The 144,179-nt window shown below is 40.6% G+C and overlaps 3 protein-coding genes and 1 non-coding gene across 6 annotated transcripts; 2 read left to right on the top strand and 2 right to left on the bottom strand.

The window, feature by feature from the left end:
• Positions 1-31,940: 31,940 nt before the first annotated feature.
• On the bottom strand, positions 31,941-32,047 carry LOC138888795 (small nucleolar RNA R71). The gene has a single exon (XR_011406374.1). It is a non-coding gene; the product is annotated as a small nucleolar RNA R71 (small nucleolar RNA).
• A 50,620-nt stretch (positions 32,048-82,667) lies between these two features.
• Positions 82,668-117,518, top strand: LOC104218353 (sodium/proton antiporter 1). 3 transcript variants are annotated; one of them, XM_070170772.1, is made up of 10 exons: positions 82,668-82,940; positions 85,539-85,715; positions 85,810-85,938; positions 97,636-97,812; positions 98,722-98,828; positions 100,122-100,242; positions 115,067-115,128; positions 115,230-115,532; positions 116,721-117,015; positions 117,098-117,518. In XM_070170772.1, exons 1-10 carry the CDS (start codon positions 82,737-82,739, stop codon positions 117,215-117,217), a joined length of 1,695 nt encoding a protein of 564 aa, XP_070026873.1. In that variant the 5' UTR covers positions 82,668-82,736; the 3' UTR covers positions 117,218-117,518. The 3 variants fall into 3 exon arrangements, with proteins under 3 accessions (XP_070026873.1, XP_070026875.1, XP_070026874.1); XM_070170774.1 differs by having other exon boundaries at positions 82,682-82,940; positions 85,582-85,715; XM_070170773.1 differs by having other exon boundaries at positions 82,720-82,966; positions 85,582-85,715.
• Positions 106,939-111,951, top strand: LOC104210881 (uncharacterized). Its single transcript, XM_070170771.1, has 3 exons — positions 106,939-110,298; positions 110,390-111,292; positions 111,385-111,951. The coding sequence occupies exons 1-2, from the start codon at positions 109,485-109,487 to the stop codon at positions 111,199-111,201; spliced, it is 1,626 nt and encodes a 541-aa protein (XP_070026872.1). The 5' UTR covers positions 106,939-109,484; the 3' UTR covers positions 111,202-111,292; positions 111,385-111,951.
• Positions 117,519-122,078: 4,560 nt separating the features above from the next.
• On the bottom strand, positions 122,079-126,027 carry LOC104210880 (D-3-phosphoglycerate dehydrogenase 1, chloroplastic-like). The gene is made up of 5 exons (XM_009759849.2): positions 125,348-126,027; positions 123,754-124,130; positions 123,411-123,521; positions 123,235-123,330; positions 122,079-122,960 (listed from the first exon to the last, which is right to left on the bottom strand). The coding sequence occupies exons 1-5, from the start codon at positions 125,886-125,888 to the stop codon at positions 122,289-122,291; spliced, it is 1,797 nt and encodes a 598-aa protein (XP_009758151.1). The 5' UTR covers positions 125,889-126,027; the 3' UTR covers positions 122,079-122,288.
• Positions 126,028-144,179: the final 18,152 nt, after the last annotated feature.

Below are 144,179 nucleotides of genomic sequence, written 5' to 3'. Positions count from 1 at the left end.
CAATGTAATCAAGGTAAGGGGATCAAATCGACTTAAGTAGAAAAGGTAGGGGTCGAAGGTTTGAAGGAAAGTGTTCAAATAAATCCAAGAAGCAGGGAAATCAGAAAGAATCAATTACAAGAGTGCAATTAGAATTACATAAAGAGATTTGAAATCAGTCCACAATCAAAGGTTATTTTTAGAGGGAAATTTAGCATATAAAGGAGCGCATAACATTAGGCATGCAAGGCTGAACTCATGGCAAAGAGAATAACCACACGACAGTCACATAGGCCAGTTTCACCAACTTAGTAATAGAAAGGGGAGAGTATCAAAAGCATGCAAAAGGGTCAAGTAGAGAGCTTTTCTGAAAACTGTAATCCAATTCCCATGAGGACAGGAAATCAAAATCACATAAAGCACAGAAGTTGAAGCAGAGATTTCAAAACTTAGTCAAACAACAGATGAAGCAACTTCAGAAACCCCAACAGGTCCAAAGAGATTAGGGTTCTGAAACCAAACAAGTTCAGAGATGAGGAACCAACAAATCATATAGCAAATAGCCTTAAAACTCGGCTGAACCCCTAAATTCTAGGGTTTTTACCATTAATCGAGTATAGAGACGAAAGCAAGTAAATCACGCAGAAATACTAACGAGATAAGTTCAGAAATCCCAAAAGGGGAACTAAGACTCTTAGCATGCATTTTCCAGTAGAAGAAACTCATGAGAAACCTAGTAAAAGAACAGTAGAAGAACATATAAAGAGACATAATAGAAGAAACTCATAAGAAACATTGTAGAAGAACCACATAAGAAACATAGTAGAAGGAACACATAAGGAAACCAGTAGAAGAAACTCATGAGAGACACAGTAGAACATGTTAAAAATCAGGAAAAACCCTAAATCGGAAAAGATAAAGGTTTTGAAAGCAGAGTTTTTTGAAAGAAACTTTTGAGAAAACGTTTGCAAGTTTAGGGTAAGCACAGATCTACAACGGATCTAAAAGAATCAGAAGAAACTCAAAAGTTAGGGTTTCAAAAGAAAACCAGAAAGTGAGAAAGGCTTGGAAACATCGATCTAAGCAGGAGAGGTAGAGATCAGGCTTGAATAGCCATAGCCGGCCGGAGCAAGGTCGAAGATGACCGGAGACAGCCATAGCACTGAAAATATTCGAGGTCTGGACCAAATTTCTACAAGGTTTGGCCTTGAAGCCATGATAATTGAGCATATAAGAGTCGTATGAGGTGGGTATAGGCCTTTAATGGCTTTGAAAGCCATGGATTCAGGCGATTTTCGGCTAGGGTTTGAGAGGGTTGTTGAGAGAGAACTGAGTGAGGGGGGAGTTTGAAGGCGGATACGAGTGAGAAATGATTAGGTTTAGGGGTTATTTTGAGTTAAAAAAGGAAGGGACGAATGTGAGCCGTTGATCTAAATGATTAACGGCTGAGATTAAAAGGGGGATCCGGGTGGGTTATCAAAAAATGTCATGGGTTGGGTAGTTTTAGGAATTGGGCTGGGTAATTGAACTTGAAATTGGGTTTAACTAGATGCCAAATCTGGTTAAAATTGAAATGTAAATGGGCTGACATTTAAATAGCCATTTTTCTTTTATTTATTTTATACAAAATAGTAAAATAGTCTCTGAAATAAATTAAAGGTACTAAAATGACTAATAATACGTAATTATCAAATTAAAAATATTGGAGTCAATTTTATAATTATGAAAACAATTAAATCTTAAAATAGGCTAATATTGCAATTATGCGCAATTTAGATTTAAAAATACGAAATAAATTTGTAAAACATAAGCAAAAATTATACTAGCTATATTTTAATATAAATATGAGAATCCAATAAATGAATCACCAAAAATAATAATTTTAAGAATAATTATTGGGTTTTTCTTGATAAAATAGGATAATAAATTGATTTAAAAATCTTTAAAAATTAAAGAGAAATAAGAAAACCTTTGGACATACTTATATATCCATATACATTCTATTTTGAAAGTATTTTGCATATTAAAAATATACAGGGAAAAATTGGGTATCAACAGTTGTCTCTCTTTACCCATGAAGGATGAAAGAGTTGTCGGGTAAAGATATGATGGCCAATTTTGACCGAACGAAATGGTTTGAAGAGGTTTGGCCATGATCTGGATCCTGAGCTGCCTAGATATCCCTGGTTTTATAAGAAGCCATATGTAGTTCAGGATCTGTCGGCAGAGTATGCCGATGGAGACTTTTCAAAAACGGACGTGATATTGAGGACGGGGTGAATGGTCAAAGTCTAACAGGGTTGCAGGAACTGGAGTGGGATCACTCCTACTGAGATGGTCGTTGCTCGCTGGTTTACCTGCAAATAAGTAACACAAGCATATATTGTGCGTAAATTTAAACACGATACAAATTTCCGTCGGACTATGAATATTTGTCCCCGGACGGTTAGGATGACGTCCTTAGACCATGATGTCCTGGGCCATGAGGCGTATAATAAAGGATTCACATTCCATAAAATGATGCTCTCGGGCTATGATGATGATGTCTTTGAACCGTGATGCCTTTGAATAATGATATGCAAAAGATTAAAAGGGGTCCTCAGGCCATGATATGGTGTTCTCGGGATATGAAAATGGTGCCTCTGAACAATGACGCCTTCGGATGATTTGGCGATCTTTCAGCCCATGAGATGCAATGGGTGGTGATCTTTCAGCCATGCAAATATAAATAAGGCAACGATCTTTCAGCCATGCAAATGTATAGGTGGCAATCTTTCAGCCATGCAAATGTAAAGGTGGCGATCTTTCAGCCATGAAAATGTAAATAAAGCGGCGATCTTTCAGCCATGTAAATAAGGTGGAGATCTTTCAGCCATGCAAATAAGGTGGCAATCTTTCAGCCTATGCAAAAATAAAGTGGCGATCTTTCAGCCATGCAAATAAGGTAGCGATCTTTCAGCCGATGCAAAAATAAAGTGGCGATCTTTTAGCCATGCAAATGTAAACAAGGTGGCGATCTTTCAACCATGGATGGAGGTAGAGATTAACCTTGGAAGGCAGAATGGTAGCCTTATGCAAAGTAAGAATGCATACAGAGGTAGAGCTTAACCTCGGAAGGCAGAATGGTAGCCTTATGCAAGAAGTAAAAGAGCAAAATGATAATAGAATTTTCTTAGCTGATAGCGGATTGCGATATTGAGATTGCTGGGGATACTGTGTCTGCTGGGGACACTACGTGCGGATAGCAGTTGTGAGTAAGTGTAACGGTTCTGAGAGTTGTATTTTTGAGCAATGTGAGTCTCTTGAGTGTATAGTATATTTGATGATTTTGCAACTCAAGTGCATGCATCCAAAGAAAAATCGTGAGTTTTGTAAATAGGGGAGGTTAGTTCATATTCCCGCTACCTCTGCTTGACCTGCTCGGCTTTGATCTGGTGTATCATTGGGGTAGCGTTGTCAAACAAGGCAAAAACATGCATGATTTAGTAAAGGCATACATAAATACATAATTAAGAATAATTTTCTTTTGATGAACCAACGACTGCGGCATGGTTCAAGACATTGCAACCCTTCTTGTTACGGAATTTTGAGGGTCCTCCTCAAAAATTTTCCCCAGTTTAATGGATTGATGCTTTCGACTGCTGCTAGCTATGATTGGCCGAAATTAACTTCAGAATTCTGCCCTAGTTTCCAATTGCGGGGGGAAATAAAAGTTTTATTGAATTGTGACCGAACCCATAGGGCTACCTGCGTATCCCCTCTTAAACGGGAATCAGGTCAGGCGTAGTTCAATTTACATCATATAGGAAAGCATAAAAATTATACATAGTAACGCCTTGACTGCATCTAAATTGATCGGCTTTGGCCAGACATCCATTTCTGCAAGTATGAGGGCTCCTCCTGTCAGAACCCAGTGAACCATGTACAAACCTTGCCAATTAGGAGAGAATTTTCCCTTGGCTTCATCTTGATGCGAAAAAATTTTCTTTAACACTAGCTGCCCCGGTGTGAACTTTCTCGGCTTGACTCTTTTGTTGAAGGCTCTGGACATTCTGTTCTGATAAAGTTAGCCATGGAAAACTGCAATCATTCTTTTTCCATCGATAAGAGCCAGCTGCTCGTAACGACTCTTTACCCATTCTGCATCGTCGAGCTCAGCTTCTTGTATGATCCTTAGGGAGGGAATTTCTACCTCAGCGGGAATGATGGCCTATGTACCGTAAACTAGCATATAGGGGGTTGCCCCGGTTGATGCGTGGACTGTGGTGCGTTATCCCAATAAAGCAAACAATAACTTCATGTGCCACTATTTATGCTCCTCCATCATTTTCCTCAATATCTTCTTGATATTCTTATTGGCGACTTCTACTGCTCCGTTCATCTGAGGTCTGTAGGTTGTGGAATTCTTGTGTCTGACTAAAGGTTTCACACATGGCTTTCATCAAGTCACTATTGAGGTTGGATCCATTATCAGTAATGGTTGATTCTGGAATCCCGAATCGACAAACGATGTGGTCGCAGACAAAGTCTGCCACGACTTTCTCAGTCACTGCTTTGTAAGATGCTGCTTTGACCCATTTGGTGAAATAGTCGATTGCTACTAAGATAAACCTTGTGCCAATTGGAGGCGGCAGGCTCGATTGGTCTAATAACATCCATTCCCCAAGCGGCGAACGGACATGGTGAGCTTGTTGCATTAAGCTCGCTTGGAGGTATCTTTATCATATCTGCATGTATCTGACAGCGGTGGCATTTCCAGACATACTGGATGCAGTCCGTCTCCATAGCCATCCAAAAGTAATCAGCACGGAGTATTTTCTTTGCTAAGACAAAATCGTTCATATGTGGACCGCAGGTCCAAGCATGAATTTCCTCGAGTAGCCTGGATGCTTCTTTTGCATCGATGCACCTTAGCAGTCCCAAATCAGGAGTCCTCCTATACAGGATTCCTCTGCTATAAAAGAAATTGTTGGATAACCTCCGAAGTGTGCGCTTTTGAGTAGGATTTCGTGCTTCGGGTATCCTCCTTTCGTCAAATATTCCTTGATATCATGAAACCAAGGTTTTCCGTTTGCTTCTTCCTCAACATGAGCACAATAAGCTGGCTGATCATGGATATTTACCGGAATAGGGTCAATGAATTTCTTGTTTGGATGTTGTATCATGGATGATAGGGTAACCAATGCATCGGCGAACTCATTTTGGGAACATGTTGGAATTCTATCTTTGTGAACCTCTTTCTTAATTCCTGTACATGATGCAGATACGGGAGTATCTTGGAGTTTTTCATTGCCATTCTTCTCGGACCTGATGTATAAGTAGGTCCGAATATCTGATCACTAGCAACTCTTGAATGTTTATGTCAATGGCCATCTTGAGCCCTAAGATGCAGGATTCATACTCGGCCATGTTGTTGGTGCATGGGAACCTGAGTTTGGCAGACACCGAATAATGCTGACCAGTTTCTGATACTAGGACTGCTCCTATGCCAGCTCCTTTGAAATTTGCTGCTCCATAAAACATTCTCCAACCATCATAGGATTCTGCAATGTCCTCTCCTATGAACGATACCTCTTCGTCAGGAAAATATGTTTTCAGGGGTTCGTACTCTCCATCCACGGTATTTTCAGCAAGGTGATTTGTCAATGCCTGTCCCTTGATCGCTTTCTGAGTTACATAAACTATGTCGAACTCACTTAATAGGATTTGCCACTTGGCTAGCTTGCCAGTGGGCATGGGTTTCTGAAAGATGTACTTCAAGGGATCCATTCCTGATATGAGGTATGTAGTATAGGCACAGAAGTAGTGCCTTAGCTTCTGAGCTACCCAAGTCAAAGCACAGCAGGTGCGCTCTAACAGAGAATACCGGGCCTCGTACGAGGTGAACTTCTTATTGAGGTAATAAATGGCCTTCTCCTTCCTCCCCGTTTCATTATGGTGCCCCAGAACACAACCGAATGCTCCATCCAATACTTCAAGGTAGAGTAATAAGGGTCTACCTAGCTCAGGTGGAACTAAGACTGGTGGTGTTGACAGGTATTCCTTGATTCTGTTGAAAGCTCTTTGGCAATCATCAGTCCATTTGGTAGCGGCGTCCTTCTTCAACATCTTAAAGATCGGCTCACAGATAACTGTAGATTGTGCTATGAACCGGCTGATGTAGTTAAGTCTCCCCAAGAAACTTATCACGTCCTTCTTGTTCTTTGGCGGTGGCAATTCTTGAATAGCTTTGACCTTTGATGGATCCAATTCTATTCCTCAGCGACTCACAATAAACCCAAGTAGTTTTCCGGCAGGAACCCCAAATGCGCACTTCGCGGGATTCAGTTTCAGGTTGTACCTTCGTAATCTGTTGAAGAACTTCCTCAAATCTTCCATGTGGTCAGTGGCTTTTTTGAACTTGATAATAATATCATCTACGTACACCTCTATCTCCTTGTGTATCATATCGTGGAAGATGGTAGTCATGGCCCTCATGTAGGTGGCCCCTGCATTTTTCAAGCAGATTTTATAGTGTGAAAACAGGCAAAAAATAAGGTAAGGATTATAGTTTAGAAATAATTAAGGAACTATGTGTCAATTAAAATCAAATTAGTATCAAAGACTTCCTTAAATTAAGGAATTAAATCAAACGGTAGCAAGCAAGTGCTAAATAAGGAAAGAAATCACATATGGCTGAATATGACTAATAAGGAAGTATTTCCAGCATAGTACAAGTACATAGTAGGTAATAGAGGCTAGATTCATCAGACTCTAATCAAGAAAAGGCATGTAAGACTCCCATACCAATGTAATCAAGGTAAGGGGATCAAATCGACTTAAGTAGAAAAGGTAGGGGTCGAAGGTTTGAAGGAAAGTGTTCAAATAAATCCAAGAAGCAGGGAAATCAGAAAGAATTAATTACAAGAGTGCAACCAGAATTACACAAAGAGATTTGAAATCAGTCCACAATCAAAGGTTATTTTGAGAGGGAAATTTAGCATATAAAGGAGCGCATAACATTAGGCATGCAAGGTTGAACTCATGGCAAAGAGAATAATCACACGACAATCATATAGGCCAGTTTCACCAACTTAGTAATAGAAAAGGGGAGAGTATCAGAAGCATGCAAAAGGGTCAAGTAGAAAGCTTTTCTGAAAACTGTAATCTAGTTCCCATGAGGACAGGAAATCGAAATCACATAAAGCACAGAAGTTGAAGTAGAGATTTCGAAATTTAGTTGAACAACAGATGAAGCAACTTCAGAAACCCTAACAGGTCCAAAGAGATTAGGGTTCTGAAACCAAACAAGTTCAGAGATGAGGAACCAACAAATCATGTAGCAAATAGCCTTAAAACTCGACTGAACCCCCAAATTCTAGGGTTTTTACCATTAATCGAGTATAGAGACGAAAGCAAGTAAATCAGGCAGAAATACTAACTAGATAAGTTCAGAAATCCCAAAAAAAAAGGAACTAAGACTCTTAGCATGCATTTTCCAGTAGAAGAAACTCATGAGAAACATAGTAAAAGAACAGTAGAAGAACATATAAAGAGACACAGTAGAAGAAACTCATAAGAAACATTGTAGAAGAACCACATAAGAAACATAGTAGAAGGAACACATAAGGAAACAAGTAGAAGAAACTCATGAGAGACACAGTAGAACATGTTAAAAATCAAAAAAAAAAACAAATCAAAAAAGATAAAGGTTTTGAAAGCAGAGTTTTTTGAAAGAAACTTTTGAGAAAACTTTTGCAAGTTTAGGGTAAGCACAGATCTACAACAGATCTAAAAGAATCAGAAGAACCTCAAAAGTTAAGGTTTCAAAAGAAAACCAGAGAGTGATAAAGGCTTGGAAACATCGATCTAAGTAGGAGAGGTCGAGATCAGGCTTGAATAGCCATAGTCGGTGGGAGCAAGGTCGAAGATGGCCGGAGACAGCCATAGAACTGAAAACATTCAAGGTCTGGACCAAATTTCTACAAGGTCTAGCCTTGAAGCCATGATAATCGAGCATATAAGAGTCGTAGGTGGTGGGTATAGGCCTTTAATGGCTTTGAAAGACGTGGATTCGGGCGATTTTCGGCTAGGGTTTGAGAGGGGAGTTGAGAGAGAACTGAGTTGGGAAGGAGTTTGAAGGCGGCTACGAGTGAGAAATGATTAGGTTTAGGGGTTATTTCGGGTTGAAAAAGGAAGAGACGAATATGAGCCGTTGATCTAAATGATCAACGGCTGAGATTAAAAGGGGATCCGGGCGGGTTATTAAAAAGGGTCATGGGTCGGGTAGTTATAGGAATTGGGATGGGTAATTGAACTTGAAATTGGGTTTAATTGGATGCCAAATCTTGATAAAATTGAAATGTAAATGGGTTGACATTTAAATAGCTATTTTTCCCTTATTTATTTTATAAAAAATAGTAAAATAGTTTATGGAAATAAATTAAAGGTACTAAAATGACTAATAATACGTAATTATCAAATTAAAAATACTGGAGTCAATTTTATAATTATGTAAATAATTAAATCTTAAAATAGGCTAATATTGCAATTATGCGCAATTTAGCTTTAAAAATACTAACTAAATTTGTAAAAAATATGCAAAAATTATGCTAGCTATATTTTAATATAAATATGAGAATCCAATAAATGAATCACCAAAAATGATAATTTTAAGAATAATTATTGGGTTTTTCTTTATAAAATAGGGAAATAAATTGATTTAAAAATCTTTAAAAATTAAAGAGAAATAAGAAAACCTTTGGAAATACTTATATATGCATATACATGCTATTTTGAAAATATTTTGTATATTAAAAATATACAGAAAAAAATTGGGTATCAACATCTGTTCAAGTGGAAGGACCTTAATTTGCGGCAATGGAGATGGTTAGAGTTGCTGAAAGACTATGATATCACCATATTATATCATCTGGGAAAGGTCAATGTGGTGGCCAATGTGTCGAGTAGGAAGGCTAAGAGTATGGTCAGTTTGGAATTTTACAAGTAATAGAGAAGCCACTAGCCATGGATGTTCAGGCGATGTCCCATCAGTTTGTGAGATTGGATGTTTCGGAGCCTAACCGGGTTCTTGCTTGCATGGTGGCTCAGTCGTCATTGTTAGAGCATATCAAGGCTCGTCAATTTGATGATCCTCTCTTGATGGTGTTGAGGGACACGGTTTAGCGGGGTAGTGTTAAGGAGGCTGTGATTGGTGATGATGGTGTTATGCGGCTTTAAGGCCAAATTTTTGTTCTAAATGTTAATGGATTGAGAGATTTGATCCTTGAGGAGACTCATAACTCGTGCTATTTGATTCACCTAGGTATCACAAAGATGTATCGTAAGTTGAAGCAACACTATTGGTGGTAGAGAATGAAGAAAGATATTGTTTCTTATGTCTCTCGGTGTTTGAATTGTCAATAGGTGAAGTATAAGCATCAGAAACCGGAAGGGTTGACACAGAGATTGGAGATACAGAGTGGAAGTGGGAGAAAATCACTATGGATTTTAGAGTAGGCTTACCACGGACCTTGAAGAAATATAATGCGGTCTAGTTATTGTGGATCGATAGACTAAGTCCGCACACTTCATTTCAATGATGAGTTCCTATTCATCAGAGCGATTGACTTAGATTTATATCCGAGAGATTGTCTGCCTATATGGCATTCTCGTTTCCATCATTTTAGACTGGAGCACGCAGTTCACATCGCAATTTTGGAGAGCGGTGCAGCGAGAGTTGGGAACATGGGTAGATTTGAGTACAACATTCCACCCTAGATGGGGGACAGTCCGAGCGCACTATCCAAATCTTGGAGGACATGTTACATGCCTCTGTTATAGATTTCGGAGGTTCATGGGATCAGTTTCTTCTGTTAGCAAAGCTCACCAATAACAACAACTTTTAATCGAGTACCTGATGGCTCCTTAAGAGGCCTTGTACGGGAGGAGATGTTGGTCTCCGGTTGGTTAGTTTAAGCCTGGGGAGGCTAGGTTGTTGGGCACTAACTTGGTCCGTGATACATGTGAGAAGGTGAAGTTGATCCAGAAATGGCTCCATACAGCACAGTCCAGACAGAAAAGTTATGTTGATAGGAAGGTTCGTGATGTTGCATATATGGTGGGTGAGAAGGTTTTGCTCAGGGTTTCGCCCCTGAAGGGTGTGATGAGGTTCGGGAAGAAAGGCAAGTTGAGCTCTAGGTATATTGGTCCTTTCGAGGTGCTTGAGAGAGTTGGGGATGTGTCCTACAGACTTGCCTTGCCACCGAGTCTATCGAGTATTCACCCAGTAGTTTATGTTTTGATGTTCCAGAAGTATTATGGTCACTTGTGACATGTTTTGCACTTCAGCACGGTGCAACTAGATGGGGATTTAACTTATGATGTGGAGTCGATGGCCATTTTGGGTCGGCAGGTTCGGAAGTTAAGATCAAAGAACATAGCGTTAGTGAAGGTGAATTAGAGAGGTCAGCTAGTTGAGGAGGCAACTTGAGAGGTCGAGTAGGAGATGTGGAACAGATATCCTCACTTATTTGAGACCTGACCATTTATTTGAGGGGGAGGATGAACGTTTATTTAAGAGGGGGAGAATGTAACAACCCAACCAGTCTTTTTATGTATTGTAGCTTCGTTCCCGTATTTGTTACCTCTTCTATGTTCATTTGTGGTTATGTGACTTGACGGGGTGGTTGGATTGGTTTCAGGAAGGTCTTAGAGTGAATTGGGACACCTACACCCAAGGCTGGAAGCTTAAGTTGGAAGAGTTAATCGGAGTTATACTTTTGTGTAGGCGGCTCTGTAATGGTGTTTTGATGATTCCAATAGCTTTGTGTGGTGATTTTGGATTTAGGAGTATGACCGATGTTAATTTGGAGATCTGTAGGTTGATTTGATGCTTTTAGGCGAAAGTTGGAAAGTTGAGAGGTTTGATCAAGAGTTGACTTTGTTGATATCCGGTTCGGATTTTGGTTCCAAAAGTTGGAATAGGTCCGTTGTGTAATTTGGGGGTAGTGTGCAAAATTTGAGATTATTCCTAGTTAATTTGATATGGTTCGGCATGAGTTTTAGAAGTTGGAAGTTCATTAGTTCGTTAGGCTTGAATTGGGGTACGATTCGTGGTTTTGATGTTGTTTGGTGTGATTTGAAGCTTTGAGTAAATCCTTATTGTGTTTTAGAAATTGTTGGTATGTTTGGATAGGGTCCAGGGGGCCTTGGGTGTGATTCGCATATGTTGCGAATCATGGTTGGACTTAGAAGAATTATTGAAGGTTACATATTCTGGTGTAATCACACCTACGAGGTGTGAGGCCGTAGAAGTAGCCTGGTGATCGCAAAAGCGGGCTTGGTATGAGGGTCTGCATCTGCGAGCTCGCAGATGTGGGAAGGGAACACAGAAATAGAGGATGGGTGGCAAGGCAGGGATCGCAGATGCAGACGGGGAGTCAAAATGCGGTAGCGCAGATGCATAATGAGTCTGTAGATGTAGAGCCGTAGAAGCAGCTTGGATAGCAGAAAAGTGGATGAGGGGGAGTTAGTGGTTTCCGCATATGCAAAGGAAATTCCGCAGATGCAACGTCGCATGTGCGCTTATCTGAACTGCATGTGCGGTTTTGTTGGGTAGATGTTATAAATGAGGGTTTGGTCATTTTGTTCTCACTTTTCATGATAGATGTTGATTACCTAATGATTATTACACCTAGTTTATGTGAATTTGAAGTGAAATTTGGGGATTTTAGACTATGTTATTGGAGAGTGAGATTTGGTGATTTGAGGGTCCATTTGTGGATAGAATTGGATGAAATTGGTATGGTTGAACTTGTAATTGAATGGGTGTTCGGAATTTGTGAATTTTGTCGGTTCCCAGGTGTGAGCCATGGGTTGACTTTGCATATTTGATTCAAGACCTTAGCTTTATCATTTGGAATTATTTCTGATGGCTTTTATTGATGATATTAAGTTTTTTGGCTAGATTCGAGTCACTTAGAGGTCGGTTCGCATATCAAGGGCCTTTTGGAGTATTGAACTGCACATTTTGAGGTAAGTAACACATCTAAACTTGGATTTGAGAGTAATTATCTCGGGGAACCATGCTATATGTGATGTATTGGGGTGACACACATGCTAGGTGATGGGCATGTGAGCGTAAACCAGAGTAATCATGATCTGAGTTGACTTTTAGACTATGTTGCTATCATACCTTGTTTTATCCGTGTTTTCCCTACTTGTTGGATTATCTGAGCTATAATTCATGTTAGAAATCATGTTGAGGCTATGTTGTTATTTGGTTGAGATTTAATGAAGCTATTTCTATTGTTTTGAGCTATCTGGCTTAACTTTGGTTATACACTTAGTCATGATTCTTCATTTACATATCATATCTCAGTCTCTGTACATTATTCATTGTTACATCATATGTTGTTGTTGTTTTCCATATGTGATACTATTTGTGATGAGTGATATGATATTTTGAGCCCTTAAGACTTGAGAGGTTGATGACTAAGAGAGGCCTTATAGTCGTGTTGAGAGTGTTATTTGGATCAGGCTGCACGCCACAGTAGGCCATATTAGGTTTATTGTTATTTAGATCGGCCTACACATCACAGCAGGCTATATTGTCTTTTGATTAGCGCTTGGGCAGGATCTGTTCCTTCAGAGTCTGACATGCCAGCAATGAGCGTAGGCACAGTGATATATACACGTGCTTTGGTAAGGGCCATTGATGCCATGCTCTCATACAGTGCTGAGTGGTTTTTTTGGGTGTGTGTGCATGTGATGAAATGGGTATTTGAGGCAGACACCTTGAGTATGCTGAGAGTGAGAGTACTTTGGGATATCACCGTGAAATCATTCACTTGACATGCATATTTGACATGTAGGCATAGAGATGTATTTTCCTCATGCTAGTTGGTAAGTGAAATGTTCTTATCTGTATTGAGCTTTAACTGTTAAACTTGGAATCATATCTAAACTTCTATGATGTGAACAAGTTGAATATGACAATTCCTTTGAGTTATTTATTCTCACTTTCATCATTATATTCTGAATTGTTATTGGTTATTGATATTGGTCTCTGACTGTTTCTTTTGAGCTCGTCATTGCTTTCAGCCCAAGGCTAGGTTTGTTACTTATTGAGTACATGGGGTCGGATGTACTCGTAATATTCTTTGCACTTTGTGTGCATATTCAGGTACTTCTAGATGTGGTGATTTCTAGAGTCGTGTTGGTACCATTACCTAGGAGACTTTGAGGTAGCTGTTATATCGTCCGTAGACCTTGACTCTCTTACCTTTATTTCCTTTATTATTGTTCTATTGTCCAAACAGTTGTATTGACGATTTGATTTGTATTTTTTTATTTGGTAGTCCTCATGTACTCGTTGACACCAAATCGTTGGGATGGTTATAGCAGTATTGTTATTGTTTTCATTAGATATTTATGATATTTCTATTATTGAGTTTATTAAACCATATTTTATCTAATTTGTAGTTGTTGTGTGACTGTTGGCTTGCCTAGCAACTAGTGTTAGGCGTCCTCGTGGCTTCGGTGGGAGTTGGGTCGTGACACATAAATTAGGGTGTTAATGGATGGATACTCCTCCGCGCTCGTAAATCAAAGGAGTAACTTAGGGTGTGAAGGGATGGATACTTATCCCCGCCTGAAAATCGGATGGCTAATCTTAAGGTGTGAAGGGATGGATACTCATCCCTAGCTGCAATGTAATCTTAGGGTATGAAGGGATGGATACTCATCCTCACTCAAAACCCAGAGGGGTAATCTTAGGATGTGAAGGGATGAATACTCATCCCTCCCGAAATCTACGACGAAACCAGATTAAGGTGCAAAGGGGCTTAAATGTCCACCTTAAGAAAATTATAGACATTTTAAGGACAAATCCATGATGAGGCTAACTTAAGGTTCAAAGGGACTTAAACGTCCACCTTATTACTAGAAAATTATAACTCATTTTAAAGACAAACCCACGAGGAGGCCAACTTAAGGTGCAAAGGGACTTAAACGTGCACCTTAAGATTGGCAAATTACAGCTCTTTTTTAGGACAACCCCACGAAGAGGCCAACATAAGGTGCGAAGGGACTTAGTATCCACCTTATGATTGCAAAATTAGAAAGCCCCAACTTGACTTGGTGGACTTGTTGGCTTCAACTGGCAAACTTTGAAGACTTGGAGGACTTGCAAAATTCAACTTGAAGAGCGACATACTTGAATATTTAGAGGGCTTAAATAATTCAACTTGAAGACCGGGAAACTTGAGGACTTCAACTTAAAGACCGACAAACTTAAAGACTTGGAGGGCTTGAATACTTTGACTTGAAGACTGGCGGACTTGCAAACTTCAACTTGAAGAGCGGTGGACTTGAAAACTTCACCTTAAAGATTGGCAGACTTGAAGACTTGGAGGACTTCGAAGATCTCAACTTGGAGTCTTGATGGACTCGACATAAGGACTTGGAGAGCTAAAATGCTTCAACTTGAAGACCGATAAACTTGAAGACCTGCGGACATGAAGACTTCAACTTGATGACTTGGAGGGCTTGAATACTTCAACTTGAAGATCGTCAAACTTTAAGACTTGGAGGACTCGCAAACCTCAACTTGGAGGCTTGACGAACTCGAAGACTTCAACTTGAAGACTTGGAAAGCTTAAATACTTCAACTTGAAGACTTGGAATGCTTGAATACTTCAACTCAAAAAAATGAAGGACTTAAAAACTTCAATTTTAAGATTTCTCCTCCTCCAAAATGACTATAATCATTTCGTCGAAGATACTAATCTTCCATCAAGCCTTGCCCTCGTTTAAACTATCAATATTTCATAACACACCAAGTTTGCGGAAATAATATATGGAAGCTGGATTTTCTAGTACCCATCTAGTGGATTATATTCCATCATACTTCAATTCGAACCACACTTGGGGTGATATATCTTTAAACTCATGAGAATGAACTTCGAATGAAACTTTAAGCTGCCTATGTACCTTAGTGAAGAGTATCAAGTCATACCATAGTTCAGAATGGGTGACATTTTTATGTACTAACTTTTGCCTCGGTCACCTCTTTCGAGGTTTTCAATTTAGCAGACTTATTTTTTTGGGTCGTACACAGTATATACTCTTGCGAACCAGGAGTAACATGCAGTTTATGCTCATATGTTAAGGAACGTAGTGACTTGCAATTTAAGCTCATACTTTATGAGCTTTGCAACTTGAAGGTTTTGCTCAAATTTGAAGAGCATCATGTCTTGCAGTTTAGGCTCGTACGTCCAACAGCGTAGTAATTTGAAGATTTAGCTTACGTTTCGAAAAGTTTTGCAACTTGAAACTTGCTCAATTTTGAAGAGCTTTGCAACTTGAAGTTCGGCTCGAATTTGAAGAGCTTCGTGACTTGAAGATTTAGCTCAGAGTTGGAGAGCTTTTCAACTTGAAGTTTGACTCAAATTTGTAGAGCTTTACGACTTGAAGTCTTTTCTCGACTTTGAAGAGATTTCGACTTGAGTCTTTGCTCGACTTTAAAGAGATTTACTACTTGAAGACTTTGCTCGAAATTGAAGAGCTTAACAACTGGAAGACTTTGCTCTAATTTGAAGAGCTTTACGTCTTGAAGATTTAGTTCAAATTCGGGGAGCTTCATGATATACAGTATAGGCTCATGTTCCAAGAAGCATTATAACTTGTAGTTTAGGCTCATGCACTGAGAAACATAGCAACTTGCATTTTAAGATTGTGCATTAAGGAGCATAGTGACATGCATAGACTCTTCGGTCTCATCTTTGGATGAAAATTTGGCCCCATCCTCGCCTTCCAATTCTTCTTCTTTGTCGTAAGGCTCAAAGACACCTGGCCTTTAGTCTCCACTAGTGGCCATACTTAATTCCATATCATTAGCACGAGTTTCTAGTTCTTCAAATGTTATGGGCGTTATTGTCACCCCCAACTTGGGGAGGCGTGGTTGCCACCCAGTGGCATACTCGCCCGAGTGAACCACTCTGTAACTCATGATCGTTTAACAAAAACTAGAACATACATAGGTTGACTTGCCTGAACTCATTCTTTCTATAACAATCATGGGCCAACATAGCCACGACTCATGCTATGTAGCTGTAAGAGGGCAAATAATGGATTAGAGAGCCATCATACTCAAAACATGAATACACACGGGCCATCAAGGCTGACGTGTTGTACATACTGAACTTGTGTCTACAAAGCCTCGAAGAGTATTTGACATCAAAATATAGCTAGGACAGGATACTGACCTACCTATAAGTATACTTACATAGGACAGTCCGATAACCTATAGACTCGGCTATACTCCAGATGAAATGGAGCTTTGCCATCCTCAGATGGATATCAACTCTGTCTATAACAAGAGCTTGCCAAACTGGATACCTGAACCTGCAAGCATCAATGTAGTGCCCTGAATATGGGACATTCGTACAAAGAAGTGTACTTACTATGTAAGGCAGATAACATATGAATAACTTACTTAAAATTGAACTGACATGTATGCATAATATATTGAAATGAATCTGGCAGGTCAATGAGATTTGAGAATCATACTTACCATATTCTGACTCATAACATATCTAAGTATTGAATTATCCAACTTACCTTACAAAGGATGTAGACTGAAAAAGGAAAACTCCGTTGGCCGAGAACATCTAATCTCATATATACATCTAATTCATGTAATGATATACCTAAACTTGTTCCCATATGTTATCTATACTGAAAACCATCATATTATGGAACTTCATCTATAACATTCTTCTATCCATCATACCTTATATCTAAATAATTTCCTCAGATATATCAAACATCTATAGGGCTACCTTGAAACATAAAAGTGGCACTCACGCGTTTCATAAGATATCATCCGTAAGGCTCACCCATAAACATGAATAACCTTTGGCTCGTATGCGTAACATAGTAGACCGTCCGTACGGCTCATAATACTAAGGTCTGGCTATGCGTGCAACTAAGACTGTCCATAACCAACCTTCATTATACACCTATGTGTTCATAGACCGTCCATAGGGCTTCACTATACACCTATGCATTCATAGATCGTCCGTAGGGATCATGTCTAATACACATTCATTTCATATCACTTATATAGACATCATTCAACCATCAATAGATAAACTCGTATTCATAAACATACAATTTCATGATTAACTCATTACAATAACCAATCTTTATTCCTTAGCCACTTTCTACGTCATCCTTCGTATTCTATATTATTTATCCATAAAGAACATTGTAACTATTTTGAAATTGCACTTCTATCCTTATTTCACATCACGACTCATTATTGGGGATTACATGATTCTTTCTGCTTATAGCTATGTAATATTCATAGCTTGTGAGGCTACTCGTTATACATATATGTATCCATTCATCAAAACGTAACAAAAGTTGCGGGATTTATGCTCTATAAACTTATATTCTTATTGGTAAGCTTATCATATTCTGTAGTTTACGACTCCTTAGGTAACATATATCGTCACTTAACATCACCCTCATATATGATGAACCTTACTTAACTTGAGAGCAATGTGACTACCTTCGTGGTCCTCTATCGGTTTTGCGAACACAAATGTGTAAGTATCGGAAGTCATGCAATTTTTTATGTCAAATCATTCTTATCTTTCTACAAACTATATACTATGCTACCTTGTTGAACTATTCATATATAACTATCCCTCATTATACGGACACTATATTGCTTCTGATTTTCCAAACCACTCGTATGTACTATTTAATTAACATCTAGATGTCTTGTTACATAAAAAATACAAGGACCCTTCAGAAGGCTCTATTTACTCCTTAAGGATACATGAAACTAGTACCAACACAATCCATTCAACATTTGTATGACTATAATCATAAACGAACCTTAATCGTCAGAATAATACATTTACAAAGACTTGCCCACTTGAATTCCTTATACGGGCAACATAACTTACCGATACATGCCAAATAAAATAAAATAAGACCTTACATACCTCATAATATCCAGTCCAATCCTCAAGCTAGCTTAACCAATAGTTCCTTTGTCTACAAGCAATGAACAATACTATCGTCACAATATGAATGCCATAACTTATTACATTTGAATGACACACTTTATTCTATGATAAAACGGCCAGCACCCCCCCCCCCTCCTCTTTATGTGACTTTCCACAAGTTACAACAACAAACAACATCCCAAACAACAACAACAATACTCATAATAAGCCATTCAAAACAGTTTAACAATCCCGACGAGGGACAAACTTGGTTAGTGACTAAACAACTATAGTTTTAAAACCCTTCTTCCTTGAAGAATTTATCAATAATCAGTTATCCCTACTAATTTACAGCCACAATACAACTTTAAAATGGCCTCATAATAGCCCCAAAAGTTTAGCAACTCAAAACTTATTTTTCAGATTACTAAAACACGTTTCCAACTTGTCTTTTCTTTCAAATCGAGAAGCACAACCAACAGTACAAAATTAATACTCTTCTCACATAAACCAGCCATGAAATAAACTTAAAAATAAGTTCACAACCAGCAAACAGTGACACAACTACAAAAAATGTACTACTCTTTCGAAACTCACAAGTTCTTGTCGTTTTGATCGAGCTAACCCTCGTAGATGTTTAGATAAGAGAAGAGAAGCATAAACTTACCTTGTACTGATTAGAATTCACGAAACCAAGTCCCTATATATCCAAAACTAGTCCCCTAACGCAGCTACAAGAAGGAGAAAGGGAAACTAGCAAGTTGCCCGGGTTTTTCGGCACTGGGATCACATCCTATCACCCGAAATCGCCTAGGGTTTGTGTGGGATTTTTGGGGAGGATTTGTATGGTTTAAATATGAAATTATTATTCTGAAATATGAGTGAAATAAATGGTACAATTCAGCCCTTAAAATTCCCCTTGGCCGCCCCTTTTTGTGATTTATTTGGTCCCTTCATTTAAACAAGTAGGTGACACACCTACTTGTCACCTACCAGTATGTGCGGTCTTGCGAAAATGTGAATATCTCTCTACTTTAATGTCGTATTAACAAATGGTTAAAATACGTTGGAAACTAGACTCGTAGATATTCAATTTTGTAGGTAGATCATCCCGTAATTCTAAGTATATTGAGAGAAAAGCTTAGCGACATTTGACCTAAATTTCAGCATATTATGAGTGTGACTTGTGTTGACCTTTGCCAACATTTGTTCTACAACTCGCTTGACTTTAAAACGTAACACATGACTATCATACGACTGAAATAACTCATAACATAACCTCTTTATCATGTTAAGTACCCCAGTCTCGTTCTAAAATACAGGTTATAGCATTCCCAACTTCAATTCGACGAAACATATTTTCTTCAATTCGTTTAACTTATAAGCCTTCCTACCATCATGGTACTTGTTATTCATGATCCTAAATATTTGTAACCTCCACGGTAACATTATTAACTTACTTTATGTACTTTCAAAGAGGATCTCATTTTCGATCTTACATCAATTGACTTACGGCGTACTTTTATTGTAAGAAAATATGGAGTGTAACATCATTCCCCCTTTTGGAACATTCGTCCTCGATTGGCTAATGCAGTTACTAGTCTCATTATCTACTGCTTATATGAATAATTTAATATTGTCCTTGCTATCTAGGCAACTGTTCTGTGAATAAATCCAAAGGCCAGGGCATTCCCCGCTTTAGGCCTCTTTCTCACACCACAACTTATAGTCGTAAATCTTCCAATCTCGTAATATTTTCTACCTTCTTACATGTAGCTTGCACGTCTCTGTCCCTGTATGTACTCCTATGCGACTCTTCTCTCCTTTTTACTGCAGCTTTTAGCCAATATCTAGGCCTCACTTTGTGAACATATATAGAACTATGACAAATTGTTCCTCTGGGCACCTATAGGTATACTGAAGTTCTTTACTTAGTACTTTGTCGAACTTACGACTATTGCTATATTTTGTTTCATAGCCTCAGTTATCCATCCTTATGGATTTACTGCATGTAGGTAGGTGATAGTAGACGATAATTATGCAATTTAGTTACTATTTACACTTTAATTTGGCCGCACTTTATTAATGTTTGAATGTAAAAGATAACAAAATGCTCTAATTAAGAGTTTTACGTTTTGCAGGAGCCACTCCGAGCTAGGAGGAAGCTAAAGAGTATTTTGGAGTCAATATGGAGCATGGAAGGCCAATTGGAGGATGGCATGGTCGAAAAAGGAGAAAGAAGAGCAAGGACCAGCTCCGCGGTCAGATCCGCGGACGGGCAGACGGGAGCCAAAAATCCAGGGTCAATTATGTAATTTCTAGGGTGACTAACTTAAACCTATATGAAGCCTAATTCGTCCAACAGAGAGGATGAGTTGTTTTTAGAGAGATTTTGAAGGCAAGAACACGGAAGAAAGACAGAGAATTTTCCTTAGAGTTTTATTCTTTTTCTTTTTAATTCTATTGATGGTTATGACTTTATTTAGTGAATTTCTATATCTTAGTATGAGTAGCTAAACCCATCATCTAGAGTTGATGGAACCAATTGTTGGATAAAGACTTGACTATGTTTTGATATAATTGAGCCGTTTTTACTCTATGATTGTTCAACTACGCGTTGTCTTGTGATTAATTGAAAGGGCCCTTGATTAATCGTATCTAGTTATCTTGTGTTGCTTGAGAATGAACACTTGGTTAGATTGTTGTTGAACAACACCACTTTCGGGTAAGTTAAGAGATTAATTACTTGAATTTAAAAGCACGGTTAGAGATAACAAATCTTTAGTGGAAGCATTCTGAGTTACATAAATTGTTAGCTAGAGTAGTTCGAGAGAATGATTCAAGTAAATTATCATAATTGATCGAGAGATAATTGCAGTAACCTAGAACTCATATTTCTTATAGAGTGTTACGGCAAGATTATAACTAACTTGTCCGGAATTAATCCGGCAATTGGGAAAATCAATAACCCTAGACCATTTTACCATTGAATTCAACTCTATTCCAGATAATTGCTAGTGTTGTTGCTATTTTTCCTTAGTTAACGAAGTTCTACTCATTATCCATCAAAAATCTTGCATCCGGAAATTGTTTGAGCTTATCATTAGCAGTGGTAAAAGTTGTAGTAAATAGGTTAGTTCCCTATGGATTCGACTCCGGACTGAACCAGATTATATATTTGCAGCAACCGCTGAGTCCTTTTTATAAGGCATAGTTGGGCGTGATCAAATTTTGGCACCGTTGCCGGGGACTTAATGATGTTATTTATTGCAACTTGGAAAAATTCCTCGGATTATTAGTTTAGATCAATTTTCTGTGGTGTTAAAAATATTTTCATTGAAATTCTCACGTTTGAACTTGTATGCGGTGAAATCAGAGGACTTAATTTCTCGCTGTCAAGCCTTTTCGGAAGAATACCTCGAGACCCCGAGGGCATGGAATTGCGACCGAGTCCCCTCCCTCAGGGCTCATCGAGGCCTGACTCAGAGAAGACGAAAATCGAGGCTAGAGCAAAGAGGGAAATTCCCAAGGCATGTAGCTCAGTCTGACAGAGCCGGCCTATCCGGGGCCTCTGTCGAAGCGTCATGTCTAGCCGTCCCATCTCCATACTTTACAATTAATGCATGTTGTACTATAACCGGGTTCCCCTCCTATATAAAGGGAACCCACACTACTTTGTAAAGGGCTGATGTTGCTCCATCTATTTTCTCCACAAGATCAATAATATCTCTCGCTTTCTTCTCTCTAACTTACTCATTCCTACTAGCTCGAGGCCGCTCTTAGCGTCATTAGTTTCACACTTGTTCTCCATCCATCCATTGCTTGGTATTGGCCATAAAGATCCTTGTTTGATCATATCTCAACTGTTATCCCGATAGCTCGAGCTCGAGCCAAATATCGACCTTGAGGTCCTTCATCGACCAGTCCGAGGCTCGGGTTGCAAGCATCTCGGTTTGATTACTGCCCCATTTTAGCTTGTATTTCTTCATTAAACTTCATACTCTCAGCATCAACTGCTCTAACAACTAGCATAAAAATAGATCACGTATTTTTAGAATCCCATTTACAAATTTAATTGTTGTTACCATTTTCACGGTAAACAGTTTGGTGCCCACCGTGGGGCTAGAAATAATAGTGATTATTTTCTTGCTGGTTTCATTCCACAAAAGCAAGTTATCTTCCACACTTTTTCTTGTCCAAGATTTTTTGATTTCAAGTCAAAATGTCTGGCTCGATAAACAGAGTCGAGAACGACAACCTCGAAAACCACGGGGAAAACGGCGTGGTTGTTCTAGCTATTGGAACGCAGCCACAGAATCCTAGTAACGCGCCCTGACATATTCTGGTGGACGCGGACTCACAGGATGCACAACAGGTCGACGAAACCTCACACACCGACAGAAGCATACAGTATGGCGACCAACTGGAAGCCCAAAAAAACCCCGGCTCGGGAAGCACAGGAAGTTAGTCTTCACGATATTTTTGAAATGTTGCAGGCACAGCAGTTGGCTATCGCCCAATTACAAAGCCATCGAAGACTCCCAGCAAAGTAGCACCAGAAACTACTCCCCCAGCCGAATAAGTACCAGAGAGGTCAAGCAACGACGGATCGGTAACCGATCCCATCATCGTGAAAATGCTGTAGGATCTCACCAAAAGGATCAAGTCATGCGTGAAAATGATAGCAGCCAACGATAAAAAGGTCAAAACTTATAACTTCAGAGTTGACTAAATCCCGAGCGCACCCCCTGTTTCAGAAAGGTGTAGATTCGAAGAGGTTCGTGCAACGGCCATTCCTAGAGGAAACGGCTCCGAAACCCATTCCAAAGAAGTTCAGAATGCCAGAACTCCCAAAATAAATGGGACCTCGGATCCCAATGAACACGTCACTGCCTATACGTGCGCGGTAAAAGGCTATGACCCAAAAGATGATGAGATCAAGCCCGTCTTATCAAAGTGGTTCAGGGAAACACTCTCGAAAGAAACCATGATATGGTGTCATAACCTAGCGCTTGACCCCATAAAATCGCTCACCATACTGGCAGATTCCTCCATAAAGGCACACGTCGGCGCCATCGAAGCAACAATGAGAAAGCCCGACGCATCCAGGGCCAAACAAAGGGAGAATGAAATGCCACAGGAATTCGCACCACATTCCCCGATAGAATGAACAAGATTACCCCCGGTCTCGAATGACTGGGCAATACAGGCCTTCACTCAAATCCAAAACAAACCAAGCGCGACGATTTCAGGGCACTTCAAACAAAACTTGATAAGGTACCCAGCCAAGACCTGGTCGGGTGCCCGTACCCGACATCAATCGCAAATCAGGGTCGTGGATGACCATCCGGGAGCCTCCTCGGGCTCAGCTTACCCAAACAAGCTCCTGGCAAAGAAACCAATGCCAAATAGAGGAAAGTACCACCCATGCACCGCAGACAGGAGGAACGCCCCGAGATGCAATCTACATCACAACGATCGGAGAATGGCCCGAGGACAATATCCTCGAGGAATCGTTAACAAAGCCAGATTCGACGAGGATGCATGGCCGACAAGGGCGCCTCGCCCATCAGAGTACAATTTCCACATCACTATACCAAACATCATGTTCGCCGTAGGCGAAACTAGGGACGTCGAATGGCTCGGACCAATTTGGTCAAATTCCTCTCATAGGAATCACAGCCTGGCGCGGGAACTACATAGCAAGTGCGGCGGCGGGGCCGAAGATAGCCTCCAGCTCCTAAGGAAAGGCGCCAAGCCCCTCGACAAAAATCACCGCCGAGAACTGACGAGCGACTGAATTCAAGTTTAGTCCCTAGAATGGAAGGCGGCCAGGAGGAACAAGGCAAACGGGCCGCAGTGCGTTACCACGATAATGGAGGAGCGACGACCCTTTCCAAGAACTTGTAAAAGGGAGAGCAGAATTTTCCATCATCGGAGAAAGGTAGATATGGGGATATGCCCCCAAGCACGCCCTTACATTCAGCAAAGAGGGTACCGATATCTCGTATCGGCCTCACAATGACGCACTGGTAACTTTCTTCCTCACTCGATCCGTTTTAAATAAAACATGTGCACATGAGTGCAGGTGGCTCGATCAGCACTGTCGGGCCGAGGATGATGGGGTGGCTTGGACCGCCGGGTCAAAACACAACCACCTCTCGAATCTTTGACAAATTCCAAACGGAGATTACTACGACAAGGAGAAAGACCATTCTCTCAGTACAGCATGACTGGCCCAGACCAGAACACTGAGTTCCATATCATCAAAGGAGGAACAAGACTCGGACGCCTTATTTAGATGACCACGGGCGCATCGCCCGATGACAAGGCCACCCCCACTTGGCCAAAATGATGAAATTCCATGCAAGGGACGGAATTAAAATCATTGGTAGGAAGCAATACGCGACAAGGGGAAATTCCGCATCACATGACACATCGCCGGCACCAATATCTCCACTCTCGAGAGAGTCAAAGGATAAGCGAACCACATTTTTGGCCAAGCCCGATTGAACACAGCGTAGGGCTGTACTAGAGTCCACACCCCAAAACAGCAGGAACATACCAAACCTCAGAACATTATCTACACATTCCGCGGTAAAGAAAAATTACTTCCCTTTTTCACTATTTTTCACTAACATGTATGCAGACACCCGGCCAGGGCGTTTGGAAGTTCTCACTCTACCCGGGGACCCCAAGGCCTTAACAGAACCCGTCGCGCTCTTTCCCGCTGGCCGAACTTCCGCCCCGAAGAGTGTCTCGCTAGCGAGGTTCTTAATAGAGAAACGTACCCCTGAGGAGGATCCGACAAGATCACAAGCCTTCTTCTGCAATCAAACGATGAAGGACACCCCCGCCCCCTTGAAGGCACCTCCTGCTCGGAAGGGCTGCGGAACGACAGATTGTGTTTTAATAGGGGATCATGTATCGGATCAAACGATCCAAGGAGCCGCGCCCGCTCGGGCCAAGCTCACAACAATGAAATGATATGTATTTACGCCAAGCAATAAAAGAATATCTTTCAGCATCTCATACTCTAAAAAAGGGAATTTTAGCATACTCTCGGCATGGATCCCTCCACCAAATGCGTCCCAAAATACTTGAAGGCTTAGTGTCAACAATTTGGCACCCGCACGACCCTAGGGTCGGAACTCTGAGCTCATAAAGCCCCAATAAGGTAACTCCGAGCTCACGAATAACGGCCTTCGAGCCTAAGCAAACTCGAAGACTCAAAGACTGTTGCCAATCGCTGTACACTGGAAAACCTGAGGCCATAAGACCCCGGGCGGGAAGACTCGGTATGACCAGATCTGTCCTACATAGCAACAAAATTGTAAGACCTCAACAGGCATGACAAAATGTAAGACCTCAACAGGCATGACAAACTGTAAGACCTTAACAGGCATGAAAATTTTGTAAGACCTTACTACATGCATAAAACTCAATCCCGAAGTTTAGGCCATATGTCGCATTTGTAAGAATCCCGAAAGGGCATACCCTCGATGTAGATGCCTAAACTACCACTCGGGATCAAAAATGGCTCCACCAAACACATATAACTATGGTCAAAATGGTTGCACTGGCCAAATTAACGCGACTCAGGGATGCCCGACTGTTGCTAACAAAATCGCAGGCCATTACTTCGAATATACTTCGAAAAGAACCAGTTAAAACAGGCTTCCCTCAACAGGCAAACGAGATTCGAATATGTCAGCTCCAAATCAAAAGGCTTTGAGCTACTCAGCCTATGAGCTAAGAACCTTCCAAGGTGCTTGAACATCGCCGCTAACGACTTGAAATCGAGGTTCTTCCCGAACCGATGACGGGTCAGGCAAAATCATTTCAAAAAGACCTTAACGAGAGGAAACCAAAGCCTACAAAATGCCCATGAGCAAAAGCGTAAGAGCCATTGTCGCCAGCCAAACAGCCTCTGGGCCGCACACTAAAAGGTCTCAACGACCAAACAGTGTAAGAGCCATTGCCGCCAGCTTGAAAATTGAAAACTTGAGGATTAAAATGAGTTCAAGTTGTAACCCAATTCGGATACCGGATCCAAAATAGTTAACTACAAATGCCTAAGGGCATAGTATAAGTGCCATTATCTCCAGTCAAACAAGCCTCTGAGCCACACACTTAAAAGGTCGCTTCAAGTCGAAGCGCAAGAGCCATCGTCATTCGCCCATGCAGGCATGAAAAAACTTGAGGGTCAATTAAAGCTCAAGTCACAACGCAACTCAGAGACTGGACCCAAAATAGTTGAAACACAAATGCCCAAGGGAAAGGGACAAGAACAATCATCATCCGCCCATGCAGGCATAGGAGATTGAAGGTCAGGTAAGCTCTAGTCAAGGCCTGACTCGGAGAATATGCCTAAAACAGCTGGGCAAAGCACAAAGGCCCTAATGCCTACTCGCGTCAAAAATTGCACTTAAGAGCCTTCGGGCCTGCCTAATTAGCTTCGGACCCATGGGGCTCCTGCCAAATAACGAAACAAGCCCGCTTAGTCGAAAGCAATGCGGAAAGAGATACAAAAGATATAAAGCTTCAAGTTTTCTCTTATTTTGTTACGCAAAAGGCACGCTCTCCATCTACAAACATGCTCTACAAATATCAAATACAAAATGGAAAAATGGCGAAATCTACACTCCGCTCCAAAAGGCTACAGCTTGCCAGCCCCAGAATCGCTCTCTGTGACATCAGCAAGAAGTGACCGAGCATCACTCTCATCCACCCTTGCTCGAGCCAACTCCTCCGAGAGAACGAAGCCCCTAGCGCTGATCTCCTCGAGTACCTCTCTTCGGGATCTGCAACAAACATATTTCTCGATCCTTTTCTCACGATCGAGGGCCTACTTCAACTTAGCATGGGCATCAGCAGCATCCTTCATATGAATCTCCATCTCTTGATCAGCCTTGGTTCGACTTAATGCTGCTTCAGACCGGGTATCGATTATCTCAGCCCTAACCTTCAAGAGATTGGACTCGAGCTTCACGATCATAGCCGCTTGAACTATAGCATTGTCATGAGCCAAGCAGAGTTGGGCTTCGAAGGCGGGAACCTTGGCCAAGGCTCCCCTCTCCTCTAAAGCTTGAGCTTGCACCTAAGCCCTCAGTTCACCACAAGCATTCCTGACATAGTCGGCTTCGCTCGTAAGGTACTCCAAAACTTCAGTCTTTTTCTACAGTTGAGATAGGCAAAGGTATTAACCTTAAGGGTCAAAAAGAGCAAAGCACGTACTACAGAAGGTTACCTGCTCCATCAAATAGCTCTCGTAATTTGAGCTCCGATACGCCTTATATCGCTAGTGCATCAACTTAACCTCATTCTCCTCACTAAGGAGCCTAAGGGGCTCACCCTCATCCAGAGCTTTCCGAAGCCTGGCCCCGTGACGGAGCATATCAGACCTGAGCCTATCAAAGGCCTGCAAAAGAAAGACTTGATAAAGAAAGGAAGACGCGAAATACAGAAGGGTTGCGCTAAAACTCAGTATGAAATGAAGCCGGCGAACTTCCTCGAAGGCGAAGCACACTCCTGTTGGTCCTGCCCCTTTAGCCTCGGAAGAACCAACCTCGGGCAAAGCATATTCACTCGGAGGAACAACTATTCTAGAATCAGACGCTCCAAGAACAGCAGGCTCGGGCGATGTCCTCTCCTCGAAGACACCGGCCCATTGAGCCCCATTAAAAGCTCCATCACACTATAGGTGTGAATCCCGTTTATCGCCATCGTCCCTTAGCTCAGAGGCTGATGACTCCTTCCCCTCTCCAGAGGAGCACAGCCTCGCCCCAAGGAACCGTCTGATACCTGCAACGGCAAAGCCGGTACAAAAGAAAGATTGAAATGTCATCTCAAATATACGAGGACCAAGGTAGGAGTAGTATACGCGCATACTCGGGTTTGCTTCCCATCTGTCACGGGACACAGCTCGCCACTTATGCTCATCACAAGTCTAATGGGTCGCCAACTTCCCTACCCAGCTGGGCAGATTGAGAACTTTGCCCAACGTCCATGAAGTCGCTGCAAAAAAGGAAGGAGACACAGTTACCCAACTAGTTTTCGCTATAAGAAAATCTAAGGGAGCACGAGACACTCCACTCACGCGCGTAATTCCATCCCTCGGGAAATGGCATGAGCTCTACGGGGATAACGTCAGTCGTCCGGACCTGGACGAATCGACTGACCCACTCTTGATCCCCATCTTCTTCATCATCGACAATAAAGGGCATGGACGAGCGGCACCGCAAGGTTAACAGCCTCGGTGATGAAAAGGCTGGTACAGCCTGACAAGGTGGCTGAGCTTGAATTCAATCCTAGCCTTCTCCACAAAGAACCTCATCATCAGCACCACTCGCCAAAACGACAGATGTATCTATGCCAAAGTAACCCAATACTTCAAACAGAAATCAAGCATGATCATATCAAGGGGCCAAATGTGAAAGGATATAGGTATACGCTCAAGAATCCATCAGTAGAGTCCGTAATACTCTCCTCCGGGGAAAGCACCTGCAGCGCTATCCCCTTGCTCCATCCGCAGTATCTCCTCACCATCTCCAGATGTTCCTCTTTTATCAAAGACATAGTCTTCAGAGCGAACTCCCGCGGATTTTGAATGCTGGGAATGGAACTCTCCCCTCCCTGCTGAGCTAGCCCCGAAGTAGCTGCCATGGCTATAGTAGAATTGATAGACTAAAGCAAGGGCGTGCACCAATGCTTTTTGTGCCTGAAGAGATGAAGGACCCGATGACAAGGCAGAGGGATAGCTATCCAAAATAATGAGATATCCCAAAGAAGCAAAGGCCACCCCACATATATGTGGGAAACAGCAACGATTCGCCTATCCAGAGTAAGCCTCGGGAGGCCAGCGGCCTCGGTACAAATCTCGAAGTAGTACCCGACCCCAAAGGCATCCATCGACAAGATGTTAGGCATCAAGGAGTCAACTGTATCGTCTCTAGTCTCGAGGTAGTGCCCGACATCAAGGATCTCCACCAAAAAACAAGCCAGGCTTTAGAAAGCCTTCAACGCTATCAAAGAACCCGATGTGGTACCTGATCTCAAAGTTTTCCTTTCTAAAAAGTTAAATAAGCACGCGAAGCCCCGATCATGAAGGCTCTAGGAGGGCTCGAGGCATCGCTTAAGTATAGGCAACCCCTCAACGAAAGTCTATCCACTATGCTTTAAAAGCTATCTACATCAAGTTCAAAGCAGACCCCTAGGTACCCGAAGCTGACCTTCGCTCAAGATACCTCTCTTAAAAGCTCCAAAACTCAGTATATTATCTCTATGCAACTCGAAGGGCCCGACAGACTGAGTTTATCAGATCAATCCAAGCTTGGCCCGAGGTACCACGATGGGCTCGGAAAAGAGCCATATCAATCGGCAGAGGATCGAAAAGAATGCTCGCATCTGAGCTAGACTTCAGCGGACAACAACAAAGGAAAAACATTCAAAGACATTGAGGCGCACGAGAACGTACAATAATAGGGCAAGAATCGAAAACAAAAAATCAAGAGAGCACCTTTATATTCATAAATATTCGTGTACAACAGCACTCGAAGGGTCCTTACATACAATTACAAAAGCCCGAAAGGGGTTCTTACGCATAAAGGAAGAAACAAAAGGGTGCACATGTGAGACAAAAGCCTAGAGGCTAGTCTACCTCTGAAGGTCCGCCTCCTGCAACAGGTGCCTTCGAGCACACATCCTCAGAAGACTCATCCCGACCTTCCAAACTGATATCCCGAAAGGATAGGGCGAGCAGCAGGGAGGGATGAAAAAATGTCGTAGCTCTCTGAAGATCGAGGACCCTAACTGGCCAAGAGAACGTCGGAGAGACAGTGGACCGGGCGAGCCTCGGTCCCACTCGCATGGCTACTTAGAGTCTACTTCTTGGGACATCCTAGCCATGCAAGCTACCAGCTCGGGCCATAGCACTACGCCGAGCCGGGGTATAAAGGTGAGCAGCGGTGTATAATCCGAGCCCCCTTTTAAGCAGCGGTATATAATCCAAAGAGCTTTTTACGAGCAAGGAAAGTTGACCCTCGTGTGTGTCATCATCTCGAGCAAACAAAGGCAGCAACAGTAGATGTAACACCAACCACAGTAGCAATAGGACGGCATGGTTATGCTCGACAAAGGGAAGCTCCAGCAAGAGGCCACAACACGTCCTACGGGAGCTCTGTCGAACGGCTTGAGGCCATGAGCCCCAAACATAGTGTTCAAGGATGGAGGAAGATAATAATAAGGAATGGGCAAATGAGCCAACGAAGGTATTTGGAAAGAAAAAACAATGCCAAAGCACCCCCATTTATAGGGGGTAACGACACGGTCATTGAGGCTTTGGAAGATTGACTGGAGGAAGCAATTACTGCGTTCTTAAAGAACCGAACCGACGGCGGAACATTCAACTTGAAGAATGGGAATCGACAGTGCATTGAATAAGGTCAAATATACAAGTCCATGGAACGCCCTGATTGCCGCAAAAGCTCACGCCACAAGTTGCATCATTGGTATGACGTCACTGTAAGAGGCTCATGGAGTCAGGTGTCAGAATCATTTCCCATCGCTTTGGTTTGGGAAATGCAGAGACTATCTGTATGCGGCAAAATCAGAGGACTTAATTTCTCATTGTCAAGCCACTTCGGAAGAATACCTCGAGACCCCGAGGGCATGGAATTGCGACTGAGTCCCCTCCCTCGGGGCTTGTCGAGGCCCGACTGAGAGAAGATGAAGACCGAGGCTAGAGCAAAGAAGGAAATTCTCAAGGCACGCGACTCAGTCTGATAGAGCCTGCCTATCCGGGGCCTCTGTCGAAGCGTCACATCTAGCCGTCCCATCTCCATACTTTACAATTAATGCATGTTGTACTATAAACGGGTTCCCTCCTATATAAAGGGAACCCATACTACTTGTAAAGGGCTGATGTTGCTCCATCTATTTTCTCCACAAGATCAATAATATCTCTATCTCTCTTCTCTCTAACTTACTCGTTCCTACTAGCTCGAGGCCGCTCTTAGCGTTATTAGTTTCATACTTGTTATCCATCCATTCATTGCTTGGTATTGTCCATAAAGAGCCTTGTTTGATCATATCTCAACTATTATCCCATCCTTGACTACCCCTGATAGCTCGAGCTCAAGCCATATATCGACCTTGAGGTCCTTCATCGACCAGTCCGAGGCTCGGGCTGCAAGCATCTCGGTTTGATTACTGCCCCGTTTTAGCTTGTATTTCTTCATTAAACTTCATACTCTTAGCATCAACTTCTCTAACAACTAGCATAAAAATATATCACGTATTTTTAGAATCCCATTTACAAATTTAATTGTTGTTACCATTTTCACGGTAAACAGAACTCTTCTGTGATGCAGGTGCATGCCTAGAAGCTCTTTGAGAACTGGTGAAATCTTTGAAGGACTCTCAGATCCCGAGAAATCATTCCGTACATTGAACCGGGCTAACAAGAAGAGCAAACAACTGAAACAAAACGAACAAATTAAAATTGAAATGGGTGACGTAGATAATGTCAACGAGAACAACAAGAATGATCGAGATGACCCAAACAGTAAAGTGGTAGGCACCTCTTGTGCCGGAAGCTGCTCTTTATGATTAGGCGCAACCATTTGCAGATAACCTGGCCACAGCAATTGCGGTTCCTCAGATACAAGCGGAGACATTCCAAGTTACCAACAACATGTTGCACCTATTGCAGAATAAAGGTTTGTTCTCTGGGTCATACATCGAAGACCCACAACAACATCTGAAGAACTTTTTATCAATATGTGTCACTCAAAGACAGTCGAATGTGACCCTTGAGGCAATCAAATATTACTGTTCCCATTCTCAGTTACTGGGAAGGCTCAAAATTGGTTGAATTCGCTCCCAGTAAACTCCATTGATACTTGGGAGGAATTAGTCAAGCAGTTCTTGAACAAGTTTTATCCACCCAACAAGACTATGAGGCAGATTGATGAGATATTGTAATTCAAGCAGAAATCGACTGAGACTTTGCAAGAAACCTGGGAAAGATTTAAGGGTATGTTGGTGAAATGTCCTCACCATGGCATTCCCGATCAGATGCTAGGACAGAGATTCTATATGGGTTTGGTTGACAGTCTGAAGGCCAATGTAGATGCTTCTGCCGGGGGTGCATTCTTGAGCAAAACTTTCACAGAGTGCAAGATTCTTCTTGACAAGATGTCTCAAAATCCAGGCTGGATGACGAGAGACACAACACTCACTCCAATAGTGCCTTTTCTCGCTCTTGACCCAAACAATACACATGCAGAAAACATAGCCACTCTTATGACCCATATGAGCTTGCTGACAAAGAAAATCGATGAGATGGGTACAAAATAGGTGCACATTGTGGATACCACAAATGGAGGCTTATGTAGTCCTTGTATAAACCACTCATATGTGTGCTCGTGAAGTGGAGAGAATGACAATGAGAGATTCAGAGAAGACATGAATTATGTCAATAATTTTGGAGGTCAGAGGTAAGGTGGGCAGCAATGGGGACCAACAGCAAACCAGCAGTACAGACTGAACCAGCCACAGCATAACCCCAATCCAGGAGGAGCACGACCACAAGGCCAAGTCTTGCCTTATCAAAGGAAATAGGGCTATAATTAGCAGCACCATCAATAGTTGACCTACCAACCACCTCATCAGCAGCATGATACTAACATGATTGAAATCAGGGGTATGCTGCAACTTATTGGGACAAATGGAAAGATGCAAGAGAAGTTAGTTGCACATGATTCAGCAATCAAAAGCATTGAAACTCAATTGTGACAACTATCTATGGCCTTAAAAAATCTCCTAAAAGGAACATTGCCTACAGATACAAACATTAATCCAAAGGAGCAAAACCCGAATCAGCTCATGGCAGTGAGTCACAGGAATGGGAGAGAATTAGACAGGGAGCAAAAAGTTGCTCAAGTTAGGAGAGAGACAACGCCACCTACTCCAGCTACTCCAGTTACATTAGAGACCGATGAGTCGGCAGAGCTCACTAAGGTTGTAATCGAGCAAGCACAAGTTGATAAGGGTAAGGAGAAGGAAGGTGAACAACTCCCAGAATAGGTAGTAGAAAAAGCTTCCAGCAAAGAAAAGACACAAAGCAGTGGGCAGAGGTTAATTCCTGCACCATTCCCTTAGAGGTTGGCAAAGCAAAAGAAAGATGATCAATATAGGAAATTCATGGAAATGCTCAGACAAATTCAATTGAATATTCCACTAATGGATGCTTTGAGTGAAATGCCAGGGTGTGCAAAAATGATGAAGGACCTGATATCGCAAAAATTTGACTTCCAAGACTTGTCCACTGTAACTCTGACGCAGACCTACAGCGGCAGCGCATTAGTGACAAGACCTATGGCTCAAAAGGTGTCTGATCCAGGTAGTTTCACTATCCCATGCACTATTGGGAGTTATGTTTTTGCTAAAGCATTGTGTAACTTGGGAGCTAGTATAAACTTGATGCCCTTGGCAATTTATACAAAACTAGGCATTGGCAGAGCTAGACTGACCTCAATGTTATTGTAACTGGCTGATCGCACAGTGAAAAGACTGACTGAAATTCTTGATGATGTGCTTTTTCAAGTGGGGAAATTTGTATTCCCAGTATACTTCGTCATTCTTGACTGTCAAGTGGATGAAGAGATTACCAATCATTCTGGGCAGGCCGTTTTTAGCCACTGGGAGAGCAATGATTGATTGTGATACTGGGGATTTGAAAATGAGGTTGAACAATGAAGAAATCATATTCAATGTTCAACATTCTATGAGGAGACCCAGCGAATTTGCAAATTTCTCACTAGTGGAGATCGTAGATATGATACTACAAGAGGAGGATGAGACTATTAATGTCAGGGATCCGTTAGAAGCTTGATTGATGAATCTGGAAAATGTGGATGGTGAGGAGTTGGCAGAATGGGTCATGGCTCTTGAAGGTCAAGGGTTCTGGAAAAGGGAGCCCGAGTTCGATCCCCTACACTTAGAAGAAAGAACATCACCACCTATGAAACCATCAATAGAGGAGCCACCATAGCTGGACGTGAAACCGCTTCCAGTGCATCTTAGGTACGTTTTCGTAGGGCCTAATTCTACTTTACCTGTTATTATATCATTTGGTTTGCTATCTGTGCAGGTGGAGCAACTCCTAAAGGTGTTACAAGAATATAAGACTGTTATTGGTTGGACCATGGCAGACATAAAAGGTATCAGCCCAGCTTTTTGTATGCTCAAGATTCTCTTGGAAGAAGGACACAGACCTTCTAGAGAACATCAACGAAGGTTGACCCTGAATATGAAAGAAGTGGTGAAGAAAGAAGTGATCAAATGGTTAGATGCGGGTATTATCTTCCCCATCTCTGACAGCAATTGGGTCATTCCTGTTCAGTGTGTGCGGAAGAAGGGAGGAATGACAGTCATACAAAATGATAACAACGAGTTGATCTCGACTCGTACTGTCACGGGATGGCGGATTTGCATGGATTATCGGAAATTGAACATAGCCACCCGGAAGGACCATTTTCCCCTACCATTCATTGACCAAATGCTGGACAGGTTGGCTGGGCGATCGCAGTTCTATTTCTTGGATGGATATTCGGGGTAAAATTAGATCTCAATATCCCCCGAAGACAGGGAGAAAACATCATTCACGTGTCTGTATGGCATCTTTTCCTTTCGGAGCATGCCTTTTGGACTTTGCAATGCACCGGCTACATTCTAGCGGTACATGTTAGCCATTTTTATGGATATGGTTGAAGACATTATGGAGGTATTTATGGATGATTTCTCCGTGGTGGGGGATTCATTCGAGGACTGTCTTTGCAATTTAAGAAGAGTGCTCAGAAGAAGTGTGGAGACAAATTTAGTACTGAATTGGGAAAAGTGCCATTTTATGGTACAAGAGGGGATAGTCTTGGGGCATCGAGTGTCCAGCAAAGGAATTGATGTTGACCATGCTAAGGTTGACGTGATTGAGAAGTTGCCACCGCCCACTTCGGTGAAGGCAGTGAGAAGTTTCCTTGGGCACGCCGGGTTCTACCGGCAATTCATAAAAGATTTCTCTAAGATTGCTAACCCTTTATGTAAACTCCTTGAAAAAGATCAGCCCTTTGTGTTTTCTAATGATTGCAGGTTAGCATTTGAGGAGCTGAAAAAAAGATTGGTGGCTGCACCCATCATTGTTGCACCTAACTGGGAGCAACCGTTCGAGTTTATGTGCGATGCAAGTGACTATGATATTGGGGTAGTCTTGGGGCAGCGAAAGGATAAGCTGATGCACCCAATTTATTATGCAAGCAGAATGTTAAGTAGTGCACAACTCAATTACACTGTGACTGAAAAGGAGATGTTGGCTATAGTTTTTGCATTCGACAAATTTAGGTCGTACTTGATTGGTTCAAAAGTTATTGTTTATACTGACCATGCAGCAATTAGGTACTTGATAGCAAAGAAGGAGTCAAAGCCACACTTGATTCGTTGGGTTCGTTTGCTATAAGAATTCGATCTGGATATCCGTGATAGAAAAGGGACAGAGAACCAGGTAGCTGACTGCCTTTCAAGGTTGGAAGGAGCTGAAAAGAAGGTAAAGGTTGAAGATATAATAGAGACATTCCCGGATGAACAGTTATTAGCAGTGACAATAGAGGACACCATGGTATGCTGATATTGCTAATTATTTAGAAAGCGGTATTGTACCTTATGAACTCTCTTCAATTAAAAAGAAAAAGTTCTTTCGCGACTGTCGATTTTATTATTGGGATGAACCTCTACTTTTTAAAATATGTGTAGATAACATAATTCGGAGGTGTATCCCCAAGAAAGATCAACCTTCTGTTTTGCAGGCTTGCCATGCTTCACCATATGGTGGACACTTTGGAGGGATTTGGAGAGCAGCTAAGGTGTTGGAATCGGATTTGTATTGGCCAACTCTATCCAAGGATGTCCATTCTTTGGTGAAGAGCTGCAATGAGTTCCAAAGGACATACAACATATCTCGACGTCACGAGATGCCGATGACTACCATTCAAGAGGTGGAGGTATTTAACATGTGGGGGATTGACTTTATGGGGCCATTCGTCAGCTCGTATGGTGACAAATACATACTGGTGGTAGTTGACTATGTCTCCAAATGGGTTGAAGCTATGGCTCTCCCAACCAATGATGCAAAGGGGGTGACGGGCTTTCTAAAGAAAAATATCTTCACACGTTTTGGCACCCCGAGAGCTATAATTAGTGATGGTGGAACCCATTTTTGCAATAGAGCGTTCGCACGTCTATTAGAAAACTATGGAATTCGTCATAAGGAGACCATCCCTTATCACCCACAGTCGAGAGGGCAAGTTGAAGTGTCAAATCGGGAAATCAAAAGTGTCCTAACCAAGACGGTGAACACGACAAGGACTGATTGGGCGAAGAAGCTGGTGTTGATACCCAATTTTTCTCTATGTATTTCTTTTACATGCAAATACTTTCAAATATCATATACATACATATATAAGTATGCCCAAGTGTTTTAGTATTTTTCCAATTTTTTTAAAAGATTCTTAAATTGATTTATTGCTCAATAATTATTCCCAAAATTATCACTTTGGTGAATAACTTATTTTATTCTCATATTTATACCAAAATATAGGTAGGTTACTTTTCATATATTTTTACAAATTAATTTGGTATTTTGAAAGTTAAATTGCATATAATTGCAATTTTAGCTTGCTTTAAGATTTAATAGCATTTTATAATTATGAAACTAGTTCCAATATTTTTTTAATTAATAATTATATACTATTAACGGATCCAGTGCTTTTAATTTGCTTTCAAAATCATTTTTTACTATTTTTATAAAATAAAAAAGGAAAACTGGCTATTTAAATTTTGGCCTCAGTTTGTTTCAATTGTAGCCCCATTACATTTCGATTTTAGCCTAAAATTGACCCAATTTCAAACTTAAATTCGGACCAACCCAATTACCACTCTTACCCGACCCAGCACTTATTCAACTGACCCAGCCCATAACCCCTTTTAATCCCGGCCGTTGATCATTTAGATCAACGGCCACCGTTGCTTCTTACCTTTTTTAATCCAAACGATCCTAAACCCTACCTCATTCTTTCAAAGACGCCGCCTTTGAATCCCTTCTTTCTCTCAACTCTCTCTCAACTCACCTCAAACCCTAGCCGCCGCCTCTCACCGAAACCCTAATCTCTAAGGTTCCTCCGATTTTATTTTAGATCTGCTCCGGATCTATGTGTGTTTTGAACTTGCTAAGCATTTTTTTCTCGAAGTTTCTTTAATTTCGCTTTCAAAACTCTTTATTCTTCAACTAGGGTTTCATGTTAAGTTATTCGAATCTCTTCTCTGATTCTCGACATGTTTTGCTTATGTTGTTTTTCTATTTGAGTTAGCATGTTGAAAACCCTAATTTTTGGAATTTTGTTTGAGTTTCGTAGTCTGTTTGTTTGTATTAGTTTGATTTACCTTGTTTACACCTGATTACGTTGAAAACCCTAATATTTGGGGTTATTTGAGATTCTGAATTCGCTTGTTTATTTGACTTGTTTATCGCCTCTAAACTCGACTAATTTTCGAAAACCCTAGTTCTTTGGGGCCTATTCGAGTCCCTTGAGTTTATTCATGCAATTCGTCTATCTGAATTTGCTCATCCTGATTCTTTTTGTTTCAGCATCTCTCTTCCTTATGTGATTCCTTTTTGTTCTGAGTTCCGACTATCTGTCAAACTCGACTGTGTTTTCAGAAAGGTTTTTACTTGATTCTTCGCATGCTTCTGATCTTTTCCTCTACTACTAAATCACTGAAACCTGACCTACGTGACTATCATGCTATGAATGCTTGCTCTATGCTATTACTGTATGATGTTCCTTCTCGCCATAGCTTGGCCTCACATGCTTATTACTTGTGCACTTCATTTATATACTGAGTCCCTTCTGTGATTGATTTTCAAACTCGTGATTGATTTTCAAAACTTTTCCTTATGAAATTCTTATTTTTTAATCGCCCGTTAAGGGTTAATTGATTCTCTCTCTTTGTTTGGCCTTACCAGATCCTTGCCAAAATAAGTACATTCCTGTATTTAGACTTAACCCCTTACTATATGGTTTTACTGCTCCTTTTATGGTAACAATCATTCTGCTTACAAATTAATCTTCTTTCCTTATATTAATCCTGTTAGTGTCCGTTTGAGCAGTAATCCCTTGATTAAAGGGGAATACCTGTGTTTATTTCCATGTTTGTGCTGAAACCTTATTTGTTACCTTATTCTCTATTCGTTTTCAAAACTATAAATACATGTACCTCTTCTCTTTCAAAAAAGAAGTTCGAACACACAGCATAAGTCGCCACTTCTTCTCTCAAATACACTTAGGATTTCTAAAAAGCATTCGAGTTTTCTCTAAACTCATAAGCTCTCTTCTCTGTTTGTGTTTTGGCTGCAAGTATCATGCTTTTCTTTGTGCTTACTTTTCTGCAACTGGTATGTCTCACCTTGTTTAAATTATGCCCCCTCTCTTATGTGTTTATGCCTCAGTGTTTTCTTTGTTTATTTTACTGTTTTCTGCAAGCTTGTTATTCCTGCTCCTATATGAATCCCCATCCTTGAACCCTTTGTCTGCTGAATTATGGTTCGGAAAACATAACAACCCTTGACATTGTTGTTTATGTATATGGACTGGACTCCCTGAGTCCTAAACTCTTTCAATTCCCATTCCTTTTCCCCCTTACATGTATTTTGAGCTTGAGACCTTGGTCTGGCAGTGTCCTAATCACTGCCCAGACCATAGTATGACCTTCAATAGGTCTGTGCTCTTATTTGTTGGCTAAACATGCTTGGTCAGGGGTGTGCCAGCCTACCTTGTGGCTAGGCATGACCACCAGCCTGCCATGGCATTCCCCAACCCCCTCTCTTGCACTTACACTCATTCTTAGAACCTAAGTTATGCCCCTCTCTTGTGAGCCTTGCTTTGGGATCCATGAGCTCCCTCTGAACTTGGTCACCTGAGGGTTGGCCCTTTCACACTGCACTGTAACTCTTTCTAATTAACATCTTGGGTGTAAGCACTGCCTAGAGTTCCTGAAACTCCTTGGATCTCTGAAACACCCTAGATAATAGAAGGCTTTGGAAATCTGGATCTCGAAAGTGGTTCAATCTCTTCTTGTTAGATACTAAGTCTGAATTAGGTTGCTCGGATGTAGCTGTAATTTCTGATGTATTTTTAATTTCTGTCTTAGTTTTTTACTGGTCTGTAATAATTTGTATAAACTCATGGGATTTTAGTGAAAAGGGGAGGGGTTACTTTTCATGCACAAAAGGGTAGAAATCATGTCTATTGGTTTAATTTCTACATTGCGCAATTTCACACGTAGAGACCATGCCTATAGGATTTAACTTCTAAACTTTCTGCAACTATACATATAGATACCGTGCTCATAGGGGTTTACATTTCTGCACATAATGATACCATTAGGCAAACTGTAGGCTTAATTATAAAGTTGCATATAGATACCATGTTTGTAAGACTCCTAATAAAAAGTGTTAAAATCAGTTAACGTATAGAAAGCATGCCTATAGGAACTTCGAGTCGGAACTGTCTCATTTGTTCAAAACAGCACCAACCGTTTAAATTAATATATACTTTGGTAAAACTGGCAGTCTTCTGTGATTTTCTGAACCTCGTAAGTTAACAAACATTTTCTAAACCAAACTGGCATTTTCTGAAACTCACTTTTTTCTAATAAGGTTTGTGAAACTCTTTTTTTTTCAACTAGTCTGCATGTCTTCTGAAGCTCCTTTCTTTTATTTTAAATCTTTTTCAGAACGGTACATTCTTTTTCTGAAACTTGTTTCACTCTGATAAAAAAACTGGCAACTCTTCATAACCAGTTCGCTTTTCGAAATCGTTAGTTTTATCCAACACATAGCTGAAAGTAGACTAGTCCTTAAGAACTGCATTCAAGTGAGCCTAATGAGGACTTCCTGTCTAAAAGTATGTGTTGAACTAGTCCTCTTATCGCTTTAATTTTAAAGACCAAACCAGTACATGCAAGACATGCTAAACTCTATGGCTTATCTGACTTAAGGAGGTTTACTTGAGCCTTACTTGCTTATCTGCTTCCCCTTTTACTTGCATTATGTGTTTTGATTGACGCCTAGTGTTTTGTCCCTTGAAATCTCTCAAAAGGCCCCAAATCCCTTTCCCTTTAGGATTAGTAGTCCTAAATGCCTCCGGGACTGATAGGATTGGGACGGGTACTAGCATGCAATAAGTAACGAAACTTTCCGCGCTTTAATACCTTAACGGGGTGGGATGGGTAGAATATGGAGATGATGACCGATGCGCTAATATCACGTGCGACCCTTCTTTTTTTAGGAGTGATTATTGGGTATTGCATTGAAGTGATCCATATTAATCGTAAACCTAGGACCCCACCTCCCCTTATTTGCTTTCATCTCTTCTCGTGAGACCATTCAAATCTTTTTTTCATAAATTTCTATCCTCTATACTTACCTTCAAAAGTTTTCAACCTAATTGCAATGTTGTATGCAAGTCCTTATTTGAGCCTTGATTGTTTACTTGTAAATTCACAATTGTAACATGGCCGGGACCACACTAGTGGATCTTGAGGGGTGCCTAACACCTTCCCCTCCAGATAATTTCTAGCCCTTACCCGAACTCTGGTTTTTCCAACTCAAACCTTTCTTAAAGTGTCCTAATGCACTATAATCATTAGGTGGCGACTCTTCAAAATTCCAAAACCAAATTCTCGAAAGGGAATAGAGTTGTCCTCCCAATGTTGTATACCCGATTTCGACTCGTAGAAAAAGGGGGCGTCGATAGCATGGCGACTCTGCTGGGGAACTTCTTTAGGCTTTTACCATTGCATGTTGCTTGTGACTTTACTGTCTCATTAATTGCTTTATTTACTGTCCTTTATTCTTTCATTACGAAACTGACTTGGCTCTTCATGTCTTTTCTTTCCTTTAACTGCTTTCTTTTACTGCTTTATTTCAATACTGTTGTGATTACTGCAATTATTGAAATCATTTATGAACGTGGAAATACATGTCAATTTGTTTCATTCTTGTAAACTGCATCTTCAACATCATATTCCACTCGTGCCAAACAAATACCATAGCGATGCTTATAATGAGTGGTTGCGCTCTTCCAATATTATCACCCTTTAAATTTGGCAAAGGCGTATTTGCAGTAAAACCAGTCGATCAGCGGTGCAGTCGACGATTCCGTGCCTTTCCCTCTTGAGTTGTCCGCTCAAGGGTACCTGTCTAATACCCCAATAGAAACCTTACTCTGTTTAATTGTTCATGTATCATGGTCAAAGCTAGTCGAGTCAGTTATATTGTCCATATAATGACTCATTAAGATAGCCTTGTCCGAAGTCCACTGGGTTTCCTTGAAACCCAAACGGACACCGCCATATTGTGTACATTTATTTGGAGAACTAAATGCTTTTTATGTTGATTATTGGTATTAAATAGTCGAGTCCGGTGGGGGTGAGGTCTTAACCCTTTTGTTTTGCAGAAAATGAATGACAAAGTTCCTGACTTCGGTATGGTAAACATACCTTCACTCTTGCAGACTTGGTGGAGAAACCTCCCATCGAGCAACCAAATCAACGAATGGAAAGAGAGAGTCACCAAGGCTAGTGAGAAGCTAGAATACCTGGAGTACAGCTTGCTGGAATTGGAAGGGAAAGTGAGGAAAAGAGTCATCGACTGTCAAAATGCTGAGGAAGGCAAAGGAGAACGTCTGGCGATAGCATTTTTACTGGAAAATCTGCGCGAGCTGGAGGACTTGATCAACGAGAACATTCAACCTGAACAAGGTCCTTCTAGGACCAAGTAGTTAGGAGTCTTTCTTTTCGCTTTTAATGTAATAAGGCCAATGGCCATTAGTGATATTTTTACTTTCCGCTATTTTAGTGTCGTTTTGGGATTCGTCTTATTTTTGTCAATAAAATGAGGCATTTAGCATTATAAGTTCTCCAAATTAACTTGTTGCTAGGCCTACCTCGGTCACAACGAGGCACCCAAATTAGGACACGATTTATATTCTTGCACAATATGTTTAAATATTGCAACATTTTTTCCTCATAATCCGCACTAACTTGTTACCTTTTTTGTTTTTCTTTTCTTTTATTATTCCCCTCCCCAAAGGTTAGTTCGTGCATTCTGGCACCATCATCATATAGTACGAGATCCAAGGGCCCTCCACCTCCTCCTCCTCCGAGTCCTATCCGGAATAAGAACAAAAGCAGAATGGAAGATTCAAGCGCCAGAAAGGAAAGAACTGAGATTCCTCAGGGTACCCCGATTGCTAAGGAAACTGCTGCCCAACTTGAGCAGAAATTATTGAAGTTCCGAGAAGAACTGGATCAAGTTCGGAACTTGACAAATTTATCCTTCTCTCTCACCGCCCCTGATGTCAACTTTCCAAATGCTCAAAATCCCGCAACTCCACAGAACACCCCACAACCACAGATGCAACCCACTCATGCTCAACACTGCAACACATGTCACACTCCAAACAACACTCCATTACTCATTCCTGAACGACTAAACACCACAAATGACCACCTCCACAACACTCTCATCTACGTAGATATTGTACCCCACTACACTCAACCAATCTCAAGTGCACCTGAGTTTGATGACAAGGACTCTCTTATCAGAAACTTGGCAACAGAACTCAAGAAGTTGACCAGCCGAGTCCAGGGCATGGAAGGAAACAAAGGTATAGAGGGGATGAATTATGAGGACCTCTGCATTCAGCCAGATGTTGAACTTCCGGAGGGGTACAAACCTCCCAAGTTCGAAATGTTCGATGGCACAGGAGATCCTAGAGTCCATTTGAGGACATATTGTGATAAGCTAGTCGGAGTCGGAAGGAATGGGAAAATCTGTATGAAACTCTTCATGAGAAGTCTGAAGGGGGATGCTTTATCCTGGTACATCAGTCAGGACCCCAAGAAATGGACAAGCTGGGTAGGTATGGCATCGAATTTCATGGATAGGTTCCGATTCAATACAGAGAATGCACCGGATGTATTCTACATCCAGAATTTGAAGAAGAAGCCAATCGAGACATTCCGCGAGTATGCTACTCGTTGGAGATCAGAGGCTGCTAAGGTTAGGCCAGCCTTAGAAGAGGAACAGATGAACAGATTCTTCGTCCGGGCTCAGGATCCACAATATTATGAGAGGTTGATGCTGATCGAGGGCCAGAAATTCTCTGATATCATCAAGCTGGGAGAAAGAATTGAGGAAGGCATTAAGAATGGTATGGTTACTAATCTTGAAGCATTGCAGGCCACCAACAAGGCTTTACAGTCTGGTGGCATGTCCAAGAAGAAGGATGTGAGTGCCGTGATGGTCGCACAGGGAGCTAAATCACCACTAAAATACCACACTTACCTGTCACCTCCACTTACATATCAGCCTATCCCGAATTACCAAGCACCCGCACCTTCTTACCAAAATCCACCACCCGTTTACCAATCATCTCCACCTCCCACATATCAACCCACTTCACCCAGATACTCTCAACCTGAAGCTATTTACCAAGCTTATAATGCCCAACCCTCTCACTACCAATCACTTCCCACTCGCCAAAATTTCCCTAGACCTAGACCAAATTTTGACCGCAGACCTCCCAGATAATATACAACCCTCTCTGAGCCAATTGACCAGTTGTATGAGAAACTTAAAGTTGCTGGTTATGTCTCCCCTATCCCTGCCATAACTTTAGAAAATCCTTCCCAGTGGGTCAACCCTAATAAGACCTGTGCGTACCACTCCGGCATGAAGGGACATACCATTGACGAGTGCCGCTCGTTGAAGGACAAGATTCAAACTCTGATCTAAAATAAGGTTATTGTAGCAACGGAGCCTGCTCCTAATGTCCGCAACAACCCTCTGCCTGATCACAAAGGTGGAGACATTCACATGATCGAGATCGAAGATGACTGGGACCTCAAGGGGTCGATAGGATTGATTGTTGAGGGCGATGAGCCAAAGAAACCAGCGGTCACACTTAACCCAATTGTTGTGCAGAATCGGCCCTCCAAGGGCAATGAAGTAAATATATCTATACCTCTCGAATTTGAAGCACCTTCTTCTGCAAAGGCGCCCGGACCAATTAAGGTTGAGTTTGGAGTCCCGAAGGCACCTACACCTTTCGAAGTTGTTGTGTTACCACCAAGGGTACCTATTCCTGTAGCAATGTCAGACATAACACCGTTCCACTCAAATTCCATACCATGGGATTACACAGCTGAAGCAAGGAGGAAAGGGAAGACCAAGATGGGAGAAGCAATTGCTACGTAGGGTATGACCAGAACAGGCAGGGTTTACACTCTAGAGCACCTAGCTAAGTCCAGTAAGCAAGCCTCTGGACGGACTACTGAAACTAGGCCTGATGATCTTTGGAGGAAAATACAAGCTAAGGAGTATTCAGTCGTTGAGCAGTTGAACAAAACACCAGTGCAGATCTCCATCCTAGCTCTTCTGCAGAGCTCTGATGCACACAAAAATGCCTTGATGAAGATATTGAGCGAAGCTTATGTGCCCAGCAAACATAACTGGAGGCGAAATGGCAAATATGGTAGGGCAAATACTGGAAAGCCGCAAAATCACCTTCCATGAAGATGAGCTGCCACCGGAAGGACTAAGTCACAACAAGGCCCTGCACATCACCATGCAATGCGAGGATTACTTCATCACTAGAGTCCTGATCGACGGAGGATCCAGCCTCAACATCTGTCCGCTGATCACTCTCAAAATATTGGGAAAGAGCCCGCACGAGATCAAAGATGGAGCCATCAATGTTAATGCTTTCGATCGGTCCCAAAGGTCTACTATTGGAGAGATTAACCTATGCTTGCAAATGGGACCAACTTGGTTCGATGTTAACTTTCAAGTGATAGATGTCCCAGCATCCTACAACTTGTTGTTGGGACGACCATAGATCCACGCCGCTAGAGCTGTAGCATCGACCATGCATCAGGCAGTGAAGTTCGAATGGAATCACTAAGAGGTGATTATTCATGGCGATGCTAGCAACCCCATATATAGTCGCCAGACCATCCCGATGATTGGAGGCAGAAGGAGAATAGGCGGAGAAACATACCACCACATTGAAAGGGTCAACGCTGTAGACAAGGATAAATTGTGGGATAACAAGATTGAAAGTATCTTGAATTGGTGTGGGTATGAACCTGGAAAGGGACTCGGCAAAAACCTCTAGGGAATCACCAAACCCATCAAGCTGAAGAAACATGGTACTACATTTGGTTTGGGGTATGAATACACTTGGAAGGAGTTCAATGACTGGTCATGGCGCGGTCCCTACTATCCACTGGAGCATCTGATACCTCGCCTAGAGCAGACTTTCCAGCCGGCAGACATCATATATGGATCAGAGGAAGATAAAGCATTGGCAGCCATGAAGTATCTGTTTCTGGAAGACGATGATATGGACTGTTGTGTTATTTTCGAGGAGGAAGGGGAGGAAGACCCTTCTATACAAGTCGTGAACCGAGGAGAACACCTCAGCAATTGGTTAATCAGAACCACCAGGGCCCGGAAAGCTTCGGGGTAGCAAGGCTAAACAAAAGCACCATGCATCACATTTTTACTTTTTACTAGCTGATTTTATTTCCGCATTATCTTTAATTTTGAAAAAGAGCTCTGATATTCAAAGCAATTATGAATTCAATCGAAGCACTTCAGTTTATTATATATCTCGCTCTTATTATTTTTTATATCATTCACTTTATTTTACACAGCATTACTATTACTTGGCTTGACGATGAACCAACGACTTGCAACGAGACAACGCAACAAACGGATATGGATTCAGAAAAGGATGATATACCAGAAGAAGTCATCAGAGAGGTTGAGAATTTTGAGAATAGGCCTATGTCTAACTTGGACGAAACTACGGTCGTTAATCTGAGAGATACAGAGAATGTCAAAGAAACGTGCATCAGTGTTCACCTGTCACCATCAGAAAAGAAAGAGTACACGGAATTCCTAAAGGAATATGAAGACATATTCGCCTAGTCATATGATGATATGACTGGTCTCAGTACATCCATTGTAGCTCACAAACTGCCAACAGATCCAACATGCCCGCCGGTAAAGCAGAAGCTCAGGAAATTCAAACCCGACATGAGTTTGAAAATCAAAGAAGAGGTTACCAAGCAAGTCAAAGCCAAGGTTCTCAGGGTAGTAGAGTATCCGACATGGTTAGCCAACATCGTGCCAGTGCCAAAAAAAGATGGGAAAGTTAGAGTTTGTGTTGACTACCGAGATCTTAACCGGGCCAGTCCTAAAGATGACTTCCCCTTGCCGAACATACACATTCTAATTGACAACTGCGCCAAGCATGAGTTACAGTCTTTCGTTGATTGTTTCGCTGGGTATCATCAGATAGGGATTAACGGAGAAGTCTGTCCAAAGCCGATCAATTCAGATGCAGTAAAACGATATTATGTGTAACCACTTATGATTCCCTCTATGATGTAATTTGAACTACGCCTGACCTGATTCCTATTTAAGAGGGGATACGTAGGCAGCCCTATGGATTCAGTCACAATTTAATAAAAATTCCATTTTTCCCCGCTATTGGAACTGGGGCAGAATTTTGAGGAGGACCCTCAAAATTCCGAAGTTGATTTTAGTCCATGCATCGCCAGAAGCGCCAGCCCAGTAAACTGAGGCAGAATTTTGAGGAGGACCCTCAAAATTCCGAAGACGATTTTTTAGTCATTCAGCACAGCCGTCAGAAATGTCCGCTCAGCAAACTGGGGCAGAATTTTGAGGAGGACCCTCAAAATTCCGGAGCGAAAGAGGTTGCAATGTCTTGAACCACGTCGCAGTCGTTGGTTAATCTAAAGAAAACTATTTTCGATTATATACTTACGTTATATATACTAAATCATGCATAACTATTATCCGAATTGCTATTGTTTAGCGACGCTACCCCAATGACACACAACGTCAAGAGCCCGGGGAAGACGAACTAACCTTTTCCCCTTACAGAACTCACGATTTTTCTTTGGATGCAGGCACTCGACTTGCAGTATCGTTAAGTATATTTATGTACGCATACTTTCCCAAGAATGCAACTTCCCAGAATCATCACTTGCCCACAATTGCTATCCGTACACAATCTCCCCAACAGTCATATTGTCGTAATCGGCTATCAGCTAAGAGATCTTACTACTAATCGTCCTTTTACATTCTTGCACAGCATAAGGCTACTTATCTGCCTTTCGAGACTAAGCTCTGTCTCTATCTGCATTTTGCATAAGGCTACTTTTCTGCCTTCCGAGGTTAAGATCTACCTCTCTCATCATCTGCATAAGGCTACTTATCTGCCTTTCGAGACTAAGCCCTGTCTCCATCTGCATTTTGCATAAGGCTACTTTTCTGCCTTCCGAGGTTAAGCTCTACCTCCATCATCATATGCGTAAGGTTAATTATCTACCTTTCGAGACTAAGCCCTGTCTCCATCTGCATTTTGCATAGGGCTACTTTTCTGCCTTCCGAGGTTAAGCTCTACCTCCATCATCATCTGCATAAGGCTGCTCTTCTGCCTTTCGAGACTAAGCCCTGTCTCCATCTGCGTTTTGCATAAGGCTACTTTTCTACCTTCCGAGGTTAGGCTCTACCTCCATCATCATCTGCATAAGGCTACTTATCTGCTTTTCGAGACTAAGCCTTGTCTCCATCTGCATAAGGCTACTCTATCTACCTTTCGAGACTAAGCATTGTCTCCATCCTGCATGGCTGAAATATCGCCTCTTTACTTTTCTCGCACAGCTATAACATCGCCACCTTCATTTAAATTCTGTACCGGCTGAAAGATCGCCACCTTTTACATTTTATGGGCTGAAAGATCGCCAACCTATTCAAAGGCATCATAGTTCGGAGGCACCATCTACATGGCCCAAGAACATCATTTCATGGCCTGCGAATTTTTATTTACGCTCTTCATATACCGGGACGTCATGGTCCAAGGACGTCAACCTAACCGTCCAAAGACAACATTCATGGTCCAATGCGAACTTGCATCACATTTAAATTTATGTACAATCTATACTGTATTGCCCACTTGCAGGTACACCGGCTAGCAAACGGCCGTCTCAGTAGTAGCGATCCCGCTCCGGTTCTCGCAGCCTATCAGACTTCAACTATCCTTCTCAACTTAGGCATCACGTCCGTTCCTTTCAATAACTCTATCGGCATATTTCGCCGATGGATCCTGAACTACATATGGCTTGATTCCTGTAAGACCAGGGATATGTAGGTAGCTCAAGAGCCAGAGCTCGATCAAAATTCTTTGAAAATCGTCTCTTTCGGTCAAAATTGGCCATCATATCTTTACCCGACAACTCTTTCATCCTTCCCAGGTAAAGAGGGGCAGCTGTTGCTACCCAATTTTTCCCTATGTATTTCTTTTACATGCAAATACTTTCAAATATCATATACATACATATATAAGTATGCCCAAGTGTTTTAGTATTTTTCCAATTTTTTTAAAAGATTCTTAAATTGATTTATTGCTCAATAATTATTCCCAAAATTATCACTTTGGTGAATAACTTATTTTATTCTCATATTTATACCAAAATATAGGTAGGTTACTTTTCATATATTTTTACAAATTAATTTGGTATTTTGAAAGCTAAATTGCATATAATTGCAATTTTAGCCTGCTTTAAGATTTAATAGCATTTTATAATTATGAAATTGGTTCCAATATTTTTTTTAATAATATTTATATACTATTAACGGATCCAATGCTTTTAATTTTCTTTCAAAATCATTCTTTACTATTTTTATAAAATAAAAAGGGAAAACTGGCTATTTAAATTTTGGCCTCAGTTCGTTTCAATTGTAGCCCCATTACATTTCGATTTTAGAATAAAATTGACCCAATTTCAAACTCAAATTCAGACCAGCCCAATTACCACTCTAACCCGACCCAACACCTATTCAACCGACCCAGCCCATAACCCCTTTTAATCCCGGCTGTTGATCATTTAGATCAGCGGCCACCGTTGCTTCTTACCTTTTTTAATCCAAACGACCCTAAACCCTACCTCATTCTTTCAGAGATGCCGCCTTTGAATCCCTTCTTTCTCTCAACTCTCTCTCAACTCACCTCAAACCCTAGCCACCACCTCTCACCGGAACCCTAATCTCTAAGGTTCCTCCGATTTTATTTCAGATCTGCTCCGGATCTATGTGTGTTTTGAACCTGCTAAGCATTTTTTTCTCGAAGTTTCTTTAATTTCGCTTTCAAAACTCTTTATTCTTCAACTAGGGTTTCATGTTAAGTTATTTCGAATCTCTTCTCTGATTCTCGACATGTTTTGCTGTGTTTTGCTTGTGTTGTTTTTCTATTTGAGTTAGCATGTTGAAAACCCTAATTTTTGGAATTTTGTTTGAGTTTCTTAGTCTGTTTGTTTGTATTAGTTTGATTTACCTTGTTTACACCTGATTAGCGTTGAAAACCCTATTTTTTGGGATTTATTTGAGATTCTGAATTCTCTTGTTTGTTTCACTTGTTTATCGCCTCTAAACTCGACTAATTTTCGAAAACCCTAGTTCTTTGGGGCCTATTCGAGTCCCTTGAGTTTATTCGTGCAATTTGTCTGTCTGAAGTTGCTCAGCCTGATTCTTTTTGTTTCAGCATCTCTCTTCCTTATGTGATTCCTTTTTGTTCTGAGTTCCGACTATCTGTCAAACTCGACTGTGTTTTCAGAAAGGTTTTTACTTGATTCTTCGCATGCTTCTGATCTTTTCCTCTACTACTAAATCACTGAAACCTGACCTACGTGACTATCATGCTATAAATGCTTGCTCTATGCTATTACTGTATGATGTTCCTTCTCGACATAGCTTGGCCTCACATGCTTATTACTTGTGCACTTCATTTATATACTGAGTCTCTTCTGTGATTGATTTTCAAACTCGTGATTGATTTTCAAAACTTTTCCTTATGAAATTCTGATTTTTTACTCGCCCGTTAAGGGTTAATTGATTTTCTCTCTTTGTTTGGCCTTACCAGATCCTTTCCAAAATAAGTACATTCATGTATTTAGACTTAACCCCTTACTATATGGTTTTACTACTCCTTTTATGGTAACAATCATTCTGCTTACAAATTGATCTTCTTTCCTTATATTAATCCTGTTAGTGTCCGTTTGAGCAGTAATCCCTTGATTAAAGGGGAATACCTGTGTTAATTGATTCTGACTGTGTTTATTTCCATGTTTGTGCTGAAACCTTATTTGTTACCTTATTCTCTACTCGTTTTCAAAACTATAAATACCTGTACCTCTTCTCTTTCAAAAAAGAAGTTCGAACACACAGCATAAGTCACCACTTCTTCTCTCAAATACACTTAGGTTTTCTAAAAAGCATTCGAGTTTTCTCTGAACTCATAAGCTCTCTTCTCTGATTGTGTTTAGGCTGCAAGTATCCTGATTTTCTTTGTGCTTACTTTTCTGCAACTAGTATGTCTCTCCTTGTTTAAATTCTGCCCCCTCTCTTATGTGTTTATACCTCAGTCTTTTCTTTGTTTATTTTACTGCTTTCTGCAAGTTTGTTATTCCTACTCCTATATGAATCCCCATCCCTGAACCCTTTGTCTGCTGAGTTATGGTTCGGAAAACATGACAACCCTTGACATTGTTGTTCATGTATATGGACTGGACTCCCTGAGTCCTAAACTCTTTAAATTCCCATTCCTTTTCCCCCTTATATGTATTCTGAGCTTGAGACCTTGGTGTGGCAGTGTCCTAATCACTGCCCAGACCATAGTATGACCTTCAATAGGTCTATGCTCTTATTTGTTGGCTGAACAGGCTTGGTCAGGGGTGTGCCAGCCTACCTTGTGGCTAGGCATGACCACTAGCCTGCCATGGCATTCGCCAACCCCCTCTCTTGCACTTACACTCATTCTTAGAACCTAAGTTATGCCCCTCTCTTGTGAGCCTTGCTTTGGGATCCATGAGCTCCCTCTGAACTTGGACACCTGAGGGCTGACTCTTCCACACTGCACTGTAACTCTTTCTAATTAACATCTTGGGTGTAAGCACTGCCTGGAGTTCCTGAAACTCCTTGGATCTCTGAAACACCCTAGATAAGAGAAGGCTTTGGAAATCTGGATCTCGGAAGTGGTTCAATCTCATATTGTTAGATACTAAGTCTGAATTAGGCTGCTCGGATGTAGCTGTAATTTCTGATGTATTTTTAATTTCTGTCTTATTTTTTACTGGTCTGTAATAATTTGTATAAACTCATGGGATTTTAGTGAAAAGGGGAGGGGTTACTTTTCATGCACAAAAGGGTAGAAATCATGTCTATAGGTTTAATTTCTACACTGCACAATTTCACACGTAGAGACCATGCCTATAGGATTTAACTTCTAAACTTTCTGCAACTATGCATATAGATACCATGCTCATAGGGGTTTGCATTTCTGCACATAATGATACCATTAGGCAAACTATAGGCTTAATTATAAAGTTGCATATAGATACCATGTTTGTAAGACTCCTGTTAAAAAGTGTTAAAATCAGTTAACGTATAGAAAGCATGCCTATAGAAACTTCGAGTCAGAACTGTCTCATTTGTTCAAAACAGCACCAACCGTTTAAATTAGTATATACTTTGGTAAAATTGGCGGTCTTCTATGATTTTCTGAACCTCGTAAGTTAACAAAATATTTTCTAAACCAAACTGGCATTTTCTGAAACTCACTTTTTTCTGATAAGGTTCGTGAAACTCTTTTTTTCAACTAGTCTACATGTCTTCTGAAGCTCCTTTCTTTTATTTTAAATCTTTTTCAAAATGGTACATTCTTTTTTTGAAACTCGTTTCACTCTGATAAAAAAACTAGCAACTCTTCATAACCAGTTCGCTTTTCGAGATTGTTAGTTCTATCCAACACATAGCTGAAAGTAGACGAGTCCTTAAGAACTGCATTCGAGCGAGCCTAATGCGGACTTCCTGTCTAAAAGTATGTGTTGAACCAGTCCGCTTATCGCTTTAATTTTAAAGACCAAACGAGTACATACAAGACATGCTAAACTCTATGGCTTATCTGACTTAAGGAGGTTTACTTGAGCCTTACTTGCTTATCTGCTTCCCCTTTTACTTGCATTATGTGTTTTGATTGACGCCCAGTGTTTTGTCCTTTGAAAGCTCTCAAAAGGCCCCAAATCCCTTTCCCTTTAGGATTAGTAGTCCTAAATGTCTCCGAGACTAATAGGATTGGGACGGGTACTAGCATGCAATAAGTAACGAAACTTTCCGCACTTTAATACCTTAACGGGGTTCATCTCTTCTCGTGAGACCATTCAAATCTTTTTTTCATAAATTTCTGTCCTCTCTACTTACCTTCAAAAGTTTTCAACCTAATTGCAATGTTGTATGCAAGTCCTTATTTGAGCCTTGATTGTTTACTTGTAAAGTCATAATTGTAACATGGCCGGTACCACACTAGTGGATCTTGAGGGGTGCCTAACACCTTCCCCTCGAGATAATTTCTAGCCCTTACCCGAACTCTGGTTTTTCCAACTTAAACCTTTCTTAAAGTGTCCTAATGCACTATAATCATTAGGTGGCGACTCTTCAAAATTCCAAAACCCAATTCTCGAAAGGGAATAGAGTTGTCCTCCCAATGTCGTATACCCGATTTCGACCCGTAGAAAAAGGGGGCGTCGACAGCTGGATGATGCATTATGGGCGTACCGCATAGCATTTAAAACTCCAATTGGTATGTCACCATACAAGTTGGTATTTGGAAAAGTATGTCAACTTCCGGTAGAGCTCGAGCATAAAGCCTTTTGGGCACAATGGCAATTGAATTTAGATATGGAAACTGTAGGCACTAATAGAGTCACTGGGTTACATGAACTCGAGGAATTTAGGTTCCATGCATTTGAGAATGCAAGATTGTACAAAGAAATGATGAAAATGATGCATGATAAGCATATTCTAGATTGGAACTTCAAACCCGGAGACCTAGTGTTGCTATAAAAGTGGAGAGTAAGATTGTTTCTGGGTAAATTGAAGTCCCGATGTCAGGACCCTTCAGAGTGGTGCAAGTGTTCTCAAGTGGAGATGTAGAAACTGAATCCGAAAATGGAATAAATAAGTTCAAAGTGAATGGGCAAAGGTTGAAACATTACATTGGAATGGTCGAAGAAAAGGGGGATAGAGTGATGATATCTTTGGAAGAGCCCCAATATATGAGCGAAGAGTAATAATGAAAGTATGTGTCGTGCCGCGATGTTAAATCGGGCACTTCCTGGGAGGCAACCCATGGTTTGTTGTAAATCGTCATGTCGCGACGTTAAATTAGGCTATTGTTGGGAGGCAACCCATCATTTTTTCTTTGTTCTTATTTTTTGTAGTTGATTTTTGTACGGTGACAATATTGATCGATCTACTAAGATGCAGAAATGAAAGCATGAGCAGCGGAAGGACTCGGGGTGACAAAATTATCCCAAAGATTGGCAAAAATGCGAAAAAAGCAAAAAAAGAATTTGGATGCCTAATCCGCGGCCACAGATCTGACTGCGAATCGACCTCGGAGTTTGCAAATGTTCTGTTCGTGGTCGTGGATCGGGCCGCGGACCTGGCGCCGTTCAGGTTTAGTTTTTTTAGTTTATTTTATTCTCCCTCCCCCCCCCCCTTTTATTAGTTTTTTTTAATTAACCCTCCCCCCCCCCATCCTCCCAATCCCCCATTCTTATCCCCCCCCCAAACCAAAAACAAAACTAATTAAAACAAAAACAAAAACCCTCCCCCTCCCCAACTCTGAATGTAACCCTCCCCCATCTTCACCAAATCTCCTTTCCTCCTCCCTCTTCTCTACTCAACCACTACCCAAGCTCCATTCCTCACAAGATTCTCAAGTAAGTACATGCTTCTACTTTCTTCTTTTAGTTTTTTTTTGTTTTGTTTTTTGATTTTTTTTTCATTCTTTTTCTCTTATATTGTAAGTGTGGGAAAGTAGAAATATGGGTACTCTTATCCTTGTTGTATTTGTTGGTATATATGTTGGTATGTGAGGACATTAGGTTGGTTGGGTTGGGAAAACATTGTCTAATTGTGAAGAATGGGAGTTTAATTGGGTCTATGGGTACATTGAGGAGCATATGCCCAGTAGGTGTTTGTTGAATTGCCACGATGAGCTTTTTAGTATAAATTGTGACCAGGGGTGCAAGTGAAGTCTGAGTAACCGCCCTTGGTTCACCTATTCCACTGATTATTGATAATGGTGGTTATTGTATAGGAACAATGAGATCCTCAAAGAAGAGACGCACTATCGGTGGCTCGTCCTAGGCACGGGCATCAGCCAGTTCAGGGCAGTTTGATAGCACCAAGTTTGTCTCCAAAGCTGCCCAAGACCGTTTCAGTTGGAAGGCTATTAGAAAGCATGTACTAGAAAGGGGAGTTCATAGGGGTTCCCTCCAGGCTGAGTGCCCCAAAATGTATAGAGAGCTGATTAAGCGCAGGCTAGACATCTTCTTCGAAGAGTCGGAGGACAGTAACTTGTTGCTTGTTAGGGAATTCTATGCTAACTTTTCTGAACATGAGGATCACATTTGCATTGTACGATAAAAAAGGGTGAATGCCTTGATTGAAGCCATGGGGAGAGTGTATTGATTGCCTGCATTCACTAGGGAGGTGGATTACTATGATACTTACAAGTGAGAACCCACAAATTGGTAATTATTTTTCCAAACTATCTATAAACCAGACAAGGAGGTAGTGTGGGTTGTATCGGGATCGAAGTTGCACTCCGCCTCACTCACTTTTGAAGGGAAGTGTTGGTTGTACATCATCAATAGTTGACTGTTGCCGTCCCACAACACCACTAAGGTCAATGGACCAAGAGTTGCTTTGATCTGGTGCTTCGTGAATGGCCATGATTTTAATGTGGCCAAGGTTATTCACTCTGAGATATTCATATGTTCAACACTGAGGAGGTATGGGTTCTTCTTCCCATCTCTGGTCACTAGATTGCGTCGGGATGTAGGGGTTTCAGAGAACCCCAATGTGGATGGCAAGGTAAAGAAAGAAACAATGTTTTAGGCATCTAAAGTGACCATTGGGAAAGACACGTTGGCACCCGATTCAACTGATAGTGATGATTTAGAAGTGTCAGAGGAGAGTGATGAGGGGCAGGAGGAAGTTGGGCCTTCTTCAACCCCACAGGAACAAGTTGGGCCATCTTTACCCCTATAAGAACAGGTAGCCGCGGGTGAAGGTTAATTTGTAATCAGACGGAGTACGCGGCTGACAGTCTTAGAACAGGAAATGGTAGGGTTGCGCACTTCTGTCACGGAATTGGGGACTAGAGTTGATGCTTTAGCCACCCAAAATGCAAAGTCTGAGAAAAATATCATGGGTTGGCTGCGTGCGCTGGGAATGGCGTGTCATCTCGACCCAGGCACTGTCTCCGATCAAGACTGATCTTCTAGGGAAGTCCATTTACCTCGTATTACTTTATTTTGTATGACATAGGGACATGCATCATTTTAAGTATGGGGGTAGGGGATGCTTTGTGGTATGTTGTATGTAGCATAGTTTTGTAGTTTATTTACATAAATCATTTTCGACTTGTCCCGACAATGGATATCATTCGACAGGTTTCTTGAGGAACTAAAGTCGACGTGAAAAAAAAACACAAAAAGATTTTCTTTTGTAGTAGTGTATCAATTCTTCCTTGGTTTTTCTTTAAGCCACGGTTCTTTTTCAAGGGTTTCATTTGAATCGGGCGTAATTAGTTTTTTTGTTATTGTTAGTAGGAACTTGTGGGCTATGGGAGGAAACGAAATAGGCTCTCTTAACGTTGTAATGCCTTGAATATAGCGGGTACTTTAGTGTGACACTTAGGCTCAGTTGTCGACTCTTGTAAGAATGCCTTAAAATGTATGTTCTTAATTTGTCTAAGTAACTTGATTAGAGTGTTTGATGACCCAATCTAGATTGAGTCATGTGCCATGTGTGTGTGAGACTTGTTGTATTCTGTGCATGGCATTTGATGCCTAGAACTTGCCCTATGTGTCTGTAAAGCAAAATAGTAGTCTTGTTTAGTCTGGGACGTGATATAGGTATTTCTTTGTTGAACCATATATATACTTTATCCACTCATTTGTTATGTATCATAGTTAACTCCGTTGAGCCTGTAATCATGTTTCTTTGGCAACCACACTACAAGCCTTACCCATTTGTTTGAATTAACCAGCTTTTCGAACCTTTTCACCTCTCATGGCACTTGAATTGTATGAACTTTGTAAAAGTTAAAGTGTGGGGTGGTTGGTTTGGCTTTTGAGTGAAACTAATGAGATAAGGACAAAGGTGCACTGTTTTGAAAAAGTAAGAGCCACTTGGAAAAAAAAATATATAAATATAGTTGTGATGTTGTGAAAAATATTCCTTAATAAGTGGTGGCTCTTGATGTAATTGTACTTAAAGAAGAAGGGAGTTAATATATAGTGATGTGAAGGTGGAGTCATGGTTTGACATAAGTGTGGGGTTTTGAATGCTAACGTACATGTATTAAAGTGCTTAGGGAGGTGTAGCCACTCGTATATCTAAATGTATCCTAGTCGTCCAGCAGCCTACATTACAACCAAATAAAGCCCTAATTGATCCTAGACTAAATGAGCTCGATTAGTAGAGTACTACACTATGGGCAAGCCTATGGTGCATCTTTTGTGGCATATGAATGTCATTTCTGAGGGTGACTGAATTTGTTTATATTGAGGTTCCTCAGTTGTGTGCATGTTATTGATTGTGGAATGAGTTTCTTTTGTTGTGAGCAGGCACTTGATTCATGAAAGAGAGGTAAGTTTGGACCTCTGAGTTAGGGTAAGTAAACCGGTTAGGAATATTGCATGGCTTGTGGGAGTCAACTCTTGAGGCGTGGATGTTACAGTAATGTACTCAATTTATGAGGATTATTCTTTGGTGTGACTGTCACACCTCCTTTTTCCGCGCCCGGGGGGGCGCAGGGGGAGTTTTTTCCAATTAAAGGACAATCGAAACGGGATTTATTTATTTATTTCAGAGTCGCCACTTGGGAGATTTAGGGTGTCCCAAGTCACCAATTTTAATCCCGAATCGAGGAAAGAATGACTCTATATTACAGTCTGCGTACCAGAAATCTAGATAAGGAATTCTGTTAACCCGGGAGAAGGTGTTAGGCATTCCCGAGTTCCGTGGTTCTAGCACGGTCGCTCAACTGTTATATTTGGCTTATTTATCTGATTTTTAATACAATATGAACTTATGTGCAAATTTATCTTTTAACCGCTTTATTATTATTGTTTTATAAGAATGTGAACATCGCTTAAAATATATCTTTGGACTGTGTCACATGAAATGCACCCACAATCCGAAACATATTTTATTTGATGTTTTAGGATTTGGATTTGGGTCGCATGAAATGCGCACCCGAGCTTAAGAAAGTGAATTATTAAACACGCGCCTAAAGAGACTATCGCGTTATTATTTTTGCGGAGGCCGCGAAATTCGCTAAACGACCCTCCTGAATTCTAAGTAATTTTAAACAAGTATTTACTGAGGGCCCCGCAATTTGTATTTTTATTCGGCGAGGCTCATCTCATTCTTATTTTTTAAAGAATTTGCAACGTCATGGAAATGCATCTCGGGCCACGCCACAATCAGTGCGCCCGTGACTAGAGACATATTTCGACTCCGTTGAGATTTGGATTTGGGTCACATAAATGTGCACCCGAGCTTAGGGAGATAACATTATTAAAGGCGCGCCTAAAACAACTAGCGCATTATTATTTTGGGGTAGGGCCGTGAAATTTGCTAAACGACCCATCCCGGAATCTAAGTATTTAATACATATACTTTGTGAGGGCCCCGCAATTTGTCCCTTTTATTTGGCGAGGCTCGTCTCATTTTATTTTTTATTATTATTATTTATTTATTTTTTTTATTTTTTTATTTATTTTTTTTATATTTTTAAAGGGATGCCATTTTTACGCTTTTAACCATACTAAACCTTACAGCTTCTTTACAACTAAAATCTCATAACTCGTTACAATTTTAATAAAAGGAATCTAGCAAGATGAGTGTTTTGGAAGTAATAACAACAAGTAATGCTAGTTTTGTCCGAATGAACTAAGCAAGAGAAAAGACGAACAAATTAACGTTACACTGTGTCATGGAACAACTAACCCTACTTAATTAAATGATATCAAATAAACAAAAATACGTAACACCAAAAATGAACAAAACGCATATGGTGAAAACATAAGCAGAACATTATCACATCAATTTGTATATTGCATATTCGAACATTCAACGTAACATTTCCTTATCTAATGCTTGAAGTTTACTAACCTTTGAACCTCGACAAACTCAGGACGACAAACACGACCCCGACGGAATTCAAACCAGACCTCACTGGACGCGGAACGACAACGAAAACCCCGGAGCACACTCGACGAACCGGACCTCGACTCAACTTTTGGACTTTGGACTGGAACTCGACTTCAACTCGACCTTACTGACGGACCTGTTTGGTGGTGTACGCCAGTGGTTTTGGACGATGCTGGGCAGTAGGTGATCGTGGGCTGTTGTTTGACGGACATGCTGAAAACGAACAACAAAGACAATGGCTGCCGCTCGACCAACGTAGCAATGGGGTCTACGATGAAACTAGGAGGAGGAGGGATGGTTGTTCGGAGAGTGGTCGACGCTGCTACGGGTGGTTGGTGCCAATGACGACGTGAGGGAGTGGGGGGGCTGGTTACAGTGGTTGATGGGTAGGGTTTTTTCTGGTTAGTTGTGGAGTTCGATGGGCAGTGGTCGACGGGAAGGTGAGGATGCCGACGCAGTTTCGACGAGCAGCTGGGGACGAGGTAATGGTGTTTGGGTGTTGGTTATGGTGGAGAAGGAGTGAAGCTGGGGGCAGCGACGACGGGGGTGGTTGGACGTGGGGTTTTTCGTTGGTTCGTGGGGATGGCGATGCAGCGAGCAGCAGCTCGACGGAGCTGGTACGTGTGGGGGGGGGGTTATCGGAGGGGATGAGGGAGCCGATGGGGGAGCTGGTCAGGTGGCGGAGAGGGAGCTGGGGAAGGTGACGGGGGTGGTTGGACGTGGGGTTTTTCGTTGGTTCGTTCTCTCTAGGTTTCGTTTTTTTTTTTCGTTTTTCTCCTCCCCGTTTTCTTCTGCTTCTTCTTCTTAAGAAGAAGAAGATAAACAGTACGTTGTTTTCTTTTTTTTCTTTTTTTTTTTTTAAAAATCCTCAAAATCCCTCCTCGTCCGTGTTTCAATGCCCATAAAAATGAGCCCCACGCGTGGTGGGGTTCGAGGCATATGTCCCCCACGCGTGGTGGGGTTTCCCACGTGTCCTGGACACGGTTTATTATGGGCTAGGTCCGAAAATTAGGCCTAAAACCCGGTAGTTTAAACCCGAATATTATTCTTTTGCCAGGACCCGAGAAATAGGAACACGTTGCTTAACTAGTCCTATGTAAGCAAAATAACTACCAAAAATAAGACTAGTATTTAACAAAACTATATCTTTTTAAATATTTTTTAAGGATTTAAAATAGCTACAAAATATTAATAAAACTATTTTTGTAATTTTCGTTTCTAAATATTAAGATAAAATATGAGGTAATATTTTTTGTATTTTTTTCCAAATTAAAATGACTACAAAACCTTAATTATATATTTTTTTTGTAATTTTCGAAATTATAAAGTACAAAAATAAAGTACAATTTTTTTTGTATTTTTCAAGTTTATGAGAGATACATAAACTAAAATTTATATATATATTTTTTGAAATTTCTTTTGCAACGAAATAAAGTAAAAATAGTTAAAATGGCTATACTAGTCCTAAATTAGATATTTAAGCTTAAGGACGTAAAAATTCCCGGGGAGGGTCAAAAATCACGTGCTTACAGCTGCCCCTCTTTGACTGGAAACACGAAGAGTTTTCCGACAAAGAACGACTAGCCGTGTTTTTGACCCGACCATTACTTGGACGGACTACACTTAAGGAAAGGAAGGGAATGTGACCGGAGCCCTGGTATCTGAGCTGCCTACATATCCTTGGTTATACAGGAATCAGGCCACGTGTAGTTCGGGAATGAGAGAGATGGTAGAGGGTACCGAGGTGGAGAGCCGATCGAGGTGCCGTTCCGTTGAGGTTCCGGTCCGCGGTCCTGTCATTACAACAAAAATGAAAACTGAAAAAGACTAACTAAGCCTATCAGCTACTAGTTACAAGGATTTCTATCTCTAAGTCTTCTGAAACTTGATCTTGAGTCTTGAATGGTGCTTCATATAGACTTTGGATTTGAACCTTGATACTTGCTAGTTGTAGGCGCTAGTTCTTGAGCAGATTACATCCGTTCTCCACTTCCGTGCTTCGGATTCATTCATTTTTCTTCTTTTTTTTTTTTTTGATTAGCTTTTGTTGACCCTCTCAGACTGTTGACTCGCATTCTTGGGGCGAGCTTCTTGTTGCTTATATCTTGGATTGAGTGCTGGGATTTTTGTTGTGGCTTTCTGCCTTCCAATGGGTTACGACCTGACTTTGAATTATCCCGCCGTTCTACAGGCGGACCCCTAACTTCTTCAATCTTTGACATATAACAATCTTCTGTTCTACAGGCAGGCCCCTGACAATCAAAACAAACAAAACAAATAAAATTTCCTAACCCAGTTTGTACTGGGAAGGTTTGTGAGTCGTTAGCAAAATCGTAGCCCACTGATACTACTGATGCAGTGCTGAGAGTGAACTAAACACTAGATTAGGATGTATTCCCTTGTTATACAGGTGGGCGCCTAACTTCAATGCTTGAAATGTAAGGACTGAAATGTATTCCTCTCGTTATACAGGTGGGCGCCTGGCTTTAGGAAAATGACTCTTTTTTTTCAAAATGTTTTTTTTAGCATCTTAGGAGAAAGATTCATCGGACTAAGATTTTGATCCTAGGAGAAGGTTCGTCAGACTAGGTCTCTATCTTAGGAGAAAAATTCATCGGACTAAGATTTTGATCCTAGGAGAAGGTTCATCAGACTAGGTCTTTTCTTTTTGGTATCTTAGGAGAAAGATTCATCGGACTAAGATTTTGATCCTAGGAGAAGGTTCGTCAGACTAGGTCTTTGTTTGTTTTTTTTTGGTTATCTTAGGAGAAAGATTCATCAGACTAAGATTTTGATCCTAGGAGAAGGTTCGTCAGACTAGGTCTCTATCTTAGGAGAAAAATTCATCGGACTAAGATTTTGATCCTAGGAGAAAGTTCATCGGACTAGGTCATTTTTTGTTTTTGGTATCTTAGGAGAAAGATTCATCAGACTAAGATTTTGATCCTAGGAGAAGGTTCGTCAGACTAGGTCTCTATCTTAGGAGAAAAATTCGTCGGACTAAGATTTTGATCCTAGGAGAAGGTTCATCGGACTAGGTCATTTTTTTGTTTTTGGTATCTTAGGAGAAAGATTCATCAGACTAAGATTTTGATCCTAGGAGAAGGTTCGTCAGACTAGGTCTCTATCTTAGGAGAAAAATTCGTCAGACTAAGATTTTGATCCTAGGAGAAGGTTCATCAGACTAGGTCTTTTTTTTTTTTGGTATCTTAGGAGAAAGATTCGTCAGACTAAGATTTTTTGTTTTTGGGTATCTTAGGAGAAAGATTCATCAGACTAGGTTTTTTCTTTTTGGTATCTCAGGAGAAAGATTCATCAGACTGAGATTTTGATCCTAGGAGAAGGTTCGTCAGACTAGGTCTCTATCTTAGGAGAAAAATTCATCGGACTAAGATTTTGATCCTAGGAGAAGGTTCATCAGACTAGGTCTTTTATTTTTGGTATCTCAGGAGAAAGATTCATCAGACTGAGATTTTGATCCTAGGAGAAGGTTCGTCAGACTAGGTCTCTATCTTAGGAGAAAAATTCGTCGGACTAAGATTTTGATCCTAGGAGAAGGTTCATCAGACTAGGTCTTTTATTTTTGGTATCTCAGGAGAAAGATTCATCAGACTGAGATTTTGATCCTAGGAGAAGGTTCGTCAGACTAGGTCTCTATCTTAGGAGAAAAATTCGTCGGACTAAGATTTTGATCCTAGGAGAAGGTTCATCAGACTAGGTCTTTTATTTTTGGTATCTCAGGAGAAAGATTCATCAGACTGAGATTTTGATCCTAGGAGAAGGTTCGTCAGACTAGGTCTCTATCTTAGGAGAAAAATTCGTCAGACTAAGATTTTGATCCTAGGAGAAGGTTCATCAGACTAGGTCTTTTTTTTTTTGGTATCTTAGGAGAAAGATTCATCAGACTAGGTTTTTTTTCTTTTTGGTATCTTAGGAGAAAGATTCATCAGACTAAGATTTTGATCCTAGGAGAAGGTTCGTCAGACTAGGTCTCTATCTTAGGAGAAAAATTCATCGGACTAAGATTTTGATCCTAGGAGAAGGTTCATCAGACTAGGTCATTTTTGTTTTTTTTTTTTTTTTTTGTTTGTTATCTTTAACAACCACTTAGGAGGAAATGCGTCTCCTACGGGTGAAACTAAAACTTAAACTTAGGAGGAAATGCGTCTCCTATGGGTAAAACTTAAACTTCGGAGGAAATGCGTCTCCTATGGGTAAACTTAAACTTAGGAGGAAATGCATCTCCTATGGGTAAACTTAAACTTAGGAGGAAATGCATCTCCTATGGGTAAAACTAAAACAAAACGAGGAGGAAATGCGTCTCCTATGGGTGAACTCTAACGATTTCAAACTAGGAAGTGCGTCTCCTATTAATGAAACCTTCGCTTTCTCTTTTTTTTAATTTTTTTATTTTGAATTATTTACTTACCTGTGTTGTCCTCCCTCGAAACTGTTGGGGATTATTTAGATGGGGATGGCTTTTATCTTTTTTCCTAGGAAGTGCGTCTCCTATTAATGAAACCTGTTTTTTTTTTTTTTTTTTTTTTTTTTTTTAGCAGAGCTTCTTCCTTCAAAGACTACCTCCCTTGATTTACTTACCTATTGGGGGGTAAAATGTTATCAGCTGGGGGTACCTGACTTCCAGGAAATTTTCTAAATGGAAGGAAAATTTTCTGCCCCAGTTTGATAATATCCCTTGTGGCATGCAGTTCTGGCATCAATGCCATTTTCCTTTACCTGTTTCAAATCGAACAAAATTGTTAGTTTAAAACATGGTGGTTGGTTGTGATACTCCCAACGGGATGGCTTTTCCTCTTTTCCTTCCTTGCTTTGCGTTGCACAACTTGTTGGGGACAATTCTATTTGCTGTGTACAATCCCTTTCTGCTGGGGATATCCCTCTTCTTTTGTGTCATAGCTCGGCAACTGGCATTTCCCCGACCTTTTAGTCTAGTATGGATTTCGCCGAATCATGCTCACTGCTTTCCTTGCTTTGTTCATGGGCCTTTTGCTGGGGATATATATTTTGACACTGGCCTCGCGCTTGTTCCTCGCTGACTATACCACTTGGATGTACTAGTCAGATCTCATTTTGGAAAGCTGATGGCCTATTCGAAGTCATTTCATACTTGTTCTGACCAGACAGACTCTATTGGGGATTTTTCTATGAAAGGAAAAAGATAAAAAGGAACAGGATAAAAAGACAAAGGAAAAAAAAACATGACTCTTTAACAAAAGAAACTATAAATAAAAACCCTATCAAATGCAGATACCGACTCCAATGGCCAAGACATGCGTATGTGGCCTATCCTTTACCGTCAATCCTCTTTCAAGATCTTCAATTGGCGATTCCCCATCTGATTCTCACTCTTATTCAACTTGTAGTGCCCGAAGGGTTTTCACTATCAAGCCTCTCTCATTTTGGTTTTCTCTCAGCTTTTATCGCTTTATGGTGCCTGTGAAGGTTTTCACCAATAAGACTCTCTCATTTGTATCACTTTCCAGCTGGGAATTTGGAGTGTTGCCGGCATGACTCTTTTTGTTGGAGATTAGAGTCCTTTCTGTTGTGGAAACAGAATGTTATGTTCGCCGGTAAGAATCTTATTTGTCTGACTTGACATCTTTTGAAGACTGGTCAGAAGGTCTTTCTTTGGACCGTAATGTGGGTTTTGGATAAGGCTAGAAAGAAAGGGTATAAAAGGCTCAAAAAAATTTTTTTTTTTTTGGGTTATTAGTTACAACCTTCGGAATTAGATTTATTTACATCAAACGCAACCTCTGCCCCAGTTTTCTTGCTTGGGGATATTTTTTGAAATTTTCCAAAACTATGACCGAGCCGTGAAGCGCCTACGTATCCTCTTTGAGGAATCAGGTCAAACGTAGTTCCCAATTCCTCTTTTTCATTTGACTTTCCCTTTTTTGCTTTTTATTATCATTTTTCTTTTCTCTTTTTCTTTTCTCATTTTCTTTCGTCGTTTTTTTTTCTCTTTTTCTTTCATTCTTCTTTTCCTATTTTGTTGTTTTCTTTTCTTTCTTTTCTCTTACCCGCCATGCTTGCGTATTTTATTCGTTGCTACTAACTCCGAACGAGGGGTATGAAAGAAAATAAATAAGGCTCAAAAAGGGTAACGAAGGATAAAGTGTTTGGGTAGCAGAACAAAATGCCTTCGTCATTCCAGTCTTCAAAACATGCCAAGTGCAAACAACACACTTTAAATTTGTAGTCTCTTCTGATGGTGCTGGACTTGACAATTATGTTAAACATTTTATTTTTCCTTTGTCATTTCTAAGCACCGTTGGGCGACACTCTCATTATCAAGACCGACCCTCATGCCAATTTGGCGAACCTTGCTTTTAACGGTTTTCTTTGTGCTTAACTTGCCCCAGTTCCACATGACTCGGGCTCTGAATAATCTCGAACCGTCCTTATTTTCTTTAAATGGTCAGATTGCCTTTCCAGGGTTTTATGATTAACTTTAAAGACTAGGCCCAAAGTGTGTGCGCATGTCATGTTCCTAGAATCGGCATCGAATGAAATGATAAAAGGACTAAACAAAAGACGACTGGAACTAACAAAAGACCGGACTTTGTATTTAGACTACCGGTGAAATGGTTTAAATAACAAAACAAACAAAACAACCAGAATAAAATCCTAACACAAACTGGACAAAATTTAAACAAATTGCTATGACAAAATGGAAAGATAAGAAGGTTTGACACAGGACAAAATCCAAATTACAACCTTAATAATCCGGACAACAGAAATGACAACAAAATAAGCCACCACAAGCTTCTCTCTTGCTGACCAAGGAATAAAACGTCCTCCCACTTTATCAAAATTGGCCTTTTAGCCACTGAGCCTTGCATCAATATTACCAGCTTCAACCTCATCAACCTCCGCAGGCAATTTCTCGAGGAGGTTCGAGTGCTCCATGTCACTGTTATTAATCACAATCCGCCCTTCTTGGATCATTCTTTCTATTTCTCTTTTCAAATCCCGACAGCTTTCAACATTGTGCCCCTGGACATTGGAATGGTATTCACACCTTTTAGAAGGGTCAAAGCTTCTTGCACGTGGGTCCACACGATTTGGAGGAATAGGTGCAATCATGTCATGATTCTTTAATTTCTCAAATAAGCTTTCATAGGACTCTCCTATTGGTGTAAAATTATCTTTCAGCCTTTGTTCACCTTTATACCACTGGCTTGGCTGTGGGTTATAGGGCACCCGAAAATTTTGTGGAGACTTCTGGAGATTTTGTGATGCTCGTGCTCGCCTCCTGGGGTGCTTTGGTGGCTGGACAACATATTGAGGTGGAGCGACAGAGTATTGAGCGTCCTGAGGTGGATAATACTGCTCAGGGGAGCCATAGAAAATCTGAGGAGGCTGCTCATACCTTCGAGATGTACTCCTGGGACCTCTTCTAGGCCCTGATGTCATCATGATTTCTTCAATCTCCTCATTTGTGCCGCTAAGATTATCTGACTCAACCCGGACAGCCTGAGTTGCGGCCTTAAGAACAGCTTGACTTATAATTTTGCCTGTCTCAAGACCATTCTCTACCATTTCTCCAATCTTGATTGCTTCCGAGAAGGTTTTGCCAACTGCGGACACCATGTTTTGAAAGTAATCTGGCTCTTGCGCTTGAAGGAAGACAGTAATTAGCTCGTAGTCATCCATGGGTGGCTTAACTCGAGCTGCTTGCTCTCTCCATTTTATGGCATATTCCCTGAAACTTTCACTTGGTTTCTTCTGCAGGTTTGAAAGGGACATGCGGTCTGGGGGAATGTCGATGTTGTATTGGAACTGTCTGACAAAGGCCTGTGCCATGTCATCCCAGACATACCAGCGAGACGTGTCTTGATCCATAAACCATTCGGAGGCTACTCCCGTAAGGCTTTCCACAAAATAAGCCATCAATAATTTTTCATTTCTTCCTGCCCCTCTCAGTTGATTGCAATACCTTTTCAGGTGGGCTATGGGATCTCCATGTCCATCGTACTTTTCAAATTTTGGAGTCTTGAAACCAGGCGGCAAGTGGACATCGGGGAACATACATAGATCTTTGAAGGCAACACTCTTTTGGCCTGCCAACCCTTGCATGTTTTCCAACCATTGTTCTAAGCTTTTCACTCTTCGGGTCATTTCTTCCTGTACCATCTTTCGGGCAGGCTTCTCAGTTTTTGCAGCAAGATCAAACGAGTACGAGTGGTACTCAGGAGAGTGGTACTGCTCTTGTTGTGTCACAAATTGTGACTCATGACGAGGAACCTTCCCACTTTGAGTCTCTGGAGCACTTGTAACAGCTTCGACGTTAGTTGTCATTTTCTTTGAGGCACAAACCAACCACCTCAACTTTCTTCACAATTCAAAACCAAAATATGTTAGAATGGACTCAGCCGGTCCTTATTATTATCAATATATATATATATATTTATTTATTTATTTATTACCTTTGTTTTTCCTTTTTTCTCGCTTTTTCTTTTTCATTCCTTTTTTCCATTCTTTTTTTTTCATTGTGGTCGAATCTTATGGAGATTGCCTACGTATCATGACCCCGCATGAATCAGACCTTGCGTAGTTCGGGCCAATAAAATAAACAATAATGAACATTTTTTCTTTTCACTTTCATATTAAAACAAACTGGGTTTCAAAGGTTTAAAGATGACCTACAAACTTGAAAATCAAACAACCCGCCTATTTTAATCAAAAGTTTTACAAACTTCAAAAAAAAAATGGCCAACTTCCTTCTTCCATTTGCTAATGCAACCAGACGGTTATTTTTTGCAAATGTGGCCCCTTCCAAATTTCATATAAATTTTGAGGCCGGGGAGGATTATTTTATGACACTTTACAAATTTGTCCATTCTTTTACGAAAATAACCTTTCGACAACTGAAAGATACTCTAAGGCTATCTCGACAAGAACGGTTTAAAACGCGGCCGAAGCTGGCTCGGCTTATTATGACAAAAGACGGCATTCCCCTGACCGCTGACTCTTTGATTTTTTTTCTTTTCAAATTAATAAAAGACTTGGCGTTGTAAACACGGCCCTTCAGCGCCTCGGGGACGAAGATTTTGAAGGCTGTGTGGGTCAACCGGACCAAATCTTAAACATGACCCAAAAGTGGTCGTTTTATGCAAAGTCAGCCTTCCGGCGTCCCTTTCGGGAACATTCGGCTATTTTTGACAAAACAGCACCACCCGACTTACTTATGACAAAATTAAAATTTTGACATGTTTTTATTATTTGTTATTTTAGAAAAAGGTGGGGTTGGACATCACCCGATTTATTTAGGACATTTTTTGCAAAATGGGGGTTGGACCCGATGAGGGTTGCCTACGTATCTCACATCCGGTGAGAATCAAACCCGCGTAGTTCGGGCAATCAAAATATTTTTGAGAGGACCCTTTTCCATTTTCTATATTTTTTTTTATTATTATTTTCACAACAATCAAATAGACTATTATTCTATTATTTTCATTTATAACAAACAAACGAATTAACGAAAAACATAAAACATTCCTTCTTTTTTGAGAAGGTGGGGTTGGACCCGATGAGGGTTGCCTACGTATCTCACATCCGGTGAGAATCAAACCCGCGTAGTTCGGTCCAATGAACTACATTAAAAGAAGAAAGGAAGCATTTTTTTTTTGATTGATTTTCTTTTTAAAATAAACAGTTCTAAAATATATTTTTGAATTTCATTTGCTTTTTTTTTTTTTTATTCTAAAGAAGAAGAAGAAAATATTTTTTTGGAATTTTACCTTTAATAAAAGAAAGGCTTCTAAAATGTTTTTTTTTTCTGAATTTTCTAAAGAAGAATCAAAATATTTTCGGATTTTTATTTATCTATTTTATCTTTTTTTTGAATTTTGAACTTTCTTTTGAATTTTTTTTTTTTTTTTTTTTAGATTATATATATACTTATTTTTGGAACAAATAAAAACTCTTTTTATTTTTATTTCTGGCATTTTCATAGACAAACAAAGTAAAACAAAATAAAACATTTTTTTTAAAAAAAAAAAAAACAGACTCATTTTCATTTTCATTTAATGGCAAAACAAACTATTTTCTTTAATATTTTTTTAAAACAAACAGAAGGAACAATGATGATGATTTTTTTTTTTATTTTTTTTTTCTTTTGCTTTTAATATAACAAACTAACAAAACATTTTTCATTTTTAAAATTTCGGCAGAGTTTCGACTCTACTCGGACTTCTATGCTGTTATTTTCTCCTTTTTTCAAGATTTTCTTATATGTGGAAAATGATGACAACATACAAAATCTTTTTGAATTTTCCAATGCTTTTATTTATTTGTAATTTTATTTTTTTATATTTGTTATTTCTTTCAAAAATGTGGCATGGGAGACATAATGATTTCCAAGACTTCTTGGATTCCGCAAATGCTCCCCATGCGCTTTTCCCAACATATGAAGCGTGGGGGACATATGGGAATTCCAAGACTTCTTGGATTCCACAAATGTTCCCCATGTGCTTTCCCAAAAAGCAAGCGTGGGGGACATAGGGAATTCCAAGGCTTCTTGGATTCCACAAATGTTCCCCATGCTTTGATTAAAATAACATCATGCTGGAAATGACCAAATGACCCATACGCCCTTGACTAAATACAACATGTAGCACATAGGATGCCGAAAGATTGTCTATTATTTTCAGGTTGCTTGTCCTAGACGGACCCAACCCCTATGTTGAGTCCCCTAAGTCAAATGCACATGATGCAAATAAACGTTCCTACTAGGGATCCGGCATGTGGCTTTGTTATACTAGGTTCAAAAACCTGGGTCGGTGTTCTAGACAGTGTACCCGAGCGGACAACTCGAGCTGAGGAAGGAGCTCCTTTCCGGGAACCAAAAGGCCAGCCGGCTTAGAAACTTTCCGAGCCTCGTTTATTTAGGGTATGACACTAACAGAATAGGGAGTCTCAACCAGTAAGCACATCCCCGGAGGTAAGAAGAGAAAGGTTTCGGCACAGTTTATATACAGTTCAAATAATATCAAAGCGGTAAAAGCAGCATTTAGCACATTAGGCTCAAAACATGTAATAATCAGATAATAAATAAAGCCAAATAATAACAATTATTCTAAGCTCGAATTCTTAACCCTGAACCAGTGGTTCTGGGTGTAAAGTCCCCAGCAGGAGTCGCCAGAGCTGTCACACCTCCTTTTTCCGCGCCCGGGGGGGCGCAGGGGGAGTTTTTTCCAATTAAAGGACAATCGAAACGGGATTTATTTATTTATTTCAGAGTCGCCACTTGGGAGATTTAGGGTGTCCCAAGTCACCAATTTTAATCCCGAATCGAGGAAAGAATGACTCTATATTACAGTCTGCGTACCAGAAATCTAGATAAGGAATTCTGTTAACCCGGGAGAAGGTGTTAGGCATTCCCGAGTTCCGTGGTTCTAGCACGGTCGCTCAACTGTTATATTTGGCTTATTTATCTGATTTTTAATACAATATGAACTTATGTGCAAATTTATCTTTTAACCGCTTTATTATTATTGTTTTATAAGAATGTGAACATCGCTTAAAATATATCTTTGGACTGTGTCACATGAAATGCACCCACAATCCGAAACATATTTTATTTGATGTTTTAGGATTTGGATTTGGGTCGCATGAAATGCGCACCCGAGCTTAAGAAAGTGAATTATTAAACACGCGCCTAAAGAGACTATCGCGTTATTATTTTTGCGGAGGCCGCGAAATTCGCTAAACGACCCTCCTGAATTCTAAGTAATTTTAAACAAGTATTTACTGAGGGCCCCGCAATTTGTATTTTTATTCGGCGAGGCTCATCTCATTCTTATTTTTTAAAGAATTTGCAACGTCATGGAAATGCATCTCGGGCCACGCCACAATCAGTGCGCCCGTGACTAGAGACATATTTCGACTCCGTTGAGATTTGGATTTGGGTCACATAAATGTGCACCCGAGCTTAGGGAGATAACATTATTAAAGGCGCGCCTAAAACAACTAGCGCATTATTATTTTGGGGTAGGGCCGTGAAATTTGCTAAACGACCCATCCCGGAATCTAAGTATTTAATACATATACTTTGTGAGGGCCCCGCAATTTGTCCCTTTTATTTGGCGAGGCTCGTCTCATTTTATTTTTTATTATTATTATTTATTTATTTTTTTTATTTTTTTATTTATTTATTTTTTTTATATTTTTAAAGGGATGCCATTTTTACGCTTTTAACCATACTAAACCTTACAGCTTCTTTACAACTAAAATCTCATAACTCGTTACAATTTTAATAAAAGGAATCTAGCAAGATGAGTGTTTTGGAAGTAATAACAACAAGTAATGCTAGTTTTGTCCGAATGAACTAAGCAAGAGAAAAGACGAACAAATTAACGTTACACTGTGTCATGGAACAACTAACCCTACTTAATTAAATGATATCAAATAAACAAAAATACGTAACACCAAAAATGAACAAAACGCATATGGTGAAAACATAAGCAGAACATTATCACATCAATTTGTATATTGCATATTCGAACATTCAACGTAACATTTCCTTATCTAATGCTTGAAGTTTACTAACCTTTGAACCTCGACAAACTCAGGACGACAAACACGACCCCGACGGAATTCAAACCAGACCTCACTGGACGCGGAACGACAACGAAAACCCCGGAGCACACTCGACGAACCGGACCTCGACTCAACTTTTGGACTTTGGACTGGAACTCGACTTCAACTCGACCTTACTGACGGACCTGTTTGGTGGTGTACGCCAGTGGTTTTGGACGATGCTGGGCAGTAGGTGATCGTGGGCTGTTGTTTGACGGACATGCTGAAAACGAACAACAAAGACAATGGCTGCCGCTCGACCAACGTAGCAATGGGGTCTACGATGAAACTAGGAGGAGGAGGGATGGTTGTTCGGAGAGTGGTCGACGCTGCTACGGGTGGTTGGTGCCAATGACGACGTGAGGGAGTGGGGGGGCTGGTTACAGTGGTTGATGGGTAGGGTTTTTTCTGGTTAGTTGTGGAGTTCGATGGGCAGTGGTCGACGGGAAGGTGAGGATGCCGACGCAGTTTCGACGAGCAGCTGGGGACGAGGTAATGGTGTTTGGGTGTTGGTTATGGTGGAGAAGGAGTGAAGCTGGGGGCAGCGACGACGGGGGTGGTTGGACGTGGGGTTTTTCGTTGGTTCGTGGGGATGGCGATGCAGCGAGCAGCAGCTCGACGGAGCTGGTACGTGTGGGGGGGGGGGTTATCGGAGGGGATGAGGGAGCCGATGGGGGAGCTGGTCAGGTGGCGGAGAGGGAGCTGGGGATGGTGACGGGGGTGGTTGGACGTGGGGTTTTTCGTTGGTTCGTTCTCTCTAGGTTTCGTTTTTTTTTTTCGTTTTTCTCCTCCCCGTTTTCTTCTGCTTCTTCTTCTTAAGAAGAAGAAGATAAACAGTACGTTGTTTTCTTTTTTTTTTTTTTTTTTTTTTAAAAATCCTCAAAATCCCTCCTCGTCCGTGTTTCAATGCCCATAAAAATGAGCCCCACGCGTGGTGGGGTTCGAGGCATATGTCCCCCACGCGTGGTGGGGTTTCCCACGTGTCCTGGACACGGTTTATTATGGGCTAGGTCCGAAAATTAGGCCTAAAACCCGGTAGTTTAAACCCGAATATTATTCTTTTGCCAGGACCCGAGAAATAGGAACACGTTGCTTAACTAGTCCTATGTAAGCAAAATAACTACCAAAAATAAGACTAGTATTTAACAAAACTATATCTTTTTAAATATTTTTTAAGGATTTAAAATAGCTACAAAATATTAATAAAACTATTTTTGTAATTTTCGTTTCTAAATATTAAGATAAAATATGAGGTAATATTTTTTGTATTTTTTTCCAAATTAAAATGACTACAAAACCTTAATTATATATTTTTTTTGTAATTTTCGAAATTATAAAGTACAAAAATAAAGTACAATTTTTTTTGTATTTTTCAAGTTTATGAGAGATACATAAACTAAAATTTATATATATATTTTTTGAAATTTCTTTTGCAACGAAATAAAGTAAAAATAGTTAAAATGGCTATACTAGTCCTAAATTAGATATTTAAGCTTAAGGACGTAAAAATTCCCGGGGAGGGTCAAAAATCACGTGCTTACAGTGACGAGTTAGAGCAGTCGCTCGGGGAAGTTAGACCTCTGTAGAGTGTGGTTTGATTGCTTAAGGACAAGCATTGGTTTAAGTGTGGGGTGTTGATTGTAGACGATAATTATGCAATTTAGATACTATTTACACTCAAATTTGGCCGCACTTTATCAATGTTTGAATATAAAAGATAACAAAATGCTCTAATTAAGAGTTTTACGTTTTGCAGGAGCCACTCCAAGCTAGGAGGAAGCTAAAGAGTGTTTTGGAGTCAATATGGAGCATGGAAGGCCAATTGGAGGATGGCACGTCTAAAAGGAGAAAGAAGAGCAAGGACCAGCTCCGCGGTAAGGTCCGCGGTCAAATCCGCGGCCGCGGACAAAACAATTGTCAAATCCACGGTCCATCCGCAGTCCAATCCGCAGACGGGTAGATGGGAGCCAAATCCAGGGTCAATTATGTATCTAGGGTGGCTAACCTAAACCTATATGAAGCCTAATTCGTCCAAGAGAGAGGAGGAACTATTTTTAGAGAGATTTTGAAGGCAAGAACATGGAATAAAGACAGAGAATTTTCCTTAGGTTTATTCTTCTTCGTTTTAATTCTATTGATAATTATGGCTTTATTTAGTGAATTTATATCTCTTAGTATGAGTAGCTAAACCCGTCATCTAGGGTTGATGGAACCAATTGTTGGATAAAGTCTTGACTACGTTTTGATATAATTGAGCCGTTTTTACTCTATGATTGTTCAACTACGTGTTGTCTTGTGATTAATTTAAAGGGCCCTTGATTAATTGTGTCTAGTTATCTTATGTTGCTTGAGAAAGAGCACTTGATTAGATTGTTGGTGAATAACACCACTTTCGGGTAAGTTAAGAGATTAATTGCTTGAATTTAAAAGTAGGGTTAGAGATAACAAAGCTTTGGTGGAAGCATTCTGAGTTGCATAAATTGTTGACTAAAGTAGTTCGAGAGAATGCTTCTAGTAAATTATCGTAATTGATCGAGAGATAATTGCGGTAACCCAGAACTCATATTTCTTATAGAGTGTTACAGCGAGATTATAGCTAACATGTTCGAAATTAATCCGACAATTGAGGAAATCAATAATGCTAGACCATTTTACCATTGAATTCAACTCTATTTTAGATAATTGCTAGTTTTATTGCTATTTTTCCTTAGTTAACTAAGTTCTACTCATTATCTATCAAAATCATGCATCCGAAAATTGTTTAAGCTTATCATTAGCAGTGGTAAAAGTTGTAGTAAATATGTTAGTTCCCTGTGGGATTCGACTTCGGATTGAACGGGATTATATATTTGCAGCGACCGCTGAGTCCATTTTATGAGGCACTGTTGGGCGTGATCAGTAGGCCATACCATACCATAACACTTACTTCAGTTTATTATTACCGATGTTTGCTAAGCAACTCTAGGTTACGCTCTCGTTGCCAATCTTATATGTATAAATCTAAGTCCTTTAATGCTTTTTTATTACTGTTCATCTTAAGAATGACGGCTTAATCTCATCTCATACTTTGTAACTTTTATCCATCTATTGTTGATTCACCTTAATATTGACTATAATCCACTAGTGATAACTTGAAACTTCTTACATAATACATTTTCACTAGGGCTCACGTCTCGTCGGCTAACATCTGAAGTTATTTGCTTGATCCACCTTAGGGATGATACTATACTTTAATAATTGTATTTCATAACATCTTAACGTGATTTATCTTATGAGAGATATTCTAATCCCGTGTAATTCATAAAATCCCTTCTCATTGAATCATTACTCTAATCGAAAGCTATATTCCTAAACATCATCCTCTCATAATTTATCACACTCACACTCCTATTCTGCTACCAGGGCAATATTCTATCTCTTCTAAATGCTTCTAGTCTTAAACTCCTCCGAGTTCATTCAAGATATACTAAGCTTTCTATAACTTATGAAAACCATCAGCTCTCTCATTTTTATGGGCTTAATCCCGAGGCCTTACCTATTTTTGTCACCTTCTCACTCACCTTTTCTTATCCTTAGTCCTATCTATCTACGAACCTTGTCTCTCTACCATACTTTAGCTTGCGACCTGCACATATCTATTTATGCTACTTGCACCCATCCTTTAACTTGTTATCACCATAGATTTCCTTATGTTTTTCTAGAACATTAAGTAAGACATCATGTTGTCTCTAACTCTTCTTTACTCTCATAACTAGACCTTCCGATACCTGGAACCCATATGCTGGAAGATATGCTACTGACGACACCACTATCAGTTCTAGATATTGAATCATGGTGCTTCTAGCCCTATATTTGAAATCTGGACTATCCTTAACCTTCCGTACTTGAGTTTCTCGTACTCTTTTTACCTTTACTGACTTATCTTTAAATCTCGCATTGTATCTTTTATCGCTTTCATAACCTTCCTTCCACATAAGTGGAATTTATATCCATACCTTGAAGCTCTACAATAATATTTCCACCTCTGGTACATACACAATCCATTAGGAGCTTCATACTGACTTCTTATGACTCAGCTCTATGAGACGACCTAGAAATGAAAAAAGGGTAACATTTCCTAAATTCCCTGTAGCCTCTCATTTATAAGTGTGGCGCGCAATACACCCATAAGTGAAACTCTAATAGACACGACTTTATAGACTCCCTAGGACACGACTGCTCTGATACCACTTTGTCATGCCCCAACCTGGGAAGTCATGGCTGGCACCTAGTGTCGTACTGGCCCGAGTGAACCACTCTGTAACTCATCATCGTTTAACAAAAACAAGAACATACATAGGCTGACTTGGTTGAACACATTCTTTCTATAACTATAACGGGCAAACATAGCCACAACTTGTATTGTGTAACTGTATGAAGGAAAATGATGTATCAACGAGCCATCACTCAAAACATGAATGCACACGGGCCGTCAAGGACTCTGATGTGCTGTACATACTGAACCTATGTCTACAAATCCTTTAAGAGTATCTGACATCAAAATATGGTTAGGACAGGACACTGACCTACCCATAAGTATATATTTACATAGGACAGTCTGATAACCTATAGACTCAGTTGTACTTCGGATGAAATGGAGCTTTGCCATCCTCAGTTGGATATTAACTTTGTCTATGACAAGAGCCTACCAAACTGGATACCTGAACCTGCAGGCATGAATGCAGTGCCCCGACTATAGTGCATTCATACAAAGATGTGTATTATGTAAGGCAGATAACATATAAATAACTTACTTAGAACTGAATGGACATATATGTATGATATATTTAAAGGAATCTGGCGGGTCAATGATATTCGAAAATCATACTTACCTTATTCTTACTCATAACATATCTAAGTATTGAATTATCCAACTTACCTTACAAAGGATGTAGACTGAAAAAGGAAAGTCTCCATTGGCCGAGAATATCTAATCTCATATATACATCTAATTCATGTAATGATATACCTAAACTTATTCCCATATGCTATCTGTACTGGAAACCATCATGTTATGGAACTTCATCTATAACATTCTTCTAGCCATCATACCTTATATCTGAATACTTACATCAAATAGATCAAACATCTGTAGGGATACCTTGAAACATAAAAGTGGCACTTACCCGTTTCATAAGAGACCATCCATAAGGCTCACCCATCAACATGAATAACCTTTGGCTCGTACGCGTAACATAGTAGACCGTTCATACGGCTCATAATACTGAGGTCTTGTTATGCGTGCAACTGAGACCGTCCATAACCAACCTTTATTATACACATATGCATTCATATACCGTCCATAGGGCTTCACTGTACACCTACGTGTTCATATACCGTCCGCAAGGATCATGTCTTATACACATTCATTTCATATCACTCATGCAGACATCATTCAATCATCAATAGATAAACTCGTATTCATAAACATACAAGTTCGCGAGTAACTCGTTACAATAACCAATCCTTATTCCTTAGCCACTTTCTACGTCATCCTTCGTATTCTATATTATTTATCATAAAGAACGTTGTAACTATTTTGAAATCGCACTTGTATCCTTATTTCACATCACGAATCATTGTTGGGGATTATGATTCTTTCTACTTATAGCTATGTAATATTCATAGCTTGTGAGGCTACTCGTTATAAAATTCATCAACACATAACAAGAGTTGCGGTATTTATGCTCTATCAACTTATATTCTTATTGTTAAGCTTATCTTATTCTCTAGTTTACGACTCCTTAAGTAACATATATCGTCACTTAACATCACCCTCATATATGATGAACCTTACTTAACTTGAGAGCATTGTAACTACCTTCATAGGTTTCTATCAATTTTGTGAACACAAACGTGTAAGTATCGGAAGTCATGCAATTTTTTAGGTCAAATAATTCTTATCTTTCTACAAACTATATATTATGCTACCTTGTTGAATTATTCGTATATAACTATCCCTCATTATACGGATACTATATTGTTTCTGATTCGCCAAACTATTCGTATGTAATGTTTCATTAACATCTAGACGTCTTGTTACATATAAAATACAAGGACCCTTCAGAAGGCTCTATTTACTCCTTAAGGATACATGAAACTGGGACCAACACAATCCATTCAACATTTGTATGACTATACTCGTGAACGGATCTTAATCGTCGGAATAATACATTTACAAAGACTTGCCCCCTTGAATTCCTTATACGGGCAACATAACTTACGAAATCATGCCAAATAAAAGAAAATAAGACCTTAATTACCTCATAAGATATCCGGTCCAATCCTTAAGCTAGCTTAGCCTATAGCTCCTTTGTCTACAAGCAATGAACAATATTATCATCACAATGTGAATGCCATAACTTATTGCTTTTGAACGATATACTTTATTCTACAATAAATTGGACAACACCTCCCCTGTTTATATGACTTCCCACAAGTCACAACAACATCAACAATACTCATAATAAACCTTTCAAAACAGTTTAACAATCCCGACAAGCAGCAAACTCGGTTTGTGACGAAATAACTATTGTTCTAAACCCCAGAATTTATCAATAATCAATTATACCTACTAATTTATAGCCATAATACAACTTTTAAATGACCTCATAACAACCCCAAAAGTTCAGCAACTCAAAACTTATTTTTCAGATTACTAAAATACGTTTCTGTCTTGTCTTTTTCTTTCAAATCGAGAAACACAACCAACAGTACACAATTAAGCCTCTTCTCATATAAACCAGCCATGAAATAAACTTAAAAATAAGTTCACAACCAGCAAATAGTGACACAATCACAAAAAATATACTACTCTTTCGAAACTCGCAAGTTCTAGTCGTTATGATCGAGCTACAACTCGTAGATGTTTGGATAAGAGAAGAGAAGCATAAACATACCTTGTACTGATTAGAATACACGGAACCTAGTCACTCTACATCCAAAACCAGTCCCCCAATGCAGCTATAAGAACGAGAAAGGGAAACTAGCAAGTTGTCCGGGTTGTTCGGCACTAGGATCGCGTCGTATCACCCGAAATCACCTAGGGTTTGTGTGGGATTTTTGGGGAAGGAGTTGTAGGATTTCAATATGAAGTTCTTGTTCTGAAATATGAGTGAAAGAAATGGTTTAATTCAACCCTTAAAAGTCCCCATGGCCGCCCCTTTTTTGTGATTTATTTTCCCTTCATTTAAACAAGTAGGTGACATATTTACTTGTCACATACATGTCTGTGCGGTCTTGCAAAAACACAAATATCTCTCTACTCCAATATCGTATTGACAAACGATTTAACACGTTGAAAACTAGACTCGTAGATATTTAATTTGGTAGGTATAACATCCCGTAATTGTAAGTATATTTAGAGAAAAACTCAGCTATATTTGACCTAAATTTCAGCATATTATGAGTGCAACTTGTGATGACCTTTGCCTAACTTTTGTTCCACAATTCACTTGACTTCAAACATAACACATCACTATCATACGGCTGAAAAAACTCATAACATAACCTCTTTATCATGTTAAGCACCCTAGTCTCATTCCAAAATACGGGTTATAGCATTCCCAACTTCTCGACTTTCGAGGAAACTTATTTTCTTCAATTCGTTTAGCTTATAAGCCTTCCAACCATCTTGGTACTTGTTATTCATGATCTTAAATATTTGTAACCTCCACGGTAATATTATTAACTTACTTTATGTACTTTCAAAGAGGTTCTCATTTCCGAGCTTGCATCAATTGACTTACGACATACTTTTATGTACGAAAATATGGGGTATAATAGTTATGCCTTGTAAGTTATAGCTAAGAGCCAAATGCTCCCTTGAATGGATATTTCGATGCTAGAAGTTTCACTAAGGTGATATTTATAGTTGAGGCTTAAGCTCCTCCAATGGTTGATGAAGTCAATAGCTAGCTCATTCTTTCATTGATGAGCATTTGTAAGTTCGATCATGCTTACAATATGTCTTGTGCTACAAAAACTATTGAGAAACTCTTGCTCCAACTGCTCACAACTATCGATGGAACCAGATTCGAGATCTATGTACCCATCGAATGTATTACCTTTGAGAGATCGAACAAACTGTTTGACAAGATAATCGCTATACATTCCAGCATTGTTGAATGTTTCAACAAAGTGTGTTACATGTTATTTCGGATTTCCCTTGCCGTCGAATTGTTGCAACTTAGGAGGTTGATAACCAACATGCATCTTCAAGTTATCAATTCTTTGCGTATACGAATTTGCATATTTGAGAGATAATTTGGATGACTCAAGCTTATCTTTGATAGCCTCCATGATGAAGTCCTTTAATTTCTCAATGGGAATCATACCTTCAATGGAGACTTGGATCTCCTTGGTTGTCGTTGCTTGCTTTTCGGATGAGTCTCCTTTCTCTTATGATCTTTGAAGATTTAAAGGTATTTGTGTGTATTCTCCTTCTACTATGAAATATAATTTATTTGTTAACTTGGAAAGTTTAGCATCTTGATCTTGCACACGCTTTGACAAGCTTTTAACTACTTTCGTCAAATTTTTAAGTTGTTCTTCTATGGTAAAAGCTTCAATTACCATTGCTTGCACGATCGCCGTATAGGATGAAGAATGATATAGATCATCATCAGGATAGATCTTAGAGGTTGGATTAATGGAGACTAAAGTAGATCCAACGCTCAAGTCATCATCATCGACTTGAACGAAAGGTTTTTTGGACTTAGATAAACTAAGTTGGGAAAAAACCTTTTCAATCCTTTTGGCGATGTCATTCCCTTTTTGCATCATGCTTGTAGAGGATTTTAATCTTTTTGAAGATGAAGATACGAAAATAGGAATTGATGCGGACGACACTTGGAGTTTTTATTATCTTAAGGAGTTTGCTTTGCTTCTTATAACTGGCCCCAAGCTTCCTAAGGTAACATCGAGTATGCATTTCACATTAGCATAGAACTTGGAATTAGCAACCTTAGCGGATGTTGATCTGGAGTTAATTTTCTATGAAGCCATTTCAATGTTCTTGAACTTTGGTGATTAAAAAGTTGAGTGAGAGGTAGAGATTGTTCCACTGGGCGCGCCAAAATTTGTAGACAATAAAATTTGGTCGAAAAAATAAAATCAAGACCGAAAAATATTGCAATAATTGTAGTATTTGATTTCGAACAATATGAGTATTACAATATCTATAATTCCTCTGGCTCTTCTTTTCTAGTTTAAATTCAAAAGCATTTGAGCTTGATCGTGAATTTATGCATGTTTTTACGAACGATGATCTTGAATTCAACTAGCACAAACTTTGATTTGAACTCGTACTCCTTGAAACTTGATTTGTTCTTCGTTCTTGAGTTAGAACTTGATTTTTTGGACTTGAACTTGATTGCTTGAAGCTTGAAGCTTGTAGAGAAATTTGCGGCGTTTCATCTATGAGCTCTCTCTTGGTTCTTGTTATGATTTCTGGTATCTTTTCTAAGTTATGAAGACCCCTATTTATAGTTATGGAAGAGAAGAGTTATGATAAGAACAAATTTTTTTCGGCCAATTAGATTGAAGAGCGACAAGGTCGCATTTGATTGGCCAGAACATGTCACTTGTATGCTTGGCGCACTTTCATTGGCCTTGATTTCACTTGGCATGCCTTGTCATTTTTGACACACGACATACTTTATTGACTCTTTTTTTGACTTGGTGGGCCACGTCATTTGATACGTGGTACCAAACTAGGCCTCTAAGAAGATGACATTTTGGGCTTAATGAGGTGAGCTCATCACTTGTAGCCCCAATCAAACGGGCTAGCCCAATAGAGTCACACTTATTTATTAAATCCATACATATTGGATTAATCCAATTATATTAGTCCAATAAATTTAAATTAATATATATTGAATTTAAAATATAGTCCAAAATTATTTTATGAATTTAATTTTAATAAAATTTATATGCTACACTAAGCGTAGCTATAATTTAGCTAATTACACCGTACATACTAATTGCTTGTCATGGGATGTATGTCGCTATATTCAGTTCGGTTATAGACACCATATTCAATTCGGATGTATTCGTTCTTATATATTTTACAATGTATTCAATTTCATTGTATTGAAATAAGTTGTATTCAAAAATAAAAAATCAAAAAATAGGGTGTATACCGCTCTATTCAATTCGTTTGTATAGACTGTATTCAATTAGACTATATTCATTTTTTATTTAACATTGTATTCAATTTCATTGTGTTCACGTCGACTATAAACAACAACAAACTAACAAAACCAGTGATATTCGACTGTATTGAATTCACTGTATTTATTCATAGTTGTTTTTACACTGTATTTAATTCGGTTATATTTAAACAACAAACATTCAAAAGTACAAGAATTTGCCATGAAAAATAACCTTTGAAATACATAAATACAGCCGAAAATACAAAAAAAAAAGAAATAATAAACTGTATTGCATTGAAAATTACATAATACACTCAAATTTGAGTGTACCTGTACAGAACACAAAGTATTTATATCATTGTATGTGACTCAATAGGAAAGAAGAGAAGAAAGTTCGTCGGAGATGGCGTCTTCCGGCCAAGCAAAATAATGTATATATTGTATCAAAACCAAAAATTGAGATGAACAAAAATCCGCCAATTCTGAGAATACACTATCACATTGTATTTACCAAAATCCGGTCAGGCGAATACATTCAGATGTAAGATACAAAGAAGGAGAAGAAGCCATGGATTTTGGCATCGCAGTTAGATCCAGATATGGTGATGCCTCAAATCTTTCTCCTCCATTATTTTCGCCGTCGGTGACAGCGAAAATGAGAGAAGGGAGTACGCATCACTCATGATTACACCTTTATTGAATCGGCTTCAAACTTTGACCTAAACCCTCCAAAACCCACAGCTGGATCGGTTCGGTTCTCTCAGTATCGAACTGGTTCTTCTGCAAATTTTCTATTGTAGATGTTATACAAAATATTCAGTGCATTTCTCTTGTAAATCTAAACCAAAGGGTTTGAGATCTCGAAGATCACAAACTCATATAGGTTCATTCTTGCTTGTATTTAATAGAGATGGAGGAATCCACTTGTCGATGGCGAAGAGAGAGGGGAAAAGGGTGAGAGTTGAGAAGAATAGAGAGAGGGGTTGAGGGAAAAGTTAAGGGATCAGTTATATATATTTGTACATTGCTATAAAATATAAAAAGTGGCTATGAATAATAATATTTTTAAAGTATTTTGGTTTATAATAATTAGGGTGCATTATTTAGCTATATCATGTAAAATTTCCATAAATATAATACTCCTTCCAATTCAATTAATGTGTCTTACTTTCCTTTTGGTCTATTTTTAAACAAAATGATTCTTCCTATAATTAATAAACTCATTAACTCCAATAACCAACTTGACATATTTATGACCATAAGATTCAAGTATATTATAGATATTTTCTAGTTTTCATTAATAATTGAATTCCCTAATGTAATTTTAATATTTGTTAAAGGATATAGATATACTGAAAAAAAAGGGAATATATTTAAGGATAATTATATACATGCAGATTGCAGTTGTCGAGATTACATTGTCTGATTATCGGATCCTCCACTTCTCTCCGGCATCCGCTAATGTCTACGTTTCTCCCAATCAAAAGCCACTGTATTTTCCCTTCTCACACTCATTTCAAGAACCCCCCAATTAGAACCTCTCCTGCTCCATCCCTTTTGCCTCAGACTAGCTTTTCAAGATTCAGTGATGGACCCAGATACCGCTATTGCGTCCTCGCCAAAGCCGAAGACAAAGCCAGAGAAAATTCGGAGCGGCAGCTTGAGGTTTAGTTCGCCTTCTAATTTTATCAGTTCAGTATTTTGTATACTGAGGAATTCGTTGGATTAAATTTCTTAATTTCCTTTATGTTTATGGATAATGATGCTTAAGGACCATATCTAGTGTTGGAATGAAATGGGGTTGAATAGAGCAGAATGGTTATAAAGGATTAATGCATGTAGAGAAAATTTAATTTTTAAGGCACCCATTACTTAGAATTGGAATGAAATGGAGTTGAATAGAGCAGAATGATTCACAGAGAATTCATGTGGTCGACCCTAAACAGTGTGGATAGAGGCATAGGTGGTTCGTGCAGAAAATCTCTTGTTAACCCATTATTTAGTATTGGAATGAAATGAGATTGAATAAAGTAGAACGGTTATAGAAAATTCATATATCTGACTACAACTAGTGTATAATCAAGGCTAAGTTGATTCATATAAAACACCTCTAGTTTTAGAGAATCCATTATTTAGTATTGGAATGAAATGGAGCTGAATATGTATATTACAAGATGTTTATGAAGGATTCGTATAGTCAATCCCGACTAGTTTGGGAATGACATGTAATTGATTCATATAGAGAACCTCCAGTTTTGGAGAACCCATTATTTAGAGGGTGTTTGGATTGGCTTATTTTAAGTGCTTATTGGCTTTTAAGCACTTTTTTAGTTTGTGTGGTGTTTGACAATGATTAAAAGTGCTTAAAAGCACTTACTTTTAGGCATAAAAAGTACAAAAATAAGCCAAAATCCAAAAGTTGGGTATTACCAACTTATGGCTTTTGACTTTTAGCTCAAAAGCTACTTTTTATAAGCCAATCCAAACACCCTCTTAGTATTGGAATGAAATGGGACTGAATAAAGCAAAATAGTTAAAGAGGGTTCATTTTACTCATTAACGTCCATCTAGTTTGAGATTAAGGCATAGTCGAGTTGTATATAGAACCTTTGGTTGTAGGGAAACCATTATGTCTAGTCTTGGAGAATCCATTATTTTATATTGGATGAAATGGGATTGACGGGAGAGGAATGATTGTAGTTGATTCATATAGCCTAGTCTTAACTAGTTCAGGATCAAGACATAGTTGATTCATATTTTGGAGAATCCTTATCAAGTATCGTGATGAAGTTGGGTTGAATTGGGGAAATGATTCCAGATGAATCATGCAGTTGATTCCAACTAGATTGAGATTGAGGCTTAATTGATTTTCTGATGGATTGTTGTTCATAATGAAGCAGTTGTTTTACAGTGGCTAGATTCTTCGAAATACTCTGATGGTCTCTTTGGAACCAGATGAATTTTACAAGGGTTAATATTATGATGCAAGCTCCTTTTTGCTTTTCTTATCTGATTATTGATATGTCAAACACAGTGTTGTGAAGAGCGTGAAGCGAGGAAAAACGACAAGCCCCTTTTCGCTTAAAGCGAGAAGCGAAGCGCTCGCTTTTTTGAAGTGAAGTGGAATTTTAAAAAAATAAAAATAAATAAATATTGCATAGTATACGAAGAAGGGCAGTATAACTGAAACGAAAAAATGGGCAGCATTTCAATCTTTTTATCACTGAAACAGTGCAAAAAAATGAAGAAGAAGAGGAGAAGAATGAGAAAGAAGAACTGAAGGGAAAAAATAAAATTCGCCAGCATTTCGCTGCTATTTGGACACTGAAACAATGAAAGAAAAAGAAAAAGAAGAAGAAGAGGAGGAGGAGGATCACATGCCTGAGACCAAACTTGATGATCTTGAAGTTGAAAAGTGTAGAGAACTTGAACCCTATGTCGCCTCTTTCTAAATACAGCTTTTTTAATTAAATATGTTGGCAGCTTTTTTAATTAATTACGTTGGAAGTCCATTTATAAAGAGAAGTGCTCGCTTCTTACGCTTCGCATCGCTTCATCGCTTCTTGCTTTTTCAGGGGAAGTGAGCGCTTTTGTAAATCTGCTACGCTTCAGCTAACAGAAGCGCCATATACCTCGCCTCGCGTTGCTTCTCGCTTCAAGCGAGGAAGCGCTCGCTTTTTACAACCCTGGTCATATGTGTGTTAGTCTTCATCTCATCGAGCTATGTATTTTTCTAATTTTAAGTATGTAGCCTAGTTCCTTATCATATATTTCTCCTTTCTTAGTCAATAACTTGATTATAGTTTCCACAACTGCTTGTAATTTAGAGAATGGATTAGTGTATTACTAGCATAATAGAACTTTAGGTCTCAGGACCTTATGCATTTGATGAACTTAACAGCAGTTAAGGTTGAGGCCTCAAGAGTGAGTAAGCTGTTAGGTTTTATATATATATATATATATATATATGTATATAAAATAACAGTAAACTACTTTTGGACAGGACCTCATGCATTTCATGAACTTTAATAGCCATTAAGCTTCCGTGTGAGAGTAGGTTGTCTCAGGTTCACTTCCATAATATGGATGGACGGCCTGTAACTGTACTTTGTTCTTCTAACAGTATATTTGCATTTATCCATCAGTTAGTGGTGTGAATAGTAGTTCCATCTCTAATTATTATAGCAAAAGAAGACAAAAGACAACTAAAGAAAAGTGCAGTGGCTTGTCCTTTCACTTTACTAAGAGTTAGGTTTGCTTCAGGAACTAACAACTTCATCGGGAACATGTGATCCTTTATGTTCAGTTGATGAAACGAGCTCACAAGAATTTGAAGCCACTTACCAGCCAAAGACAGATTTATTGAAGGCCTTTGCAGTTCTTGTCGCGGCCGTCACTGGTACAGTAGCAATAAATCAATCATGGGTGGCTGCAAATCAGGTGTTTTAACAGGAGCCTGATTATCTTATTTCAAGGCATACTAATGAATTATCCTACCAAAATTTCGTTTGGTTGATCAATTGTTATGCTTCAGGATATTGCCATGGCGTTGTTGTTTGGATTAGGATATATGGGCATCATATTTGAAGAGTCTCTTGCATTCAACAAAAGTGGAGTAGGGCTTCTGATGGCCGTGAGTTTATGGACCATTCGAAGCATTGGGGTAAGACTTTCATCACTTTTTGAAACCACAGAAGATCTTTAGTTGAGATTACTTTTGTTTAGGCTATGTTGACTATTGAATGTTTGATAGAGTGAAAGTAAGCTGGACCATTAATAGGAAGTTTGTTCAGTCTTACTAAAAAGCAACTTCTTGCACCTACTTTTAGCCCTTTAATGCTCTATATGAAGGCTTACATTAAGTGAAACTTCTTTTGTAATTATCTTGTTGCTTTGTTCAACTTCATGTTCTAGCTTTACTATTGCTAAACTGTTGATCTGGTTTTGAATTAGAGTGCTGCTTTATTATGAGCATACTGTGAGAATTAGCACGGGAAAAGAATATTATTGATTTAACTATAATACAATGAGCCCAATTTATAACTATCACAATACATATTCTATTCCTATTCCGTGTGGGACTAGGAATATTTACATAATTATCTAACACTCCCCCTTAGGCTGGTGCATACAAATCATATGTACCGAGCTTATTACATATGTAACTAATATGAGGACCAGTGAGAGACTTGGTGAAAATATCTGCAAGCTAATCATTCTACTTCACAAACTGTGTAGCAACATCTCCTAAGAGTATCTTTTCTTTGACGAAGTGACAGTCAATCTCAATGTGTTTAGTTCTCTCGTGGAACACCCGATTTCATGCAATATGAAGGGCAACATGATACCACACACAAGTTCCATCTGGCTGATCTCACCAAATTTCAACTCCTTGAGCAACTGTTTGATCCAAACTAGCTCACATGTTGCCATAGCCATTGTTCAATATTCTGCTTCAGCACTGGACCAAGCAACCACATTATGTTTCTTGCTTTTCCAAGACACCAAATTACCTCCTACTAAAACGCAATACCCGGACTTAGAATGTATCAGAAGGTGATCAATATCAGAGTATCCAACGATCTGCTCATGCCCTCGATCCTCGAATAATAATCCTTTGCCCGAGGCTGATTTTATATACTGAAGAATACGGACAACTGCATCCCAATGACTATCACCGAGAGAATTCATAAACTGGCTCACATCATTCACAAGAAAGGACATATCAGGTCTAGTCACTATGAGGTAATTTAACTTACCAACCAGCCGCTTATGCAGAATCGCTGGCTCCCCTATCATGGCAGAAGTTTATAATTCGAATCCATAAGAGTGCCAACCAGTCTACAGCCTGTCATTCATGTCTTCTCAAGAATGTCTAAGGTATACTTTCATTGTGAGATCACAATACTTGACCTATAATGTGTGACCTCACTACCTAGAAAATACATTAATCTGTCAAATCGTAAATTTGAAAGTGCTGAAAGAGATGTTGCTTCAACTTAGTAATATCATCCTGATCATTGTCGGTAATAACAATATCGTCACCATAAATCACTAAATAAATACGGAGATTTGAAGTAGAATACCGATAAAATACAAGATCAGCTTTACTACGAGTCTTGCCAAACTCCTGAATAATTGTGTTGAACTTACTAAACCTTGCTCGAGGAGACTTACTTAGACCATAGAGTGACCGGCGCAACCACCATACAAGACCACTAGACTCCCCTAAGCAACAATACCAGGTGGTTGCTTCATATAAACTTCATCCTCAAGGTCACCGAGAAGAAAAACATTCTTAATGTCCAACTGATAAAGAGGCCAATGGCAAATAACAGTCATGGATAGAAAAAGGCGGATTGGTGCTATGTTAGTCATAGGAGACAAAGTATCACTGTACTCTAGTCCAAATATTTAAGTATACCCTTTGGCAACAAGGCGGGCCTTAAGTCAATCAACTTGGGCATTTGGACCAACTTTGACTACATAAACCCGACAACAACCAACAATAGATTTACTTGAGGGAAGAGAAACAAGCTCCCAAATACCACTCGCATGTAAAGCAGACATCTCATAACTATAGCTTGTCGCCATCCTGGATGAGATAGTGCTTTATTTGTAGGCTTAAGGATGGAAATAAAGGACCAAGATGATACAAACGCGTAATGGAGTGATGACAGACGTTGATAACTTAGATCGTCATAATATGATTTAGTATTAAGTGTGGATCGTATACCTTTTCGAAGTGCAATCGGTCGATTAGGAGGAGACAAGTCTGCAGTAGGAGCAGGGTCAGGTGCAGGATGTGAATCAGCGGAGCCCGATTCTGGATGTAGATGACGACGATAAGTCAAGGCCTCAAAAGAGGTAAGGCCTCAAATTTATCAATATGGTCAAAAGAGGTAAAGTCAGGACGAGACTCAAAAAATGTGACATCAGCTAACACAACGTACCTACGAAGATCAGGTGAGTTGCAATAATATTCCTTCTGAAGAGAATAACCAATGAAGACACACTTGAGAGCACGAGGAGCTAAATTATTTTTCCTAGGGGCTAAGTTATGAACGAAACATGTGCTCCCAAAAATACGAAGAGGAAGAGAGTATACGGGTGACTGAGGAAACAATACTAATTGCGGGACTTAATTGTGGATGGAAGATGAAGGCATCCGATTAATCAAGTAACAAGCCGTGAGAACTGCATCGCCTAAAAACGTAGCGGAACATGGGGCTGAATGAGAAGTGTGCGAGCAGTCTCAATGAGGTGCATATTCTTTATCTCTGCAAAGCCATTCTGCTGAGGGGTATAAGGACAAGATGTCTCATGAATAATTCCTTGAGAAGTCATAAACTGCTAAAACTAAGAGGATAAATATTCTAAGGCATTATCACTGCGAAAATTATGAATAAAAACACCAAATTGATTTTTTTTTTATTTTAGTACAAAAACTGGAATATAGAAAACAACTCAAAACGATCTTTCATTAAGAAAAGCCTAGTACATCTTGAATAATCATCGGTGGAAATAATAAAATAATGAAATCCTAAAGTGAGCTAACTCTACTAGGAACCCATATATCAGAATGAACTAAAGAGAAAACAGACTTTGCACGGTTCTCAACATTACGCGGAAAGGTGGCTCGGGTATGTTTCCTAAGCTGACACGACCCACAATCTAATTACCAGCCTGAGCAACCGAGGCTACTTGTGGAGATGTCTACTTACTTGCTCGATACTGAAGGAACACATTATATTCCCTTTTAGATAAAGAAAATCTCTGGGTACCTGTAGTCTTGGTATGAGCAACATGAGCATTTTTGGGTAGTGGATCATGTAAATAATAGCAAACTTCACGAGTACGTCCAAAACGACCCCCTCGTCGTTTATTCTCTATAGTCTGAGATGCCCGATTTTAAATTGTTTGGGATGCGAGAACAGAGGAGTCAGCTGTCTATGGTGAGATCACTGTGTTACTAGCGATGCAGCAAGACGAAGTAATCGAGAGAATAATTCGTCAATTGTAGGAGCAGTCGGACTAGCCAAAATCTGGTCACTTACTGAATCAAGGTCATTAGGAAGTCTAGCGAGTGTAAGAACTAGAAACATCTTCTATTGTTGCTCTTGTTGTTTTTAACACTAGCAGAATCTTGCATCAACTTCTCAAATTTATCCATAATTGCATGTTCTTGTGCCAAGTAAGTAGACATATCTAATTCCTGTTTCTTTAAATTTGTCATCCGCGATATCACATCATAGAAACAAGATATGTCATTAGTATATAAAGTGCGAGCCTTTTTCCCAAACTAAATGACATGTCTGGAATGGACAAAACAAGGGCATCAACTTGGAATCAATAGATCGGCATAAAATACTATATAATTGAGCATTGATCTTCTCCCAAAGTGCTTTGGCCTTTGCATCTCCCTCACTAGCCTTTTTAGTTAAGTGGTCTTGAACACCTTGGTCTTTGCACCACAACTCGACAGAGGAAGCCTGAGCTCATTAAGGACTTTGAAGTAATCATGAAGCTTGAATTTCTAGCACTTGTGTTTTTGAACCTAAAATATCAAATCCGAGAGACATAGTTGTTCTAAGTAAATAATCCTCAAATAGACTGAATTCTTCCTTGAGATTGACTGAAAGTGGCCTGAAAACCATTAGTACGCGGGATCCCTAGTCTAGCTATTCAAAAATTTCTTTTAAAAATATGGGTCGTCTCGGAATTGCATGGCGACCTCACTGCAAAAAAAAAAAAAATCTAGTCGAAATTGTGCCGGAAAAGCTCACACGCGCCGACGCGTGAGACAGACGCACCGCCAGAGTCATAGATCTAACCGGCGCATGGAGGCGTGTGTAGGGGACTTTGCCGGAGAAACTTACTGGGGTTTGGTCGCCTTTGATATGGGAACCTTGTGGTGGTGTTGGATTTTGTACGATACTAAGAAAAAAGAGAGAACGCAGATCAGCCCTAAAATCGTCGTCGAAATTGAAGCACAACGACTATTTTGGCTGGCTTTTCTTTCCCGGATGTTTTTTCACTGCCGCTCTGATACCATGTAAGAATTAGCACGGTAAAAAAATATTATTGATTTAACTATAATATACTGAGCCCTATATATAACAATATAGAATACATATTCTACTCCTATTTCATGTGGGGCTAGGATTATTTAACTATCTAACACATACTACTTTTTAACTTGTATGCACTGTGGTGCTCCTCCTCCTTCCGCTAAGACACAAGGAAAGCAAAATTTACAATTAAAACTGGAAGGTCCAGGGCACCTACTAATTCCTTCAAATGTGGATCCTATTTAGACCATCAAAATATTAAATGGAAAAGAGTCTATTTTGTTGTATATATCTTAGAATATTATATAACTTGACAAGTTAACGGGGTATTGCGGCCAAACGCACACGCAAGTATACGCGGTCGTCAAGTAATAAAGTGACTAAAATTTGGATGTCGAACCCACGAGGACTTGTGATCAACTATTAACTAAATTTGACTATCCTAACTATCTAAACAAGAATTAAACCTAGCAGTATTTGATTATAAACTAATTAAAATAAAGAAAAAAAAATAGTGAACTCTGAACAAAAGGATAGCAGATTTTTATGTTATCGATGCGATGAAAACGATCTAGGGTTATGGGATATCTAACAATCATATTGTATTTTTCAATTGAATTGACTAATTAATTTATCTGGTTTATTGGTTGATAGGGTTAATATTGCTCATAAGAATCTGCCGAGTTCTTACTCGCCTATTCAAGCTAACCTAATGCGTATATGCCTATAGAATTGGAACTAACAAGAATGCATTTATAATTCCTGTAAATCAACCAAGCAGGACAATTATGTATATGTCTATCCTAATCGCGAATCCATTCCCCGATGCTCAGGTTCAAGAACTTGCTCTACTCAATCCTATTTGCAATCTAGAATTCCCACTTTCGAGTTCAACTCTAGATTCGTAAATAATATTCAATTGGTGATCAAGCAACCAAATAATTAAGCACAAGATTGAATAAATAAACCAATACGCTAAGTCAAAAAATCAAAATCAATATTCGAATAACAATAGTTATGAAAGAACCACAACCCTGGAACATGAAGTTTAGCTCCACATAAACATGGTAGCCAAACAACAAATCATACAAAAAAACATAAAAAATACTAAGTTTGGTGGAAGAAAAGATGAAACCTGGCCTCCACGGCGGCTCTGTGCTCTCCCTAGGTCAAAAGTTTGTCCAAAGTTACAAAAACAACGTTTTTACATGTATTTATACCAAGTAGGGTCCGGCCAAGATGAAAACACCTTCTCCCGCGCGAAATAGGACTCTGGCTCTGTAAATTTGCACAGGAGCGCCGCATGGGGCAACGCGCCCGCGGTGTGCTTGTGGGGAACTTCAGAGAGCATGCAATTTGAGGGCAACAACAATTTACACAGCCGCAGTGCGCTGCTCGGCGTGGCTGTGGAAATTTGGAAAAACGTAAAACATGAAAGTTGTAGCCCTTTTAAATAGTTTTCCAACGATATATTAAGGAGCCCAAACGAATTTCTAAGCGAAAGTTATGTGCATTTTACTTGACAATGCGCAGTATACCTGTTCGATTCTTCGTTTCGTTCTTAAAGTGCACTATCATCCGTTGATCCCCGAACATGATCCCAACTTAATCTTTGGGCTTTTACTCAAACTTCAAAACTCCAGAATAGCTTGAATTCATTCCATAACATCTATATAGATCAGAATCACTCATACAAGGCATAAAACACACTTTTAGTGCAAAACACTAGCGATTAAAGCCCAAACTCAATTAAAGTGCAGTAAATTAGAGTGTAATAAGTGACTAAAATACGTAATTATAGCCTATCATCAACACCCACACTTAAATCATTGCTCGTCCTCGAGCAATCAAACTACACTTTATATAGACACGACCTTTTTACACAATTATCCTAACTCATAACACCAAGATTATTTAAAATAGACTAAGCACAAGAGTGTAACATCTTCACCTCAAGATTTGACTCACAAGTACCACGCATTATTGACAGCTCACCCACTTACTCTAACATAGAGGTCAATGACATTACCTTTCCTTTATGAATCAAGTGCTCTCACACAACAAAAGAGAGTAGTTCCACACACAATACAATTTAAGAACAATTTGGAACTCAAGATAGAAAGAATTTCATCACTCTCAGAAATAACATTCATATGCCACAAAGATGAACCATAGGCTTGCCCGTAGTGTACTACTCTACTAATTGAGCTCATCCAGCCTAGGATCAAGTAGGACTTTAATTGGCTGTAATGTAGGTTGCAGGACGGGTAGGATACAATTGGATATAAGAGTGACTACACCTCCCTAAGCACTTTAATACATATACTTTACCTTCCAAAACCACACAGTTATGTCAAACCATAACTCCACCTTCACATCAATGTATATTAACTCCATACTTCTTTAAGCACAATTACATCAAGAGTCACCACTTATCGAAGAATGTTTGCACTACAATACAACTATTTTTTTCTTTCTTTTTCAATTCAAGTGGCCCTTACTTTTTTAAAACAGTGCACCTTTCTCCTTATTTCATTAGTTCAACTCAAAAGCCAAACCAACCATCCCACACTTTAACTTTTACAAAGTTCATTACAATTCAAGTGCTCATGAGAGGTGAAAAGGTTCAAATAGATAGTTAATTCAAACAAATGAGTAAGGCTTGTAATGTGGTTGTCAAAGAAATAGGATTACATGCTCAAAGGGTTAACTATGATACATAACAATTAGGCGGGTAAACTATATATATTTGGCTCAACAAAGAAATGCCTATATCACTTTCAAGACTGAACAACGCTACTATTTCGCTTTGCAAACACACCGGGCAAGTTCTAGACATCAAATGCAATGCACATGTGAGAAGGCACGGGAGAAAATATGATATATTGATATTGTGTGTGATGCAATACAAGAGGTGCTATTTATAGTTACTCTATACAAAGGGGATACTACTCCTATTCCAATGTGGGACAATTACATAGCTATCTCTAACATTTACATAGCTATCTCTAACAACACAGAATAACACACAAACCTCACACACACATGGCACATAACTTACTCAGGATTGGACTAATCAGGACACTCCAGTCAAAGCAGTTAAGCAAAGTTAAGATCATACAATTTAAAGTACTTATATAAGAGTCAAAAACTGAGCTTAAGCGTCACAACCAAAGTACTCACTATTTTCAAGGCATAACGAAGTCAAGAGATATTGGTTCAATTCAATTCATAGCATAATGGCTCCTACTCCTAAAAAAATTAAAACTAACTACACCCGATTCAAACAAAACCCTTGGAAAAGAACCGCGGCACAAAGAAAAACCAAGGGAAATTACTACACTGCCTAAAAAGAAAATCTTTTTGTCCTTTTTTCTTTAGACTTAGATCCCTCAAGAAAACTGTCTAGGAAATCCATCGTCGGGAGAAGTCAAATTTTTTTTACTTTTTTCGTTTTTATTTTTATTTTTATTTTTTACACACTACTACTAATCATCTAGGGAAATTAATCATCTAGAGAAATTCTCCCACCCCACTTAAAAGAGTGCAGTGTCCCTAATGCACAAATAAGCAAAATAATAACGAGGGTGGACAAGAAACTCCCTGAAAGGCCAAAGGCCGAAGCAATAACGGCGCACGGGTACTCAGACTTCCCCATGGATGGTCCTTTGTGTGACACCCCACACTTAGTTCTCACCATCTACTCGCTTTTGCACTCTTTCAATGGATTTGCTTCCTATGCTGATAATCCTACAAAATCAAAGCAAACACTGCAAAAATAATATCATAAAAATAAAAATAAAAGAAAGTAGTAAAGCTGGGTTGCCTCCCAACAAGCGCCTAATTTAACGTCGCGGCACGACGTGAATCACTTTTTATCTCCATCTCGAACTTATGAATTGTACCCCTAATTTGGCATCAAGTTTTCTGTTACGCTCCCGGGGTGGTGGGACAATTGTAATTGGGCCAAGCAACCAATATCGCACTTTACACTTCTTGGCCTTAAAATGAGGTATGTAATTCTGTCTCTCTAGAACGACAAATTCCAGAGTGTAAACGCCTCGTTCCTCATCCATTGGCTCTTCCAAAGGCTCAGATGACTCGATTTCCATGTCATCATCCAAACACAATGTTGAAAAATGTATGGAATGAGGACCAATATGCCCTAACTCTAGAATTGTATTACTCTTTACATCCTCATATGTTCATACACTAGAGTCTTCAAATATAACATTATTTGTTACCTCGCATGGCTCTAGTGTACTTTTCTCAACATGGGCATCATCAACAGAAATATGCTCGAATGATTGACTCTCCCCTTTTAGCTCCTCAATTTGGCGTATAAGCTCCTCTTCAACTTTAGACAACTCATTACTATTTTGTTGAGCCTTAGACGCATCAACCTTTGCATTCAATTGAGCCTCCAAGTCGTGAATATCAGTGCCAAATTTTTCAATTTCTTGCCCCAGTTCAACTCTTCCTTCTATTAAGTCTTTCATCTCATCTGTAATTTCCTCATGTTGAGCCTCATATAATTTCAATCTTTCAGCTTGTTCTACAGCCAAGTTTGACCCAAAATCTCCTCTTTTTCAAAATTTTCCTTTTGCTGGTACTCGCTCTCTTCATTTAATTCTTCCATATTGGCCTTCATTCTTATGATTGTTGCCCTCATTATTTTCATAGGTTTATTGAGTTCATCCTGTTGCTCTGCTACCTGCCTCAAAATATCCCTAATATATGCATCAGGTTCCATATCCCGCACTTCATTACCCCTATCAAACTCACAAACACTGTTAGAAAGATCATAAAAACGGCTCAGAGAAGGATGAAAAGAATTCGGACAACCATCCCAATGGCCATCTTGACCACCACACATATTACAGATATTCCACTCAAAAGACTGAGATTGTGCACACAACTCGCTACCGGGAATATTCTGACATTTTTTCCACCAGTGGGGTCCTCCATAATATGGACAAGGATCATCAAAATAAGAATAACCATCACGAATAATTTTCATTCCAAAATATCATGTTAAAATAAATAAAAACTACTAACTAAACTAAAAAAAATTGAATAGATAAAAAAATAAATGTCTAATCTAGAAAAATAACTAATTTCTAAATCCCGACAACGACGCCAAAAGCTTGTTGCAGCCAAACGCACACGCAAATATACGCGGTCATCAAGTAATAAAATGACTAAAAGTGGGATGTCGAGCCCACGAAGATTTGTGATTAACTATTAACTAAATTAGACTATCCTAACTATCTAAACATGAATTAAACCTAGAAGTATTTGATTCTAAACTAATTAAAATAAAGAAAAATAAATAGTGAACTCTGAACAAAAGTATAGCAGATTTTTATGTTATCAATGCAATGAAAACGATCTAGGGTTATGGGATATCTAACAATCATATTGTATTCTTCAATTGAATTGACTAATTAATTTATCTGGTTTATTGGTTGACAGGGTTAATATTGCTCATAAGAATCTGTCGAGTTCTTACTCGCCTATTCAAGCTAACCTAACGCCTATATGTCTATGGAATTAGAACTAACAAGAACACATTTATAATTCCTATAAATCAACCAAGCAGGACAATTAGGTATATGTCTATCCTAATTGCGAATCCATTCCCCGATGCCCGGGCTCAAGAACTTGCTCTACTCAATTCTATATGCAATCTAGAATTCCCACTTTCGAGTTCAACTCTAGATTCGTAGATAATATTCAATTGGAGATCAAACAATCAAATAATTAAGCACAAGATTGAATAAATAAACCAATACGATAAGTCAAGAAATCAAAATCAATATTCGAATAACAATAGTCATGAAAGAACCACAACCCTCGAACATGAAGTTTAGCTCCACATAGACATGGTAACCAAACAACAAATTATACAAAGAAACATAAAAAATACTAAGTTTGGTGGAAGAAAAGATGAAACCCGGCCTCCACGGCGACTCTGTGCTCTCCCTAGGTCAAAAGTTTGTCCAAAGTTACAAAAACAACGTTTTTACACGTATTTATACCAAGTAGGGTCCGGCTTAGACGAAAACACCTTCTCCCGCGCGAAATAGGACTCTGGCTCTGTAAAATTTGCATAGGCGCGCCGCATGGGGCGACGCGCCACGTGGTTTGCTTGTGGGGAATTTCAGTGAGCATGCAATTTGAGGGCAGCAACAATTTAAACAGCCGCGGCGCGCTGCACGGCGCCCTATGCGGCGCCGCTGTGGAAATTTGGAAAAACGTAAAACATGAAAGTTGTAGCCCTTTTAAATAGCTTTCCAACGATATATTATGGAATCCAAACGCATTTCTGAGCGAAAAGTTATGTGCATTTTACTGGACAATGCGCAGTATGCCAGCTCGATTCTTTGTTTCATTCTTAAAGTGCACTATCATCCGTTGATCCCCGAACATGATCCCAACTTAATCCTTGGGCTTTTACTCAGACTTCAAATCTCCAGAATAGCTTGAATTCATTCCATAGCATCTATATAGATCGGAATCACTCCTACAAGGCATAAAACACATATTTTGTGCAAAACACTAGCGATTAAAGCTCAAACTCAATTAAAGTGCAGTAAAGTAGAGTGTAATAAGCGACTAAAATACGTAATTATAGCCTATCATCACGGGGCATGTTCTGAACTTTCCAACAAGTAAACAACTCAACATCTCCCAAATAATAGATACTTTCAAGTTTGAAAACACAGCTATTTTCTAGTCTATGCTATCAGCTGTGCCATTAATACCGCAGTGTTCAATGGAAAATGTATGTGGTGAAGTATCTTAGCAATCAGGTACACCCTGTCCAAATCGGGTCGCTAATCTGTCTGTATTCTTTCTTTTGCTCTTGAAGTTGTTTTCTATACTCGTGCTATGATCTTACTTATTTGCATTTTCGGTAGGAATAATATGACTATAGACATCATTACAAACTAAGCTGCATCTCTAATCATTCACATGATAGGATTAAATATTATTTTTTTGTTAACACCCAAATAATGTGGTGCAAGATGAAAACTATTGGTGAACTCTGAATAAAAGTTTTCATCCATAATGTGGTAAAGTAGCTTTACCAAACATTTTGTTTTTATGACGAATTTTGCCAGCATACGTGAAATAAGATGATAATCATAGAGATTGAATGATCATCGAAACAAGCTCTAGGATGGTTTTCTTATTAACAATAATGGAATTTAGAGCGAAGATGTCTTTTTATCTTCCGTCCAAGCGTTGTTTGACATTTTTGCACTCTTTTATGTCCTTGGCAGGCTCCTTCTAATGACGTAGCTCTTTCAGAATTGTCACATGCAACTGCTGAAGTTAGTGAAATAGTGTTCTTTTTACTTGGTGCGATGACCATTGTTGAGATAGTTGATGCTCATCAGGGATTTAAGCTTGTTACTGACAACATCACTACTCGCAAGCCAAAAACTCTGCTTTGGGTGGTTAGTGCTTCATTAATGTTTTCTGTTCCAAATCACTCTTCGGCTCTGTTTAGCTAAGCAGTTCTTTGTTCTTTTCTCTGAATCTGGAGATTCTGTAATATCTTGCTTTTGGTCTAACAAACACAGATACTGGTCTGATTTTTCATAAATTCATTATTTATTGACTGTACAGTGTACTCTTCAAAATAGTGTGATAATTACCCTTCAAAATAATATGATAATTTAAGTTACTCCTCGTAATTGAAGAATGATAAGAATAAAAAGGATTAATATAAGTGGATGATGACAGAAAGTCCACTTTCCCTACCGATTTAGGAATCTATTGAGGCCCATGTTTCATCGCAACATATTCAGTCGTAGTACTCTTTTTGTAAAATGCATGTGCCAAGGGGGGAAGTCTCCATGCTAGAGTTAGGCATCTACCATTTTCTTCTGTTGGAAAGTCTTCTTTTAGGAGTTGACAATTCTCAAAATAAGAAATACTCATTGTTTCTTCAATACAGAGATCAGAGATGCACAGTTCTCTTGGAGAGGGTTTTCTGTTAATTGATGGATCTTAATAGTCTTTGTTGTACGTATTTCACATATAATTTGGCTTCCAAATTCCTTTCAATCGTAACTGTTCTTAGTAGTCTACTTTGTGAGTATTTAATTTAAATTTGATATCACTCCTAGATATTTTGGGATTCTATAATGTACAGCAGACTGAGGGTAGTATAATTGTCCTTATTAGATGAAGTACGTGATGTACATAGATGAATTACACACTAAACGCCACGCATGAAAACAACGAGTCAATAATATGAAATACCTGAGAGTTCAGACTGTTTCAACATTTTCGTATGCTGCTTGTTCCCTTCTGTTGTTATTAACTTTCTGATGTGCTTAATGTTTAATTGGTAATTTCAGGTAGGTTTTGTGACTTTCTTCCTTAGTTCAATCCTGGATAACCTGACTTCTACTATAGTGATGGTCTCCTTACTGAGGAAACTGGCACCACCTTCAGAATACCGAAAGTAAGTATGAGCATCTTTGAGCCTCATCTGTACAACCTTCTAATACGAGCTAAGATACTAAGGTTTTTTACTCTATGCTTGCTCTCATACGTCATCTAAAGTTCTAATTTGATCTTGGAAGTATGCACGATTGATATTGATTGCCAGAAGTCTCAAGAAGTTTTGATATCTGAATTAGAGAAAAAAGAGAGGAAAGAAATAGGGATGTACATGTTGAAGCAAGTTAGGTGTCTATAAGAGAAATGAAAAGCCCGGATCTTCCCAAGATGCAACTTTGTGTTACTTCAAGTTTCTTTCAAGTCAATTTGTGGAAACCTTCTTATAAGGACCTATTATATTCAATTTATGAATGAAGAACACAGTGAAATGGTTGCATGTGATGCGATGTTTTAAGAGCAATAAGTACCTTATCGGTCAGTGTCTTCTAGAACTTTACTCTTATTCTTTTAGGGGTTGTTTGTTTCATGGGATAATGAAAAATAATCTCAGGATAGAATGGTCATTTAATCCCATCTTTGGTAGTCCGGTATAATCAATCCCTGGATTAGTTGGACTTGGACCACAGTTCTCGTATTTTCTTATGCCATATTCAATGTAGGATAACAATCCATGGATTGGCTATCTTGGGATAAAACAATCAAATGACATAAATGTTCTTCTCCATAGCTCTTCTCCTAAAGTCCTTTAAGAAGGCTAAGGTTAAAACTGAAAGTAAAAGTTTATCCAAGTTTATCTATGGTAAAACCAAACATATGTTTTATATTATACTCCCTTTATCCCATTTCTAATCCAATGAACCAAACATCTACAAAACAAAGTATATCCACTAAATAATCCCGTCGTTATTTACTCCCCGTCTTATAATCCCCACATTATAGTCCCGGTATAACTTGTTTGCGAACCAAACGACTCCTTAGCAAACAAATCATGTTTGCCTTTCTGTCCAAGGATAGACTAGACTCTCTAGTATCTCACGCTATTATTCATTTCGAGTATTTTACCAGAATTCTGAACTATTTCTAGCTTTTGTTTGTTCAGCCTTAAAAGCTGAATATGGTGTTCAAATTAACAATCTTCAAACTGTGAAAATTGTGGATCTTCCAGCCCCTTATACAATAAATCTTAAATTTGAGGGATGGGCCCGAGAAACTTCTCATGAGATGAATATTGACAATTTATAATTACTTTGTCTTGCTCCTATACCTACCAGTTTCTTGCTCATGTATCCTTTTTCTGAAGGTTCAGATGTCTTTACTGTAAGAAGTAAATTATCTGTAAAGTATTTGTTCGCAGGCTTCTTGGTGCTGTTGTGGTTATAGCAGCAAATGCTGGCGGAGCATGGACTCCCATAGGTGATGTTACAACTACAATGCTCTGGATACACGGGCAAATATCCACGTTGCCGACAATGAAGGTTCTTGAATTTTTCTATCTGACTGCTTCTATTTTCTTGCATGCACATCTTTCCTTGTGTCATAACGGCGAAAACAATCTAAGGGAAAAGGGCGAGAAGGAATTATCAAAAAAGCTCTGGATGACTGATCGTCATTTGGTATAGCTTCCAATATTGAATGATGATTGGTCCACATATGCGTGATTTTCATAACATTGTTAATGTCATATTAAACAGTACATAACCGTACATACACTGACTTGGCCAGAAAACATGCTTGCATTGGCTTTGGAGGAAACTATAACCCCATTCTAAGTAGAGGAGTGCTCATTTAAGTTTACAACAACAACAACAAACCCAAGATATTCCCACAAGTGGGGTCTGAGGAGGGTAGTGTGTATGCAGACCTTACCCCTACCTAGTAAAGATAGAGAGGTTGTTTCTGATAGACGCTCGGCTCAGAAAAGGTGAGAAGGAGGAAAGAAGAAGAAGAGGAAGGAGAAGAAAAAAAGAAGAAAAAGAAAGAAAAGGGAGAGAGAACAAAATGAGGGAGAAAAAGAATGAATAGTACCAAATAGTAACAACAGGGAAATACGATAACTGAAACGAACTAAACAACATGACGTAATATAGATCTGAGAATAAGAAGGTACATGCATGCTACTAATACTACTGGTTAGAAAAGGAGAAACTTTCAACTCCTTACTAACCTTCTACCCTAATTCTCGACCTCCACACCCTCCTATCAAGGGTTCTGTCTTCGGTAAGTTGAAACAGCGCTATGTCCTGCCTAATCACTTCCCCCTAGTACTTCTTTGGCCTACCTCGGCTTCTTCTCAAACCCGCCATGGCCAACCTCTCACACCTCCTAACAAGAACATCCATGCTTCTCCTCTTAACGTGCCCGAACCATTTCAGCCTCGACTTCTACGGAGACCACTCCCACATTGTACCGAATAACTTCATTCCTAAACTTATCTCTCGTGGTACACACACTCATCCATCTTAACATCCTCATTTCTGCTACTTTCATCTTCTGCACATGGGAGTTCTTGATTGGCCAACACTCAGCCCCATACAACAGAGTTGGTCGAACCACCACTCTGTAAATTTTACCCTTAAGTCTTGGCGGTACATTCTTATCACATAGAACACCGGATGCGAGCCTCCATTTTATCTATCCCGCTCAAATACAATATGTGACATCCTCGTCAATCTCCCGGTTACCTTGGATAATAAACCCGAGATACTTGAAACTATCTCTCTTGTGGATAACTTGAGTATCAAGCTTCACATCCATGTCTGCTTCATGAGTCCCGTCACTGAATTTACACTCCAAGTATTCTGTTTTGGTCCTGCTCAACTTGAAATCTTTAGATTCCAAGGCCTGTCTCCAAACCTCCAACCTCGCGTTAACCCCGCCTCGCATCTCGTCGATCAACACTATATCATCGGCAAATAACATGCAACATGACACCTCCCCTTGGATGTGCCGCGTCGGTACGTCCGTCGCCAAGGCAAAAACAAACAGGCTGAAAGTCGATCCCTGGTGCAGCCCCATCACAACTAAGAAGTGTTCCGAGTCACCTCCCACACTCATCATCCTAGTCTTAGCACTATATATCCTTAATCACCCTAAGTGTACGTTACTGGAATGTCGCTAACCTCCAAACACCTCCACAGAACCTCCCTCGGAACTTTATCGTACGCGTTTTCAAGGTCAATGAACACCATATGCAAGTCCTTCTTCCTTTCCCTATACTGCTCCACTAATCTCCTCACCGGATGAATAGCTTCCGTAGTTGAACGCTCCTCCTCACCCTGACTTTTACCATCCTCCCCAAACCATCGTATTGTGACTTAACAACTTTATACCTCTGTAGTTGTTGCAATTTTTTATATCAATCACCCTTGTTCTTGTACAACGGAACCATCGTACTACATCTCCATTCTTCGGGCATCATTTTTTCTTAAAAATAACATTAAATAACCCAATAAGCCACTCCAAGCCTGGTCCCGTCGATCTGCCCATGCTCATCTTACGCATCGCCTCCTCCACCTCTTCTACCTTGATACTCCTACAATACCTAAAATCACGCCGACTCTCGGAGTGCTCCAACTTACCCAGCACGATGCTTATGTTGCTCTCCTTGTTCAACAATTTATGGAAGTATGTCTTCCATTTTCGTCTAATATGTGCTTCGTCCATCAATACTTTGCCGTCCTCGTCTTTGATGCACTTCACTTGGTCCAAGTCACGGGCCTTTCTCACCCTCACATTGGCCAACCGGTTCCACTTTTGCCCTCGAGTTCCTCGTACAAATGACCAAACACTGTTGTCTTCACCGCCGTGACTACTAACTTCGCCTCTTTCTTTGCCTTCTTATAACACTCCTGGTATGTCCTTTTCTCCTCGTTTGTACTCTGCTAACTTCAAATAAGCTGCTTTTTTGGCTTCCGCTTTATCATGGACCTCTCCATTCTACCACCGGTCGCCTTTGTGACCCCCAGAATAACCCTTTGTGATCCCTAAGATCTCTCTAGCAGCTTCCCTAATTCGCTGTGGTGGTCCTAATACCTCTGTAGTTGTTGCAATTTTGGATATCAATCACCCTTGTTCTTGTACAACGGAACCATCGTACTACATCTCCATTCTTCGGGCATCATTTTTGTCTTAAAAATAACATTAAATAACCCAATAAGCCATTCCAAGCCTGCGGCCCGCATTCTTCCAAAATTTCCTGGTCCCGTCGATCTGCCTCTGCTCATCTTACGCATCGCCTCCTCCACCTCTTCTACCTTGTTACGCCTACAATATCTAAAATCACGCCGACTCTCGGAGTGCTCCAACTTACCCAGCACGATGCTTATGTTGCTCTCCTTGTTCAACAATTTATGGAAGTATGTCTTCCATTTTCGTCTAATATGTGCTTCGTCCATCAATACTTTGTCGTCCTCGTCTTTGATGCACTTCACTTGGTCCAAGTCACGGGCCTTTCTCTCCCTCACATTGGCCAACCGGTTCCACTTTTGCCCTCGAGTTCCTCGTACAGATATCCAAACACTGTTGTCTTCACCGCCGTAACTACTAACTTCGCCTCTTTCTTTGCCTTCTTATAACACTCCTGGTATGTCCTTTTCTCCTTGTTTGTACTCTGCTAACTTCAAATAAGCCGCTATTTTGGCTTCCGCTTTATCTTGGACCTCTCCATTCTACAACCGGTCGCCTTTGTGGCCCCCCAGAATAACCCTTCGTGACCCCTAAGATCTCTCTAGCAGCTTCCATAATTCACTATGATGGTCCTAATACTTCTGTAGTTGTTGCAATTTTGGATATCAATCACCCTTGTTCTTGTACAACGGAACCATCGTACTACATCTCCATTCTTCGGGCATCATTTTTGTCTTAAAAATAACATTAAATAACCCAATAAGCCATTCCAAGCCTACGACCCGCATTCTTCCAAAATTCTATCGGAATTTTGTCTGGTACCGTCGATCTGCCCCTGCTCATCTTACGCATCACCTCCTCCTCCTCTTCTGCCTTGATACGCCTACAATACCTAAAATCACGCCGACTCTCGGAGTGCTCCAACTTACCCAGCACGATGCTTACGTTGCTCTCCTTGTTCAACAATTTATGGAAGTATGTCTTCCATTTTCGTCTAATATGTGTTTCGTCCATCAATACTTTGCCGTCCTCGTCTTTGATGCACTTCACTTGGTCCAAGTCACAGGCCTTTCTCTCCCTCACATTGGCCAACCGGTTCCACTTTTGCCCTCGAGTTCCTCGTACAGATATCCAAACACTATTGTCTTCACCGCCGTAACTACTAACTTCGCCTCTTTCTTTGCCTTCTTATAACACTCCTGATATGTCCTTTTCTCCTCGTTTGTACTCTGCTAACTTCAAATAAGCCGCTTTTTTGGCTTCCGCTTTATCTTGGACCTCTCCATTCTACAACAGGTCGCCTTTGTGACCCCCAGAATAACCCTTCGTGACCCCTAAGATCTCTCTAGCAGCTTCCCTAATTCGTTGTGGTGGTCCTAATACTTCTGTAGTTGTTGCAATTTTGGATATCAATCACCCTTGTTCTTGTACAACGGAACCATCGTACTACATCTCCATTCTTCAGGCATCATTTTGTCTTAAAACTAAACCCAATAAGCCATTCCAAGCCTGCGGCCCGCATTCTTCCAAAATTCTATCGGAATTTTGTCTGGTACCGTCGATCTGCCCCTGCTCATCTTACGCGTCGCCTCCTCCTCCTCTTTTGCCTTGATACGCCTACAATACCTAAAATCACGCCGACTCTCGGAGTGCTCCAACTTACCCAGCACGATGCTTATGTTGCTCTCCTTGTTCAACAATTTATGGAAGTATGTCTTCCATTTTCGTCTAATATGTGCTTCGTCCATCAATTCTTTGCTGTCCTCGTCTTTGATGCACTTCACTTGGTCCAAGTCACGGGCCTTTCTCTCCCTCACATTGGCCAACCGGTTCCGCTTTTTCCCTCGAGTTCCTCGTACAGATATCCAAACGCTGTTGTCTTCACCGCCGTAACTACTAACTTCGCCTCTTTCTTTGCCTTCTTATAACACTCCTGGTATGTCCTTTTTTCCTTGTTTGTACTCTGCTAACTTCAAATAAGCCGCTTTTTTGGCTTCCGCTTTATCTTGGACCTCTCTATTCTACCACCAGTCGCCTTTGTGACCCCCAGAATAACCCTTCGTGACCCCTAAGATCTCTCTAGCAGCTTCCCTAATTCGCTGTGGTGGTCCACATCCTAGTCGCGTCCCCCCTGCTCTTCCATGCCCTCATAGCTCGCAACCTCTTCCCCAACTCCAGAGTTTTGTCCTTAGTCAAGTTACCCCACTTGATCTTGGGTTGCCTGCACATCGCCCTCTTCCTCCTACTCCTCCTGATCTCCAGGTCCATTACTAGGAGTCTATGTTGGGTCTTGAGATACTCACTCGGGATGACCTTGCAAATAGTGTATAAAACTTTATCACATTTTCTGCAGAGAAGGTAATCAATTTAAATCTTGGCCACCGAACTCCGGAAGGTGACCAGGTGCTCCTCCCTCTTCGGAAAACTCGAGTTAGCTATCACCAAATCAAAAGCTCTAGCGAAATCCAACAGTGAGGTACCTTTCTCTTCCTATCCCCAAAACCGAATCCGCCATGCACATCATCATAACCCCTAGCATTAGCGCCAATATAGCCATTGAAATCCCCTCCAATGAAAAGCTTCTCGGTGTGCGGGATACCACGCACCATTTCTTCCAAATCCTCACAAAATTGCCTCTTGACCTCCTGGTCCAAGCCTACCTGAGAAGCGTATGCACTAATCACAATTACAGTAAACCCTCCAACTACAAGCTTAATACTCATCAACCTATCGTTTACCCTGCTAACCACGACCACTAGCTCCCTTAGGTCCCTCGTCAACTAAAATACCTACCTCGTTCTTGCCCCCAACACCTCCTGAGTATTACAGTTTAAACCCATCTAAATCCCGAGCCTTAATGCCCACTCATCTAGTCTCCTGGACACATACTATGTTGATCTTCCTCTTCTGGAGAATCTTAGTTAACTCTATAGACTTCCTCGTCAATGTCCTTATGTTCCAGGACCAAACTCTCAGCCTTGGCTCCCTTAACCCCTTTACCACCCTGCTCCCCACCCCCTACCCCACCCGAGGGCGTGAACTTACTCTCCCATTATTCACCACAACCACTATAGTCTAAGAGGTATTAAGTAATCACTACCACTTAAATAGCAAAGAGCGAAAACAAAGGAATATAAGCTAAGAATTCGAAAGGCTAAAAAAAACTCAAAAGGCGCTACTACGAGTATAGTAAAACAAGCAAGCACTAGGGCAGTTAATCTACCTCGTTTCTAATCTACCACCATGCATGCGGGCAGTTAAAATGATATAGATGATAACTTAGAACTTATAGACACTAATTGCAAGTACCGCAAAGCAAGCAAGTGTTGTCTACCTAGAGCAATCAATCCAACTATGGGTAGCCGGCGAGGCAACCAAAAAATATGTATTAAACACAATCAAAGACTGCCGACACAGGGAAATAGAACACAAGAATAATATAACAAATCTTGGAGAACACAACAAGAAACGGTATATACACAACTAATAAGAAAGAACAAAACAATAAACTGGATACACAAAACTAGTATCAAAGAATGAACAAGCAATAGAATATAATAGAACAAGAACGGTAGAACCTGGTGTTGTAGTCGAGGAATTTAGTCGCCGGAAATGGTGAAGCTCGCCGGAAAGCTGCCCGAAGTTATTGGACATGTTGGAACTGAAGATGTGACCACCGGTGCAGAAAAATTCTGCCGGTAATGTGACTGTACGGAAACGTGGGCCTGATTAGTAGTTGGAGATGACAAAATAGTGCTTCCACCCACGCACTGGTTCCACTGTCGTCTCGTCCTCGTCGTCCCGAAGTCGTGCCACGAAAAGGAACAAGATCGAGAGGAAGAAAAGAGGGGTCGGATATACTGCCTTTTACCTATTTAGATGCGGCTGACGGGAGGGAGGGAAAGAGAGAGAGGGGAGAGGGCTAGAGAGGGAGAAGAGAGCAGGTCAGAGAGGGGTGGAGAGGGGAGCAGGCGAAAGAAGTCGTCTGCTTAGGGTTCAGGAGGGAGGGAGGGAGAGGGGGAGAGGAGAGAAGAGAAGAGAAAGAGAGAGAGGAGAGGGAAGGGGGTCTACCTGCTGCTGCCGTCGAATTTTCAGTCGCCTGCAGTGACTGCTCTTTGCCTGCTGCTTAGGGTTCAGAAAGAGGAGAGGAGAGAGAGAAGAGAGAAGAGAATGCTCATTTAAGTTTAGTTGGATATATATTTGACGCTATGAGTGAAGGTAGAGTTGAAATGAATGCATGATGCTTACAACTCAGGTGCATTCTCTCAAACTGCACTTATTTATGGAATTAAGTATGCAAGACGGAAAGAAAGGAGAGGAAAGAAATATATAAGTTTTTAGTGATAAAGGAAATTTTATTTCAATGCTGCCACTGATTCTATCCGCAACGTATATTCATTTAAACAAAGAAAAAAAGAAACGAGTGACTTTCATAATCTTTCACATAGTTACAACAACAACAACTACTACCCAGTAAAATCCCACAAAAGTGAGGTCTGGGGAGGGTAATGTGTACGCAGACCTTACCCCTACCCCGATAGGGCAGAAAAGCTATTTCCGATAGACCCTCGGCTCAAAGAAACGGAAATAAAAATAAGCAATGACAATTCATCAGTAACTTCAACAAAAACTGTAGAAATAGTAACAGAAGCATAAAAACCAAAAGATAAATGACATGCAACAACAATAACCAGTATCTAAGGCCCGGGGCTAAGATAAATAGCAAGGATAGTGTGGACTCAACATAAACCGCAATCTATCTAAGATCAACCCTATCCAACCCCGCCTCACCCCGGGTATGAAGTAGGGAAAGCTCTACTACCCCCTAGCCTACAAGTGCCTGATCACCTCTCCCCAATACTTCTTAGGCCGCCCTCTACCACTTCTCGTACCCACCACAGCCAAGTGCTCACACCTCCTCACCGGAGCATCAAGGCTTCTCCTCCGTACGTGCCCGAACCATCTGAGCCTCACTTCCCGCATCATGTCATCTACAGGGACCACACCTACCTTCTCCCGAATATCTTCATTTCTAATCTTGTCTATTCTAGTGTGCCCGCACATCCACCCCAACATCCTCATCTCTGCTACCTTCATCCTCTGGATATGTGAGTTCTTAACCGGGCAACACCCTGCCCCATACAACATGGCCGGTCTAACCACAGCTCTATAAAACTTACCTTTGAGTATCGGTGGCACTTTCTTGTCACACAAGACTCCAGATGCAAACCTCCATTTCATCTAGCCCGCCCCTATACGGTGAGTGACGTCCTCGTCGATCTCTCCGTCCCCCTGAATCACCGACCCAAGGTACTTGAAGCTATCTCTCTTGGGGATGACCTGTGATCCGAGCCTCACGTCCCTTCCTACTTCCTTCGTCTAAGCGCTAAACTTGCACTCCGGGTACTCTGTCTTAGACCTGCTCAATTTGAAACCCTTAGACTTGAGGGTCTGTCTCCAAACCTCCAACCTCTCGTTAACACCGTCCCTCATCTCATCAATTAGAACTATGTCATCAGCAAATAACATACACCATGGCACTTCCCCTTGAATATGGTGTGTCAGTGCATCCATCACCAAGGCAAATAAGAACGGGCTAAGCGCAGAGCCTTGGTGTAACCCCATAACAACTGGGAAATGCTCCGAGTCGCCTCCCACAGCCCTAACCTTAGTCTTAGCTCCATCATACATGTCCTTGATCGCTCTGATGTAAGCTACCGGCACGCCCTTTACCAGTGTTATTAAAAGCGCCCGCTTCTCGCTTTAAGCGATGAAGCGAGGCGAGGCGCAGTGGTAGCGCTTTTTTGGTAAACAGGCGACTCACATGAGAAAAGCGAGCACTTTTCTCGCTTAAGCAAGAAGCGACGAGTTAGAAATTGCGAGAAAAAGCTCGCTTAAGCGAGCAGAAGGCATCCGCTAGGGCTTTTTTAAAAAATTTAGGCAAATAAACATACGAGCAGAAGGCATCTGTTACCAAAACATACAAAGGTCTTCTTCTCCAGCCCAGCGAAGTCCAGCGACGACTTCATCTCCAAATCTCGGTAAGTTTCTTCTTCTTCTTCTTCTTCTTCTGTTCTTCTTCTAGTCTTCTTCTTCTTCTTCAGTTCTTCTGTTCTTCTTCTTCATGCTCTGTTTTCTGTCTTCTTCTATTATTCTTCTTCTCTTCTATTCTTCTTTCAATTTTTTTCACTTTTTAAGCGCTCATTTTTTGCCCTAAACGACTTCTTTTTCTTCTGTTATCATGATACGACTTCTTTTTCTTCTGTTATGCTCTGTTTTCTGTTTTTTGTTTTCTTCTGTGAATTAATTGTTATTTTTTTTTTGGTTGTTGATTGTAGTAAATTTAATTTGATTATTCAATGGCATCAAGCCAAAAAAGAGATCCAGCTTGGGCGTATGGAGTTGCAGTTGGAAATAATAACTCAAGAGTGCAATGTATCTTTTGTCAAAAAATTTATAACGGTGGAATACATTGTCACAAGAGACATCTAATCGGTGGTTTTAGAGATGTCAAAGAATGTCCAAGTGTTTCGGATACTATTAAGAAAGAAATGAGAGATTATGTTGAGAAAAAAATGAGTTAAAAAATCCAATGAGCCATGGAGCATCTATGATTAATCTTCTTGATGAAGATAGTCAAATGGATGAGGATGACCTTGAAGTCAATGATATAATGAGGCCACCTCCCTCTAAATCTCAAAGAAAGAATTCAACAAGCGGAAGTGGATCATCCACCGCCAGTAGCAATATGAAAGGTCCTCTTAATCTTTTTTTCTCACAAAAACCAAATGAAAAGAGAAAGGGTGAAGCTGTTGACTTAGAATCTTGTAGGAAGAGTTTGAGGGAGCGTGTTGTAGATGCTTTTGCAAGGTGGATGTATGATGCGGGGCTCCCTTTTAATTGTGTGAATTACACCGATAGTTTTGGTGAATTCATTGAGGCTGTTGGCCAATATGGCCCGGGAATGAAGCCCCCTACCTATCACGAAGTAAGAGTTCCTTGTCTAAAAATGAGGTGGAGAAGACAGACAAGTTTGTCGAGGAGCATAAGGCACAATGGGAAAGCTTGTGGTTGTTCCATTATGATGGACAAATGGATTGCAAAAAATGAAAAAATGGTCATTAATGTTTTGGTGAATTCTCCGAGAGGTAGTGTGTTTCTTGAATCTTATGATGCTAGTGACTCCTCAACCAATTCCAATAAAATGTTCAACTTGTTTGAGAAGACAATATTGAAAGTTGGACCGGAAAATGTGGTTCAAGTTGTCATTGATAACGCAAGTGAGAATAAAAAAGCGGGTGACATGTTGAAAGGAGTTTTCCCAAATATTTATTGGACTCCTTGTGCTGCACATTGTATCAACTTGATGTTTGGTGACATTTTCAATTTAGCCCCATATTCTACAGGTGAATAAGCGGTTCTTATTTTCTATTTTAAGTTTTTAACCTTCATGTTAATTGCTTATACTTATTAACTATGAAATTTGACTTCCTACAGTTTTTGCTAAGGCGATCAAGATACATTCTTACATTAGTCAAAGGCCGTTGTTGTTGAACATGATAAGGAGATACACAAAACAAAGAAATTTGGTGAAATCGGCTAAGACAAGATTCGCAACAGCTATCTTGACCTTGCATAGCTTTTACCTGCAAAAGCAAAATTTGCGAACCTTGGTCTTGTCAACCGAATGGAGTGAGAGTATCTATGCAAAGGAAGCTCTTGGGAAAGAAGTTGCGAGATTTATTATTGGTCCATATTTTTGGAATGACACTGTTCAAGCACTTAAAATTGGTAATCCTTTGGTTAGTGTACTTCGTTTGGTGGATGGGGAGAAAAAACCACCAATGGGATACATTTATGAAGCCCTGGATAGGGCTAAAGAAGCTATTGAGAAGGCATTTGATCATGATAGGAGGAAATATGAGAGAGTGTTTGAAATCATTGATAAAAGGTGGGATGATCAGCTTCATCAACCTTTACATGCAGCAGGGCATATTTTGAACCCCGGATTGTTTTACACAAACAATGAGAACAAGACTTTAGATTTAAACGTTTGGAAGGGGTATCATGCATGTGTTGCGAAGTTGGTGCCAGATGAAGCGATGCAAGACAAAATAGGGCAAGAGCTTGGTGTGTATATGCAAGCCGATGGAATTCTTGGATTAGCTTCGGCCATTAGAGGCAGAATCAAATTGGCACCAGGTGAGCAACTTTTTTCAATTGTTTTACTCTTTAGAGCTTTAACTTTCAAGTTATTAACTTCTAAAATAATACTTCTACGGTTGAATGGTGGATGCAATTGGTTATGAAGTTCCAAACTTGCAACAATTTGCTATTAGAGTTCAAAGCTTAACTTGTAGCTCATCCGGATGCGAGAGAAATTGGAGTGTTTATGAACATGTGAGAAGCTATATTACATTATTACTAAATTAAAGTTTATCTCAATTGTCCTAAGTACTCCTCTTAGTTACTTTCTACATCTTATTATGAAGATTCATACTAAGAAGAGGAACAGGCTTGAGCTAAAGAAACTCAATGATCTCGTGTTCGTAAAATATAATAGAACATTGGCTCGTCGTTACAAAGCTCGCAATATCATTGATCCAATTTTATTGGATAACATTGATGAAGCAAATGAATGGTTAACCGGAGGCCCCGAAAATCATGAAGAAGAAGAAGTGTTTGAAGGAGAAGGTCTCACTTTTGGTCATGTTGCTATGGCAAATGGAGTTGAAGAGAGTGTTTATGGTTTTAGGGGAAGTACTTTAAGGAGCAAAGAAAGAGTATCTACAAGTACATGTACAAGTAGAACCCTAATTAATGAAGCCTCCGATGAAGAAGAAGATGATGATGACCAATATAATAACTCGAACATGATGACACTTCAAGAGTTTGGAGATCTTGTTGAAGAATAGGATGTTGCTCCTTTTGTGATTTTGTTTTGCATTTGCTTAATATGTTATGACTTTTGAGGATTATTCACTATCTAGTTTTAGTATCTATTATTTGCTTCTTGATTCAAGAATTGAAACATTTGCTTCATATGTTATTTTTAATGAGTTCTTAGCCATTTATCTATGCCTATTTTTTTTTTTTTATTTATGTGTTAAATTGCGCTTCACAGCAAAAAAGCGTGCGCTTCGCTTCGCACTTCTCGCTTCTGTGAAGCGAGGCCTCATCGCTTTTTTGCGCTTAACGCTTTCCAAAACACTGCCCTTTACCTCAAGACATCTCCAGAGCACCTCCCTAGGGACCTTGTCATACGCTTTCTCCAAGTTAATAAACACCATGTGCAGATCCTTCTTCTTATCCCTGTAATGTTCCACCAACCTCCTAATAAGGTGGATAGCTTCCGTAGTGGAGCGACCCGACATGAGCCCAAACTGATTGTCGGATATAGACGTCGTCTTCCTCACCCTCACCTCCATCACTCTCTCCCAGACTTTAATTATATGGCTTAGTAACTTGATACCCCTATAATTGTTACAACACTGGATATCACCTTTGTTCTTGTACAGCGGTACCACTGTACTCCACCCCCACTCATCCGGCATCCTCTTCATCCTAAAAATCACATTGAACAACCCAGTCAGCCACTCTAATCCTGCTCTACCTACCCACTTCCAAAACTCAACCGGAATTTCGTCTGGCACGGTCTCTCTGCCCCTACTCATCTTACGCGAAGCCCCCACGACCTCCTCCACCTTAAAGCGCCTGCAATACCTAAAATCTCGGAGACTCTCCGAATGCCCCAAATCCCCTAGCACTATATCCCCGTCCCCCTCCTCGTTTAGAAGACCATGGAAGTACGTCTGCCATATCTGCTTAATCTGGGACTCTCCCATCAATACTCTACCATCCTTGTCTTTGATGCACCTTACTTGGTCCAGATCCCGAGCCTTACTCTCCCTCACTTTAGCCAGCCGAAACAACTTCCTGTCCCTGCCTTTTTCCCCCAATTCCTCGTACAGACGACCAAACGCTGATTTCTTAGCCTCCGTGACCGCTAGCTTTGCCTCCTTCCTCGCCACCTTGTACCTCTCTCTATTCGCTCTCCTCTCCTCCTCGCTTGTGCTCCCTACCTACTTCACATACGCTATCTTCTTCGCCTCCACTTTACCTTGGACTACGTCATTCCACCACCAGTAGCCTTGATGCCTGGCAGAATAACCCTTCGATATCCCTAGCGTCTCTCTCGCCGCCTCCCTCACATAGTTCGTTGTCGTTGACCACAGTGCTTGCGTCCCACTACTCCTCCAAGCTCCCATAGCGGATAACCTCCCTTCCAACTCCTGGGCTTTATCCTTAGTTAAAGCTCCCCATCTAATCCTCGGATGGCCACCAGCATACCTCTTCTTCCTCTTTATCATAATACCAACGTCCATCACTAAGAACCTATGCTGAGTCGCGAGGGTCTCTCCCGGGATAACCTTGCAATCCTTGCACAACCCTCTATCACACCTTCTAAAGAGAAGGTAATCAATCTGAGTCTTCACCGCCGAACTTTGGAAAGTTACCAGATGCTCCTCCCTCTTCGGAAAAGTCAAGTTCGCAATCACCAGCTCGAAGGCCTTAGCGAAATCTAACAGCGAAGTACCTCCTCCGTTCCTATCCCCAAGGCCAAAGCCACCATGCGCCTCGCCATAGCTATTAGCAGCCGACCCAATATGGCCATTAAAATCCCCTCCAATAAATAACCTTTCAGTAGGTGGAATACTACGCACAATCTCGTCCAAACCCTCCCAAAAGCGCCTCTTAACCTCCTCATTCAAGCCCGTTTGCGGCGCGTAAGCGCTAACAACATTGAGGGTGCACTCACCAATCACCAACTTAATAAACATTAGCTTATCATTCACTCGCCTAACCTTAACCACAGACTCTCTAAGATCCTTATCCAATAAGATACCTACTCCATTCTTACCCCTCATGACCCCAGAGTACCACAGCTTATACCCGTCCGCATTCCTCGCCTTCGACCCTACCCACCTAGTCTCCTGGACACAAGCTATATTGACCTTCCTCTTCTGGAGAATCTTCGCCAACTCAGTAGACTTACTCGTTAGCGTGCCTATATTCCACGACTCAATCCTCAATCTACAAGATCCCTCTTTCCCCTTACCCTCCTTGCCTCCCGTCCCATCCACTGACCCCTCCCTACCCCCCTTCTCACCCCCGGCACCCCCCGAGGACATGACCTTACTCTACCATCCCAGACCACCGCCACTATACCTACGACAGACTACAGAAAACACTAACAAGGACCCAAACTAGAAAATAACAGGTAGCAACTACAAGAACTCTAATAATATGCTAAAAGTGATGCTAACTAAATAGCCACAATTTAACTATCATAAAGAAAGAGACAGGAATGGGGGAAGTACCAACTCCCGATGGAAAGAACCTAGAAATATGACTTGATGCACCCGAGGTCACATAAATTTGTCGTGCGTCCTTCCAACTCTCGCCAACCTTTGCACACACTAGCCGGTGATGCTCCGCTCTGCTCGCCCATATGCCTCGCGCTCGCCTCGGCAGCCGCAAAAAAATCGCACACAACCACCACGAAACCAACAGGGAGGGGGGCTGTCAACCTGTCGCAGGGGTGGACCTGGACAGACTCGAAAAGGGGGGGACAACAAGGAGGGTCATCGGCCAGAGGTTGCCGGCAGGGCTGCTAGGGTTTCGGAACTGAAATTTGGGCTCAAGAAGGGTTGGGAAAAATGAGCAGTAGGGAAAGAGAGACAGGTTTAGGGGGATAAGAGAGAAGAAGGGAGAGAGGAGAAGAGAAGAAAGACAGAGGAGATGCGATTGGAGGTCGCCGGCCAGAAATTACTGGCGTTAAAACAGAGGAAAGAGAGAGGAGGGGGGAGGAGAGAGGAAGGGAGAGAGGATGGCTTACCTGAGGTTGCCGGCGCCGGCGGTCACGCCGGTGGAAAATCAGTTGGTAGAAGAGAGAGCACTAGCGGGGAGAGAGAAAGCCGTTATTATTCAATGTAATAATCTCTCACATAGTTATATTTTGAAAATTAGTACATTAATTTCTGGAACTCTCACTCTGCTAGATCATGTCTAAGCTTGTCCAGTCTTCATTTAAAGAACTCTTTACTTCAGTTGCCAAGTGAAGTTTCTATTCCAGTCTTGGTAACAAGTGCAATGCACTTAATTTTTTCGCAGGGCTTATTTTTGCCATCAGCAGTTTCTCTAGCTGTTCCTTTGGCTCTGCTGTCCCTTACAAGGTACATTTATAGCATAGACCTAAAGAGCTTCTTGAGTTTCGGAAATATTTCAAGCAATAGAGTAGGAAAGAAACTATATGTGATATTATTCCCATGTTCAGTGAAGTAAACGGGAAAGGACAAAATTCCGCAGATGTTCTGGCATCCGAACAGATGGCTCCTCGAGGACAGCTAGTTTTCTCAGTAGGACTTGGGGCTTTAGTGTTTGTACCAGTTTTCAAGGCCTTGACTGGTTTGCCACCATACATGGGTATGCTGCTTGGACTGGGAGTTCTTTGGATAATCACAGATGCAATTCACTATGGAGAATCAGAAAGACAGCGACTGAAAGTACCACAGGCTTTATCACGCATTGACACTCAAGGAGCTCTTTTCTTCCTTGGAATCTTATTGTCCGTTAGCAGGTATTGAAGAATCCTTTGGGTTAATTGTTTCTGCCTCCAATATTGTAGCAGAATTGTTAATCTATCATGACATATTCTCATGTGTCTTAATACATGCTTGTTTGTGCAAAATTCACATATTTCACATTAATGCAATCTTGTTCCTTTTTTGCTTCTATTGACTAGAACAATGTTCTGGTCTTTTCTACTATGAGATGTCAGTTAATTACTGAATTTGGCAAAAGATAAAAATAAATTGTGGTTGACAGCAAGAATTCTGGAACTTGGATTGCTGTAGTGCATCCTTCACTACTTGAGTAAATATTTTATGGAAAAATTACATATTTCTTCCTCTCCTTACAGCAGCATAGTAATAAAAAAAATGCACGCAAAACCCTTCTCTTGATAGAATAGGTCCATACATCATAATACTTAATGTAAATTACACGATCTTTTAAATGATTTGGAGCAATTTACATGAGGTAATGCACCCCATTCTGAAATGACGTGTAGACGATTGTCCCTATATATACCAACAAGGGTAGTGGTGTAGTGGTAAGTACTTCTTCATCCTTTAACCAGAGGTTTCGGGTTCGGGTTCGAGCCCTGGGTATGGAGTTGTTAGAGAGCACTTTACCCTCGGATTTAGTCGGACCCCATTGCGGATACTAGATATCGGGTTGAAAACCCAAAAAAAATAAAAAAAATGTCCCTATGTTCACTGCCAAATAAAAGTGATACTTCACCATATAATTTCATTTCCATATCCACAATCTTTTTCCATAGTTCTAAAAGTGGGGCATTTTCTCACTGGGGTGATCCAACCCCACCCAGGAAGCTGGTCAGGTGTTTCCCTCCTTTGGTTGGAGGATAGCATGATATTGGTGCGATAGATGTTGTGAGCTAGCTCTGTTCAAAAATCTGCAATCGAGGGCATTTGGTATGGATTAGTTCTAAGTATTTATTAAACGGAGTAACCCCACGGTGTGGGATAATACTGGGTATGTTGTTGTATTAATATGAGTAAACCTCTATAAGTGAAATCATTGGGAAAATCTTATTGTTCTTCTAGGATTGGGGGTGGGTGTAGGATCTATTACTCTGTGTTTTGCTCATGCACTGTGTGACTATCAACTGTTATCCATGCCATCTGAATTAGGAAGCTTAGCATTACTTAGCTGTTCTGGTGTATTAACATCCTTTCCATAGCTTGGAGGCAGCAGGTATTCTGCGAGAATTGGCAAATTACCTCGATGCTCATATCCCAAGCACTGAACTTATTGCGAGTGCAATTGGAGTTGTTTCAGCAATCATAGACAATGTTCCTCTGGTTGCAGCCACAATGGGAATGTACGACCTATCCTCCTTTCCCCAAGATTCTGAGTTCTGGCAACTAGTAGCATTTTGTGCAGGTACTGGTGGATCCATGTTAGTAATTGGCTCAGCAGCTGGAGTAGCATTTATGGGAATGGAAAAGGTCGACTTCTTTTGGTATATGAAAAAGGTACCACTGCTGCTATTTGATGCTCCACTTGGAAAAAAATAAACATTTCTGCTATTATAATTTGTTATTTTCTACTCTGCAGGTTAGTGGGTTTGCTTTTGCTGGCTATGCTGCCGGTATTGCCGCATATCTAGCAACACATAATCTCAACATCTCACTTCCCACAGCTCTGGCTCAAGTTCCTTTTCTTCATGGTTCATAACTCACTCAGATGGGCATTTGATCATTGAAGCTATTAGTACATCTTATTGTTTAGTGAGTGAGCAAATATATGAACACTTGACTTTTAGTGGTGGAGGTGAAATGTGTTGGCTGGGGGAGAGAGTGGGACTGAGGATTTCAGCTCCATAATGTAATTTATTGATTTGTCATTAATAAATTAATAATGTACTGTGAGAGTGCATTAATAATTTAGTAGAAACTTGAGACTGCTGGGAGATAACTTCTTATGCATGAGACGCAAGATCTATCGTCAAAGCTTAAGTTCAATTTAGTTAATTCAACAGGGAGCTCCCTTTATTCAGCATTACTTACCCAATGCAGGTAAAAATTCCCTTGTCACAGATGCGCAGGCTTGTCTTGGTTTGGCACTGCTTCACACCCCCAAAATATCTGATGAAACAATTACTAACATTATGTTTGAACTACGGGAGAACAACGAAATGCTCCATTTATTTTTCTAAGTATCAAACTAATTACCCTTCCTATCCATTGTAGCTTTTGTGGATAATTGTCTCTTTTTTCTTCTTTTCTTTTTCTTATTTTTTATTTATTTTTTGCTCTTTTTTCTCCTTTTCTATGCATTTAATTTTTTTTCCTAATCATATTTTTTTTCTTTTTTTTTTCACCAGATTTCATACTCAATTTTGGCTCCTTATTTATTTATTTATTTATTTATTTCTTTTGTTTATTTTCTTTATTTCTTGCTACTTTTCTAATTTCATTTAACTCTTTTATTTTACATAATCTTATTCTATTCACTTTTTTTGCTCCTTTTTTTTTATATGCAGTAATAAAAGGTAACTGATACAGGAAACATTCGTTCACCTTTTCTTTATAACTGATATACTATATCTTCTGTCTTTTTTTTACTCATTTTAATTTTCTCTTAGTCAGTTATTAGAACAACTTATACATTAGACTTGTTTTCTCTTCTCTTTTTTTTCCTTTCATTTTATTTTTTTCTTCGTTTTTAATTCCATTTATTATTATTTTCAAAAAAAAAATTCCTTATTTCCTATTTTTTTCATAATCTAATTCTGCACACGTTTTAGACTCCTTTATTTTTTTTTCTTTTTACTATATATATATATATATATATATATATATATATATATATATATATATATAATTGATATAGTACATTTTATTTATTTATTTTTATTTTCATATTAATTATTAAAAAATAACTTATTCTAGCATATAGTATACCAAAAATAATATATTTGAAGTATATTGTTGCAGTATACTATGATACCCATATGGTATATATCATATACTGACATGGTATCATAGAGGACTGGTTAATTTCTTTATTAAAAAAAATGATTCAACAGTCCTCTATGATACCGTCATATAGGTCTGGTTCATTCTGTCTAGACTCACACTCAGTCCTCTGTGATACTAATATAGTATATATAACATACTGATAGGGTATTATAGAGGTCTGGTTCACTCATTCCTGTATGGTACCCACATGGTATAATCATGTACTATCAGGGTATCATAGAGGATTGGTTCATTCCTTCAAAAAAAAAATTTAATAGTATACCGTTGTAATTAATGATAGACTTTTGAATTAATTATTATATACCAATATGGTATACAATACAATATTTTGGTATACAGTACAAATTTGTCTTCTTTGATAGTGCAATTCAATTTCAACCAAAATTTTAAATATCTACTCCAAAACCTCAACCAAATTGACTCACAATAGCCCCATCCTCCAATTAATATTTCGAACATATCCCAATCAGAATCGGATCAAAACAACTACAAACTCCACAATTTCAATTTATGAGTTTCTAGTTTTAAGGTCCTCCAACGGCGAATTTGATTCTTGTCACAATAAGATCTCCAAAATTATTATTAATACCATAATTTACATATCATAGAACAAGACCCATTGAATTTCAATAATAAAACACTTCAAAACATATATGAAAATTCAGATCTGATATTTTAAACTCAAACACATGGAGTTAACTTTTTTTTTTCCTTTCAGATATGAAATTTTTACTTAATTGAATTATGTGCTCAGCAAATTCAAATACTAAACAAATTACCAGCTAATTCAATACTTAATATAAAATAGAACTAAAAGAAAGATGGGGAGAAATAAGAAAAAGTTTAGCTCTTTCCAAAAGTAACAATCTTGGAGACAAAAAAGTAGAATTAAAAGAAAATTATTTTGTCATAACCAAAGAATAGCTAGGAAAGTTTGGCAGCTTGGTTTTAGGAGTTTTCTGTGACTTAAGGATTGGAGTTTCGGTAGATGGGTAATAAATTTTAATTGGGCGGGTATATTTTGTAATTATTTTAAAAATAGATTAAAAGGGTAATAAATTTGGGTTGTATAGCCATTTAGCGTGTAAAAATAGCACGGGATAGCGAGTTTTCGGAATGATCATTCAGAAATAGCCGGCGTTTGCAAAGTCATTGGAAAATAGCCACTATTTTGCTGCAACAGACAAAGTTCCAGCATAATAAACTAGAGATCGATGCACCTGTATATGAACTTCCAGCATATTATGCTGGAACTCCAACACGTGGAAAGTTCCAGCATAATATACTGGATATTAGAGCAAATGTATATGAACTTCCAGCATATTATGCTGGACCGGTATATTATACTAGAACTCCAGTATATTATGCTGGAGTTCCAGTATATTATGCTGGAATTCCAATATGTTATGCTGGAATTCCAGTATGTTATGCTGGAGTATTTTCCGAATTTTGAACAGTGTTTTCGTTCACATTTCTCTTTATATGAAAAGTGACTAAATTTTGATTACTTTCGAAACTGTGACTATTTTTGAATGACTACTTGTAAATCTGGATATTTTTCAATTTCTCCCTTTAGCGTAGATTGCTCTTCTCTTAAAGCCCATAGAAATGCAAAAGGCCAAAGTCATACGTACCCGCTATTGCAAGCGTACTCACTTTTTCGCGTAACTGCAGCATACGGGGTTGAAGTAGCAAAGGCAATCACGCAAAACTCCAGCATTCTAGTAGACAGGACTGAAGTAGCAAGTGTGGTGAAGTTTTTGTTTGTACTTGCTGAACTTAAGTATAGTAGCTGAAGTTTTGTTCTCTATTTGCTGAAGTTTCTGTTTGTAATTGCTGAAGTTTTTGTTTTGTAACTGGCGAACTTCAGCTCTAGAGCTGAAGTTTTTGTTTTGTAACTGGCGAACTTCAGAAGTTTTTGTTTTCGTAACTGACGAACTTCAGCTCTAGAGCTGAAGTTTTTGTTTTGTAACTGTCGAACTTCAGCTCTACAGCTGAAGTTTTTGTTTGTAACTGGCGAACTTTAGCTCTAGAGTCTTCTTCCCTTCATAATGATACAGCCATTTCTGCTCTAACTTCGAGAAGATTTCCAGCGTCATCTTACTGAACTCCATCTTTGAACATCGAAACAAGCAACGAAAGTAATTTACTGTACTGATGGATTATGCAATAGTTAATGGAAACTGCTCTCGATAAAACGGAAACGTTGTGGTATGCCATCCCAACATTTGAAGAATAGAAGAATTACAATAAGACTTGACACCAATATGTTGTTGCTAATGCCATGCATTATCAAATAGGATCTGTAGCTTCGTCGTAAACCAGTTGTATCAGCATTTAACAGATCATCTATTGTCACCATTCAATCAAGCAACAAGACTTCGATATTCTTCGGAGAGGCATTTATGATGCGAAATTGCACTATATATTTCTATTTTTTTCTTATTTATTTCTTCTATACTGACAGAAATACAATCTGTGCAGTGTGACTTCAGAAAGATGTTGAGGGCGGATATAACTTTGAGGAAGAGAAAGGGAGCTGAAGTTGTTTAAAAAGTGGGTACAAGTTAAAACTTTTAAAAAAATGAATATTGATTAAATCGGAGCGACCAAATATGACGCCCCATGCAATTTTTACCCCATAAACTTGTTCGGATTTTCCTGTATGCCACTATATGTGAATCATGTTTCAATTAAACACTTATACTACTTAAACTTTGTTCCTATTAGACATTTTTTGCATATATGGCATAGTGGGTGTAATACTCCTATACCGAGTGAGGTATTTGTTCAACTTTTTTTTTTTGGCTAAATATAAAATTGGTTGATCGGCTAAAACTAATTGTATTTTTTAGCCAATATATATATATAGGTTTTATCGATTATTATTTTTGAGAATGGCCAAAAATTATACATTTATCATTTTTTTTTGAGGATCTCTTCTTTATTCTTCCTTTGCCACAACTTCTCCACCATCCACCACCATCTTTGCCGTCGCCGCCGCCTCCACTACAATTACTCACCCGTCTTTTCTTCTTTTTTCAGCCACCTCACTTTTTTTACTACCACCTTCGCTTTATCTTCAAATTTGTTATTACCGCCGCCATCATTTTCCTCTTTTTTCTTTAAATCTGAACACTACCACCTTGTTCACCGGAATAAATGGAGATCCCGCCCCTCTCTTTCTCTCTCCCTTATCTCTTTTCTTTTAGAAAATAATAGTTAAATAACAAAACAAAAAAATCTAAAATTGGAAAATAATTAAATTAAAAAAGCAGAAGACAAGCAGAAAAAAAGAAAGATCTGGGTCAAAGTCGGCAGCGGGGAGGGTGATGATGGGTTTTAGCTGAAGAAAGGGGGGGTTTCGATGGGTGGGGGTGGGGTTTAGAATTAGCGCTTTTTATTTTCTTTTTTCACTCATATTCATTTTTTAAAATTACTATTTGGACCCAAATACCAAATGTCATCTGTAATTGGTTACTTTGACACATCATTAGCAAGGGTATTACACTCTATTTCTTTGTCGATTATCCAGAAAGTGCTTAATAGGAACATAATTTTAAGTACTAGAAGTGTTCAATTGAACATGGCTTAAATGACTTTGGCCAATACAAAATGTCAAAGTTGATAACTCAATGTAGTAAATACCTCTAATCGCACAGCCGAATTGTTTATTATCCTACACTATACTACTAGTGAACAACAGAATCACCAAAATTGGCTTCAAAGAGATTTCAAAAAAGTCCGAAAATGATAGTACAACCCTATAATTTAAGGTAAACAAATTCCTGGATGGCAGGAATCTCCCCAATCCTCTTGAGTGACTCCTTGCTGGGTTGTTCATCCACCCCAATAGCCATAACAGCTTGTTTTCTTGGAGCAATTCTTCCAACACTCATGAAGCTGACATTCACGTTCTCCTCTCCCAAGACGCTACCAACTTTTCCAATCATTCCTGGCTGATCAACCTGGCTGCAAAGAATGATACTGCCTTCCAAGCTCACATCCACTTCAAAAGATCCAACCTTTGTCAAATGAGGGACTCCATCCTTAACTCTACCCTCCACTCTAATCTCTCCTGAATCAGATATAGCACTGGCAAACTTGGATTCCACATTGGCAATCTGAACCTGAATGAACTCAACTGGACTTTCTGGTGAACCATCTAGAAGAATTCGTTCTTCAGCTATCCGTAGTCCCCTTTGTTTAGCAGTGAAATCTGCATTTACCAGGTTAATGAAAACACTGGAAATAGGCTCAATCAAGCCTTTAGTTATCATGGCACGAAGCAGTCTTGTGTCGAGATCATCAGGTGCTCTAGCTGAACCATATGTTACTTTCACTGATTTCACACCACTTCCACCTGCAACTAGCTGGACAGCAAGTCTACCAAGTTTTTCGGCAAGCACGACATAAGGCTTCAGCTCTGATAGAACCTGCATGAGAGAGTTGGGAAACATTAAAATTCAGAAATTTATTTTATCAAAATTCCATGAATCGCTAGCAACTACACCTCAAAAGAAAATAATGTTTCTACATGTTGGTAAGGACTCCTCTACAATAAAGCAGATTGCAGGTTAATTAGAAAAATGAAAGAGGTTCTACATGGGCAGGCTAATTCAGTAAAGGTACTATATCAAGCCTTCTTTTCCCCCCCTCTGGTTTATGAATAATGGAGGGTGATAACTGGTAATTATTGAATGAACTTACCTCAGCAGGAACCATAGGTGCATTGACAGCTGTAGCAGAGAGCTCCCCTTTCAAAGCGCCAACAACTGCTTCCGCTACCTCAATTGCCACGCCTTCCTGGACAATCATCTAAGAGTATTAGTAAATGTGTGACCTAAAAGAAAAGTGTGACACACATGAATGTGTCATGCACAGACCTGAGCTTCCATAGTACTAGCACCAAGATGTGGAGTTGCAGTCACATTATCATGTTGAATCAACTTGCTATCTTTTGGTGGCGGCTCCACAGTGAAAACATCAAGTGCTGCCTGTGACAGGATTTATATGTCAGTATAATTACGTAAGACATTCAAGGAGAAAGTCTATTCTAGAGTCTTAAATCCAGCAATGGAGAGCAAAAGTGGAAGATAACTAAAGACGGCTTTTGAACACTTGATATTCCAACAGACATGAAGGTTGAGGGAAATACAGAGACAGCAATAGTTCAACAAAAAACTAATTCATATGTTTCCAGTGTCTCAAAGATGAAGGAACCAGGACCTGTGCCACAATGCCTGCATCAAGTGCCCTCACCAAAGCTTCTTCATCAATCACACCCCCACGAGCAACATTCACAATCCGTACACCCTTTTTCATCTTTGCAAAAGTTTCATCATTCAGGATCTTCTTTGTAGCAGGGGTGAGGGGCATGTGAAGTGAGATGAAATCAGCAGATGCGAGGGCTTCATCAAAGCTCACAAGTTCCACCCCAATAGCACGTGCACGGTCAGCAGGGGCATATGGGTCATGAGCAATAACATGCATGCCAAGCCCCTTAGCTCGCCTTGCAACTTCTGATCCAACCTTCCCAAAACCCATCACAGCAAGTGTTTTGCCTACCAGGGAGACACCAACATATTTGTTCCTCAGCCATTTCCCTGGATACCATATCATGATTAAAAAAATTCAGAGGTACATCTCCAAATGCAAAAGCAACAAGTATAACAGGGGAACTTATTAGCAGCCATAGAAAACAAAATTTTCAGACAACTATTCCAAACAAATAAATGTCCAGGAAAAGAAAAAGGAAGCTGCTTAAAGACAGATTGGATTGAGGGGTCCGTAATCAGGGTTATGATTAAAAAATATTCAGAGACAAAAAGTGGCTTTAGTGCAGACAACAGACCAAATAACCAATTAGCTGTCAATTATCCTTTATGTACCTTTTTTATGAAGGTGTCAGCTTGTACTCACCTTGAGTCCTTGACCAATACATCCTACAAGCACATGACAGGTGTCGGGCAAACTTGATAACTAAGACAAGAGCAGACAAGCTAATACCAAGGATTGTAGTTTGGGTTTGAATCTGGGATTTTTTTACTGCTTACTCCTATGCCCAAACCAGTCAACCATCCCTCTGGGGATATGTTAGCCATCATTGATGTAATTGTTTCTTCAAAATATATCAACTCTTCCATTCATATTGAGTGCTCATGTAAAATTTTGTGGTTCTAAAGGAGTACGGGGCAACCTTTTCCAAGAATATCATACGGATTTTCTCTTACTCCGAGTATGTTAAGGCTATCCTTTTTTTTTTTTTGACAAACCTTTCCATCATTGAATCGAGAAACTCAGAGGCCAATCCCACATATAAGCCTATCCAACTCAAAATACACACAAACACACATATCCAGAAATTTTAAGGGAACTTTTAAAACATACATATTTAAGAAATTTTTCTAAAATACATACATATTTTAAGGGTAAACCAAATGACTTTAAATTATAAGTTCACCTCTTTAGAAGGTAAATATAATTAAAAATGGTCTTTACCACAAAGAAATTGCAATACACACTACCATGAAGAATATATGCATACATTTTCATATCCAGATCAACTTAAAATAGATCTGATCAGCTTTGCGAGACCATACTGCATCGCAACTTTCATAAGATATTATTCACATTCAAGAATCAAACTAAGAGAGAATTATATTCATGGGCATGTCATTTCTTCTTAATATCGTAAGAGATACAGGGGACCGGTTGAGTGTTTCACAGCGCCTCTACTGAGTCCGGCTTAAACTATATACATTTAGAGGAAAACTAACTGTTTGAATTAAAAAAGATCAACCTCTAAAAGAGTTATACGTACCGGCTTTGACGGAAGCATCAGCTTGAGCAATATTCCGAGCCATAGCGGTGAGAAGAGCGATGCCATGCTCGGCAGCAGCAACTGTATTAGCAGTGGGCGCATTAACCACTAGGCATCCATGCTCCGTCGCCGCCGCTAGATCAACGTTATCAATCCCGACACCAGCACGCCCAACAACTTTGAGCCGTCCACCGGAAGATTCAAAGATCTCACGGCTCACCTTCGTTCCACTCCGGACAATCAACGCATCACAAAGCGAGATCTTAGTGCACAGCTCCTCGGGGCTCAAATTATATGAGCAATCCACGTTCGCGAATTCCTTTAGAAGGTTCAGCCCTGCCTCCCCGAGTTTCTCGGCGACGAGAACCGTAGGTTTGGCGTCCATGGAGAAAACGACGAACTGACGGTGGCTGCTGCTGCGGCGGAGGGAAACGCCGGAGATGCCTAAGGCGGAGGTGGAAGCGAGTTGGTTTTTCCATGAGAGAGAGGCGCGTGATGATTTTGAAGAGAAAAGGATAGTTGAAGAAGCGGAAGCCGCCATTGTGGTAGACTTACTATCTCCGGCGTAACTCGGTGAGACGGCGGAGATTGCGGCGGCGGAAGGAGTAGGAAAATGAGATGTTGTAAAGGAGGGATTTGGAGAGGTTTTATAAGTGCGACTGACGAGTGACGAGTTGGAAATTGGGAATGAAAGAAGTGAGTGGGATGTGTACACGCGCTTGCATATCCCTAGGAAAAGCAGAGGTATCTTAGTTAGCGTTAAAAGTTTGTTTTCTTCTCTTTTCTTTATGGAAGAAAAGGTTAGGAGCTTTATTTACTCCCCGTTTATGTCATCCATTTTGATTGAGAAAAAGAAAATACTTCTTCTGTTTCATTGTAAATGTTGCCATTACTATAATCTTTTAACTTTTTCATATAATTTTTATGTATAATGAAATTGTATACTATCAAAATCAGAGAAAACCGACTTAGGCTTCTTTGGCAGTTCAAGCCCGGCCTCGATGGGATCAAAGCACGGTCCAAGGCCTGTCCCCGAAGCACTCGTCTCAGCAGGGTACGTCGAAGACTCACCATGGTGTACCTCTAGGCAGTATGAAAATCGACGACCGTCATGGAAAGGCGGGAAACCCCCCGAGGGCATGCGATGAGGACTGACAGAGTCTGCAAGAATAGTACAAATCCGTGTTGAGCCGTTATACAACTGTACTAGTAGCATTTCTTCGTCATTTATTAGACATGTACTGTGTTGAGATTCGTCCCTCATATATAAAGGGGACCCTTGTCATTTTGTAAGGATGCAACATATTGAATACAACACAACATTCTCTGCTATTTGCTTAAACAATTGTTCTACACATTTATTGTTTATTCTTTCATTATTCATTTATTGTTCTTCATTTATTTCTCATTATTAACCGCAAAAGGCCATCTTTGAGGCCTCCATTATCATTGTTTCTTTATCAATAGCTCACTACCAACCGTCCTAAATAGGCCTCGAAGCCTCTGTTCCAGCCAGCTCGAGGCTCGTTTCTATGATAGCTTTGGTTTGCATTTCTTATTTTCTTTATTTACACTTAACACCTGTTGCCTAAAAACTAGTATAAAAATAAATTACATATTTTTAGAACCACAAAATCAAATATAATTGTAATTACCACTTTCCAGGTAAACAGTTTGGCGCCCACTGTGGGGCTAAAAATAATAGTGATTGTTTTGATGCTAGTTTTTTGTTAACACACGTTACTCTTCACACTTTTTCTTATCAAAGATTCTTTGATTTCAAGCTTAATCATGTTTAGCACACAAAATGCACCTCTTCACAACAGTGATGGACTTGGAGAAAATAACGGCATAGGGCTGGGTGTACCACCTGTAAACCCTGAGGGAGTGCCAAATGTGGAGTCAGTTGATATCAACTCCCACAACGTCCTAAACACGGAAGCAGGCGCAGACCCCGTAAGGAACAGACATAGGGAAGCCCAGGCTGGAGGCTGGAGGCCAAGAAGCACGAGGGATGGAAGAAGGAGGAGTCAGCCTCCAAGTCATTTTTGAAATGTTGCAAGCACAACAAGCAGCTATTTCTCAGCTGCAAAGTCAGCAAAAAACTCCAAGCACGGCAGCACCGGAAATAGCTGCTCGAGTCTAGCAGGCACCAGAGAGATTGAGTAACAACGGGTCAGCATGAGACCGCACTATTATGAAGATGCTTGAGGACCTCACTAAAAGGATTGAATCAGGAGAAAAAAAAGATAGAGGCTAATGATAAAAAGGTGGAGACTTATAACTCGAGGGTCGATCAGATCCCAGGCGCACCCCCGATTCTAAAGGGTGTAGATTCAAAGAAGTTCGTGCAGAGACCATTCTCATCGAGTGCAGCTCCGAAGCCCATCCCAAAGAAATTCAGAATGCCCGATGTCATGAAGTATAATAGGACCGCGAATGAGCACATTACCACTTATACTTGTGTTGTAAAAGGGAATGACTTAAAGGATGACGAGATCGAATCCGTCTTGCTGAGGAAATTTGGAGAAGCACTGTCAAAGGGGGCCATGATGTGGTATCATAACCTACCCCCGAACTCGATGGATTCATTTGCCATGTTGGCAGATTCTTTTGTGAAGGTGCATGCCGGTGCCATCAAGGTTGCTACAAGGAAGTCCGACGTCTTCAAGATCAAATAAAGGGAGAACGAGATGCTGAGGGAATTCGTATCTCGTTTCCAGATGGAGAGAATGGAATTGACATCGGTCTCCGATGACTGGGCAGTGCAGGCCTTCACTCAAGGCTTGAACGAACGAAGCTCGACAGCTTCGAAGCAGCTAAAGCAGAACTTGGTTGAGCATCCCGCCGTGACTTGGGCAGATGTACACAACAGCTATCAATCAAAGATCAGGGTCGAGGACGACCAATTGGGAGCCCCCTCTGGCTTAGTATATCCAAATAGGCTCCTAGTAAAGGAATCAAAGTCTATAGAAAAGGAGTCGAGATCAGGCAAAGAAAGGTATCAGCCATACTTCAAAGATTAAAGAGATATTTTAAGGTAAAATGTACCTCGAAATGATCGAGGAGTAGATCGAGGCCAAAAATCCCGTATGAGCAAGACCGGGTTCGACAGGCATTTGAGGCTAGTGGAGGCACCCCCATTGTCAGAATACAACTTCAACATCGATGTCTCGGACATCTTATCAGCTATGGGTAGAATCAAGGATACCAGATGGCCAAAACTCGCACAGTTAGATCCTTCCCGAAGGAAACCCAACCTGATGTGCAAGTACCATGGCATCCACGGTCATAGGACCAAGGATTGTAGGCAGCTCCGAGAGGAGGTGGCTCGGCTAATCAACGAAGGGCACCTTCTAGAATTCCTTAGCAATCGAGCTAAGAACCACTTTCGAGAAAGAGAGGCGAAGGAAGAATGAACCAGAAGAACAATAGCATGTCATCCACATGATCGTTGGAGGGGTCGACGCCCCCACATAGAGTCGTTATCAAGCGGACAAAAATATTCATCACCAGGGAAAAGGGAACTCGGAGTTACATACCAGAGGATGCTCTCACATTCAGCGAAGAGGACATCGAGACCTTATCTCAACCCCATAATGACGCACTAGTAATTTCTTTTCTTTTGAATAAATTTCAAATTAAACGTGTGCTCGTAGATCCAGGTAGCTCGACCAACATAATCAGGTCGAGGGTGGTAGAGCACCTCGGACTGCTCGACTAGATCGTACCCGCCTCTCGAGTCCTCAATGGATTCAACATGGCAAGCGAGGCAACGAAAGGGGAGATCATCCTCCCGGTTGACGTGGCCGGTACAACCCAAGATACCAAGTTTCATGTCATTGAAGGTGACATGAGATACAATGCCTTACTTGGAAGGCCGTGGATACACAGTATAAGGGTAGTACCATCAACCCTTCATCAAATGATGAAATTTCCAACCAAGGATGGAGTAAAAGTAGTATACAGGGAGCAGCATGCAGCAAAAGAGATGTTCGCGGTGCACGATATGGCACCAACATAGATGCCGAAAGATAACCAACATTCTCGACAACATCCAAATAGATGAATAAAGGACAGTGCCGTGTCCTCGGAGCAAGCGATGAGAACGTACCGAGGCTCAAACGTTATCATTGCTAAGGTACAACCCTCTCCCTTTTCATTTATGTTTTATACTAACTTGTTGCATGTGTTCGATTGAGAGGAATCGAGGTGCCCTCCATCTTGAATACCTTAGGTTTTAAAGCATGCATTGCGCTCTTTTTCCCCTAGACCAAGTTTTATCCCAAATGGGTTTTACCTGTGAGGTTTTTAACGAGGCAACATCCATGTGCTACCTAAGGAGAACTCATCAAGTATCTGAGGCTTCTCTTTGATCTACCTCAAATACTAGGGGGCATCACCCCGAGAGGTAGCCTCTTCAAAACTCAAACTATACCTAGGAGGACCTCGATAGGAGAATGATGTATTGGGCCAAACGGTCGAATGAACCATGTCCATATAGAATAATTGGGCCTTCAAAGGCAAAAAACATGTACGCATACATCAAATAATTGAGGAAGCCTCTTTGCTTATCAAAACACTCAAGAAATTCAATACTTTCACGCAAAACGGCTCAAGGGCCAAAAATCCTTGAACACTCGGGGACTGTTATCGACAGTCAGCTCGTCGAAGCTATCAAAAACTCGAATTCGTAAAACCTCAATAAGGCAATTTCAAGCTCGTAAGACCTCAATGAGGCCGCATCGAATCCGTATGACCTCAGTGAGGCATGCCCAATAAGGCAGTACCAAGCTTATAAGACCTCAACGAGGCATACTCAAATTTATAAGACCTCAATGAGGCAATACCAAGCTTATAAGACCTCAATGAGGCATACTCAAATTTATAAGACCGCAATGAGGCAATACCGAGCTTATGAGAACTCAACGAGGCGTACTCAAATTTATAAGACCTTAAAAAGGCATAACCCCAATATGAAGGCCAAGGATATATATTTGAACTTGTAAGGCCCCTAAAAAATAATACCCTCGATATGTACGCCAAGGTCACCGCACCCGGGGATTAAAGGCTATGGCTGAACAAAAGACTACGGTTATATCAAAGGCTCCGGCTGAAATAACGCGGCTCGACGTCCGATCACTGCCATAAAATTAAAGGCCTCCAAATACTTTAAACTTCAAAAAGAACCAGTTAATCAAACTACCCTCAGCATAAGCAAATGAGCTTCGATAATATCAACTCCGAATAATAAAGGGGCTTCAAAAACAATCGGCCTCATATGAAAAGGCTTCGAAAATTCAGCCTTCGAGTGAACCTCCCGAGGCACTCGGCTATCGTCACATATCAACTCATAATCGAGGTTCTCATTTGAGTTGTCGAAGAGCCGGACGAATATAAACATCCCAAGGCATAATCAAAACTTCAAAAGTCTTTAGCCAAAATAAGGGAAAACTATAGCCATATTAGAGGTCGCATCGATCCAATCTAAAAAGAGCTTAAGGGCCAATGCGTAAGAGCCTAAGGTACAACCTAAAAGAGCATAAGGGCCAACCTAAAAGAGCCTAAGGGCCAATGCATAAGAGCCTAAAGGCCAGCCTAAAAGAGCCTAAGGGCCAATGCGTAAGAGCCTAAAGGCCAGCCCAAAGTGCCTAAGGGCCAATCTAAAGAGCTTAAGGGCCAACATGATTAAAAACTTGAGGGCCGATAGCCCCGAGTCAAAATTTGACTCAAGGATCGGACCCCGAACAGTCAACCATCATTCATCGAGCATGAAAACCTGAGCGGTTTATATCATAAGTCTGACACACCAAAATGGTTATTGACATGCATCGAAATTTATTTCGAAAAGGCAAAGGGAAAACAAGAAATGACGGAAAGAAAAAACCCTTATATGATAAAGTTTCACGAAGACGTATTCACAAGGCTCACACCTGGAGCCCTTACATGAAAAAGGAACAAATGAAAACCTAATCTACCACTAGGGCTACTTGACCAGACGGAGCTCCCTCGGAAGTTGTGCCTTTAACGGCATGACCCTCGACCCACAAAACATCGACGGCCTCCTCCCTCTCGGGGACTTCACCTTCGTCTTCATCATCATCCGAGACGCTGGTCGAACTACTGGCTGAACCATCATCGGAAGAAAGCAGAGTTGCCGATTCTTTCTCTAGGGCCTTCACCCTCTCAATCTCGGCAAACAAATCGATGCCCCCTGCATATACATCCTCGAGAGCCTGTCTTCGAGATCTTAATGCGTGCTCCAAAGCTTGGGAGATTTTAAGCTCGGCCTCTTCGAATACCTTCCTGGCTTGAGCATTTGCAGCAGCATCAATATCTTTTTGGTACGAGAATATGAGCGTGGTGGCTTTGGACTTAACTGCAGATAGCTCAGCAAATTCGGTATAGAGATCTTTGTACTTACGGCTTTCTCCCCTCACCCCTTGGAGTTGGCGCTCGACCGAGGTCAACTTCTCTCAAAGAATTTCTTTATCATAGGACACCTCATCCATGCGCTGCTTCAGCCCAAGGACTCTGACTTTAAGCTCCTCTCACATTAGATCATCTTTTTGCTTGAGCTGAAAAAGTCAAATTAAGCTCGAAGGTCACCTAGCTCCCCTACTTTTCAGCACGAAGTGCCTTAAGTATGTCCAATTCAGAAACGAGCTTCCTAAATTCATCCTCACAATGAGCCAGCTCAGCTTGTGACTTGGAAAAAGCTTGGTTGGAGAGTTTAAAGGCCTGAAAACACAGAAGAAGGGAGTTGGAAAAGCAAGAATCAAAACTCAAAATACAGCGGCCAAAACAAGATTACCTATTTTCGAACTTCTAGGTTTCTTCAAAGATCAATGAGGCGTCGATATCAGGGCCTTCCTCAACCCCAGCAAAATATCCTTCAAACATACTATTCTCTCTAGGGGATGCCCTGTCACAACCCAAATTCCCCCCCCCCATCGGGAGTCGTGATGGAGCCTACTGTCGGAGCTAGGCAAGCCAACCTTAACATACCTTTTTAACTAATTTTCAACAAGATAATAATAAAACAATAAATTCAAGCGGAAGTCTTGACTTAATAATAAATGAACGAAAATGCGGAAAAAAATTAACATCATCCTCTACCCAAGATTTAGTGTCACAATACTCACGGGCTACTATAAGATACTACAAATAAGAGTTTGAAAGAAAATACATAAGGAGTCTGTTTCGATACAATGAAAACAAACAGAAATGAAATAGATAAGACTCAGGGCCCATGCACGCCAGCAAACTACCTAGGAGTCTCTGGACTGAAGGCACACTCCCAATCTACTGCTACTGCGGTCCGTAAGCTACTCCCGAATCTGTGCACAAAAAGGGCACAGAAGTGTAGCATCAGCACAACCGACCCCATGTGCTGGTAAGTGCCTGGCCTAACCCCGGCGAGCTAGTGACAAGGCTAGACCGGACCTACCACAATTAACCTGTACAGATATATGTGCAACAACAGAAAGATATACAGAATTTAAACAGATAATAGGGAGGGGACATGCTGTGGGGTGTAACCATTTGGATATAAGACCAACTAATAGAGAGATGGAAACTGAATAATTAATATCTATGAAAGAGAGCAAGTGAATCAACAACTGCACGGCACCAACCTTCGTGCTTTTACTCTTAATTCTCACCAAAACTGTCAAATATAGTGCACGACATCACCCTTCATGCTTTTCCTCACATAACTCTCACATCAAGGCACGGAATGACCTTTCGTGCTCAAATAATTAGAGACATGGCACGGAAAGACCCTTCGTGCATAATTATCAAAACATGGCACGGAAAGACCCTTCGTGCATAATTATCAAAACATGGCACGGAAAGACCCTTCGTGCATAATCGCTCTTCCTCACCCAATCAACAGTCACAACCAATCGGGGAAGGGAATATACAACAAGATTAAACATCCCGGCAAGGGAGAACAAATCAACAATAAGTCCCGGCAAGGAAAAAAAATACCACATTTCCTTCTTTAACTCATCTGCTTCTCAACTATCACTTCATTATTATATTAGCAAGTAATTAGCTCAACTGTTTCACATCTTTCGAATTTAAAAGCAACTACGACTCACTGTCATGCTAGACTCCGGTGCATAGATAACCGTCACCATGCCTATACACCGTACTCCGCAGTTAACACGTAGCAAATAACATCCAAATCCTAATCCCTCAAGCCAAAGTTAGAACAAACACTTACCTCGAGTGCTCCAAACTCAACTCACGCTTCTAGTATAGCTTTACCTCTTGATTCCACCACCAATCCACTCAAATCAATCGTTTTGAAGAAGAAAAGTTGTTTGGAAAATCACCTCTTAGGTTTTGGATTTTTGAAAAGTGAAAAATGACTGAGATTTTTCGGACTTGTATACCTTTCTGAGGACCTGGCGCGGACCGCACAAGAATGTGTTGCGGCCGCGCCGAGTGGGAGAAAAATTGGGGCTTCTCTGAACCCTTCCAGCGTGGACCGCACTGTTTTGGTGCGCGGCCGCGCTGGTTAACCCGAACCCTAGCCCTCAGACTCAGCCACGCGGACCGCACAGAAAGGCATCGCAGCCGCGCGGTACAAGCGCGGACGCGCTGGTGTCTGCAACACCTGAACCTGCATTTTCTCAAGTCCAAGACCTCCCGGGCCCCATTCAAAACTCACCCGAGCCCTCAGGGCTCCAAACCAAACATGCACACAACCTTAAAAACATCTTACGGACTTACTCGTGCGATCAAATCGTCAAAATAACATCATATACATAGGATCAAGCCTCAAACACGTGATTTTCTTTCAACTTTCATAAAAACTCAAATTCCCCATTTTAAGTCCGAAACACGTCATATGACGTCCGTTTTTAGCCAAACTTTACATATAGTGCTTAAAACATATTAAAGACTCATACCGGGCGTCGGAACCAAAATACGAGCCCGATACCACAGTTTTCTGATCGATTTTCTTCTTCATTTTCCTTAATTAATTTCAGAAAACAATTTCACATAAAAATTCATTTCTCGGGCTTGGGACCTCGGAATTTAATTCCGGGTACACGCCCAAGTCCCATATTTTTCTACGGACCCTCCCGGACCGTCAAATCACAGGTCTGGGTCCGTTTACCCAAAATGTTGACCGATGTCAATATTATGCGTATTAAATATCAAAATTCATCAAATTTCTCGCAACATTCGCATATTTCAACATAAAAGCTTTCCGGCTTCGCGCCCGGACTGCGCACGAAATATCGAGACAACTAAAAGCGAGGTTTTCAAGGCCTCGGAAGCACGTAACAAGGAAGAATTATGGTGATGACCCTTTGGGTCGTCACAATCTCCACCTCTAAAACAACCGTTCGTCCTCGAACGGACAAAAGAAAGAAGTACCTGAGTCGGGAAATAAATGAGGATAACGGCCCCACATGTTGGACTCGGACTCCCAGGTCGATGCCTCAGGAGGCTGACCTCTCCACCGAACACGCACCGAAGGAAAACTCTTCGACCTCAACTGTTGAACCTGCCGGTCTAGAATAGCCACTGGCTCCTCTTCGTATGACAGATCTTTGTCCAATTGGACAGTGCTGAAATCTAACACGTGCGATGGATCTCCGCGATACTTCCGGAGCATAGATACATGAAACACGGGATGCACAGCTGACAAGCTAGGTGGCAAGGCAAGTCTATAAGCCACCTCTCCCACACGATCAAGAATCTCAAATGGACCGATAAACCTAGGGCTAAGCTTGGCCTTCTTCCCAAATATCATCACGCCCTTCATAGGCGATACACGGAGCAATACCCGCTCACCAACCATGAAAGCAATATCTCTGACCTTGCGGTCTGCATAACTCTTCTGTCTGGACTGAGCTGTACGAAGTCTATCTTGAATAATCCTGACCTTGTCCAAGGTCCCCTGAACCAGATCCGTACCCAATAATCGAGCCTCTCCCGGCTCAAACCATCCAACTGGAGACCGACATCGCCTACCATACAAAGCCTCATACGGAGCCATCTGAATGCTAGACTGGTAGCTATTGTTGTAGGCGAACTCTGCTAAAGGCAAAAACTGGTCCCACGGGCCTCCAAAATCAATGACATAAGCTCGGAGCATATCCTCAAGGATCTGAATAGTCCTCTCGGACTGACCGTCCGTCTGGGGATGAAATGTTGTACTCAACTCAACCTGGGTGCCCAACTCTCGCTGAACCGCTCTCCAGAAATGCGAGGTAAACTACGTACCCTGATCCGAAATGATAGATAGCGGCACCCCATGAAGGCGAACAATCTCCCTGATATAAATCTCGGCTAACCTTTCAGACGAATAGGTGGCTGCAACAGGAACAAAATGCGCCGACTTGGTCAGCCTATCAACAATAACCCAAACCGCATCAAACTTCTTTCGAGTCATCGGAAGTCCAGTAACAAAATCCATAGTAATCCTCTCCCACTTCCACTCGGGAAGCTCAATCCTCTGAAATAAACCACCGGGCCTCTGATGTTCGTACATAACCTGCTGATAGTTCAAACAACGAGCCACATATGCAACAATGTCTTTATTCATTCCACGCCACCAATAGTGCTGCCTCAAATCCTGATACATCTTCGCGGCGCCCGGGTGAATAGAATACCGAGAACTGTGGGCCTCCGCTAAGATCGACTCTCGAACCCCATCAACATTGGGCACACAAACTCGCCCCTATAATCTCAATACGCCATCATCATCTAAGGTTACTTTCTTGGAACCTCCACGCTGCACCGTGTCTCTCAAGACACACAAATGGGGATCATCAAATTGCCGATCACGGATACGCTCCAATAACGAAGAACGAGCGACCGTGCAAGCTAATACTCGACTAAGCTCAGAAATGTCCAATCTCACAAACTGATTGGCCAAAGCCTGAACGTCCAAAGCAAGCGGTCTCTCACCGACCGGAATATAAGCAAGACTGCCTATACTGGCTGACTTCCTACTCAAGGCATCGGCCACCACATTGGCCTTTCCCGGGTGATATAAGATAGTGATGTCATAATCTTTCAACAATTCCAACCACCTCCTCTGCCTCAAATTCAACTCCTTTTGCTTGAACAAATACTGAAGACTCTTATGATCTGTGAACACCTCACATGCCACACCATACAGATAGTGCCTCCAAATCTTCAATGCATGAACAATGGCTGCCAACTCCAAATCATGCACTGGATAGTTCTTCTCATGAACCTTCAACTGCCTCGAAGCATAGGCAATGACCTTGCCATTCTGCATCAACACTGCACCCAGTCCAATGCGAGATGCATCACAATAGACTGTATAGGGTCCTGAACCTGTGGGCAAAACCAATACCGGTGCCATGGTCAGAGCTGCCTTGAGCCTCTGAAAGCTCGCCTCACACTCATCCAACCATCTAAACTGGGCACCTTTCTGGGTCAATCTAGTCATAGGGGCTGCAATGGATGAAAACCCCTCCACGAACCGATGGTAGTAACCTGCTAACCCTAGGAAACTCCGAATCTCCGTAGCTGAAGCTGGTCGAGGCCAGTTCTTGACTGCCTCTATCTTCTTTGGGTCTACTTGAATACCTGCTGCTGATACGACATGACCCAGGAATGCGACCGAACTCAACCAAAACTCGCATTTTGAGAACTTAGCATACAACGGTCTGAAGAACCACTCTGAGGTACTGCTCATGCTCCTCCTGACTGCGGGAGTATATCAGAATATCGTCAATGAAAACAATCACGAACAAATCCAGATAGGGCCTGAATACTCGGTTCATCAATTCCATAAATGTTGCTGGGGAATTAGTCAACCCAAATGACATGACCAAAAACTCATAGTGCCCATACCGAGTGCGAAATGCTGTCTTAGGGACATCAGACGCCCTAATCTTCAGCTGGTGGTAGCCAGATCTCAAATCTATCTTTGAAAACACCCTCGCACCCTGAAGCTGGTCAAATAAATCATCAATCCTCGGTAGTGGATACTTATTCTTAATTGTAACCTTGTTTAATTGCCGGTAATCGATGCACATTCTCATCGAACCATCCTTTTTCTTAACAAACAACACCGGCGCACCCCAAGGCGAAACACTGGGTCTAATGAAACCCTTATCAAGCAAGTCCTGAAGCTGCTCTTTCAACTCTGGTGGGGCCATGCGATATGGCGGAATGGAAATAGGCTGAGTGCCCGGGGCCAAATCAATACAAAAGTCGATATCCTTGTCGGGCGGCATACCCGGCAAGTCTGAAAGGAAAACCTCAGGAAACTCCCGAACAATGGGCACAGAATCAATAGAAGGGGCCTCCGCGCTAGAATCGCGAACATACGCCAAGTAGGCCAAACATCCCTTCTCGACCATACGTCGAGCTTTCACATACGAGATAACACTGCGGGTACAATGACCAGAAGTCCCTCTCCACTCTAAACGGGGTAAATCCGGTAAGGCTAAGGTCACAGTCTTGGCATGGCAATCCAAGATAGCATGGTACGGGGATAACTAATCCATCCCCAATATAACGTCGAAGTCGACCATGTCCAAAAGCAACAAATCAACACGGGTCTCAAGACCCCCAAACACTACGATACAAGAACAATGAACTTGGTCGACCACAATAGAATCACCCACCAGTGTTGACACATAAACAAGAATACTCAACGAGTCACTAGGCATAACCAAATAGGGTGCAAAATAGGACGACACATATGAATACGTAGATCCCGGGTCAAATAACACAGAAGCACCCCTACCACAGACCAGAATAGTACCTGTAATCACAGCATCTGATGACTCGGCCTCTGGCCTGGCCGGCAAAGCATAACAACGGGGCTGGGCCCCACCTCCCTGAATCATATCCCTGGGACGATCTGCTGCTGGTTGACCCCTACCTCTAGCGGTCTGAGCTCCACCTCTAAGACCTCTACCTCCACCTCTATGTCCTCTACCCCGCTTCTAGCTGGCTGGGCAGGCTGTGGGGCAACTGGTGCCTGGATCATCGGGCGAGGACCCTGCTGCTGAGAACTACCCGAGGCTCGGGGGCAAAACCTGACAATGTGACTTGGGTCACCACAACCATAACATGCCCTCGGCTGCTGGGACTGCTGGCCCTGTCGATCTGTATGTCCTCCCCTAAAGCTCTGAAGTGGCGGTGCACTGATGGGTGCTGGTGGTGTGCTGATCCGAATAATACTGCTGAGGACCACCACCGCTTGGAGTACCATGAGAAACCTGAAGTGCCGACTGGAATGGCCTCTGAGGATGGCCTCTACCATAAGAATCCCTACCTCCAGACGAGGTACCACTGAATCTACCAGAATGATGGGGCCTCTTATCAGACCCATGACCACCTCTCTGAGCAAGTGCCATCTCTATCCGGCGGGCACCATCTGCCTCCTCCTGAAATGAAATCTTACTACCGGCACTCATGGCCATCTGAACACGGATCGGCTGGGCCAACCCATCAACAAACCTCTGCACCCTCTCTCTCTCTCTCGGTGGGAAGTATCACAATGACATGACGAGCGAGATCAATGAACCGGGTCTCATACTGGGTAACCGTCATAGGACCCTACTGGAGACGCTCAAACTGCCTACGAAGAGCATCTCGCTGAGTATCTGGAAGAAACTTCCCCAAAAATAACTCTGAAAACTGATCCCAGGTCAATGATGGCGACTCTGCTGGCCTGGCTAAACAGAAATCCCTCCACCAAGTCTTGGCGGATCCTGCCAAGCGAAAAGTGCTGAAATCGACCCCATTGGTCTCTACAATGCCCATAGTCCGTAGAACCTCATGACAGCTAAATATGAAACCCTGAGTATCCTCTGAGGGAGTGCCACTATATGTAGTTGTGAAGAGCTTGGTGAAACGATCAAGCCTCCACAAAGAATCCGCGGACATAGCCGCACCATCACTGGACTGAGCCGCAATACCTGGCTGGGCTGCCATAGTTGGCTGAACTGCCACTGCTGGCTGAACTGCTGGAACCTGAGCCTGAGGAGCTACCGGCTCTGGAGTACGAGTATCGGGAGTCTGAACCCCTCCCCCAGCCTGAGATGTGGATGGAGCTACGGGAAGCAGACCCGCCCTAGAAATGCCCTCCATAAAGCCTACCAGTCGGACCAAAGCATCCTGAAGCACTAGAGTGGCTATGAAACCCTCTGGGACCTGAGCTGGGCCCACCGGAGCTGCTGGAGCTGGAACCCCTTCGTCGTAGTCAACATGAGGCTCCACCTCTGAGACTGCCGCTCGGGGCTGCGCTCTGCCCCGGCCTCAGCCTCTGGCACGGCCTCGCCCTCTGCCCCTAATAGGAGCTGTTGTTGGGGGCTCGGGCTGCTGCGCGGTAGAAGAGGAAGCACGTGTCTCGCCATATGCGAAAGAACAGAGTGGAAAGACAATCAGTACTTGAGAAACAGAATCGCACGACAAGAATGAACAAGGTGAAGTTTTTCTAACTCGGTAGCCTCTGCGGGATAAATACAAATGTCTCCGTACCGATCTCTCAGACTCTACTGAGCTTGTCCGTGAGTTGTGAGACCTAAGTAACCTAGCACTCTGATACCAACTTGTCACGACCCAAATTCCCCCCCATCGGGAGTCGTGATGGCGCCTACTGTCGGAGCTAGGCAAGCCAACCTTAACATACCTTTTTAACTAATTTTCAACAAGATAATAATAAAACAATAAATTCAAGCGGAAGTCTTAACTTAATAATAAATGAACGAAAATGCGGAAAAAATTAACATTATCCTCTACCCAAGATTTAGTGTCACAATACTCACGGGCTACTATAAGATACTACAAATAAGAGTTTGAAAGAAAATACATAAGGAGTCTGTTTCGATACAATGAAAACAAACAGGAATAAAATAGATGAGACTCAGGGCCCACGCACGCCAGTGAACTACCTAGGAGTCTCTGGACTGAAGGCACGCTCCCAATCTATCGCTACTGTGGTCCGTAAGCTACTCCCGAATCTGTGCACAAAAAGGGCACAGAAGTGTAGCATCAGCACAACCGACCCCATGTGCTGGTAAGTGCCTGGCCTAACCCCGACGAGGTAGTGACGAGGCTAGACCGAACCTACCATAGTTAACATGTACATATATATGTGCAACAACGGAAAGATATACAGAATTTAAACAGATAATAGGGAGGGGACATGCTGTGGGGTGTAACCATTTGTATATAAGACCAACTAATAGAGAGATGGAAACTGAATAATTAACATCTATGAAAGAGAGCAAGTGAATCAACAACTACACGGCACCAACCTTCGTGCTTTTACTCTCAATTCTCACCAAAACTGTCAAATATAGTGCACGACATCACCCTTCGTGCTTTTCCTCACATAACTCTCACATCAAGGCACGGAATGACCCTTCGTGCTCAAATAATTAGAGACATGGCACGGAAAGACCCTTCATGCATAATTATCAAAACATGGCACGGAAAGACCCTTCGTGCATAATTATCAAAACATGGCACGGAAAGACCCTTCGTGCATAATCGCTCTTCCTCACCCAATCAACAGTCACAACCAATCAGGGAAGGGAATATACAACAAGATTAAACATCCCGGCAAGGGAGAACAAATCAACAATAAGTCCCGGCAAGGAAAAAAAAATACCACACTTCCTTCTTTAACTCATCTGCTTCTCAACTATCACTTCATAATTATATTAGCAAGTAATTAGCTCAACTGTTTCACATCTTTCGAATTTAAAAGCAACTACGACTCACGGTCATGCTAGACTCCGGTGCATAGATAACCGTCACCATGCCTATACACCGTACTCCACAGTTAACACGTAGCAAATAACATCCAAATCCTAATCCCTCAAGCCAAAGTTAGAACAAACACTTACCTCGAGTGCTCCAAACTCAACTCACGCTTCTAGTATAGCTTTACCTCTTGATTCCACCACCAATCCGCTCAAATCAATCGTTTTGAAGAAGAAAGGTTGTTTGGAAAATCGCCTCTTAGGTTTTGGGTTTTTGAAAAGTGAAAAATGACTAAGATTTTCCGGACTTGTATCCTTTCTGAGGACCTGGCGCGGATCGCACAAGAATGTGTTGCGGCCGCGCCGAGTGGGAGAAAAATTGGGGCTTCTCTGAACCCTTCCAGCGCGGACCGCACTGTTTTGGTGCGCGGCCGCGCTGGTTAACCTGAACCCTAGCCCTCAGACTCAGCCACGCGGACCGCACAGAAAGGCATCGCAGTCGCGCGGCACCAGTGCGGACCGCGCGGAAATGACCGCGGCCGCGCTGGTGTCTGCAACACTTGAACCTGCATTTTCTTAAGTCCAAGACCTCCCGGGCCCCATTCAAAACTCACCCGAGCCCTCGGGGCTCCAAACCAAACATGCACACAACCTTAAAAATATCTTACGGACTTACTCGTGCGATCAAATCGCCAAAATAACATCATATACATAGGATCAAGCCTCAAACACGTGATTTTCTTTCAATTTTCATAAAAACTCAAATTCCCCATTTTAAGTCTGAAACACGTCATATGACGTCCGTTTTTAGCCAAACTTTACAGATAGTGCTTAAAACATATTTAAGACTCGTACCGGGCGTCAGAACCAAAATATGAGCCCGATACCACAGTTTTCTGATCAATTTTCTTCTTCATTTTTCTTAATTAATTTCAGAAAATAATTTCACACAAAAATTCATTTCTCTGGATTAGGACCTCGGAATTTAATTCCGGGTACACGCCCAAGTCCCATATTTTTCTACGGACCCTCCGGGACTGTTGAATCATAGGTCCGGGTCCGTTTACCCAAAATGTTGACCGATGTCAATATTATGCATATTAAATATTAAAATTCATCAAATTTCTCGTAACATTCACATATTTCAACATGCTTTCCGGCTTCGCGTCCGGACTGCGCACGCAATATCGAGGCAACTAAAAGCGAGGTTTTCAAGGCCTCGGAAGCACGGAACAAGGAAGAATTATGGTGATGACCCTTTGGGTCGTCACATGCCCCTACGACGGGAATTTTCATATCTTGGGCATCCCGTATTTTCCTAGGAGAGAATGATGGGCCCGACAGAGGCTCATCTACATTGATCTCCTCGACTGGTTTGACGGGCTTCATCATTGGTCTCTTCAGGCTTATCAACCAAGTGCCCCTCAGCACCCGATGTGTTTTGGTCATTGAACAACCTGGGGACTTCGTCTAAGCCCCCTTTAACAATTCCCTCAGTTCGGGTCGGGACCACCTCGGCGGCTTCCGTTCCAGAAGCCTCCAGCTCAGCCACCTTTAACTTAGTAGACTTTAGGGCAACGACATTTCTCCTCCCCCTAAGTGCCAGCGGGCAGTCATCACTCTCTTCACCCTTGGCACAAAGACTTTTGGCCGCTTCCCGAGTTGAGGCCACTAAATCGTCCTCGGGATTTTGAGCTTTAGCCTTTTTCGGCTTCGGGGACCCAGTCGGTGATTTCTTCTTTCTCTTTTTTTTCTTAGCAGGCTTCGGGGTATCTGCTTCCCCAGGCGGGGGTTCCCTCATCAAAACGGCCTCTCCAAGGCCTGCATAGGTACAAAGGCTGAGAGTACTAGCGAGAGATATCTTCTCTAAAGAGCTTAAGTGTGAACATAGATAAGAACTCACCATGAATTTTGGCCTCCCAACGGGTCTTAGCCAGATCGCGCCACATGCGCTTAGCGTATGGGTGGATTGAATCAAGTTGTCGGACCCAACCCGAGAGATTTTTGACAGCACTGGGGTACCACTCAACAGTTGTATCATCGAAGAAAGTTAATTCAAAAGTCAAGAAAAGATATCCGATCAGCGAAACATGTTTACTTAGGATTCATATTCCATTCCTCGGGGAATGACATTCTCTCAACAGGGATCAGGTCCGAGGTCCTGAATCGAACAAAGCGACTTATCCACCCTCGGTCCTTGTCTTCATCGATGCTAGCAAAAAAGGCCTTCGGGGATCGACGTTTTAGCTTAATCAGGCCACCTCGATTAGATGATCGAGGGTAAAAGGCATCCCCTCGACCATGTTTGAGAAATACCTAATCATATAAACAATACGCCATAATGATGGATAGATTTGTCCAAGTGTCACCTGATATTGGTTGTAGAAATCGAGGATCACTGGATTTATCGATGGTAAAGAGGCTTCCACTAGGCCTAAATTGAAAGGATATGTGTATACACTAAGGAAACCGGCCTTGTTCTTGGTTATGTCTTCTCCACGTGAAGGAACCTCTACTTCCACCGCCTCCCCCCAACGGCAGTCGGCCTTCACCTTCTCGATTTCGGTTATCAAACTGATATATCGAGACATGGGTTCGCATCGTCCCAGAACAGAGGAGGTGTTTTCGACCTGGAAATCGGAAGATGTATCACAAGGCCCTAGAGTATACTCCTCAATACTAGGAGGAACTACCGGTTTGCCTTTGGTCGTTTGAGAAGACGATGAAGCTTTTTCCTTTTGAGGAACAATTTCAGATGTTTTTGCCATTTCTAAAGCGAAAGATCCGAGAAAATGGAAAATGTCGTTAGAAAAGAGAAGGGAGAGTTCAAGGAAATTGAACGAGGCTAAATAAAATCTTGGAAGCACTAAGAGAGCAATATCGACAGATTTATGGGGTTTTGTCTATTTATAAAGGTCATTTGAACATGCTGAGGAAGCAAAAAGGCCGACCGTTGGCCACCTACAATTAATTATTTTGAGAATCGTACAAAAGCAACCCTTCAGTCACTTCAACCACTTACATCATGATGTTGACGTCAGGACCAAAGCATCGGGAATCGGATTGTCGGAAATTATTAAGAAAAATCTACTAGTTGGGATCGAGTA

The sequence above is a fragment of the Nicotiana sylvestris genome, chromosome 3, assembly GCF_000393655.2.
Source record: "Nicotiana sylvestris chromosome 3, ASM39365v2, whole genome shotgun sequence".
NCBI classification, from domain to species: Eukaryota; Viridiplantae; Streptophyta; class Magnoliopsida; order Solanales; family Solanaceae; genus Nicotiana; species Nicotiana sylvestris.
Note: the sequence above shows the minus strand (reverse complement) of the source record. Positions and strands in the feature narration are given on the sequence as shown.

Excerpts from the sequence above, each read along its gene's own strand:
- LOC104218353 (XM_070170772.1), top strand. The coding sequence starts at position 82,737 with ATGTCTACGTTTCTCCCAATCAAAAGCCACTGTATTTTCCCTTCTCAC. Across the intron at positions 82,941-85,538 it reads ATTCGGAGCGGCAGCTTGAG|GAACTAACAACTTCATCGGG; the intron begins GTTTAGTTCGCC and ends GGTTTGCTTCAG. Across the intron at positions 85,939-97,635 it reads GGACCATTCGAAGCATTGGG|GCTCCTTCTAATGACGTAGC; the intron begins GTAAGACTTTCA and ends TGTCCTTGGCAG.
- LOC104210881 (XM_070170771.1), top strand. The coding sequence starts at position 109,485 with ATGAGCCATGGAGCATCTATGATTAATCTTCTTGATGAAGATAGTCAA. Across the intron at positions 110,299-110,389 it reads TTTAGCCCCATATTCTACAG|TTTTTGCTAAGGCGATCAAG; the intron begins GTGAATAAGCGG and ends GACTTCCTACAG.
- LOC104210880 (XM_009759849.2), bottom strand. The coding sequence starts at position 125,888 with ATGGCGGCTTCCGCTTCTTCAACTATCCTTTTCTCTTCAAAATCATCA. Across the intron at positions 123,522-123,753 it reads ATGCAGGCATTGTGGCACAG|GCAGCACTTGATGTTTTCAC; the intron begins GTCCTGGTTCCT and ends ATCCTGTCACAG. Across the intron at positions 123,331-123,410 it reads CTAGTACTATGGAAGCTCAG|GAAGGCGTGGCAATTGAGGT; the intron begins GTCTGTGCATGA and ends ATGATTGTCCAG.